The 128,777-nt window shown below is 50.9% G+C and overlaps 1 protein-coding gene across 1 annotated transcript; it reads left to right on the top strand.

Annotated features, from left to right (window-relative positions):
* The first annotated feature begins 43,191 nt into the window (after window positions 1–43,191).
* On the top strand, window positions 43,192–115,763 carry ADGRB2 (adhesion G protein-coupled receptor B2). Its single transcript, XM_020983541.2, is given in 32 exon segments — window positions 43,192–43,539; window positions 60,156–61,008; window positions 85,750–85,833; window positions 87,444–87,608; window positions 89,267–89,431; window positions 90,820–90,984; window positions 91,382–91,546; window positions 91,928–92,029; window positions 92,116–92,222; window positions 93,636–93,830; window positions 94,245–94,313; window positions 94,521–94,629; window positions 94,927–95,126; window positions 95,129–95,238; window positions 95,373–95,475; window positions 95,769–95,812; window positions 96,183–96,309; window positions 97,106–97,209; window positions 97,648–97,750; window positions 98,537–98,687; window positions 99,471–99,540; window positions 100,312–100,378; window positions 100,523–100,608; window positions 101,208–101,309; window positions 103,142–103,313; window positions 105,169–105,264; window positions 105,848–105,887; window positions 106,527–107,140; window positions 111,502–111,537; window positions 112,040–112,138; window positions 112,702–112,755; window positions 115,170–115,763. Coding segments are annotated over 31 exon segments (4,764 nt in total). The 5' UTR covers window positions 43,192–43,539; window positions 60,156–60,170; the 3' UTR covers window positions 115,392–115,763.
* The last annotated feature ends 13,014 nt before the right edge of the window (window positions 115,764–128,777 follow it).

Raw genomic sequence — 128,777 nt, 5'->3', positions numbered from 1 at the left:
GAGGATCTGGCTAATGAGGGCTAATTGACTGTCACAGCAGGGCTGGTCTGTGACAGGGTGGGTTGGGTAGGATGGGGTGGTGCTGCTGCTGGGGGCTAGGGAACCCGGGGCCTGTTGGCTAAAAGGGAGAGACCCAGGCTTTGCCAGCTCCTGCGTAGACCCTCCACTCCAGGACAGACAGTCCACCATCTCTTGGGGCCATCTCCCACTGAACCCTGATGCCTGGGCATCTCTTCCAAAAAGCCTGCTGCGAAGCTGGAAAGTCAGTCAGTCAGTCAATAAATACCTATTAAGCGCCTTCTGTGGGTCAGGCGGGCAGCTAAGTGGTGCGATGGATAGGGCATATGGCGTGGAGTCAGGAAGATTCATCTTCTCATAGTCTCTGACATTACTAGCTGTGTGACCCTGGGCAAGTCACTTAACCTTGGTTGCCTCAGTTTCCTCATCAGTCAAATGAGCTGGAGAAGGAAAGGGCGAACTGCTCTGGTATCTTTGCCAGGAAAACCCCAAATGGGGTCACAGAGAGTGAGATAGGACTGAACAACAACTTTAAGCCAGGCACTGTGCTAAGTAGAGGGGATACAAAAAGAGGCAGAAGACACAGTGAGCCGCCTTTTGGACAGGTGTGGAATTGGGTCATTGACTCTAATCCCTTTGTTTTACAAATAAAGAAACTGAAGTCCAAACGAAGTAACTTGCCTAGGATCACTCAGCTAGTAAGTGTCTGAGGCTGGGTTTGAACTCAACTCTTCCTGATTCTAAGCCTAGACCTTGGGCAGCCTTGTTGCTGGGCAGTGCCAGGAGGGATTGAGGATAATGAGCCAGGGTAGAGCAGAGTCTGAGTTGGAAAAGTTCATAGTTGGGAATCTATCTACTTTTCTCTGCTTTTCCCTCCTTGCCCTACTCTCCTAATAGAACAAGAGTTCTTGGGTTTTGTCATATTCTGCAGCCGTGTTCTGGTGATGCCTACAGATCCTTTTTTTTTTTTTTAGGCAATTGGGGTTAAGTGACTTGCCCAGGGTCACACAGCTAGTAAGTGTCAAGTGTTTGGTTTGAGGCTGGATTTGAACTCAGGTCCTCCTGACTTCAGGGCCAGTGCTCTATCCACTGTACCACCTAGCTGCCCCTCGGATCCTTTCTCAGAGGCACATTTTTAAATACATAAAATGAAATTCTTGGCATTTGAAAGGAAACCAACTATACTGAAATACAGACAGTTATGAAAACTAATATGAAAATCTAATAAACAAGCTCATAGACCCACGGGTTATGGACCCCTGTGTATAAACCAAAGTGTCCCAGGCTACAAGTCCTGAGTGCCGAGTTCTGATCCAGACTTTGCCTCTCCCAGGTCTCATGACCTTGGGCAAGTCTCTCTCTGGACCTCTCCTCCCTCATCTCTCCCATAAGGAGATTGAACTGCATCCACTCTGAGGCCTCTTCTCTCTTGGACAGCCTGTGATTTGTTCAGCTGTAGAAGTTGTGCTGATTTGCATGCTAATTTGCACATCATTAGCACTCTAGGACCTCCGCTGAAGTCCTCCTTCGATGCCTCATTGTGGCACAGAGGTGACCCTGGGCTCCCGGAGCATGTGCCAGCAGAGCTGAAGCCCTGGTAATGCCAGGCCGACTGGAAAGCCCTCAAGGGGGGCCCAGGTGATGGGCTGGAGCCGGCCTACCTACATCCACCGTTCAATAAAATGATTTAACAAGCATTTGCAAAGTGACTAGTGACTGAGCTAGGGGATACACAGGCCCAAAAAAGGAGAGGCATCTCTCCCCTCCAGAAGCCTCCATTCTACAAAGGACCATGAAAGCCTCCTACTGAATTACGGAATGATCATAGGATGGGGGATTGGAAGTCATTGAATCCAGTGCCCCCCACCCCTCATTTCACAGCCAAGGAAGCTGAGCTCCAGAGAGGGAAAACGAACTGCCCAAGAAGGACACAGACAGTATGTGTCAGAGCCTGGATTTGGGCTCAGGCCCTGACTCCAAGTCCAGAATTCATTCCAGGACACCACACGCCGTAATGATCTGTGGCAAGGCGTGCTCCCACCCAGGGAATTCCAGCTCTTTGCAGTATTGACATGAGCGTAGCAAGGGTCTGGCCAGAGCTGGAGGGCTGGCACTGGAGCCCCTGTGGACATGCCAGGGGCACCAGAGCTCCATTCTTAGTCTTTCTCTCCCACCTTCTGTCCCGGGTCACCGGGGACATTCCAGGCTCATGGCAGAGGAGCCTGGGAAGCTATTTCAAGGGGGGAAAGTATGAGCTTTGGGCTTAGATACTTGGGTCCTTCCATCCAATTCTGCCCCTGGTTCCTCTCTTCCCCAAGATGCTCCACCTCCTCCTCCTCATCTAGACCCCTCATCCTTAGATCTGGAAATGTCCTTAGGACACAAAACATAGGAGTAAGTCTGAAGTGGAAGGGAGCTTAGAGATAATCTAATTTAACCCCCTAGTTTTAGAGATAAGGAAACTGAGCCTCCCGGGGAGGGGAGAAGGTGACCTGTGCACACAGGTCACAGCTGATCAGTGATGGAGCCAGGATTGGAATCTGTTTGCTGCCTGCCAGCCTAGGGGCGCTTTCCAGTGCATTGTATACCACTCTTCAGGGATCAGGCCAGACATGAATCTTGTAGGAGAAAGTCAATCTGAGGACCCACCAGAAGAAGGTTCTTTTCTACTGGCCCAGAAGGGATGGGGGTTAGGCTCCTGCAGGGTCTTTTCCACATTGAATGGGGGCACATTTCTGACTCGGGGGCCCCTGAAGCCTGTCTCCCAGGCCCAGGGTTGTGTCTACCTTGGTTCAGGATAGCCCTGTGTATAATCTGGGCTCATCCAAGAAGATCTGCATGCTCCTGGGACTACTGGGAGTGGGAAGAAGCTGGGGAACTGACAGGGCTTCTGTCTCCATCACACTGATTACCAAGAGCTTATTCCTGGAGACATTTCATTATCTCTGCTGAGCTGGAGTTGTGGCCGGCAGTGGCTTTGGTGAAGGCAGACACCTGCTAGAGACCACAGACTGAGGCTCGGAAACTGGGACCTCAGATGGCGTTTAATTCTTCCCATCACTGAGCAGGAATCCCCCTTCCACAACTTTTGTGTCTGGCACATAGTAGGAACCTAATCAACATTTGTTGGCTGTAGACTGACTCCCACGTGAATGCTCTTCCTTTGCCCCATTCCACAGACAGCCCATGTGTGTGAAGCAACTGGCCAGACAGACTCAAGGCCATACCACTGCTGCTATTGCCCCCTGTTCTAGGCCTTGACTAGAGCCCTGTTCTACCTTGCCGGCAATTCAATATATTTTTTTTTAATTTTATTTTTCAGGCAATTGGGGTTAAGTGATTTGCCCAGGGTCACACAGCTAGTAAATGTCAAGTGTTTGGTCTGAGGCTGGATTTGAACTCAGGTCCTCCTGACTTCAGGGCAGGTGCTCTACTCACTGAACCACCTAGCTGCCCCAGCCCTTTGGATTCTTAAGGAGAGCTATAAGGGCAGCTAGATGGTACATTGGATAGAGTGCAAGGCCCTGGAGTCAGGAAGACTAGTTTTCTTGAGTTCAAATCCAGCCTCAAACACTTCCTAGCTGTGTGGCCCTGGGCAAGTCACTTCACCCAGTTTGCCTCAGTTTTCTCATCTGTAAAATGATCTGGAGAGGGAAATGGTAAACCACTTCCAGTATCTCTGCCAAGAAAAACTCAAATGGAGCCAATGAAGAGTTGGACAGAACTGAAAATGGCTAAGCAACAAAATTGTGTTCCCATTAAGTCTTTTCTCCAGGCCTAATTCCTCCAACTGACCTTTGTGTGACTTGATTTCCAATCTCCTACTCATTCCAGGTGCATACTCCAGCCTATTGACGACTTCTCTAAAACATAGTACCCAGATCTCTCTCCAAAGTCCAGATGTGGTCTGTTCAGGACACAGGATGGAGGGATGATGGGTCACCTCCTTATTCTGGAAACCCTGCCTTCTTAATGCAGCCTAAGAATCCATTAGCTTCTTTGGTGGCCAGACCATACCATGGACTCCTATGGAGCTTGTAGTCCACTAACCCCCCCAGATCTTTTTCATACAAACTCTTGTCTAGCTACACCTTTCCCAACTTTTGCTTGTGCAGTTGATTTTTTGAACCTGGGTAGAGGACTTTACATTAATCCCTATTAATTTTCATCTGTTTAGACTAGGCCCGTGGCTTCGGCCTTTTGAGAACTTTTCAGATCTTTATTTGCTCTGTCATCTAACATGTTATCTCTTTTTCTTAAGTGCAGAGAACTGGGTTGGCTCGGGGAAGATAGCAGATTGGAAAAACATTTATTAAGCCCTTATCAATTGTGCCAGGCACTGTACCTGGGGATACAATACAATGCAATGCAATACAATACAGTACAATACAATACAATACAGTTTCTGCCCTCAAATACAAAATATCTTACATTTTAATAGGGAAAGACAACTTGCACTGGGGAATGGTGGCCAAGGGGGAATGTTTTAGTCAGGAAAGTCAGAGAAAACTGAGACTGAAATAAAAGGGGACTAGACTGACAGGTCCTTACAGGGTAGAATTGAGTTGGTTACTGTCCTCCGAGACAGAGCTTGAAGGGGAGGGCCTGAGACCAGGCACAATAAGGGTAAATGCTCACCAGTTAGAGCCCAGGGGGGGACTTAGGCTAGGTGAGCAGCTCCAGGAAATGGGATTGTGGGTAGGGAGGGGTAACTTTGGAAAGCAGCTGGCAGGGTCCCCGGGCTGTTGGTGGGTAGCAGGGGGAATGGCCTGGGGGTCTGTAGAGGAAGGATGGAGGGAAGTGGGCTGGTTGTCCTTTCCATCACTTTTAGGAGATTGTAAACTCCTCAAGGGAGGGAAGCATTCCATTTTTTTTTTTGGTCACTGTATGTCCCTGCCTAGCACACTCCCTGGCACATAGTAGGTATTTCATTGAATTGACTTGCAGGGAGTTTGATGGAGGCTGGGAAGGCGTGGGCCAGCAAGGCCCCAGATGTCCCAGGAGGATGGCAGAGGGCAGGAGGCTCAAGGCAGTAATAACCACGAGGCTTAGCAACAACCCTTCATCAGCTTAGGAGATAACATTTCGGGATCCTTCTCAGCTCCCCAGCAATTTCAGTCTCAATAATACTTTTAGACTGAGGTGAGAAAGCAGATTCATCCAGAGGCTCAGAATCAACCAGCCTTTGCTATCTGATGGTCTGAGGGATGGACTCCAGAGGGCAGAGCTAGGGACAATCAACGGAGGTGGCCCTGGGAGAGGTGGGAGGAGTTCTAAGGGGGCCAAACTTGAGCTCAATATAAGGAAGAGCCCCCTAGGAGCCCAAGCTGTCCACAAATCGAGTTTCTTGGAAGCCTTCAAAGGTAATGAGTTTCCTGCCACTGAAAGTGGTTAAGCATACGCTTGATGCCCTCCCTGAGAAGAGAGGACTTGTGCCTAGCACATAGTAAGTGTTTCATCAAAATGTTTGCTGAATTGTGTATATGCAGAAAAGCATCGATGTGTGTTAGATAGCCGGCTGGACTTGGGAATCAGGTTCAAATGTCCTGTCTGGCTCTCCATCACTTAACCCCTTCCAAAGTAGACGTGAATACCTGCAGGGCCCTTCTTCAGCCTCCCAGGGATGTTGTTAGGCTCAAATGAGCTAATGTATGTAAAGTGCTTGGCAAACTTGAAGGGGCTGAGTAAATGTCAGTGATTATTAGAGAGGATTCCTGCATGGGGTAGAGAGCTGGCCTTGAGGTTCCTCCCAGCTCTGAGTTTCTAGGGTTCTAACCAGGTTGGTTCTCACCCAGCCCTTGGGAGCCATTACCTGCCCCATCCCCTACCCCAGGGGAAAAGACTTTACTCTCCTCCCTGCCTCTCCCCCATAAAGGAACAGGAGACTGGTCCTGAGCAGGAAGGATGAGGCTGGATTATGGAGCTACCAGATCCTATAGTTATCCCCATTGTCCAGTGGCTACAACAGGTCACCTGGCTCCCAGCCCCAAGGTCCTTCACCCTAGCCAGGCTAGAGTGAAAAGAGCAAAGGAAGCCATTGGCCTGGAAGTCAGGTGACACTGGGTTCAAATCCTGACTTGCCCTTATCACTAACTCACTGCCATAAGCCCCTTTCTCGTCTCCAGGCCTCAGTTTCCCCATCTGTAACATGAAGGGTTGTGTAGGAGGATCTGCCATTGTCCCTTTCAGCTGGAGATCCGATAATCCTCCAGCCCCTTGTGGCCCTCTCCCTTCCCTGGCCAACAATTACATCCCCCTCCCTAAACGCGCCTGATTAAAAGTTAATAAGGCAGCAAACACCTGCAGCTTCGGAGGGGCATTAAAAGCACCAGCCTCACAATCCACATGCAGATAAGTGAGCAATTAACAAGCGGGGAAAGACAAATAGCAGTAATTACGGCCCCTTGAGCTCCCTGTCCACTAAATATGGTGCTCTGGATGGATGAAGGGGTATATGGGCACCCCAGGATGGAGGCACCAGCCTGGGGGGAGCTCTGGCCTGTCGTGGGGGCTTCCCTGGCATGAGCAGATGTGCGCACAGTCACACGCACACAACCACGCACACAGACATGTGCACACTCACACAGACACACATGTGCAATCTGCCCAGTCATCCTCGGAGAAGCGGCTTGGTCTGGAGGAAGTTTCTCCTCCTGGAAGCCTGGAGACCCAGCTTCAGATCCCAGCTCTGGTGCTCACCGCCTTAGTGACTTGGAGCCAGTCCCTTCATCCCTCCCAGTCCCAGTTTTTCTCATCTGTCAAGTGAGGAGAATGGCACCTGGGATACCTGCTCGCTCTAGGGGGTTGTCTGAGGCTGGCAAAACTTAATGCCATTCCTTGCAAACCGGAGTGCTTTCTGGAAAGGCCAAACCTGATGGCTGCCCTGCCCTCCTGGGTTATTCCACCGCATTCTTTGGCCCTTGCTCTCAGCAGAGGAGAAGGAGCTTTCCTGCTTTCAGGAAGGTCCCAGCTGCTAGGGGAGGCCAGTCTCCTACCCACAGAATGACCAGCTCAGGACACCTCCAATGGTACAGATACGGAGGCCCATGGGCTCCCAGGTCAGGGTGAGCTCCCTGGGCACAAGAGCAGGCAGGGAGGGCTCCCTGGAGGAGGTAAGACCCTGAAGAATGGATGGGAGAGAACCAAAAGATCATAGGATTCTTTGGAGGATCTTCACTTGAGAACTGAAGAGAACCTCTGAAAACATCAAGTCCAGTCCCCTCAATTTACAGATGAGGACGCTGAGACCCCAGGCGAGAAAGTGATTTGTAAGGGCCAGAAAAGAGATTTCAGCCCAGGACCTCTGACGAGGGGGCAGCAAGGTGGCACCATAGTGCACGGAGCACCAGGCCCGTAGTCAGGAGGACCTGAATTCAAATCCAGCCTCAGACACTTACTAGCTGGGTGACCCTGGGCAAGTCACTTAACTTTATTTGCCTCAGTTTCCTCATCTGTATAGTGAGCTGAAGAAGGAAATGGCAAACTGCTCCAGTATCTTTGCCAAGAAAACCCCAAGTGGGGTCGTGGAGAGTCAAAACCTCTGATGTCAAGTGTCAACGTTCCTTATTTGGTATGGTGGTCATTGAGTCCAACCCCTTGGTTTTACAGTAGGGGACACTGAGGCCCAGTGAGAAGGGACTTGTCTAAGGTTACCAGTAAGTCACGCAGCCAGGGTCGCAGCCCAGATTTCCTGGCTCCAAACCCTGGCATTATAGAGAGGCTGGGGGTGGGGAAGTGAGGAATACTTTTTGTGGGAGATAGTGAGTAGTCCAGTGTGGCTCTAGTAGAAGGTATGGGCGTGGTGGGCAGTGGGGGGTAAGACTAGAGGCTATGAAGGGCCTTGAATGCCAGAATCGGGAGTTTGGGGTCTCTCTTCTAGACCTTGGGAAACTATGGAAAGTCCTGAGGTGTGTGTGCGGGGGAAGGACATGGCATGATACAGACTAGACTAGATAGGAAGGGAAATCGGGCAGCAGGAGCAGGGGGCTTGGGGTGCAGGCCAGCAGCAGTCAGCCCAAAAATAGAAGGGCTGTCATAGCTTGAATTTATACAACACTTAAAGGTTTGTGAACTGGTTTACTCATATTAGAGTCTCATAATAACACGAGGAGGTGGGTCCTATGATTATCCCCATGTTACAGATGAGGAATCTGAGGCTGAAAAAGGTTGAGGATTTTGCCCATGCCATGTCCTTCTCCAGCTCACTACACAGGTGAGGAAACTAGGCAAACAAGGTCAAGTGACTTGCCCAAGGTCTCCCAGCTCACAAGCAGCTGAGGCTGGATTCAAGCTCAGACCCCAGAGGACAGAACTCTAATTTCCACCAGCCTTCTTCTTGGGGTTCTTCCCCATTCCCCTACTCCATTTCCATGCCTGAGGACCATTTTCAGGGAGCCAGAGGACCCCCATCCCCTTGTCTGATCTTTTAGTGGTCCCTCTAACCAGTCCTGGAGAAGCAATAGACTGTTCTGCTTAACCCCAGAGGCCAGAACCAGGAGCAAGGCGGGGAAGCTACAGAGAGGTAGATTCTAGTTCAATGTAAGGAAAAAACTTCCCTAAGGTGAAATGGACTGCCTTAGGAGGTAGTGAGTTCCCCGTCCCTAGAAGTCTTCAAGTGAGTCTGGACAGCCATTTGTTAAGTAGGTTACAGACTCAGTGCGCTTTGAGGACTCTCCTGGGAAGACTTCGTGACTAGAGGACACTATCTCCCCTCACTCCCATCCCCCGTCTGCCCTCTTGGGGCAGGGCCCTGATGCGCACAGCAGACTCTCATGATCATCCCACAGGCCTGGTCTTTCTGGAGAGCCAAGCGCCTGCAGGGCCAGGGGCCTGGTGGGGCCTGCGCCGGAGCCTCAGGCCTGAGCCCAGCTCTGCGGAGGGCTGGCCCAGGGGTCCCCTGGCGCCTGCTTCATGCTTGGTATTCAGGCCACGCGTGGCTCAGCTTGTCTGTCCCCGCTTCTCCCCCGTCACAACCTGCCTCCTGTTCCACAGCCTCAGAGGAAGAGACTGGGAGAGCAAATAGAGGGCTGGGGAGGGGGTGCAAAGAGTCTTTTGGGCTCAGAATTAACTCCTTCATGGCCAGAGGAATCTGCCCTCTCTCCCATTTCCCTCCCACGCCACTGGATGTTGGACACCTGGGGGTCCTCAGAACCTGGCACTGGGGCTTTGGGGAGAGTACCCCCCCCAAGCAGGGATATGCTGGGTGTGTCCTCACCGTGCCATGGTGTAGCAACTCAGGCTCTCCCATCCATCCCCAGGGTTTGCAGTGGGAAGGAGGATCCACCTGGTACTTTTCCCTGGCTTCCCCCAGCGGGTTATGGCTGCACGTAGATAGGACCACCAGCCTGTCCTGGGTGGGTGTGGAGCTGTCCGGTGGGGTAGCAGCTCGACTGCCATCCATCATGGGTACTGAAGCAGGTATCGACAAGGCATCTGCATGCCCCTCCAGCTTGAGGATGTGTGGTGCAGTGGTTAGAGCACTGACCTTGGAGTCAGGAACTCTCAGGTTCGGACCCTGCCTAAGGCGCTTACTAGCTTCAGGACCCCTAGAAAATCACTTCATCTCTGCCGGCCTCAGTTCCCTTATCTGTAAAATGAAAGGGTTGGAAGAGATGGTTCTCTTGCTCTAAATTCTCTGCTCTAAATCTGTGTCTCTGGTTCCTCCTTGGCAGATAAAGCCACGTAGCAGGGGCAAGGCCCCTCTTCCTGCCCCTTCCTCCCTTCCAGCCTCCTTCCTGGGTCCCCACCCAGCTTTCTCCTGGTGCTCCCTTACTGTCCAGCAGTTCCTGTCATAACGCTGGGCAAACCTGAAGAGAGGCTCCCCTTCCCCCAAATTTGGCTCATAGAAAACCCAAGAGCCCCCGATGATGGGTATTATTTGTCCATGTGAACCAATAGATTACTGTTCTTCCCAAACAGACCTCATTTAGGCCGATGCAGTAACGGTGATAATCGTAGCGCCAGCCAGAGGCCCCATTTACAGAGCACTTCCATGTCTCCCAGAGGCTTTCTTCACCTCTACCCCGGTCTTTCTTTAGTTCTTCATCCATAGCTACATCTCCCAAGTCCGCTCGACTCCATGCACAGGCTATTCTCTTTCCAGGGAGAGAGAGAAATTAGACTTTTTGCAATGAGTGGCCACAGAAACATTTCTGTAGGAGGGCAGGTGGGAGCTGGAGGGGTGGGGATGTTGAGATACAGTAGGGCTCAGCTCCTGGATGCTCCCCCAGAGTCTAGGAAAAATCTGGTAACTTGTGCCTCCCTTAGGGCTGTGGCTGTGCCTGTGGCCTGTGGCAGCACACACACACACACACACACACACATACACACACGCCGTGTTTGTCTCTGCGTGGGTCTCTTTTTATCCGTGTCTGGCACACGTATGCCCACAGACATACAAACATGTTTTCTCTCAGCTGGAGGAAAGGGGGAGCCCCCATGCAGCTCATGCCCCTCCTCTCCCTCCATTCCCCCTCAGGCCAGATGGCAAGAGGGAGGGGGAGAGACTACTGTCCCTCTCTCTCTCCATCACTGGCTAATCCGAGGCTGACAGGCGGGCTCACTGGACCCTGGTGAAAGGGCGAGTGGGCAGACGGCTGTAAATAGGGAGGTAATGATGCTTGCTGCCCCCCTTCCCTATGGAGACTGGTTGGTAGGGGTAGGGGCCACTGCCTGGGGTGATCCTGAGAAATGTGGTTTTCACAGAGGCTCCTCCACGCCAAGTCACACGGGAGCGTCTGTCGGAGGGGGTGAGCAAATGACTCTGGGAGTCTCGTGTGTCAGTGAGTTTGCCTATGTGTGTGTTTGAGTGTGTCCCATCTGAGTCAGCCTGCGTGTACATGCCTTGCGTGAATGTATGGGGGGCTGGGCGAGGGAACCAGCAGAGTCAGTCTCAGTGTGAGTCTGTATTTATCTTGTGTGAATGATTTTCTGTGTGTGTGGGGAGGTGCAGTTTCTTGTATGAGTCTCTGTGTGTGTGTTTCTTGTGTGAGTCTGTGTGTGAGTGAATGCATTGATGTGTGTGTGTGTGTGTGTATGTGTGTGTTGTGTGTGTGTATCTTTTGTATGACTGAGCCTGTGTGGGTAAGGTTCTGTGGCTGCCTGGGAGATGGCTTTGTGTCTGAGAGGCTAAACTCCCACCACCCTCCCTGAAATCCAAGGCCTCTGCCGCGTTTCCCTGTCCCTGACTTCTCTGGGCCCTCCAGCCACAAAAGCAGCCAGACCTACACACCTACACACACACCTACACACACACATCCCCACCCTCTCCCTTTTCTCTCTTCTGATGGGGGCCCTGCCCTGTGGAATCTGTACAGGGAGGAGGGGACTTTCCTCTGTTGGGAGGAAACCCAACACACAGAAAGGTCCGGGGCACGGCCTGAATCTCTTCTTCCCACCTCTACCTAGCAGGTGTCCCAGGATGAGCGCAGTGACTCCTATCCCCAAGGGGACCCTGGAGTCACAAGATAGTCCCTTTGCTCTACTGAGATGCCTGTCACTATGAGCCTGGGTTCCCAACCAAGACACCCAGGGGTCTGAGCCCAATAAAAGACTCTCTCTATCACTGATGGGTATGTGACCTTGGACATGTCTCCTTTCCCTTTGGAGTCTCAGCTTTCTCCCCAACACAGTTTGAGGGACTCGATGATTTGTTTCCAAAGGCCATCTGCCATCCTGATGCTAGCTCGTTCATCTCTGGCCTCCCTAGGGTGCCGAGCACAGGGCCCTCCTGGGCTGGTGCCTGGCTGGCTGGGATCCCAACAGGGCAGGCAGGGCCCTGTGCACTTGAGTCTTTGGCTCCTGGGCCTTCCCTGGCTGGGTCTCAAGGGGGTCTGGACTATGGCCTGAGAGCACAAAGTTCTACTTGGAGTCTGACTGCTGTCCTTCCTGCTTCATTCCCAGAGGCCTGAAGCACAGAAAGGAATCTCCAGGCTCAGTTAATCATCTCCTCTGGCCCCTCCCCTCCCTGAGGCAAGACCTAGGCTCGCTTCCCCCACCCAAATGAAAACTGACAGAAGCAATTTTCTCTGTTGGGGAAACAGATTGAGACTCCCTGGTCCCTGGGCCTCAGAGGGATGGAATGCCTGCTTGCCATCTGTCTGTCTTTCTGTCTGTCTATCAGTCTGTTTATGCATCTGTCTGTCAGCCTGCCTGTCCATCTGTCTGCCTCTTTCTGGAGGAGGAGGGGGGGATGTAGGGGGCTGTTAGGGTCAGAGGGAGTCCAGCCTCACTTAGGAAGGAGAGACAATGGGTTTCCACTACAGGGATGGGGATGGGGACATGGGGCTGGTGTTTTGGAAGTGTGGACTGGGGAAGAAGGGGGCTCAAATTCCTTCCACTCCACAGAGATCTATGCAAGAATCATGGCTAGTCCAGCTGACCCATTTGCTGTACTAGGGGACTCCTGGAGGCAGGAGATCTGTGTTTTAGTCTTAGCCCTGACACTAACTTGCATGGTGACCTTGGGTGAATCATTTCCCTACTGTGGGACTCAGTTTGGGAAAATGAGGGGATTGGAATAGGTTTTCTTTAAAGTAGCCACCCACAAGCTTTTTAACATTATAACTTCTGTAACCCCTTAAGAAATAGGGAGGGAAGAGGAAGGAAAGAAGCATCTATATAGCTTTTGCTACGTGCCAGGCACTGGGCTAAGCGCTTTACAAAAATGATCTCATTTGATAATTTGAAATTGAGCTCCTTCCAGTATCCTCTCTAAAGTCTTGGGGGGATGAGGAGGAGGGGGATGTTTAGGAGGAAGGAAGGGGAGCCAGAAAAGGGGCTTGGGGGTCATGGCAATCGGCCCCTTGCCTACCACCTGCTCTGGGGACCGAGGTTCTGGGAGACCAGCTTTGCCTGAGGCTGCTCAGGCTCAGGGATTCCACTTGACAAGGTCTGCCAGTCCCTGGAATGCAAATATATGCAAATGAGATGTAAATTGGACAGTCCTAGATTAATGGAGAAATCCCCCAGTAGCCTCAGCCAGCTGCAGTGTCAGCGAGGGCTCCCCCATCCTCCCTCCGTCTCTGTCTGTCTCTCTCGCCATTTCTCTGACTCTGTCTCTGTTTCTCCCTCGTCTGCCTGTCTCTCCCCATCCTTCGGGCTGTTTCTTAGCCTCTCTTTGTCTCTGTGTCTGTCTCTGTCGGGCTGTCTCTTTCCCTCGTTTTCTCTGCCTCTTGACTCATGGTTTCTGACTCCTTCTGTCCCTCTCTTTTTTAGTGTCTGTCTGACTCCCTCTCTCCCCCGCTCCTCCTTGTGTCTGCTGGCTTGTGCGGGGGTGGAGGCTGGGTCCTTTCTGGGGAAATGGGGCACAGCTGGGGGTCTCCGATGGCCGCAGACTCTATACTCTAGCCTGAGTCTGAGCTGAGGGGAGGAATCTCAAAGTGAAGTTCCCCTGAGAGAGGAAGGTGTTGATGCCTTCCCCACCTCACCCCACCACCCCCACCAGACTTGCTTTGCCAAGGCACACTCCAAAGGAATAACTTGCTCCATCAGAATCACCTGCAAGGAGTCTCCCAATGCCAACTTCCCAGATTGGGGGAGGGGAGGGTGTGGCTAACCTGGGGGCTCAGGCCGCCTTTGAACGGAGATGTTTGGGGAGGCAAAGGGGAGAAGGGCTAGAAGAAGGGAAAGGTAATAGAACTGGGGACTGGGGAGTGTTCCAGGGTAGGAAGATGTATGGAAGAGAAAGAAAGGAGGAGGGATCTGGGCAATGGGGGAATAGGGGAAGGTAGGGGGTCTGGGGGAAGGGTTGGTGAAGGGAAGGAGAGAGGTGGTGTGGTGGGTAGTGGATCTGAGGCCTGGGGAGATTCTGGAATGGGAGAAGATGGGAGGAGGAAAGTATGGGGGCATGGGGGGGGAAGAGAAGAAGGAAGCATGTGTGTGAGGGGAAGGAGAGACAGTGGTGTTCTGGGCTGCAGCCTCAGACCTAGCACCTCTGCTTGGGGCCATTCTTATATCAAGCTTCATTATTAATGAGGCCACGGTGATGCTGGGAAGGGGGCAGTGCAAAGAACCTGTCAGTCTGAGGCAAAGACACCTGGGTTTGGGGGGCCAAGGTTAGGATGGGTTGATGCCCAGCCCCAACTTCTAAAAATAAGGGCTGGGGGGGGAGGGCTCCACTCATTGGCTCTGCAGGATGCCCGTTGCCTTGGCAACCCCTTCTCCAGGGTACCTGCCTCCCCCTCTGCTTGCAAAAGGGTTTGGCTGCCAGTCTGCCTGTCCCTCTGTCTGCCTGTCCCTGTGTTCCTCTGTCTACCTGCCTCTCAATCCATCTGTCCCCGTTGTCCCCCTACCCTCTGTCCCCCCCCACATACGTGTGTGTGTGTGGGGGGGGCATGGTATGTATGTGCTGAGAAAATGCTCCCCCTCCCCAGAGGGACCCAGATTGTTTTTGTGAGTGTGTATTTTCATGTGAGTACCTCCGAGTGTTGTTACTGTTTTCTCATTGTATGTGCATACATTATGTGTGCTTCAGTGACTCTGTGTGTATGTGGGGGGGGGTATGTGCATATGTACCTTCCTGAATGTGGGTTTATGAGGGTGTGTTTTTCTGAGTTTTCTTGTCCACATAATGACCCTGGCTGGCTTTGGCTCAGAGGTCCCTCTTCCTCTCCCTTTGTGGGGAGTACCCCGCACTGTGGAGCTCTCCTGGGGGCACTCCCCTCACTGTGTCACATCCCAGACAGCTCCCTGTCCATCCTGTCCCCCCTCTCACTCAATCACTTTGTCATTTTCAACCTCTAATGAGAAAAACCTGCTAATCCAACTGGCTTCATCCTGGCTATAGAGGCCTAAATACCCATACCACCCACCCAGGACCAAGAACTGTGTCTCTTTCTGGAGGAAGAGCTCCCTCTTCCCTTTACCCTGAGCTCTGAGGCAGAACTGGAGAATGGGGGGAGGGAAGAGGGATAAATACAGCAAGAGTCAGAAGACACCTGGGTGGGTAACCTTGGACAAGACATTGAGACTCTCTCTGAACCCGTTTCCTGGTCTATAAACTAAAAGAACAAGGAACATCACCTCTTTCTCACCAGGGCTGGAGAAAACTCCCTGTAAACCTTCAATAGCTGGAGAAGTGGGAGTGATTAGGAGTCCTTCCTGGTGTTTACCTTCCATCCCTCCTGCTGTGGCACAGGCGGGGAGGTGGTCAGGCTTCCGAGGTAAGTGGAGAGAAGCTGGGCAGAACCACAGCACTGAGGACCAAGGATGGGCCCGAGCCTTGTTTGGCCTTCAGAAGCAACTAAGTGGTTAGCCCTTTCTTCCACTTCAGGGAGTCTATGGGCACTGTCCCCTGTCTCCAGGGGTTTAGAGACAAAGGAGCGAAGATCTGTCAGGCATGGCTCTCCTAAGGGAAAGAGAGGCTCTCAGGACAACCTGCAGGAACAAGTGGGGGAGGTCAGACTCTGGATCCTAGATTCTCAGACCTGAGCTGGAATAAGTGAATGAATGAATGAACAAATAAGCATCTATTGAGCACTTACTGTTTGCTGCACACTAAGCACCAGAGATACTAGAAAAAAAGCAAGACAGTCCCTGCTTTCAAGGAACAAATTGGGGAGATAGTGCCAAAAAATTTGGCTACAAGGCAAATGGGAAGGCCTGGAAGTCTTCAGGGCTCAGTGGTGGGGCACAGGGCAAGGCCCAGAGGTCTTTAGGTTACGTAAGTAGTACTGGTACTGCCAGCTGTTGGTGGTGGTGGTCTTTTGTTGTCGAAAAGGACCAGTGATATCATGGGATGATGTCTTGACTTGCAGGTGAATTGGATTTAAGTGAGGCAGAGCTGCACAAAGTGGCCAGCCTCATTATCTCCTCCAGAACCATTGAAGTCCAGTGGCAGGACAAAAGTCAAGATGACTGATGATGCCCTGGGATGCAGGGGCTGTATGTAGGTTGTAGAGGAAGGGCAGATAATGTCTAGGGAAACTTCGAAAGCAGTGACAGGGATGATAGACAGTAAAGCCTGGTGGTCCTCAATCTCATTGAAAGATCCAAGCCCAGAGAGCAGTTCAGCTGCCTGGGCAGGGCAAGGGGAGTAGCTGTCCATGGTGGTGCTCAGTCTCATGATTCTCTCTCCCCCCCCTAAACTTTATGGATTCTGGGACCAGCCAGAGGAGGGGGCAATGGAGGAAGGAAAGAGGGTATGGTGCCTTTAGTTGTGGCCTATGAGAAGGAGCATGAGAAATTATCTAGTCTGATCTACTCATTTTATAAATGGGGAAACTAAGGCTCAGATAGGAAAAGGATCTGTTAAGTTCACGTAGCTAAGAGGCCAAGAGAGGACTGGAACCCAGGTACCCAGGACCGTGCTGGAGCTGGCTAAGAGCTGATTGTTAAATCTTCTCGGTGAGCATCCATACCTTGGCAATCAGTAAATGCTACAAATCAGGGCTTGATTTATTGATTTTTTTTTGATGTCTAGACTTAAGAAAGTGAAGAAGAAAATTCTGATAATGCAGATTAAAACAAAAGTGTGTCATGCATACATTTTTTCCCCAGAGAGATAGTTGTTAAACATTTACCAGCCTCCCCCTCCTCCCAGCCCAGAGATCCTTCCACCACACAACTCCCTAGGCCTGGGTAAGGAAGGCCAGGGTGAGTAAGGAGACTGGAGAGTAAGAAACCCCGATCTTCGAGGAGAAAAGGAATTAATTAATGAAGCTCTTTACTGAGCAGAAGAGAGACAGGAGGGAGAGTGGGACCCCGAGGGCCCAGATGTTAATAACTGGCATATTAATAGCTGACTGAGAAGGGGGCAAGGGGCCTTTGCATGTCCTCCCTCACCCTAGGAAAAAGCCTGACCTTGACTTTCTTCCAGCAGGCAGCAGATGGTCCCTATGTGGCTGCCAAGTCTGGCACCAAGATGTCCACCTTCCCTGCCCCACTGTGCAAGGTGGAGCCAAGTCTTCCGAAGGGATCCCAAGGGCCATATGCTGATGCTGATAGCAGTGCTCAGCTTGGGTGCCTTAGAAAGACTAGGATGAGGATAGGATCACAGGGCTGAGAGCTGGAAGAGGCCTTCCTGATTATCATCTAGCCCAGGGGTGGGGAACCTGTGGCCCGAGGCCACGTGTGGTTCTCTAGCTCCTTATGTGTGGCCCTTCACAACTATGAAGTTTGGATTCAGTCTAAGGGCCTCATTTGAGGACCTAGAGGGCCACACGTGGCCATGAGGCCGAAGGTTCCCCACCCCTGATCTAGTCCTACCTGAGTTCAAATCTGGCCTCAGATGCTTGCTAGCTGTGAGACCTCAGGCAAATCACTCAACCTCCACCTGACTCAGTTTCCTCAATGGTGAAATGGGGTTAATGATAACACCCACCTCATTATCAAATAAGAGAATATTTGTAAAATGTCTAGCATAGTGCCTGACACATAATAGGCTTAATAAATGCTTCTTCACTTCCCTTCTCTACCCATTTTACAGATGGAGAAACTGTGGCCCAGAGAACTTAATTGATTTGCCCATGGTCACATAGGTAGTAAAAAGCAGAATCAGGTCTTTCTGTGGCGTGAAGGGGGCCTTGTTCCAGAGTGAGAGAACTGGTGGCCCAGATAGACCCCACCTGGAGGACGGACTGAAGGAACCGGAGACGTTTAGGCATGACGTCTGGGACACAGTAGGTGTTTACTGAATTGAATTAAATGCCTCTCTTGTGCAAGGCAGAGGAAGATGGTGTAGTGGATAGAGCCTTGTAGAGTAGGAAAGTCCCCGAGTTCAAATCCTGTCTCTGACATTTCCAGCTGGCAAGGGTCGGGGTCACTGAGTGATTCTGAGCCTCTCAGCACAATGCAGGGTGCACAGAAATGCTCGCTGAGTGGACTTGAGAGGAGAAGAGGTGAGAGATATCTTCTAGGATGTGAAAGGCTAGTGATCTGCTTGGTCTCAGAGGGCAGAACTGGGGGCAGTGAGCACGAATGATCTGGGGGCAGATTTCTGCTAAGGAAAAGCTTGTTGTCATTGAGAGGCCTTATCTGGAGGACAGGGGGTTCTAGCCTCGTCTCTGACACTGACCTGAGCAGGATCTTTTATCTGTAAAATGAGAGAAGAGGCTTAGGTGGTCTCTAACTCCTCCCAGTCCAATGATGGTTCTCAGCTTGGACCCTGGTCCTTTGGCCCTGTGCCCACACACTTGGCATCATGGGCACATGCCCAGTCAGTGTGGGGTGCTGGGAGTGGGGGTGGTGCTCCTGCAGAGCTTCCCTCTCTCTTCTCCCAGGAGAAGAGGGATAGGTAGGTGGGGAGAGATTTTGACAGCTCCAGGCCTCCGTGAAGCTCATAAATCCAGATGTAAATTCAGCTGCCCAGGCCCGGACATCACAATTTATTTGTCTCCCCGCATCAATCAGTCAATTCTTTCTCGTTATGGTTATTGAGGGCACCCTACAGGGAAAGAGAGGCAGCCGAGCTATAGCTGAGCCAGAGATGAGGAGGTCCCAAGGTACAGGTGGGCATTGTCCTCCCAACACTGACTGGAAGGATATAGGGAAGGAAGGACATCAGGGAGGGGCATCTCCTCCGTTAGACTGGGAGTTTCCTGAGGACAGGACTGTTTTTCGCCTTTCTTTGTGTCCATAGCACTTAGCACAGTGCCTGGCACACAGTAAATGCCTGTTATTTTGTTGGCTTGTTCCATCCATTCCATAGCAGGGTAGGAGGACGCGGGCTGGAGCACTGAGGTCCCGGGAGAAGGGTCTTTCTACCAGTGCCCATGACAAAGCTGAGGCGGGTGGGAAAAAGGAAGGAGGAAGCAGAGAGAGCAATGGTTTGACCCCAGAAGGCAGGGTCCCCTTAGTTCCCCCTTACCCTCCCCCACTATAATGGGCTGCAACTTGGATGAAGGTAATTGGAGGAAGGTGTGAGTGACCCCCCCTGCTATCTGCAGGCAGAATCCTCGGATGGGAATCTTTGCTTGGGAAGCTCCAAAGGGCCGGGATGGGGGTCTCGTGATGGGGAGATAGTTGGGGGCCCAAGTCCTGATGGGACCTCCTCCTACCCCCAGCATCTTTTTCATTCTCTCCTGGGGCTCAGGACCCCAAACTGTCATCCATGAGAGAGGGAGTGAGATGGGAAGCAGGAAAAAGGAAGGAGGTCTGACTGAGCGTGGGTTGATCCACAGAGTGTTTGCCACTCGTGAAACAGAGAATCCCAGAGAATGTCAGGTTCCAGTATGGAGACCCATGTTCAATTCCTTCCTTCTTTCAATGCTTCAATCAATACACAAGCGTTAATTAATCGTCTCTCATGTGCTGAGCACTGTGGTAGGTGCAGAGGATTTGGTGTTTAGTCATTTTTCATTCATGTCTACCGTTCATGACCCCATTTAGGGTTTTCTTGGCAAAGATACTGGGGCAGTTTGCCATTTCCTTCTCCAGCTCATTTTACAGATGAGGAAACTGAGGAAAAAAGGGTGAAGTGACTTGTGCAGGGTCACACAGTTAATAAGTGTCTAAGGCCAGATTTGAACTCAGGTAGATGAGTCTTTCTGACTCCAGGCCCGGGGCTCTGCAGTAGGGGTACCACCTCACTGCCCTAAGTGCAGAAAATACAAAGATAAAAATAGAAATGGTCCCTGCCTTCAAAGAGCTTACATTCTAAAGGGAGATCTGCAAGTGCAGATAAATCCTCCCTGCAACCATTTTCCCTTCATCTGCTCTACCCATATCCCTACACCCTCTCCTCTGAGAGACTAGCATTGATACCCTTCTTATGCAATTAGCCTGTTCTAATTAGTACTGGGTCCTTGTCTTTTTCTCCCTCCCAGACTGTGAGCTTCCTGAGTTCCGAGTACAAACAGCAAAGGACTTGGGTGTTGGAGGACCAGAGCTGAGTCTCTGCTGTTACCTTTGTAACCTTCGTCTCTCCCAGCCTCAGTTTCTTCACCTGAAAAATGCAGATCATAATACCTGCCCTGCTCACCTGGAGGGTTGTTGTGACAGTCAAATGGGAGAATGTTCACAAATTATTTCGTACTACCCAAAGTACTGGAAAAATAGGAGTGCTTGCTCTGTCCTGGAAACTGTATGGCTGGGCTCATCATCGGTGCTGCTCCTGTTTGGGCCTGTTCCCATTCTTCTCCTCTGCTCCTCCCCCCTGGAACAGTCCTACCCCAAGTTCCTTCAGGGGTGGGGAACCTGCAGCCTTGAGGACCTAGAGGGCCCATGTGTGGCCTTGAGGCCGAAGGTTCCCTACCCCCTGCGTCTAGGCTCTGACCATACCGGTCGTGGCAGATTGAGCCTTGGGGAGATCCTAGGGAGACTCCAAAGTGAAATGAATGAGTTGCCCCAGGAGGTAGTGAGTTAGTGAGTTCTCCATTCCAGAGGGGGATTGGAGACTCTGGGAGCAAATACCATAAAACCTTGACTAGGGCAGAGCAAGGGATGTGAAATGTGTCTTCAGTCAGTTGAGAGGAGCGGAGACCATGCTGGCTTGAAGCCACGGCCAGGTAGACCACTGCAATGATAAAATAATCATTTATATAACCTTCAAGGTTTGCAAAGCCCTTTACAAATATTATCCTTACAATGACCCTGCTGTTATCATCCTCATTTTATAGATGAAGAAATTGAGTCACAGTGAAGTAAAGTGATTTGCCCAGGATCACAAAGCTAGTGTCTGAGGCCAGATCTGAACTCAGGTCTTATTGATTCCAAGTCAGGAACTCTCTATATGATTACAACACCTCCCTGCACTGGGTGAGGGCGAGGGAGTAGGAGCAGGGCAAGGATCAGCCTGGCCATCTGGTAGCTTCCTGTTTGAAGGAATTATTCTTACAAACTAGGCACTAAGTTAGGAGGCACGGAGGAGGCTGGATCGGGTCAGAGGACCTTGGGTCAACTCCCAGCGCTGGTTTGGAGTCCAGGTCTGTCACAAGCTTGGCAGATCATGTACTTACAAACCACTTACTAACCTCTCTGGGCCAGTTTCCCGTCTTGTAAAATGAGGGGATTGGACTTGATGACTTCTAATGTTCCTGGTCCTACCCCTAAATCTATGACGGGAAATGCTGTCAGCACCCTCCTATTTCAGTACCTTGGATCAAACTCCCAATTGCCCTGCCTTAGTTATAGGTCTGGTTTTCAGGCAGAGTCTGGGTAACCAATTGAGAGTCTTGTAGATAGGATTCTTGCTTGGAGAGGGGTTCAACCAGATGATCTTTGAGGCTTTTTCCAAGCTGACGTTTCTGGATTCTTTGATTTTATGAAGCAATTACTGCCCCAGGCTGGGGAAAGGCCAGAGGAGGAGGGACCTTGTGTTCTAAGTAAGGTCTCCTCTCCTCCGAACTCCACAGCCCCTCACAGGTGAACTGGAACTTGGCCTGGGTTAGGGAGACTGGAAAGGGGTTTAGGGATCATTATATCCAAGAATTGATCCTCCATTTGATAGTTGGGGAAACTGAGGCACAGAGAAGGGGTGTGACTTGTCCTAGATCATTCAGTGGTTGGTGTAGCGGCCAAGTAGGGGATCAGAAAAGGTAGTAATGGGGAGCCAAGCTCAGCACCAGAACCCAAGTGCCCGCCTCCCTGTAATGAGCCCTAGAGCTCAATCCTGAAGTGGCTATGGGGTTTCTATGGAAGGAAAGACTTTCACCCTCTCTCCCAAAGTTTGTTCCCTCTTTTTCTGGGCTCAGGACACGACCCAAGAGAGACATGCATCATTTCTCTGAATATCATCAGCCTGACAGGACAGTTGCTAGGAGTCTGGAAATGTTGAGAATTCCTTTTCTTTCCTATAATTAACATGCCAAATGCCGGAGATACAAAAAGAAGCAAAAGACTGTCCCTGCCCTCAAAGAGCTTACAGTCTAGCAGGAGAGACAACATGCAAAGAAATACATACCAAGCAAGCCATACAGAGATAAGTAAATGCAGAATATACTGCAGGGATCAGCACAGTGCCTGGCATGTAGTCAACATTTGATTATTTCATTGGTCTAGATAATAAACAAATACAAAATCATTGGGAAGGGGAGGATGAACAACTAGGGGAGTCAGGAAAGGCTTCCTGTAGGAAGCGGTACTTGAGCTGAGCCTTGAAGGGAGCCCAGGATTCTAAGAGGTGGAGTAGAGGAGTGAGAATATTTCAGGCATGAGGGACAGGCTAGGCAAAGGTGCATAGGCAGGAGATTGCATGTGGTATATAAGAGAACAACAAATAGGCCTATGGCTGTGTATGGAGTACATGAGGGGCAACTTGGAAAAATGGGCTGGAGCCATACTGGGCTTTTATAATAATAATAATAATAACAATAACAACAACAACAATAATAATAGCTAGCAATTACCATATACCAAGTGGGGCAGCTAGGTGGCACAGTAGATAGAGCGCCAAGCCTGGAATCAGGAAGACGTGAGTTCAAACTTGGCCTCAGACACTAACTAGCAGTGTGACCCTGGGCAAGTCACTTAACTTTGCCTCAGTTTCCTCATCTGTAAAGTGAGCTGGAGAGGGAAATGGCAAACTACTCTAGCATCTTTGCCAAGAAAACCCCCCCAGAACGGTTCTAAAGAATCAGACATGACTAAAATGACTGAACAACAAATATGCCTGGCACTGTGCCTTACAATTATTACCTCTTTGGATCCTCGTGACAGCCCTTCGAGGTAGGGGTTATTATTATCCCCATTTTATAGATGAGGAAACAGGCAAACAGAGGTTAAGTGACTTGCCCAGGGTGACACACCTAGTAAGCATCTGGGGTTAGATTTGAACTCAGGTCTTCCCGACTCCAGGCCCATCACTCTATCAAACATGGAAGCTTGGGTTTTATTCTAGAGATAATAGGGAGTCACTGAAGATTCTTGAGCCATGAAGCAGTTGGGCCTGCGTGTTAGCAGAATGACTTTGGCCACTGAGTGAAGGATGGATGGGGAAGGGAAACCGAATAGGAAGCTACTGCAACAGGGCAGAGGAGGGGTGGGGAGGGCCTGGGCCAGAGTGCTGTTGGTTTGAGAGGAGAGAAGATGGATGGCTGTGATGTTGAGGTCTAGACCAGGGGTGGGGAAACCTGTGGCTACACTGGAGGACCCAGAGGGCCACACGTGGCCTCGAGGCTGCAGATTCCCGCCCCTGGTTCTAGAAGAGCAGGAGGAGGCAGCTAATTAAGCAGGGAGGGAAGATGATTTCCAGGCAGGGCCCAGGGCGATTGGAAGGATGTGGGGTGCCTTTAACAAAAACAAAGCCATCCAGGAGTCTGGGGCTTAGGGCCCAGCCCAGGCCTTCCTGTCTCTGCCTCGGCCAGCATCACCCCCTTCAGGGACCTCCAGGGGGTCAGTAGCCGTTAACATCGCTGGAGGCTTTATGGTTTACAAAGCACTTTGTCACACCCGTTATTTCCTACAATCCTCCAAGGTGTCGTTATCCTTCTGTTACAGAAGAGGAAAATGACACCCAGGCAATTTGTACCAGCCCTGTCCTGTGCACTTTCCTTGGCTCAGAATTCTCTGCTCGGCTCAGGGGCTGCTGACTCCATGAAGCCTTCCCTGATGCCTCTGGCTGTCAGTCCTCTCCCTCTCCCTGTAAGTCATCTGTTATACCATCAGCCCAGTGAAGAGAGGGCTGGGCATGGAGTCAGGGAGACCCCAGTTCAAATCCAGCCTCAGACATTTACCAGCTGTGTGACCCTGGGCAAATCACATAACCTCTGTTTGCATCAATTTCCTCATCTGTAAAATGCATCTATATCCCAAAGTTGTTGTGAGGATCAAAGTCAAATGAAATACTAATTGTGCCTGGCACATGGTAAGCAGTATAGAAATGCAGGCGATTATTATTATTCACTATCTGTATACACAGGCTATGCACCTCTCAACAGAATGTTAAGCTCCTTGAGGGCAGACTGGTTTGCATTTTTATGTCTGCATTCTCAGCTCGTACCACACACTTAGTAGAGTCTAATGAGTGTTTGTTGAGCTGAAATGCAGATGACTTGTCCGAGGTAAGACAAAGAAAAGAAAGCTCTCTGGACTGCCTGCTGCCTCCAAGTCCAAGGCCACTTCTGTCTCAGGACCCTTCCCTCCAACCTTCCCTTCCCCATCTGCTCTGACCCTGCCCTACACGAAGCCACCTTCACTCCTTTCGGAGGGCCCCAGGACCCTGATCCTCTCCTCCTGGGGCTCATCGAAGCCTCACACCTCTTTGAGGAAGGTACTATATAAGGGACAGTATGGAACAGGGGAAAGAATGCTGACTCTGGAGGTTCAAAGCCTGCCTCTGGGGCTTACTCCCTGCATGACCTCAGAGGAGGGCCTCAGTTTCCTCATCTGTAAAATGAGCTAGAGAAGGAAAAGGCAAACCACTCCAGTACCTCTGCCAAGAAAACCACAAATGGGGTCATGGAGTTAGATGCAACTGAAAAAATGACTGAACAAGCTTGATACATGTCAATTATTGTTATCCTATAAAACAGTGGAATCTCAGGGCTGAAAGGGACATGAGAGGTCCTCTAGTTCCACTGATGCTGAAGTAGTCATCGCTCTACAGTATGCCCAGCAGGTAGTCACCCAGCCTCTACTTGAAGAGCTTCAGTGATGGGGAACTCACTACCTCTCAAGACCTCTCATTCATTCTATTTTTGGAATGGACTATCATGAATTACTGTATCATATTTTACATGTTTATAAAAATTAAATATCTTATACATATATGTGTATAATATATGCACAACACATACATAAATATGTATTATAAATATGTCATATATTATGCATACATAATATATGTACATATTATATAGTAGTTACTATATTATTATAATGTTAAATATAAATCAATATTAGGGTTTTCCTCTTCTATTGAAATAAAATCTGCCTCTCTGGATCTCTCCCCACTCCTTGTTCTGCCCTCTGAGGCTAAGCAGAATAAGCCTCATCCCCCCTTTCCCATGACAACCCTTCAAACACTTGAAGGCAATAATCATGGCCCCTCCTCCTTCTTGTCTTTTCCAGGTTAAACACCCTTAGTTCTTTAACCAATCTCTGCATGGCTTGTTCCCCCCCACACCCCCAATCATGGTCTTCTCCTCTCAAGCATCAATGGACTCATTCACATCCTTCCTAAAATATGGTACCCAGAACTCAATACGATACTCCAGGTGTGGTCTGAGCAGGGCAGAGGACCACGGGACCACAACGATAAGGCTGCCACGGAGGATTGGCCAACTGGTGATGTGTTTGGGGTGTCAGAAGAGCTGAGTAAAATATTAAGAAGGCATGGAGGGCCTGGGATCCGCCTCCGTGGAGGAAATAGCCCGTTTCAGTGAAATCCTATATGCTTGACGAATCAGTGCTGCTTACTCTTCTGGGCTAGCCTGTTGAACTCTTGCTGCCTCTAAGGTCCTGCCTCAGTTTAACCTTAAAATCAACATTTTGAGTAGAAGATGCAAGTTCGATTGGTGGCGTATCATCCAAAAACAGAAACAACCCCCAAACCAGTTTGATTTTAGACTGAAGTAAGACATAGAGAGTCCAGAACCTCAGAGGTGAGAGTCCCAGTGTACTTTGCTCTGGCCAGGTCCCATCTAGAGTGCTGCGTTCAGTTCTGAGGGCCAAATTTTAGGAAGGACATTGATAAGGGGGAGAATTTTCCATTTTTTCAAACTGACTGCTTCAAATCTTCCTTTTCCACACCGTTCTTTCCACAAGTGGTCCTCTGAACCCAGAACATACTAGGCAAGCAGTGTGGTACAATGGAAAGGGCTCCAGTTCCAGAGTCATGGGTTCGAATTCTGCCTCTGACACTACCTAGGTGACCTTAGGCAAGTCACAGCTTTCATGGGCCTCAGTTTCCTCATTGGTTAAACAAGGAGATTGGACTTAGATGGTCTCGCCTCCCTCCTCACCTCCTTATGCAGAATCCTTAGCTTCCTTCAAAGTCCAGCTAAGGTGCCACTTCCTACACAAAGCCTTTCTTGATTGGTTTCCCTTCCTTGATTCTTTTTGTCTCTGGCAGTCAATTGGCATTAATATGCTTCTTATTTACTTACCCAGGTTCATGTTGAACCCCCCACCCCCCACCCAGCGGAAGGCTGACTACTTAAGACAGAGGCTGCTTTTTGGGTTTTGTGTCCCCAAACCCCTAGCACTGGCCTGGCACACAGTAGGTCTCTTAATAATTGTTTGTTGAATTGGATTATGCAAGGGTGGCCAAGGTCTTGGTGACCACACCCTGTATAAAATGGGCCTGAAAGGACTAGCAGTGCTTAGCCAGGAGAATATAAACCTTGGTAGCTGACTTCCAGTCTTTGAAGGGCCATCCCATGGGACAGGCATTAGTCCGGTTCTGTTCGGCCCCATAGGAGAGAATTAGGAATAATGTGGGGCTAGCTGCAGAGAGGCAAAATTTAGGCTTAATATCAGGGGGAAAAAACCCCTTCCTAATGATGAAAGCCATTCCAAAGTGGAATGAGCTGCCTTGGGAGGTAGTGAGCTCATTGTCACTGGAGGTTTTCTCCAAGGCAGGAGCTTTATGGCTTAAGTGCAAGGCCAGAGAGGATTCTTGGTTTGAAGGGGGTCAGGTGAGAGGGCCTACTTTGACATTCTGTGCTGAGGTTTATCCCTTTTCCCGTGCCTTAGGCTGAAAGCCTGAGAAGGCGTAAGAGGCAGACGCTGCTTTTCCTTAGCCCTGGTCTTTGGTGTTATTATTACGTGTGTGAACTTGGGGAGGTCTCTCTGAACATAGAGGAAAGAGCAGAGGACCTGGGTTCAAATCTCAACTCTGCTACTTAATACCTCTGTGACCTTGGATAAGTCATTTCTCCTCTCGGAATCTCTGTAAAATAAGGGGGTCAGATTGGATGAGCTCTAATGTGCTTCCCACCTCTCAATGAACAATCAGCTTATGGTGAGAAAAGGGGCACGAGGCCTACAGAATGGCTTCCATTGGGGTGGGAGAGGGGAGTCTTAACTTTCTGAGCCTGGCATTCAGGGCCCTATCCCAACTAGCCCCAAATTCGCTGTCCTGATTTCCCACAGCTTCCCAACATAGGCCATTCATTTCAGTATATTCCCTGTCCTGCTTCCCCTTTTCCTTTCTGCATTCCAGCCTCACTTACTCCATTCTTCCCCCTTGGAATTCCCTTCCTCCTTCAAAGCCTACTTCCTCCTGTAGCATTTTCCCCCTCCAAAACAAAAGATGTTTAATCAACCATAGCAAATTAAATGACAAAAAAATGTACACTCACGCTCCTGGGTTACCATACCACCCGGTCAGTGGTGGTGGTGGTGGTGGTGGTGGGGGAGTAGAATATATTTCCAGAGAACATGTGTGAGCAGAGAACACATTCCCTTGAAGAGGCAGAAACACACACACACACACACACACACACACACACACACACACAGAGACACACACGCACACACAGAGACAGACACAGACAGACAGACAGACAGATATACACACAAACAGACAGACGGACACACACACACAGAACCTATATGCGGGCACATCTCTGTCTGACATAGGCCATGCCTCTGTCCTAGAGACCTTAACTGGCATCTTGTTCTGATGACTGCAGCAACCTTTCCTTCCCTGCTTTTCCTGTGGTCATAGTCTTTTTTTCAATTCCGTTTTTATTTTCAGTTCCAGATTCTCTCTCTCCCTATCCCACTGGCCTTCCAAGTCTGGACCACACCAGAGCCTGTTCTGCCCTGCCCCCCCAGCAGCAATTTTTGCTGGCGTCTTTCTCTCTGTCCTCTGCAACTCAGATCTGGACAAATGAGGAGGTCAGTAAAGACATACTCATGGGCTCCAGGCCACAGACATCCTGAAGGACTGTTCAGAACTTTGCTCCAAACTCCATTTTGAGAGTGGTGGGAATGGAGCTCTGTACCCAGGCCTCTCCTAGGGACCTGATGAGGGGGCCCCATGGTGGGCCTGGGCCAGTGGGTTGGGGGAATTGGGTCTCTGTGCCAACATAGATGTATTTATTGCTTCCAAATTAAGCACCAATTTACCCGTGTAATTGTCTGCTAATTGACACAAAATCCTAATGCAATTAGCAGGGACCCTTATCTCCCCCGGAGCTAGAAGAGGGGAAGAGCTATAGCAGAAGGGTACTCAGCTCCAGGAGGGGAGACAGAAGAAAGAGGAGACTGACTTCCTGCCCTCAGAGAGCCCCCGGTTTGAGGAAAGAAGCCCCCAGTTGTGGGGGGAGACAAAGCTCCTCTTTCAGGCTGAGGACTCTTCCAACTGGATGGAGTCCCTACCCATCTCTTGGTCTAGCTCCATTTGCCTTTCTTCTTTCCCTGAGGCCAGGGTCTCATTAGCCTCCTGCCAAGCCTTGCCTCCTCATCCCCTGCCCTGCTGAGGGGCCTGGAGCATATTCTGCTACAAACCTACCTGGTAGCACTTCAGTAAGAACTTCATGGTTGGGCACCTCATGGATTCATGCCCTATCACCTTGAATTTCAACTCACCAAGAAGGAAGACAGCTGGATTTGGAGGTAGGGAAACTAAGTTCAAAACCTGATGCATCCACTTACTAACCATGTGACCTTGGGCAATTCACCTATCTTCCCTGGCCTCAACTGCCTCTACTATAAATGAGGTTGTACTAGGCAGCCAAGTGCCTGGACTCAGGAAGACCTGAGTTCAAGTCAGGCCTCTGACACGTGCTAGCTGTGTGACCCTGGGCAAGTCACTTCACCCTGTTTGCCTCAGTTTCCTCATCTGTAAAATGAGCTGGAGAAGGAAAAGGCAAATCACTCCAGTACCTTTGCCAGGAAAACCCCAAATGGGGTCACAGAGAGTCGGACGCAACTGAAAGGAAAGAACACTACTAGTAGTGGTAGTAGTAGTAGTAGCACTAGTAGTAATAGTAGTAGTAGTAGTAGTAGTAGTAGTAGTAGTAGTAGTAGTAGTGGCAGTAGCAGCAGCAGCTAACATTATATAGCACTTACTAAGTGCCAGGCACTATGCTAAGTGCTTTACAATTATTATTTTATTTGATCTCACAACATCCCTGGCAGGTAGGTACTATTATGATCCCCATATTATAGAAAACTGAGGCAAACAGAAGGTAAGTGACTTGCCCAGGGTCATACAGCCAGTGTGTTGAGGCTACATTTGAATTCAGATTTTCCTCCCTCCAGGCCTGCTGTTCCATCCATCATACCATGTGGCTGCTCCATCTCTGAGGTCCCTTGCAGATCTAAACCTCTGATCTTTTCCCTCAAACCCATGGCTAGCTCCTGCCTCTGTCCCTCTGGCTCTTATCTCGGGATTTGGCTGACATCCCTCTTTCCCCATCTTCTTTCTCTTTCCTTTGGGGTCTCTGAGGAAGAGGGCTTCCCTAAGTCCTCTCTGCCTGTGCCTTTGATTCTCCTCCCTCCCCCTGCCTCCTTGCACAGCTCACCTCTCCTCTTCAATCTCTTCCTCCCCTCTCCTTCCTTGTTCCTTCAGCCCTCCCACCCCCGTAAGTTGTCCTTCCTTCTCTCTTCCTTTTTATAGCCAAACACCTAAAAACAGTTACCTCCACCCACTGCCTCCACTTCCTTATCACAGGCTCACTCTCCAACCCCCGCCACTCTACTGAAAATGCTCCTCCAAGGTCACCAATGATCTCTAATCCACAAATCCAATGGCTTCCTTTCTAGACTGTGATCATAGGAAAGTAAGTACAGAAATGGAAAGGACCCCTGGCTGGTCCAGTCCCCTCAGCTTATAATTCATCGGGATAGATTTGGAATTAGAAAGTGACCTCAGAGGCCACTAAGTCCAACCCCATTATTTCACGTATTTTCACAACTGAGGTTAACAGAGTTAAGTGACTTGCCCAGGGTCACACAGCTAATACGTATCAGAAGCCACATTTGAACTCAGGTCTTCTACTCTAGCCGATGCAACGTGACTGAATTGTGATTCATCACCTGCCCCTTTAAACTGGAGTTTCCTCCCAACTTTCTTAGTTCTGTTCATGGTCCCATCATCCTCCCACTTATCCTTCCAAACACCCCAGCTCAAAACCCTGGAGTCATCTCTGACTCCTCCTCCTTCTCTTCTCCCACTTCCAATGAGACGCTAAGTTCTACTGATTCTTCTTCTTCGAGGTCTCCAGCATCTGTCTCCTCCCACTCCCCTCCCACAGCCACGCCTCTGGTACGGGCCCTCCTTGCCACCCACCTGGACAATTAGGACAGCATCTTGGTTCTTCCCACCTCTGTTCTCTCTCTCTTCCAATCCAGCCTTCACAGGCTGCCAGAAGAAGCTTTCTTAAGTAGCAATGGTTGTGACACTCTGCTGCTCCCAAGTGCTCAGTGTTTCCCTGTGGAGCCCCAGAGCTAAGCTCCAACTCTGGATGGATGGCAGCATCGCCAGTCTGGTACCACCTACCTTTCCAGGTTCATCTCGTGTAATCTTCTGCCACGCACTTTTACTGTTGTTGTTATTCAGTCCTTTCAGTCCTGTCTAACTCTTCGTGACCTCACGTGGGGTTTTTTGGGCAGAGATACTGGAGTGGTTTGCTATTTCCTTCTCCAGCTCATTTTACAGACAAGGAAACTGAGGCAGGTAGGGTCACACAGCCAGTAAATGTCTGAGGCTGGATTTGAACTCAGGTAGATGGGTCTTCCTGACTCCAGGCCTGGCACTCTGTCCCCTGTGCTACCTAGCAGCCTACCATGTACTCTACACACCAACCAAATTGGATTATTCTTTCCTAGCACGTAGAAGCAGCTTGTTGACTGATTTCCCGCCTCTGTAGCTTTGTCCTTCCTCATACTTGGGATGCTATCTGCCCTCTACCTTGCTCCTTGAAATGGCCCTGTTATTTATGTGAGTGTGCCCAGCGTGTTCAGCAGATCCTGGGGCCCTCCTTCTGGAAATGATAGGATGCCCTACTAGCCTGGGACCTGTGTCCTAGTCCTAGCTTTCTTTCTTAAGGCCTCCTCTTTTCTTAGAGGTGAGAGTCAAGGAGGGGAGGCCCAGTGGCAAGTATTATCTGCTCAAAGCTCCCGTGTAATCTCAACTCTTCTGAAAACCACCTATCTCTGTCTCTGGCCACAGCCTCTGTGGCAGAAAGTAGATCTCTGCGGGGATAAACCTCTGTTTGGGATATCCTGCTTAAGCTCTAACCGGCCCTGGTCAGAAAGTGGCCTGAGAACAGCCTCACACCAAGAATCTGGAGACCTGCCTGGGTCCTATGGCCAGCTCTGCCACTTACCTCACTGTATGACCTTGGACTAGTCCCTTTCCCTGTCTGGGTCTCACTTTCCCCATCTCTACAATAAGGTAGTTAGGTGGTGGGGTACGTAGAATGTTAGGTCTGGAGTCAGGAAAACCAGAGATAAAATTTTGCCTCAGACTCTTACTATTTATTTACTTATTTTATGTTTTTGGCTAGGCAATGGGGTTAAGTGACTTGCCCAGGGTCACACAGCTCGTTAAGTGTTAGGTGTCTGAGATCACATTTGAACTCAGGTCCTCCTGACTCCAGGGCCAGTACTCTATCCACAGTGCCACCTAGCTGCCTCTCAGACTCTTACTAGCTATATGACTGGACAATTCGCTTAACTTTCCTTTGCCTCAGTTTCTTCAGCTATAAAAAGGAGGCAATATAATAGCACCTTCCCTCTCCCCCAGGATTGTTGGGAGAATCAAATGAGATTATATTTGTAAAGTGCTTAGCACAGTGCCCGACACATAGTAGGTGCTTAATAAGTGCTACCTGTTATCATTAGACTGGATGATTCCTTCCCATTCCAACATTCTAATTGTATGTTCTAACATTCCATGTCCTAAGATCCCTCCAGCTGATGGTCTATGTTCCAAGGCCCCTCCTCATGCAGATATCCAGTATTCTAAGGGCCTGCCAGCTCTGATGTCCCAGGTCCTAGGCCCCCCCACCCCACCCCATACATTCTGTTTCCTAAGGCTCCTCCCAGTTCTGACACCCTGTGTTCTAAGGCTCTCCCAGCTCCATCACTTCTGTGTTCTAAAGGCCCTCCAGCTCATCCTGTGTTCTAAGGCCCTCCCAGCTCTGATGTGCCATGTTGTAGGCCCCACCCCACCCCACCCCTGACATTGTTTCCTAAGTCTTCTTCCAGTTCTGACACCCTGTATTCTAAGGCCCTCCCAGCTCCATCACTCTGTGTTCTAAGGGCCCTCCCAGTTCTGACACTCTAAGTCTCTCCTGCTCTGACAGTCATAGGTTTAGAGCTGGAATGAAATGTAGAGGTCATTTGTCCAACTCTCTCATTTTACCGACGAGGTACCTAAGGTCCACAGAGGCTAAATGATGGGCCCAAGTGCACACAGATAGTAAGAGGCAGAGCTGGGTTTCGAACCTCCGTCCAAATCTAGCCCTTCCCATTGTACCACCCTGTGTCCTGCGTTCTGACTCTCACTGTTAAGAGCCCTTCAGTTCCCACACCTAGCTTGGCCGGACAGAATCACCAGAGGGAAGTCCTTCCTAGGCTCTAGCCTGTGTCCCCAGTGATAGCATCAAGTATGTGAGAGCCCCATTATCTAAGACAGATGACTCCCTGCCTCCTCCCCCTGGAGACCCTGGGGAGTGTGAAATGGGTTGTGCCCGATGGAGGGTGGCAGCTCCCCGCCTAACAGCCCATCCTCTCCGGCTGTTGGCTCCCGAGTGCCCATTCGGGAGGGCAGGGAGGGGAGTGTGTGCACCAGAGCGGGACCTGGCCCTCACTCCTCAGCTTCCATGCTGGGTTAGACCTAGACACCTAGGACCCTTTCCGACTTCAGTCTGCCCAAGATCTCCTGCCATAGAGCCTTAAAGGGGCAGGATGGTCCAGGGGTTAGTGCCAGGATGGGGTTGGGTCAGGACAGGGGACCATATAGGTTAAGTCTCTTGATTTCCATAAGGGCTTAGAGCTCTGGCCCTAACCCCACTGGCTCTGGGGGAGAGACACTCTCACCCTTGACTCCCCTTCCAACCCCCCAGGCCCCTACCCCAGAATGTGAGCCATTGCCCCTGATGCCTCATAGGGTGGGCAGGGTAGAGAGAATCCCCATGGGCTCAAGCTGCTAATAGATGGGGAGGTCTGGCCTTGGTGGGCTGCTGGGAGTGGGGGATGGGAAGACAGCGATGGTTCTTCCCCAAACACTCGCACACCACAGCTGCCTTTGAAATTCAAATTCTCCCTTTGCTCACTGGGTCCAGTCCACCAGCTTCAGATCCCCAGCTGCTCTAGCTGGAATCACCACGTTTCATCCTGTCTAATTACCGCAGGCTGCCCAGATCGGAAATTAAAATTCATTCCAGGGGCGACCTTTGGAAACCAGCTCCGGGAGGAGGGGGCCTTCCCTGGTGTGTTGGCTGCAGGACCAGCTCCTGGGGTCTGTGTCTCTGTGACCGCGCGTGTGCGTCTGTGTCCATGTGTCTATGACTGCGCTGCGTTCGCACACTTCTTGTGTCCCTATGTGAACACTTCTGTGTCAGGGTCTATGCATAAGCTCACATGGCTGGTGTCTGATGCTACAAGTCTGGAAGGGCCTGGAGGTGCAAGCCCCTGGCCCTCTCCTGCTGTGTGACCTTGGGTTCCTCTCTGAGCTCAGGGAGAGAGAGGGGTAGGTCCAGCTGGGGGAGAATAGGAGAGATGAGGTGGGTGGTGGGGTGGGGATGTGTATGGGGGAGGGAGGAGATTTAGGACTGAGTTTGGAAATAAAAGAGCAGAGACTCTGTTAAGGAGAGAACTCCTGGAGGTGAGGGAGAGGAGACACTGGGTGGTGAGAAAGAAGGAAGGGGTCCTAGGTGGGGAGGGGCCTAGGATTAGAACCCCACCCTCCCAGCTGCAGACACACGCAGACCCAGGCCACAAACGTTGGGCAGGACCATAGCATCAGACAGGCAGATCAACCTGCCACAAACACTGTGAGCACATACACACACACTCCACACACCCCCACACTGACGCACACACCCACACACTCTTGTCGGCGAGTTCAGCGTTCAGCGCTCACCGCCCCCACGACACAATTGGGGAGTATGCTCCAGGCACCCCAGACACGGGTAGCCTCGCTCACAACCCCTACATAGCCCCCTCTCATCACTGCAGGTTGGACCTCCAGATCCTAGAGAACCCTTCTCGCAGCCCTCCCTTTCATGGACCCTCCGGGAAGGTTTGTGGCTCTCCCCACCCTCACTCTTCTCTCCTCATCTTTTGCAGTCTGAGTTGGGGCATTCTATTCCAGGTGTCTAGGCTGCAGAGGTTTCTGGACAGGTCATTCCCACATCTAGTCTAAGCACAAAAGGGCAGGGCCAAAGCTCTAGGCAGAGACATAGAAATATTTTTTTTTTGGGGGGAGGGGAGTGGTTGATGAACTTTCCAGGCCAAGAGAAAAGCTTGCCACTCCTGGAACACTCATACACATCCATGGTTAAACCCCGACCCCCCTCACTCTCTACCCCCTATGGCCCTGGGTTGTGGTAGGGCTGGGCTGGTATTTCTCATTCCCTGGTTTGGAGAGGAAGAAGAAAGAAGTAGGGACCCTTACTGAGGTAGAGGGATAGGTCTAAGTAGGGTTCAGGAAATACTAGCTGGAAAGGTTCATTCTTTTCAGCTCTGCCTTTCAGGCTCTTACTTAATCCTTGTGGGGTTCAGTAGAGCCAGCCCTGTGGGACCTGCTCTGGATCTGAAACATTTCCATCCTGTTCCTCCAAGACATCTGTCCTCTCCCCCAAATACTCCTCATCCTGTCCCCTGAACATCCCCATCCTTCCCCCAAAATATCCTGACCCTCAAACCTCCTCTCCTGTCTCCCACCTTATCCCCTTATCAGCTCCATTCCCCTCTCCGGCCACCACTCTGCCCTAAAATCTCAGACAAATGCCAAGAGGGCCATTTTTAAAGGGATTAGGCCCCAGGGAAGAGTATGTGGGGGAGGGGGGCAAGAAGCAGGTGTCTAGGGGAAGATTATCAGTAATCAGGGAAATAAATCGTTTTCTGCCACTTCAGTGCAGACCCAGCCCCTGGGAGATAGAGGGTGGTGGAGGAAGAGGAGCCGCTAGGAGAGAGGATTGGGAAAGGCATGAAGTAAGGGAGAATCTAGGGATGTGACCAGAGGAGGAACTGGGGATGGGAAAAAGGGAGATTAGACACTGAGAAGAGGTCTCTTCAAAGAGATGAGGCCTGGGGACTAGGGTTCAGAGTGGGAGTTGGGGAATAGCTGGAGATTATCAGAAGACAGAGATGTCCTAAGATTTTTTGGAAAAAAAGGTAGGGGAATCCCAGAAACTGAAGGGAGTCCTGGAATATGAAACAGTGACCCCAAAAGTTGGGGAAACAAAGTGTTTAATTGACTACCAGGAGGAGTTCGGGGAGGTTAGTCCCTCCTCTCTGGGAGGAGCTAGGAAGGTCACCAGAGGCAGGGGATTGGCTGAGAAGACCTGCCTTGAATGGTGAAGGGAAGCAGGGTTTGGTTCTGATATTTTGGAGTCTTCCTGTGGTGGTGACCCAAGCAGCTGTGATGTGATGAAGTCAGCCTGGCTGGACCTATTCCTATACCCTCCCTCGCCCAACCCTGGATGTCTAACTTCGGCTTCCACAGAAAGAATCTCAGAACCTCAGATCTGGAAGGGACTTCAGAAACAGTCCCTTCCAACCAGTTCCTTAGCATGGATATCTTGTACAGTATCCCTCAGGAATGAATGAATGAAACACACAAAGAAAGAAAGAACAGTAAAGTTTTTACTATGAGCCAGATACTAAGCTAAGGTGCTGGAAACACAAAGATTAAAAAAAATGAGACAGTCCCTGCCCTCAAGGAGCTTACATTCTTTTTTTTAACTTCCAGCTATCTTATTTATTTATTTTTAGTTTTCAACATTCACTTTTATAAGATTTTGAATTCCAAATTTTCCCCCTCCCTCTCCTCCCCACCTCCTCAAGACAGCATGCAATCTGATATAGGCTATACACATACAATCATGTTGAACATGATTCCTCATTAGTCATGTTGTAAAAGAAGAATCAGAACAAAAGGAAAAAAAACACAAGAAAGAAAAAACAAAAAACAAAAAATAGAGAAAATTGTGTGCTTCCATCTGCATTCAAATTCCATAGCTCTTTCTCTGGATGTGGATAGCAATTTCCATCATGAGGCTTTTGGAATTGTCTTGGACCATTGCATTGCTAAGAGCTAAGTCTATCAATATCAGTCATCATACAATGTGGCTGTGACTGTGTACAATGTTCTCCTGGTTCTGCTCACTTCACTCAGCATCAGTTCATACAAGTCTTTCCAGGTTTTTCTGAAGTCAGCCTGTTCATCATTTCTTATAGCACAGTTAGTATTCCTTTACATTCATATACCACAACTTGTTCAGCCATTCCCCAATTGATGGGCTCCCCTCAATTTCCAAGTCTTGGCCACCACAAAAAGAGCTACTATAAGTATTTTTGTATATGTTTCCTGTTTTTATAATCTCTTTGGAATATAGCCCTAGAAGTGCCATTGCTGGGTCAAAGGGTATACACAATTTTATAGCTCTTTGGGCATAGTTCCAAATTGTGAGGAGCTTACATTCTAGTAAGGGCAGAAAACACATGTAAGAGAAAAGGGAACCAGAGGAGGGAGTTTGCCCTAGGGTTGGTTTTTGTCCTTTGTTCTTGTAGAGGACCAAAATGATGTCTCTATGCTAGAGTCAAGGAGCACTGTGGCTGACCAGACCGACTCGAGCTTGGAATGCTCTACCACAGAGAGATGAAGGAAGGAGGGGGCGTGGGGGTCACCGCCAGGGTGATAGGCAGATGGAGAGTTGGCTTGGGTGCCATGTGTGGATGGGGCATGCAGTTGAAGTATAGTATGGTGCCTAGGGTTGGGACCTAGGATGGCAGCTCCAAAATATGGGCTGGATTACTTCCACGGGGACTAGAACTTGGTTTCAGGAAGACTCGGTACTGAGGTCCAGGGGTTAGGTCCTGTGTGCAGTGAATTTTTGGAGAAGCTCACTACCTTCTAGAGACCATTCCACATCAGGCCAACCTTGGGTTGGCATTCACTATTGTACAGCAGAGTCACTTCCTCCGGTGGTCCTAGTCTGCCCTCTGAGGCCAAGCAGAGCACATCTAATCCCCTTTCCACCTGACAGTCTTTCAAATGCTTCAAGACAACTATCATTTCCTCCTTCCGTTTTCTTCTCTCCTGGATAAATATTGCTAGTTTCTTTTATTCTCATTCCCCTCCACCCCCTCCATACCTGTCTGTTGCCCCTCAACTCAACCTAGGGAATGAAGATCCCCCACTGCAGCTCCAGCCTAGCTGGCTAGATGCCTGCCTGGGGAGGGATCCAGGTGGCCAGGAGCCCAGGGGAGTCAGCCTCACCGTCCGCTAAGCCCCAGCTCCCCCGAGGGATTCCCCTTCAGCCCAGCGCTGGCTACTCAGCTGGAAGGTAGAACTCCTGGGTCCTGCTCTCCGCAGCTGCCTCCCTTTCCCCCTCCCCACTCCCACAAGGCAGAGGATGGAGAAAAGGAGAGATGAAAAGGTGTTCTGTCTGTGAGCCTGGATGTTATGTTCCCAAGTTTGTTTGTGGGTCTGTGTGTGGTGGTATATGTCAATGTCTCTGTGGGTACATGTGTGTGTTTCACACAAACAGTGAAAGAAGAGCAGCAGTACAGTGAGAGAGAGAGAGAGAGAGAGAGAGAGAGAGAGAGAGAGAGAGAGAGAGAGAGAGAGAGACAGAGAGAGACAGAGAGAGAGAGAGAAAGAAAGAGACAGAGACAGACAGAGACAGAGAGAGAGACAGAGAGAGAGAGAGAGAGAGAGAGAGAGAGAGAGAGAGAGAGAGAGAGAGAGAGAGAGAGGCAGGCAGCTGAAGATGAGCCAGAAACAGGGAAATGGATCCAAATTCAATTTCTCTGCATGGAGACACACAGACATACAAATGCAGACACAGGGACACACTATTACACACACACACACACACACAAATATAGAGATAGACACCTTCAGAGATTCATACACCTAGATCTTACATGTAAACCCAGGATCCTCCTAGGGTCATAATGGCCAGTCTCCTGCCTCTACTCAGCCCTGGCTAGGGTAGGGTTGGGGGTCTCAAGTTTTGGAGCCCAGAAATACTGCCCCAGATCCCAGTCCCCTCCAACCCCAAGACAGGTAGGTAGGGGAGACAGCATCTACCCTACCTTACCAGATCTTCTCTCTCTCTCCTCCAGTGACCCAGCATCTAATGCACTCTTCCTATTGGCCTTCACTCCCTCCCCTGCAATAGGAGGAGGCTAAACTAAACTAAGGGAAAGACTTTCCATCTGGGAAGATCTATTAGGCACCTTTTCCAGGATACTTCCAAGGGAAACCAGTGTCCAGGTAGGGGAGGAAGGTCCTATGTGGAGGCAGGGGTATGGATGAAATGACCTTGGGGATGTGAGGGATGGGGAGGTGGACTGCAGAGAACAGGAAACTAGACAAGGCAAGGTCAAGGAGCCTGGCTGAAGATATGCCTAGGGCTTTCACCCCTACCTGCCAACACAGGCCCCTGTGGAAGGAAACCTGCCTAGGCCCTAGGCCCAATAAATAATGGGAAAGAAAATGAGAGTACTTTCTAATCTATTTAAAGGGCAATGAAGCATGGTAGAGACCTCCTTCCATAGGGAAGGAGGCCCAGCCTATGCCAGGCCAGGGACCTCACAGAAGGGTCTAGAAAAGGAGGGTAAAGGGAAGGGAAGGGACAGGTCTAGAAAAGGAAGCTTCAGGTCCTTCAGCCCTTGGGGGCAAATTCACTCCTTTCTCCTCCTTGCCTTCTTCCTTCATTTATTAATTCATTCTCTTCTTTTTTCCTTTCCCCTCCCTTTTATTCCTTCCTCATCTGTCCACCCATTCCACACACATTTGTGGGCCTACTATGTGTCAGGTAGATGCCCTGGGGAACTACTGGTAAAGTCATTTGGAACCAAACACTGTCCCTTACCCCAGGTGGGTATGACTTACTCCCTCTACTTGGGCCTAGGTAGTTAGAAACTAGGGAAATTGTTCCTTGGGTGCTTGCTTTGGTGCCCTTTCACCTATGGGGTCCAGGGGGCCAGAGGGCATTGGCACAAAGGGCTAGCAGAACCCTCCTGCCTCCCATTCTGCTCCAGGCCCAGGGTGCCTGGTTCTGATTTGGATGTCCCTCCCTCAGCTCTAACTCTTGACTCCCCTTCTCTCTTCTTCTCTCCCCTCCTCTCTTTTTCCTCCCCCATGGGCCATTACAGAAGTCAATTCGGCCTCAATCAGCTCCATTTGAATATGGAAAGGATTTTTAATTACTCCAAGTCATCCTGGGTGGTTTTATCATCCGAATGGCTTTGAGGATTCCCTGGGGAGGGGACTTGAACAGAGGTGGTGGTGGTGCTTGGGGGAATTGCAGGAGAGTTTCCCTCCCAAGAAAGGCCCTCCTGAGATCTGATCAAAGCCCTTCACACTGTCTGCCTGGAGCCCCTGAGATCCTCCCCACCCCTTAGACCTCAAGCTAACTGCCTCTCTCCCCAAAAGAGAGCCTTGGGCTGTCCTGCTGCTAGATGCTCAGAGAAGGGCATGGGGGTCTCTATCTGATCCAGAGATAACATTTCCTGGGGGAGGGTCAGGGCTAAGGATTGGGAGAAGGATGGGTGGGGCAACAGGTGCAGAGGAAGGAAATGGAGAAGGGGCAGAACAGTGTTGATGAGCCAGCTCCCTCTACCTGGAGCAGATTTTTTTTTGGGGGGGGGCTGGGTCAGCAGCCAGCTGTGGCACATCTGTTATGGAACCTCTCTCTGTCCCAGTTTCTGGCTCTCATCAGTCATTCCCTCATTCATTTACTTATTTATTCAACCATTTATTCAGCATCATCAGGGTTCAAGGTCTTGAGTTCTGTCATTATGTAGAGGAAGATACCACAAGCCCTGCCCTCAAGGAGCTTACTTTGGTTGGTGAGGGAGGAAGGAGGAGAGAGAACCTCTCCCTATATTTCTCTGGTCTTTGAGACCTTCATTCGTTTATTTATTCCATTCATTCAACTACCATTTAATAAACACTGCCTGTGTGCTGAGTTCTTTGTTGAACCCGGAGGGAGATACCAAGCTGTATTAAGCACCACCACAGGCACTCACAGAGCTAGAAGTTTAGGGGAGATAGAGACTGCTCCTAGCCTCTGAGTATCTCCCAGTCTTTAGGTTTCTCCCAGTTTCTGAGTCTTTCCCTGTCTCAGGGTATCTCTCAGTCTCAGGGTCTCTCTTAGTCTCTGAGTCTCTCTCCCTATCTTTATGTTTATTAATCTCTATGAATATTTATGAAGAGTTGATGGCCTCCCTCCGGTAGCTACTGGCCCCATTTTTATTCTGTGTACAAAAATACACACACGCATATGGGGGTGGGGGGAGGAGTTATCAGTACCTGTGTAGGGGGAAGGGTAGATGGAGATACCACTTTCAGGCCCCTCCCTAGTGGAAATGCTGCATGGGAGAGATGTGTATGGGGAGCATGTTGGTTCCAGGTGTGTAAGGTGAACAAGAATTTGGCCTGCCCTCCTTCCTCAGCCTTCAAACAGGCAGTCAGGGCTTGCTTGAACACACTGTCCTGGGGACAGATCTTTGGCCAAGATTCCTAGTTCCCTCCATTCCTGGTTTCTATTTCCCCAAGGGGTCCTTAAGATGAGGAGGGGGAAGATAAGGTCAGCTCCTTGTCAGGGAGAGGGGTGGGAACAGGGGTAATCAGGGCTCAAGCCCCAGTGACAGATGAAGAGGGGGTAGTGATGCTGCCATTCCCTATCTACCGCGGACTGGGAAGATGCTCTTCTCTCTGACCCCCTTATTGGCTGGCTCACTGTCCCCACCCACTGGGACCAGGAAAAGAGGACCCTGAGGAACTTGCCCTTCTGGGATGCTAGAGAGGGAGAGGATGTCAGAGATAGAAGGATGCTCACACCTGGTCTCACCCCTTTATTTCAGACATGAGGAAACTGAGGTTCCAACCAGGGAAGGGACGACTACCCAGAGAGTATGTAGCAGAATAGGGATTCCACCCTAGGTCTTCTGACTCCCCGTCTAGAATGGAGCCAGGGGCTGTGGAGGTGGGGAGGGAAGTATAATCTGAGGATTGATTGGCTTGGGTTTACTTTTCCTCCATACAACCTTTTCTCTGTGGACCTCAGAGTGCCTCATTGGCCATTGCTGGGAGGAGGCCCTAGCCTGAAAAGCCAGAAGGGAGTGGAGTTCAGAGAGATTCCAGAAAACAGAATCCTAGATTTCCCACAATACCTTTCTGGCATAGGATGTGGCTGGAAAAGAATCTTGGGGTGCCTATTTCCCAGGGCCATAAAGCCCTGTTGGGCTCCAGCCTGGGCAAGGAGCTTGGGTCTCCCCTCCCTCTCCCCCCAGCTTCATAAATTTTTTACGATGATAGATAAGGGTCCTTTTCTATTAAGGTTGGTAATCTCTTCCCATCTCAGAACACATTTCACCCTCAAGGGGCAGTGCAAAGAGAGAGGAAGGGAGAGGGGCTCCTGGGAAGGTGGCTGGCTCTGTTGTCCTACACCAAGGCCAGGAAGCTCAGGTCTTCCTAGTGCCCAGGGCCTACTTGTAGGTAAATTGTAATTCCCTACCCTGGGAATGGAGGAACCTGGTAGATCACTGACTGTTGCTTCTCCCTCCTATTTCTTCTTTTCCCTGGATCCTGATTGAAGGGGTTGAGGGCGCCTCTCTCTGCTCTGTGGCTGATGTTCATAGGGGCCAGTTGCATCAAATGTGTGGGTGGGGTTGGGGAAGGAGGGCACCAGCCAAACAAGACCTAGCAGGAGAGGGCAGAGTTGGTTCTGGGAGATTTTTGCTCCCCCCTTCAAAGGCTTCCCAGTAACCTCTTCCTAGTCTAACCCCCATACATCCTGCTGCAGCCATGACTCTGGCTGGGACAGTGATGCCCAAAGCCTTCCCACTTCTCAGACCACAGCTTCCTCCTCTCATATCCATCTGATTAACCTACTTGTCTCTTGCCTCGCTGGTTGGCCTGGCCGCAGCGGTGAGTGCACCCCCCGCCCCAAGCCTGCCTCCCCTGGCCCACTGCCTGCTGCCCACACCACAAACCACCAGGAGGCAGCCACTGAGTGATGGTCCCCCTGGGGGTGGGGGATGGGCAGACAGCACTGAGGGAGCTGGGCTTTGAACAGCTAGCTCTCCCACGATATTCCTTTCCGGCTCGGGATGGGGCACCTTGGCATTGCCCCCTCCCCACAGAGGCACAATGCCTACGGTGTCTCCCGTTCTTTAGAGACTCCCAACTTCTTCCCGGAACGTGGCACACCCGTGCAACACGCCAACCTGAGGCACCCGCATGGAACATGCACACTCCAGGGGCACACAGTAGGGAAATCATTCTGTGGAATACGCTTCCATCCTTCGGACATATGAAACATGCCAGCACATGCTGGTACTTGGGGCAAGAAGGGCGTACCCCAGAGGCAATTGATCATACTCTTGTAGGAGGACCCCAGGGTCACCTTAAATCCTGCGGTGCAGGGGCGTGAAGTGGAGGGGAGGGGGGAGACAGAGAGCCTCCCCGGGCAGTGCGCCCGCGCCCCTAGTGGGGGGGGGGGCCTGCAGGCGGGTGCGCGCGCCCCGGAGGCCTGCTTCCCCCTTAAGAGGAGGCGGTGCGCGCCATCCCGGCCCCCTCCCCTCTTCCTCCCCAGCTGAGCCCAGCGCCCGGGAAGCCACGGGCCCCTTCCTTCCCGAGTGTCGCGCAGAGCTGTCACTCAGGCCGGGCGCGCACCGCCCCTACCCCTCTCCAAAGGGTCCCCCCTCCCCCCAGTTCCCAGCCCCTCCATCTTCTCTCCTCTCCTCCCCCGTCCCCGGGTCTCGCGCAGCCTCGTGGTCCCGCCCCGCGCTGTCACTCAGCCCCGGCGCGCGCTGCGGGCAGCGGAGCCCGGGTATAGGCAGCGGCGGCGGAGGCAGCAGCAGAAGCAGCAGCAGCAGCAGCAGCAGCGGCGGCGGCGGCGGCGGTGGCGGCGGCGGCCACCCCCGGCTCTCGGGCCCGGGCGCCAGGAGAAGGAGGAGGAGAAGGCGGCAGCAGCAGCGACAGCGGCGGCGGAGGATGAGGCAGAGGCTCCGTGAACCCCGCGCGGCCGCCAGCGGATGAGGCGCGGGGCCGGGGGCGCGGGCAGGGGGCCGAGTCATGCCAGCGCGCGGCGGGCGGGCGGGCTCCGAGCTCGGGGCTCCGGGCGGTGGCGGCGGCGGCGGCGGCGGCAGGAGGAGGGGGCAGGAGGTGGCGGCGGCGGTGCCCGCAGCCTGCCCGGCACTAGTTGCTCGCGCCCGCGGCAGCAGCGGCTTCTCCGGCTGCTCCCGGGCCCGTCTGCACCTTTCGAGCTTTTAAGCCCGGGGCGAGGTTACGCTTCTTTTTGCATTTGATGCGCTTTGCATTTTTTTTTTAATTTAAAAGAGAACATTTTACATTTGCTTTCGGCGTCACCTCCTGTTCCCGGAGCGGGCGCCCCGGCTGCCCCCGGGACGGGCCCCGCGCCCTACCCAGCCTCAGCCTCCCCGGCCTGATGGCAAAGTTGCGCCGTGGGGCCACCCCCGACTCCTACTGACGGCGACCAGGTGAGTGCGTGCCGGCCGGGCCTCGGCTGCCCTGCTCTTCAGCCGGAGTTATCCTCCTCCCCTCCCCTTCCCTGGGGTCTGGAGCTGCCCTTCCCCCAGTGACTCCCTTTCTCTCCTCCATCCAGGGCTGGAGGGATGGGAGATGGGGACCCTAGCACCCCTTCCCCCAACCTGCTGGCCTCTGCCCTGCAGGCAGCCCGCTTCCTCTCGCCTGGGGCCGCGGCCGGGGCCCAGGGAATTGGGGGTGGGTGGGATATGGCGGGGGATCAGGAGCCCGGGGTCCGGGGATGCCGGGAGCCGAGTGGTCCAGGGATGCTCAGCCAGCACCGGGGCGGGGGCGCTCTCCGCAGTTCTCCGCGCTGTGCGGGGTGGTGGTGGGGGGGAAGGTTGGTGGCGGCGGGGGACGCCTGTCAAAGCCTCCTTTGAGCGCGGCGCCCAGGCGGGGTGGGCCCGGAGTTCACGGACCGGGGTCTGGCCTGGCCTGGTCTGGCTCCCCGCGAGGGACCGGCTGGGAACTTTGGCTGGGGAGCCAGGAGAGAGAACAAGTGCTGAGAGCTGCCAAGGCCACCCCCGGTCTCCGCGGGGCTGCTCTCTGGCGTCTCCTGCCGGTGGCCCGAGCGGCGGTGGTCCTGGTCCTCTGCTCCGCCCGGGCCCCCTCCCTCCTCCGTTTCTTTTCGGGAGCCCATGGCTACTTCCTCGAACTCGACCCTGGCACAGGAGTGAGGATCATTTTTAGCACTGAGAATGTCCTCAGAGGCTCCTGGCCTTAAGGGATGCCGGGGGGCATCAGTGGGTGGAGGGGCCCACGTGGGCTGAGGACAGTAATCTTCCCTCTACCCCACCACCATACACTCCCACACTTGGGAAAGGACTTTTACGTGTGACAATGGGCGCAGGCTCCCGAGTGTCCAGGCCTAACTTGAACGGGCAGCAGGCAGGGGAAAGAAGGGCCCGGATGCTAAATGTCTGGGCAGGACCTTTGGTGAGAGGCTTTTAGGTTGGAAGAGACTCTGATGAGGACCTGGAATCACTTAGCCCCTCCCAGTCCTCCCCTGCCTAGACAGGGATGTAATCACCTGCAGTGTGGGTCTAATTGGCACGGTGCTTCCCATGCTCCCCCTAGGCACTTTTAGGCCAATGGGCAGAAATGCCCTCCAGAGAGTAGCTAGATCTGATGCCAACAAGGAGTGGGAAGAGTTCCTGAGGTAGTGGGAATGAACTTGGGGGTCTGGGACACATGCAGGTAGGTCCTAGGATACTGGGGAGAGTGGAGCCAGTGCACCCCAATGCCAGCCCCCTCCTCTCCAAGCCAGAGACAGAATGTTCCTGGCAGGAAGGGGGAGGGGGGGAGGGGTGGCCCTGGGGAGGGAGCCAGCATTGGCAGGGCCTTTTCCTCATTCATCATTGCCCAGCCCTGGAAGGGGGGAAGGGAAAGAGGCTCAGGGGAGAGGGCCAGGGACCCTTTGCTAGGTTTCTTGCCCTTCCTTCCCCCAGGTCTCTTAGGTGGGGAAGGGGTTGGAGACGAGGGGGGGGGGCAGTGTTGGTGCACTAGGTCCCAGCTGGTCATTCCCCCCAAAGAGGGCCTTGTTCGTTTGTCTGGTGTCTGGGATCTTGCCTGTCTAGTCTGGTTTACAGCAGAGACAAGCCCCCCCTCACTGCTTTTGAGAGCATCTTTGAACTCACTCTCATTCTCAGAGCATTTACCCTATCTTTCCCCATGGTCCTAAGTTGAGCCATGGGTGGGGCTGTTGGGGGGACAGTGGGGAGCTCCCTGGATGGCCAGCCCTTTATCCTCACTCAGGAAGATCTAAGAGCCTCGAGACCTTTTCTTGCCCAAGGTAGGAATGGCCCCCACAACCTTGAACTTGATCTCCTTGATGTCTATGCCTCTCTTTGTGTGTGTGTGTGTGTGTGTGTGTGTGTGTAATAGGGAGGAGTTTGGACTAAGTGCTTGGAGATCTTCAGATCAAAGTTGAGATAAGAGAACTCTTTCAAGGGGGCATTACTGTGTTTAACTATGTGGCTAGTCATTCCCAGAGTCCCAGGTGGTGGTGGTGAGGGGCATCTGAGTTTGTGAGTGAGTGATTGTTTGTGAGTGGCATTGGATTCACTGATCACTGTGCCTGGGAGAGGGGGGTGATACCACCAGAGGAAGCTGGTGTCCAGGAGGGACTTCTAAAGATCCTGGCAGTGGTGGAGAAAAGGCCTGCAGTTTTGGAATAATGATGACTGGTGGGAGCCATGAAGGAGGGGCTGTGAAAGGCCCGGGGAAGGGTGGGAGGAAATGCCCACATTGCTTCCTGGAGAGTGAGATTGGTTTGGTGGGGAAGAAGGGAGAAGAAGCTGAGAAGCCTTGAGTCTCAAGGAATTCATCAGGAGGGACAGGTGTTGTAACAACCCAGCTGGTGTCAGAACCTATAGTCTGACGGCCCAAGATTTGAACCCTTGCCAGCCCCCAAGAGGCCTCTGAGGGATGGCTGTCCTGCCAAGTCCAGGGCTAGAAGGGGGATTGTTGTGTCTTCCTGAACAGGCCCCAAGCAGTGACTTGTAGGCAGAGGTCTGGGTCAGGTGACCGAGGCCCAGCAGCCACAAGCCTGACAACAGTCCCTGCTAACTGCCAAGGGGATAGGCAGAGCCCTGGACTCAAGGACCCCCTCTCATCCTGGGGTGGGGCTGGGGGATGTGGGGAGGAATGCCAAGGAAGCCAATTTTCCAGCCCACCCCCACTCCCCAAGGCTAGAAGAACAAAAGGTTTCTTCTCATTTGTTCATGTAGCAATGACGGCTGTTGCAAAGTTCTGGGGAGATGGGGTGGGCTGAGTCACCGCCCCCCTTCCCCTGCCTCCTCCAGGCTGGCTCAGTACCCAGGCACCACCTGGTGCCCCTGATGATGCACTGGGCTCTTCCCTCTCTCGTACTATCTCATCCCTTTCTCCCTTTTCCTCCTTCTGTTCCCTGGGCTGTATGTATGTATGTGGGGAAGAAAAAAGCCAGATTCTTCTCCCTCTTCCTTTTTTCCCTCTGCCAGTCACCAGAGGGAGGAGGAAAGCGTGTGAGGCTCCCCTGTCCCCAAACACATACCCAGGAGCTGTTGGAAGAGGGAGGAGGAAGGCAGAAGGTTCTTGGCCAGGGCAGTGCCCACCTCAGGAGCCTTTCTTTGCCAAAATATCAGATTTGGTTACTCTTGGGCTGCTTTGTGGCACTGCCCAGGGGGCTGTGTAGGCATGTTCCTGCATGACACCTCAGAGATTGGGGAGGGGGGTCACAAAAGAGAGAGAGCAGAGAGCCAGGGGTGGGGGTGGTCAGGGAAGAATGCAGTTTTGATCGGGCCCTGTCCGGAAGAGGAGAGCTCCCGAAGCCGTCTGCCTCTGTCCGTTTCTACCTGGGAGCTACCACCTCTTCCCTCACTCCTGGACAGTTATGTAAGACTGGCTTTCTGAGATCATTTAACCTCCTCGTTTTATGCATGAGGAGCCCTAGGCCTAGAAAGGGCAAGGGACTTACTCAAGATCATACAGCATGTCAGTGGCAGAGGCCAGGAATGGGCCCAGGGTCTTTGTGATTCTGTGATATTTCTCCCAATACCACTCGGTGAACCTGTCCCTGAGAATGTATTAGGGTGGGGAGCTGCTAGCAGAGGAAAATAGGGGAGGATGCTTGGATCTTGGACCTCCAAAATGAACTGCTCTGGTCATTCAGAGCTGTTTGGGAGAAAGGGAGGGGATTGGTGTTCTTGGCTTCCTTCCAGGGTCCAAGCCCTCTGGACCACATGGCTCTAAGAATGTGTTGTGTCGTGGGGTGAGGCATGGGGCTGGTTCTAGGGCCTAGTGGGAGCTGTGGGCAGTAAAAGGCTGACAGCAGGGCATGCCTAGGTCCCACCCACACTGGGCATACCCAGGCCAAGCCAGGTGGGAAGCCCCTCCTCGTAATGGACTGTTTGGGAGGCCAGGCGTGAGTGACGGCTGGGCAAATTAGAACTGCCAGGTTGGTAAACGGTGTGGACGTTCTCCCCGCTGCGTCTCCCTTCATATCCTCCATCAGGCCCTGGCAGAGTCTTCCCAGCCCACCCGACACTGGTCTGCGTTCTGCAGACACTCCCCTTCTCTCCAGCCCAAGCGCTCAGCAATGGTTACCAACTTAGCAAACCTCCTGTGGGCTGCGTGGCGTGCTGTCTTCTCACCCAGCCCAAATGAACAGGAACCAGCCCTAGAGGAGCGCACCTTCTTCTGTTGCACACCTGTCCCTGGTTTCTATTTCCTTCAGAGATCTAGCATCAATCCCTCTCATTTCTACATTTGCTCCTGGGGCTTAAGAGGACGTGGCATGTAATGGGCAGATCTTTGCAGGACTGCAGGCTTCAGAGTTGCCTTGGAGTACCTGGCTGTGGGGGATAGGACAAAGCTGGTTGTTGTGGGGATAAGGAAGGGACTGGCCTGGGCCTGATGAATCATGGCTCCTGGCTCTCAGGGGCAGCCTGTGATATAGTATGTTAGAGCTCAGAGGGGCCTTAGAGAGCATGTTATCTGCTCCCCTCGTTGTACAGGACAGGCGCCGTCTACCTTTGCATCCCGTGTCCATTACAGTGCTCAATATAGAGAAGATGCTAAATCAATGCTTATTGATTGATACAGAGAAGCAAATTGAGGCTCAGGAGGATTAGAAATGACTTAGCCAAGGTCACACAGAGAGACTAGACATTCTTCACCTCCTCTTTTTACCCTAGGGGCTGAGGGAGCCTTGGGATCAGGCTCCAAAGTGGCCAGAGGGTGGGTAACGTGTCTCTGTGTGTGTGTGTGTGTGTGTGTGTGTGTGTGTGTGTGTGTGTGAGAGAGAGAGAGAGAGAGAGAGAGAGAGAGAGAGAGAGATAGTTTTTGGCTATAATCGTGTCTGACTGCCAGGTTTTGACTATCAGAATGGAGGCCCCCACTAGGAACCTGATGTGCTCCCTATTACCTTGGGCATAAAATACAACTTCGTCAGTTTGGCATTTTAAACCCTTTGCAATCAGATGGTAGTCTGTCTTTCCAGTCTTATTTGCGGCCACTCCCTTTCAGACTCTCTAAATTCCAGTTTCACGGGCCTGCCTCAGTCCCCAAACTCATCATTTTATTACACACTCCCCCCCTTTTGGTTTTTCACAGGTGTCTGCAGGGGACTTTTTCCATCCTCACCTTTACCTCCTAGGCTCCCTGGCTTCATTCAGTGCTTAATTCATGCTACCTTCCGCTATAGTAAACATTTCCCAATCTCACCCTCCTCACTTTATTTTATTTTATTTTTTGCTTTTAGGCAATTGGGGTTAAGTGACTTGCCCAGGGTCACACAGCTAGTAAGCTTCAAGTGTTTGGTCTGAGGCTGGATTTGAATTCAGGTCCTCCTGACTTCAGGGCCGGTGATCTATCCACTGCGCCACCTAGCTGCCCCCACCCTCCTCACTTTAAAAATAATTATGTTTAATATGAACGTATATGTAGAACCTGTATCAGATTGCATGCCATCTTGGAGAGGGAGGAGGAGAGGAAGGGGGAGAAAATTGAAAACTCAAAAGCTTATGAAAGTGAATGTTGAAAACTAAAAATAATAAATTAAAATTTTTTAAAAAAATGATGCAGATGAAACTCAAAAAAGTTTTTATATTGCTATCTAATGGTTTTTTTTTCTTTTTACATCACCATCATTTCCAAAAGTATCCTTCTCCCTTCCCCTCTCCAGGCAGCCATCCTTTGTGACAAAGAATAAGAAAGAGAGAAATTAGCCCAACAAAACTAATGTTCGTCTCAACCAAGTTGAGCCCGCACAATATTCCACAAAAGCCCCCTAGCTCTACAAAGAAGGGAGACCCTTTTGATTTGTAAATCTTCTCTTCCTGCCTAGTAGAATGTATTCTTCTTGAGGGCAGGAGGTGTTTTTTTCCTTTTGTCTTTGTCTCCCCTCCCCTTGGCGCAGTGCCTGATCAAAGCTCATTGGGTTGGCCTGGAACCTCCCACGAGGGGGATAGAATCTCGGGGGACTCATCCCCCACAAGCCAGACAGCATCACCTTGACCACCGTCATTGAGGCTCTGAAGTAGGGGACCAGCCCTGTGGTTTGAGCATGTGAGGTGGGCGACCTATGATTAGACCCAGCTGGAGAAGGATGGCCTCACTCTCCCCTCTTCTTAGACATTCCTCTCTGCTAAAGAGCTTGGATCGCTATCACTTTTCTCCTGGCTGTTCCATGAACAAGGCATGGCTCCCCCATCACTTGGCTCCGGTTCCGGGCATTCTCTCTGGCCGTCCCCCATGCCTGGAAAGCTTTATCTCTCATCTCTGTCTACTGACCTTCCTGACTTCCTTGAAGTACCAACTAAAATCCAGTCTTCTCCAGAAAACCTTCCCCAACACCTCTTAATTCTAGCACCTTCCTATTCTGTATGTAACCTGTCTATGCATTTATTTTGCTTGTTGTCTCCCCTGTTAGACTGTGTGCTCTTTGAGGTCAGGGACTGGCTTTTGCCTTGATTTTTACCCCCAGTGCCTGGCACATAGTAGGTGTTTAATAAATGCTTGTTGAGTGAACACCCCCCCATGCTGGGGCCATTCCACCCATCGTACCAAGCTTGTTGCCTCAGCAGAGATGTGCAGGGAAGAAGCTTGCTTGGCATTCTGTAAAAGCCTGCCCCTTCCAGGCCAGGACATTCCCTGTCTCATCAGAGTGGAAAGAATTCTGGGCTTGTCAAGAGACCTAGGGTTTCAGACCCAGGTCTGCCAGGAACCAGTTTATGTAAGCTTGGGAAATTCCATTTTCCTCTTTGGCCTCAGTTTCCCCATCTGTAGAATGAGAGAGTTAGGCAAGGTGATCTTCAAGGTCTTTCTCATACCTACAGTGCTCTAGGGTTTACAACTGTCCTCCCCCCACCTCACGACCCAGTAAATTTTGGTCATGCAATTAAATGTCCTCATTTTACAGAGGAGGAGATTGAGGATCAGAAGGGGGTAGGTGGATTCTTCTATTTCCCTTTGTAGTGTGAAGGGGGAAGCTGTACCTGGAGAGGCTTCAGGGAAGTTGTGACCTTGAGAGGGAGGGAGTCAGGAAGGCCAGAGTGGATTTAGAGAGTATATGGGGATTGGAACCAATAGCAGAGAAAAATGGGAAGGGGAGGAAAAGAGGGAGGTGGGGAGTTGAAGAGATGGGGTATTCAGAGGTGGGCCTTTGGTGGCCAGGAGAGCAGAGTTCCCTGGAGGGCCTGACCAGGGCAAGGTCTCCAGTGCTGGAACGCAGAGCCCTGCATTTTGATGGGAGGTTTTAAGGCAGGGTAGGGAACCTTTGGCCTCCGGGCCACGTGTGGCCTTCTAGGTCCTTGGGTGCGACCTTTCGACTGAGTCTAAGGTTTACAGACCGAATCCTTTTATTAAGGGGGTTTGTTCTGTGAAGTTTGGGTTCAGTGAGAGGGCTGCACTTGAGGACCTAGAGGGCCACATGAGGCTTCGAGGCCACAGGTTCCCCACACCTCTTATAGGGGTAGTTTCATCTTAGTTGTTCTAAGAATTGACAAGGCACTTAGAGACCTTGATGTTCCAACCCCTTTCATTCTACAGATGAAGAAACTGAGGTCCACACAGGCTCATCAAGGCCCCAGATAGCAAATGATGAAGCAGGGATTTGAAGCAGCTCCAGTCACCCCAATTCAGTGTTCTTCCCAACAGGTGAACCTGGCTTCTGCTAAGACCTGAGGGTGCACCTTAGGGTGCAGGGCACTGAAGGAGACAGATGGTGTGTTTGCCTGGCCTTCCTCATGCCTCCCTTCCAGGACAAGGGGAGGGGGGGAGTGTGGGAGCCGAGATCGATAGAGGGAACAGACATGACCTTTGATAGGGCTCGAGAGCTTCCTGATATCGGGGAATCTTGTCCTCAGTTGGTGGTTTGGCTTCCCAAAGGTGCAAGAACTCTGGCCGAGGCTGGCCCCCAGTCAGGCATACATACCTTGTTTTCGAGGCAGCATTTCAAAACAAGGGAACTGTGGGATTTTCACATCATGCCACACGCAGTTGGTGGAGGCTCTGGCCTGGGCTGCCTCTTCTCTCTCTGTGTATTTACTTGCTCCTGTCACCTCCCGTAGGTTGAACTGTCATTTCCACCAAGAGGCCTCCCCGATGGTTACATCCAGCCCTAGTTTCCCTCCTGAGCTCTAGCCCTGCATTCCCAAGTACCTCTTGGACATTTCTGAGTGGATGTCTCACGGACATCCCAAACTCAAGGTGCCCTGCCCAAGCTCAGCTTCCCCACCCTTTTTCCAAGCTTCCCTGCTTCCCAGAGCGCTGTCACCCTCCCTGTACCCTGGGTCCTCAGCCCCTTGTCATCCCTGGTGCCTCGCTTTTGCTCACCCTGAAAAGCCGGACAATCGCTAGATCTCGGCACATCCCTCCAAAGCGTCTTTCGCATCTTTCTCCGGTTGGGGTGCTCATCACCTGGACCAATCCCTGAGTAGCCTTCCTGTCTCAAGTCTCTCTACAATTCAACCCGTTTCCCAATCAGCCATCCCAGTGATTTTCCTAAAGTATAGGTCTGTCCATGTCACCTCACCCTTGTCCTCACTGCAGTAAACTCCAGTGGCTTCTTCTTATGTCTAGAATCACATTTAAATTGCTCTTTTAAGCATCTGAAGCCCTTTGGAATCTGATCCTTTCATAAACTAGGCAGCTAGGTGGTGCAGTAGATGGAGTGCTGAGCTTGCAGTCAAGAAAACCTGAATTCAAATCTTGCCTGATATGCTTACAAGCTATGTGACCCTGGGCGAGTCACTTAACCTTTGTTTGCCTCAGTTTCCTCAGTTATAAAATAGGGATATAAATGGCACCTACTTTTGGTTTGCCTCAGTTTCCTCAGTGGGGATAATAATAATAATAGCATTGTTATGAGGTAATATGTAAAATTCTCCACTCGGTGCTTGCCACATAGTAGATACCATATAAAGGCTTAATTTCTGCACTCTGTGGTCCAGCCATCTTGTCTTTGTCTTGTCCAGCCAATTGCATATACATATGCCATTCAGTTTCCCATCTGTGTGCCTTTGTAGTGGCTGCCTCCCATGCCTGGAATGTTTTCCTTCCTCATTGCTGGGCTTCCTTCAAGTCTCATTGCATGTACCACTGTTACAGAAGACCTTTCCCCTTCAAGTTACATTGTGTTTGTCTTCTATCTTATCTCTACATATCCATATGTATGAGTTGGCTCTCTCTTTAGAGTGTAAGCTACCTGAGGGCAGGGGCTATTTCTGCTTTTTCTTTGTATCCTCAGCCTTAGAGCAGTGTCCGGCAAACAGTGAGTGCTTAATAAATCCTTGTGGATTGATCGTACTGAGGGCCCTAGCCATCCTTTATCCCTAGCAAGGCATCAGTGATAGAAAATGGGCTTATGCTGTAGTGGGAGGGAGTGAGACTAGAGGCCAGGAAGAGCTTATGCAGGAGTATGGGGCCCTGGAACAGATTTGGGCTCACCTATTTGCCCAGAGCCGAATGATGGGTAGGATTAGACCTAGGCCTTATCTGCCCCAGGCTTTAAAGACCTGCAAGATACAGAAGCAGCACTTTGTTCTGGCAGTCTCCCATTTAAGGAGGGAGGAGGGGGAATGCAGACTTGGGGGGGCCAAGGGTGGGAATGGAGAAGCCTCTCCCTCTCCCCCCCAGAGTGGGTTGACTGGCTGGCTGTGGGGAGCTGCCTGATGAGTGGGGAACCCCCTGCGGCCCACAAGAAAAGGCATGGCTAATGAGAGCTTGCAGGGCTGATCAATTATCCATCATTGGCCCGTGCCCTCCCTAACTCTTCTCGGGCTGCCTGCCTGCCCCCCATAGGAACACATGGGAGGGAGGAATGAATCTTACTCAGAGCCCCAAACCTCCTCTGCCTGCTCAATTTCTTCTGCTTGGTATCCCCCAGAAACCCTGGAGTGAGCCTGTGTGTGGATAAGGATATATGTGTCTGTAGACACCCGTGTACACATGCATATACATGTGTGATTCGGGGAGGGAGACAGGAGGTGGGGTGGGGGGAGGTTCTCCTGCACCCTGTTCTCAGTAGGGGGAGGGGAGATCCTGTCATAATGCTGCCTCCCCCATTCTTCCCTCCCTCCCTTCCTCCCTCTGTCTCCCTCTCTTTCTCCTTTCCTTCTTCCCTCCCCTCTCTCCCCCCTTCTCTGTCTCTCTTTTCCTCTGCTGAGCCTGGAAGCTGCAGCCTGAATTTTGCAACCTGCTTAAAAATAATTGGGGGCAGTGGGGGGATTGGACGTCACTCATCAGCTATTTACCCAGTGCCTGACTGCAAGCCTGGCACCTTGTGAGGGCTGGGCTGGGGCTGAAGAAGCTCAGGGCCCTGTCCCTGGAGTTGGGAGGGGGCAAGGGGCAAGTCCAGGCCCCCCCGCTGGTGAGTGAGGCCAGCTCAGTCCCACCTCGATATGAAGTGCATTGTGTGAGGCAGCATGGATGTATGGGGGCCCCAACCCTCCTTTCTTCCCCTAAGAAGGTTGAATGTCACAGTCTGAATCCCCAGAAGTGAGGATGGAGGTTCACAGAGTCACCCACACCCTCTCATCCAGGTTTCTTTTTGACCAAGGGCACGCGTCGGTCAGGTGGCTGGCCTGGAAGGGTGTTGTGTGTCGCTGGGGCTCAGTGGGGTTTGAGTTTGCCTTTCCACAGGACTGGACATTGGATCTGGAGATCAGACTGGATCTGGGGTTTCAGGATGAGGTTAGGACTGGCTTTGGGTCCAGGGTGGGGTATATTCTCTGGATAAAATGGCAAGAATAGGAATTCTTGTAGGTGGAAAGGACCTCTGAGTCTGCCCCCATCTAATGTAATAAATGGTTTTGGGGCAATGATTTGTAGGACTTAGTATAACTTGGAAGCGGAGGTTCAGAGTGTGGGGGTTAGGGTATAGTTTGTGGGATTGGGAATATCTAGGGGTGTGGGATATTGTATTCTAAATGGGTTTGGGAGGATGTCTGAGGATTGAAATATAGCATGGGAGATTGGGGGCTTGGGTGCAGTATGGGAATAAGAGGATGGCAGCATAGGAGATGTATTTGGGGGTTTGGAGGTAAGGAGCCAGCCTGTGAGTTTAGGGAAGACCTGTGACTCGGGGACAAAAGACACTTCCCTTTGACCCCCATGCTGGCCTAGTGGCTTTAGCTCTCTGATCAGCCTGAGCCAAACATGGAAGAAGTGGGCATCTCTGGCAGAAACTCTGGGGAGAAAACAATTAGCTAGTACCTCAACCACCCTTCTGTTTACACTTCAATTTCCAAAGCTAATCGTCAGTTTGCTTAAGGTTGGTATCCTGCGGGGATCCAAGGTGTGAGCACATCTGCCCGCAATCTTTAGCCAGACTGCAAATGGGAGGCTTGAGAAATCCAGACCTATTGAGTAGCCAAACACAGATTCATTTATTAATGAGTGTGGCTTAGAGTTAAACCCCCTAGCCACAAGCTTGTGTGCGTGCTGTGGGCAGAGTTGGGGCTTGCAAATCCAAATCATTATAGACCTTTAAAGCGGGAAGAGACCTTAAAGGTCATCAAGTCCACCCCCCTTCATTTTACTAGGTCACGGGGAGGGGAAGTCACATAGCCAAGAAGCAGCAGGGCTGGTAAAAGCTAGGTCTTCTGGCCCCCCGAGTTTCATGCTCTCTCTTTGGACCAAACTATGACATTGCCTCTTATAATGATTCTCCTCACTTTAAGTGGTGCCTTACAGGTGCACCTGTAAGATCCCATTATGGGATGAAGGGGTGTGCTGAAACTGGGACTGGCGGTCCATAGAGCTCACCGTTAATTTTCAGGGCTCTAACAATCCCAGTAGCCCTGACCGGCAGGTAGAGAGCCACAGCTTTGGAATAGGTGGCCCTTGAGAAGTGGCGACTTCCCCCTATTTGGCAGTCTTCAGGCGAAGGCCAGATGACCACCAGTCCAGTATGTTAGGTGATTCTTTTCATGTAAGGATGGCTGCTGAGGTCTCTTCCAACTCAGAAATTCCTTGATTCTGTGGCCTGGGCTCAAGCCATGCCTCTGACCCTTGGCCTTGGACAAATGGCTTAATCTCCTAGCTCCTTATTTACCTCATCTGTAAACCCAAGAGGGTTTCTGAAGACCCTTCCAGCTTTGAATCTATAATCCAGAGAGCCTGTGATTAGCCTTGTTGCCCAGAGCCAGAACCTGAGGTCCAGATACAGGAAGGCACCTATCCTCAATCTCGGAGCCCAGATGTCAGTAGAAGGGTCACCTGGCCTTCCACTGAGTCCAGGTCTATTTCACAGCTATGGGCAGAGATAGGGGAGCCACCTTGGAAGCTTGTCATGGCCTTGGCACTGGCCTGTCCTGCATTGACCAGAGGTGAACCGAGTACCGTCTTTCCTCCTGGTTTCCTCTACCTTCTGAAACCACTGTCCACTCACACCCAGCTTCAGGTTTTGTTCTTTTGCCGTTTGGATGTGGGGTGTGGGTACCAGTGCCAGAGTGTCTGTCTTAGATCATTGGCTCCTGCCCTCCCAGTGAGGCACCCGCTGTAATCAATCGACTAACGGTGCTTGAGCACCTACTATGCAAGTAACTGGGTTCTCACTGCTTCAGGGCTACAGAGGCATAGGACACGGTCCCTGGTCTTACAATCTATTTGGGGAGAGGAGACTCACTCGCATAAAGCAATTATGGAGTAGTACAAGACAGTCTATAATTAAGTGGTAAATTGTGTGGTGCAGGCTACAAATGCTGTAGGAATCATTTGGGGGTGGGAGGGGCAACCGGTGAAGGTTGGCGATGTCAGGAACAGCTTCCTGGGAGAGGACGAACCTGTGTCAGGCCCGGAAGGATGGGGATTCTGGGATGGACAGAGGCTGCTTCTAAGCCAGGGGAGAATGGGGTCAGGGGAAATAGCCAGGCCTTGTGATTTTGTGGAAAAAATGCTGAATTTGGAGTGAGGAGAGATTTGGGTTTGAATCCTAATTTGTATGCCTCTTAGCAAATCAAAGCCTCCTTAGTTCCTTCATCTATAAAATGGGGACTCTACCCACCTTCCGATTTATTGTGAATCTCTAATAAGATAATGAACATAATAGAAATATAGTATCTAAAATTTATGTAAGGTTTGCAAAGTGCTTCATTTATATGGGTTATTTCATTGAGATAGGTGGCTTTTATTACCCCCCACTTTACAGATGAGGAAACTGAGGCAGACAGAGGTTGAGTGATTTGCCCCAGGGTTGCGTGGTGTGTAAGACTGGATTTGAATTCTCCTGCCTTCGGGCCCCCCAGTCTGCCTAGTGTACCTACTAGCCACCTGCAGCAAGTAACCATTAGGAGTTCAATAGCAGGGGAAGGATTCTATTCCACCACTATTTCACAAGTCACAGGGCCACGTACGGAGCGCTGTGCTCGCCTCGGGAGAGGTACAGGGTTAAAGAAGACATCATCCCCGCCTTCATGGTCAGCACGGTATAATAGTGAAAGGAGACCACAGCTGCGATGGCTAGAGAGTCCCCGATAAGAGGACCTGAAAGGTCCGAGCGGAGTGCCATGGGCGGGCCGGGGAATACAGATCAAAGGAAGGAGCTCCCCGGAGAACGTGTCAATGGAGTGACCTTTCTAGGGGTGGGGAGGGATTCTCTTGGCAGAGACATGAAGGCTGACATCAAAGAAATTTAGGAATGGAAAAAGAAATGGGTTGGTCGCGTGATGAGAGCGAGGGATGACTGGTGGGCAGACCGTGTGCCGCCCGGCGTGCTCTCCTCTTAATGTGAAGACAAGGCAAGGAACCCTCCGCGGCGACCTTCTGAGAGTCACAGGGGATGCGCAGCCTGTGTACATGTGATCAGCATGGCTAGAGGCCAGAGAGCATAGTCCATCCAAGCCTGGAGTCTGTTTCATTTACTTACCGGCTTATAGGTTGTTTTCTGCCCCTAATGATAATAATTCTAGCGCTGATATAGCACTTACCATGTGCCAGGCGCTGTGCAAAGTGTTTTACAAATTTCTCCTTTGGTCCTCACAACAATCCAATCCAGTAGACATTTATTAAGTGCCTATGCGAAGTGTTTTACAAATATCTTCCTTGGTCCTCACAACAATCCAATCCAGTAGACATTTATTAAATGCCTACTGCGTACTGGGCACTGTGCTAAGTGCTTTACAAGTATTGGTCCTCACAACAATCCAATCCAGTAGACATTTATTAAATGCCTACTGCTTACTGGGCACTGTGCTAAGTGTTTTTACAAGTTATCTTCCTTGGTCCTCACAACAATCCAATCCAGTAGACATTTATTAAATGCCTGCTGCGTACTGGGCACTGTGCTAAGTGTTCTACAAATATCTCCTTTGGTCCTCACAACAATCCAATCCAGTAGACATTTATTAAATGCCTACTGCGTACTGGGCACTGTGCTAAGTGTTTTACAAATATCTTCTTTGGTCCTCACAACAATCCAATCCAGTAGGCATTTATTAAGTGCCTACTGCGTACTGGGCACTGTGCAAAGTGCTTTACAAGTATCTTCTTTGGTCCTCACAACAATCCAATCCAGTAGACATTTATTAAATGCCTACTGCGTACTGGGCACTGTGCTAAGTGTTTTACAAATATCTTCTTTGGTCCTCACAACAATCCAATCCAGTAGACATTTATTAAGTGCCTACTGTGTACTGGGCACTGTGCGAAGTGTTTTACAAATATCTTCCTTGGTCCTCACAACAATCCAATCCAGTAGACATTTATTAAATGCCTATTATGTACTGGGCACTGTGCAAAGTGCTTTGCAAATATCTTCTTTGGTCTCCACAACAATCTAACCCAATAGACATTTATTAAGTGCCTGCTGTGTACTGAGCACTGTGCGAAGTGCTTTACAAATGTTTTCTTTGGTTCTCACAATAATCCAACCCAATAGACATTTATTAAGTGCCTACTGTGTACCGGGCACTGTGCTAAGCTCTTTACAATTATTATCTCACTGGATCCTCCCAACAACCCTGGGAGGTAGGTGCTATTATCCTCATTTTACAGATGAGGAAACCCAGACAGAGGTTAAATGACTTGGCTAGGATCACACAGCTAGTCAATATTTGAAGCGTATTTGAACTTGGGTCTTCCTGACTGCTGATCTGGCACTCAACCCACTGTGCCATCTGACCGTAAGCCCCTCGAGGACAAGAACCATTCTTGTAAACTTCATGTCTCCAGTTCCCAGAACTGTGGGGGGCACACGGTGGGCTGTAGGACCACAGGCGTGGCGCTGGAGAGAGCCTTAGAGGCCGTGGAGGCTGGCTGGGTGTCGGAGGCCGGGCGCCGTCTCCCCTCCGGGTCTCAGTGTCTGACTCCGTACGAGAGGGGTGAGCGCTGGCTCTCGGGAGCTTAGAAAGGAGGCTGGGAGGGATCTTTGAAGCCCTTCGGCGCGACCCTTTTCTTCTACAGATGAAGAAGCTGAGGACCGGGAAGGTCAGGCCGCTCTCCAATGCCCACGTCTCACAGACGAGGGAAACTTGGAGGCAGAGGCTGAGTGATCTGCCTTCACTGGGCCCAGGGAGCGAAGGGTCAGAGCTGGGGTTCCCACTCAGATCCTGGGGTTTCCCCCTTCGTGGTGGGTGCCATCTCTGCAGCTCTTCGGGTTGTTATTAAACTGCTTTCCTCCCAGCAAGTCTGCGAGGCAGGCAGCGTCTGTATTGACAGATACAGAAAGTGAGAAAGTGAGGTTTGAGAGGGCAAGTGATTGACCTACAGTCATTCAGTTCAGAAGTGCTAAAGCAAGGCGATTAATCAATGCTGTGGATGTAAATTGAAGGCCCCATATCCTGCAGGGAACCGCAGGGGCAAAGGCCAGCGAGGAATCTGGCTTGTCTAGGAGAGGGGTTGGGGAAGCTGCGGCCCTCTAGGTCCTCAAGTGCGGCCCTCGGACTGAATCCAAACTTCACAGAACACATCCTTTGCATTTGTTTGGATCCAATCCAAGGGCTGCGCCTGAGGACCTAGAGGGCCACAGGTGGCCACGAGGCCACAGGTTCCCCACCCCTGGAATGTATGGCACACGACAAAGAGTAGCACAACGAATATCAGAAGGAATATCGACTTTATACAGGAAGCGATAAGGAGCCACTGAGGATTTTTGAGCAGAAGAGTGTTGTGACCACTTCAGTGCTTGAGAAAGATTATTTTGGCAGCTAGACAGATAAAACCTTTATAGAGTGCTTCCTGTGTGCTCTGCACTGTGCTAAGGATGGGGATTCAAACAGCACACACAAGACGGTTCCTACCCTCAAGGGGCTTACATTCTAATGGGGGGTATACAGCGAATAAAGGGGAACTGGAATGGGGGAAGGTGGAGGAATCCACAGAGTGAACTGAGCTTGGAGTCAAGTGGGTGTGTCTGAGGCTTGGGCCAGGCTCCAGGGCAGAGGCGCGGCAAGGTGGGGAAGGCCGCTGTGGAGCAGGGTTCTGGGACGTTGGTGCTGACAAGGATGGCTGGCTGGAGGCAGAGGAGATAGAGGAGGGCTAGATGGGGTGGGGGTGGGGGTGCGAGGGCGTGTATGACGGGCTGGGAGTGGGACAGGAGAAGTCCAGTGTTGGGCATGACGCTGACCCGCTGACCTCCGGTCTCTTGCAGGGCAAGTGACATAGGATGACCCCGGCCTGTCCCCTCTTACTGTCTGCGATTCTGTCCCTGCGCCTCACTGCGGCTTTTGACCCTGCCCCCAGCGCCTGCTCGGCCTTGGCCTCGGGAGTCCTCTACGGGGCCTTCTCCCTTCAGGACCTCTTTCCCACCATCGCCTCGGGCTGCTCCTGGACCCTGGAGAACCCAGACCCCACCAAGTACTCTCTCTACTTGCGTTTCAACCGCCAGGACCAGGTGTGCGCCCACTTCTCGCCCAGGCTGCTGCCTCTGGATCACTACCTGGCCAACTTCACCTGCCTCCGCCAGGCGCCGGAGCCGGAGCCGGAGCAGGCGGCGGAGGAGCAGGAACCGGAGCAGGCGGCGGAGCAGGCGGCGGCGGCCCAGGCCGGACTGCGGCAGGAGGAAGAAGAGGTGGGGGGTGGCCTGGAGCTGTGCCAAGGCTCCAATCCCTATACCTTTCTTCATTTTGACAAGAATTTTGTGCAGCTCTGCCTGACGGCGGAGCCCTGGGAGGCGCCCCGCTTGCTGGCGCCCTCGGCCCTGGAGTTCCGCTTTGTGGAGGTGTTGCTCATCAATAACAACAATTCAAGCCAGTTCACCTGCGGGGTGCTGTGCCGCTGGGGCCAGGAGTGTGGGCGGGCCGCAGGCCGGGCCTGTGGCATTTCCCAGCCGGGCTGCAGCTGCCAGGGGGAGGAGGCTGTGCCCCCGGCCCCCCCAACCACTGCTCCCGCCCCTCCCCGCAGCCAGACCCTCTCTAATGCCCTGGTGCCAGGGAGCCCGCCAGGGGAGGCTGACCTACACGCGGGCAGCAGCAATGACCTCTTCCCACCTGAGATAAGATACGGTGAGTTTGCTTCCAACCCCTGGAGACGAGAGCTCCAGGGTCTGGCTGAGGGAGTGGGGCTGGTGTGTGTGCAAGCCTCGGGGCACATGGGCTCCTGGCTTCAGAAGGACCCTCCCCAGGGACTTTTTGGCCAGTGGCCCTACAGACTAGTTGGTAACCCTGTTAACTCCTGCCTTGGAAAGGATGGATCAAGAAAGATTGAGGCACAGAGAAGGGATTAGAGAGAAACTGAGTGAGACGGGTAGAGAGAAGTGTATGTGGTGGGGGGCTGGGGCACAGAGAGAGGAGTGGGGGGAGAGACTGAAGCTCAGGGAGAAGAGTCAGGGGAGACCAAGACAGGTACAATGGAGACTAGGGAACAGTCAGAGAAGAATGCGTAGACTAGGGCACAGAGGAAAGAGGACAGGGGCAGATCGAAGCAGAGAAAGAGGAGCAGGATTGGACATGAGGAAAAGGAGGGGGAGATGAGACTTGAGGGATCAGGAATAGATCTGGCCAGAGAAAAGGAAGACTAAGGCAGAGGGAGAGAAGGGATGGCCAATGGATGGAGCCATAGAAAGGAGAGAAAGTAGGGGAGCCTGAAGCCTGGTTAGTGAAAGGAGGAGGCTCCAGGACAGATGCAGAGGAGAGGGTGAGGCACAGAGATGGAAAAGGACTGAAGAGAAATGAAGGAAGTTAGGGAGGGAGGAGAGAGAGAGAGAGGGAGAGAGAGAAGAGAAGAGGAGAGGAGAGAAGAGGAGAGGAGAGGGGAGGGGAGAGGAGGGGAGGGGAGGGGAGGGAAAGAGAGAGGAAAGGAGAGGAGAAGGAAAGAGGGAGAGGAAAGGGGAGGGAAAGAGAGAAGAGGGAAAGAGAGAGGAGAGGAAAGGAGAAGGAAAGAGGGAGAGGAAAGGGGAGGGAAAGAGAGAGAAAGAGAGGGGAGAGGAGAGGGAAAGAGAGAGAGAGAGAGAGAGAGAGAGAGAGAGAGAGAGAGAGAGAGAGAGAGAGAGAGAGAGAGAGAGAGAGAGAGATCAGAGACAAGGGCAGCAGAGAGGGCCCCCCAGAGTTTGGAATGAGTCAGAATCCTGGGTCCTGGGTGGGCCCTCCTGGTGCCCTTTGGGGTGACTGAGTGGAGCTCTCCCTTTTCATTCCTGGTTCCTTTGAGACCCATGTCATCAGGACTGAAGTTCTGGGCAGGGCGGGGTCTGGGTCTGCTTTTTGCTGACTGGCCCCCAGAGCATCCTTACTCTGCGTCACCAGAGGTTGATGCTGACTCTCATTTATTCCAAGCTTTTCAAATTCCTCAGCTGGAACTGAGAACAGACCCCTTGGACGGTGAGGGTCCCAGGGCCTGGAGGAGTCAGTCATACTGTGTCACCCCAGCCTTGCCCTGCCCCATGCACCTGTCTCTGGGCTGACATCAGAGGCAATCTGACAGGAAAGAGGAGGGGGCCAGCTAAGCATACCCACATATACACGAGTCCCAAGGACTTTTGAGGGCCCATAGGAGCTGCCGAGGACCTCCCAAAGTCCAGAGCATCACCCTGTTCCCAAGCCCCGAGGAAAGCTCTGGGCCTACTGTACACCCCTCAGGCAGAAGCCCACATCGGAATGGGGACCCAGGCTTCCTGCTTCCCAGTGCACAGGGCTTGTAGCAGCAGCTCCCTCTGGGTTGCTGAGTCAGGGTTTTGCTGTGGGCACCCCATCTCCTCCCCTCCCTTCCCTTTCTTTCTCCAGACTTCTCTGCTCCTGTGAATTGTCCCCAGTTCCCGAGGCAGCCTTGACTAAGCCTTTTATGAGGGATCAGCAGGAAGTGAAGGGATGAGAGGTGCAGTGATTGGTGTGCAGGGCATGTTTCTGTCTGTGTCTCTGGCCAGCCCAATACCCTAGGTTTTCCCCCAAGCTTTTGTGTTCTGGCGCTCACCCCTCCTCCCCTTCCAGGATTCCCAGGTCCAGGTGGGCTGGATGCTGCCTTCTTTTATCTTCTCTGCCCCTTACCCTGATGGAGAGAACCTGAGAAGTGGGGGTCAGGAGACCTGGGTTCTAGCTCCCACTTCTGTTCATGTGACCTCCGGCAATTCCCATCCCTTCCTGGGCTTGTTCATTCCTCTGTAAAATAAAGAGGGGTTGTTCAAATGGCCTTTGTGATCCCTTCCAAAGCCTAGGACCTGTATGAGCCTCACTTTCCTCTTCTGTCTTTTGGGAGAAAATACCACCTCCAGTGCTTGAGATCATATGTATAAGAATTGTTTAAAAACATTATCTGGCATCTCAGGGGCAAAGAGATTGTTGTGATTTCCACCTCCTCTGACCTAGGAACTGGGAAGGGAGCTCCAGGGTCCAGAATAGAGGAAGTTTGGGGCCACCTTATTATTCTCAAGTTCTGTGCCACCCAGTCTCCCCACCTGCCAGGCCCATGGGGGCAGGGTCCCAGTGAAGCCTGGCCTTGGAGCTACTGATAAAGCCTTCCAGCCAAGTAATAGTCCCAAGTCCTTGAGGCCTGGGTTGTCGTGGCTGGGCCAGATCAGGGAGGCAGGGGCAGCACTGCACAGGTTTTAGATGCTTACTGTGAGCAGGAAACCCGGGGGGCTGGGACCTCAGATTTAGGGCTTTCAAGAGGAAATTGAATTTTGTTTCTTTGTTGAACATAACCAAGGAGAGTGGGGCCGTATATCCAGTGATTTTATTATTCTCTCTGCTCTCCTCCAGGGCATATGTGCTGAGACGCACATGGCTTTGGGGAAGGAAGCATAGAGCTGGGTGGGGAGGTGGATGGGGAGGAACCCCCCCCCTCAGTTTCCCTTCCATTTGACAGGGAAGATATTCCTGCCTGGCTTTCCCCTCGGTCTGCGGAGCGGTCAGAGAGGGAGGCTCTGCCCACACAGGCGGGCACCATCCAGGCATTGTGCCATCCAGGGCACTGTGCCAGGGGATGGCGGGTTGTTGTGAAGCCGGAAGCAGGATTTGGTCCATCGCCCTGGTGACTTTGGGAGCCAGGAAACATTGGGGGCTGGGATGGGGTGGTCTGTTGAGGGAATGGAACACCCTGGAAGGCCTGGCCCCCTCAGCTCCAGCAACAGAGAGCCAAAGATGATCGCAGCGGTGGCTTTGAGAGAGATACATGTGGAGGGTACAGCTTGAGGACTAGGACCCCAGGCCAGGGCAGGAGACCTGATGCTCACAGGGTCTTTTGCCTGCCAGTCATCTCTGACAGTTAAAATCATGAGGCTGTATCTTGTGGCACGGTGGGGATAACTCTCCCTGCCCTTGGCATCACCCTATCCCGTGTCTGCTACAAATCATTCATTATCCACATGGCATTTCTTAGAGGTTGTCGCCCATGAGGCGAACCTCCGGGGAGAAGTGCAGGTGGCTGTCATCACAAACGGGCGCTGGGAGGATCTGGCTTTGCTCTCTTGATGGGAGAGGGGCCTACAGGCAGCCTTGCACTCCAGGAGGGCATGCCAGTTGCTATGGTACATTGGGGCTTGTGGGTGCAGGGGGAGGTGGCCTTCCCTCCTGCTACCTCCTGCACTGCCTAGGACCATCATCGGACAGATTAGTGCCAATTAGCAGGGATAGCAGGCGCTCGGCATGACACGGTTTGTTCTCCATGGCAGGGAGTGTCTCTGGGGCCTGTGCCACTGCCAGGGTCTGGAGAGGACCGTGCCTACATGGCAGCGCCATTTGTGCCAAGCGTTTGGCCTCTCCCACACTGCTTCCCCCACCCCCTGTGTGCCAGGCCAGCTGGATGGCTGTATCGGCAGCAGGGAGACGGGCTGGCATTTTGCAGCGGACAGATTGCGATCAGGAATACGTGGGGATGGGAGAGAGAAGGCGGGTGGGTAGCAGAGAGCCAACTCCAATTTCCTATGCTTGGCCCAGGAGCCGGGAGGAAGCAGGAGGAGAGAGAGACCCTGACCCTTTCCTCTAACCTCTAGCCCTCTGGTGTTCACCCTTTGTCATCTGTGGCTGTAAAGCTCTGGAGCAAGGCTTAAAGTGCTACCTGCTGAGAGAGGTGGGAGGGAGGGAGGGAGGAAGGAAGGAAGGAAGGAAGGAAGGAAGGAAGGAAGGAAGGAAGGAAGGAAGGAAGGAAGGAAGGAAAGAAGGAAAGAAAAAGCAGGATTTTCTGGATCTCTAGAGATTAGTGGTGGTGGTGGGAGTCAGTGGTACATGGGAGACACTTTATTATGATAGCTCTGTGTGTGTGTGTGGTGTGTGTGTGTGTGTGTGTGTGCGCGCGCACGCTGGACTCGCTTGGTACCAACTCTGCCTTGGAGCCAGCTTCCTGGGAATGTCTCCATGTCCTGATGCTCTGGCCAGTAGATTCCAGGTAAGGGCAGCTGTGAGTTTGGTCATAAGGATTATAGGAATTGGAGCTGGAAGAGGGACCCTTAGGGATTAAATTCCTGCCGCCTACCATGACACACCTCCCTTTTACAGAGAAGGAAACTGAAGCACTGAGGGCAAAAGCGACTTCCCGACTCATCCAACTAGTAAGTCCCAGGACTAGCCTGCAAGCCGAGGTCTTGTGAATGTAGTGGTTTTGCACTGTAGCCCAGAGGCTGCCCCGTTAGCTAGGCACTGTTCATCCTGACTGTCCCTCCTGGCAGAGCTGTGGCACCTCCCAGCCTGGATGAGGGGGGACACGCCCGGTGTGTAGGCTGGGAGCCCTCTGGGTCCTCCTGGGCATTCTGCAGCCAAGCCCAGTGAGGAGTGAGGGCCCTCACCCACAGCTGCCCTGCCAAGCATCTGGAGGCTGCTGTTGAGCCAGTCTGGACCAGGGCAGGCGGGGACGTGGCCTTGAGCAGGAGAGGCAGGAGGGAGGAGCAGGGAAGCCAGAGCGAAGGGAGGGGAGGTCTGGCAGGGAGAAGAGAAATGGGATGGAAAGCAGCTGTAGCAGGATGGGGGGGGGGCGGAGAACCGGAGGAGGTTGGGGTAGAGTGGATAGGAAGCTGGTGGAGGAGAGGGGGGCAGGGGACAGAGCGGCATCGGCACCTGGGACCGCCTCAGTGCTGAGCCTGAGTTTGACAAGAGGGTTTGGGTGCCTGTTAATTTCACGCAAACTGCCTTTGATAGATCTCTTGTTATTTTTGGTGAGTTGAGCTATAAATTTGTACCATCTTGCTGCTGCAATCTGTTAAGTGGGGGGGGGATGTGGGGTGAGGAAGGAACAGGAAGGAGTAGGGGGTGGAGGCAGCATCCTCTGCGGGCTTGGATGCTATGGGTGGGGCAGTTGCTTGGGCCCTGGGACAGGCGGGTGGGCAGGGGGAGGTGGGTCCGGCGGACAGGGGTAAGGTGCCCTGGGAGTGGCAGCAGGAGGCTGGCAATCCCGGCTGGGGTACCCATTGCTTGGTAGGGGAGCAGATCCCCTAGTTCTTGCTTTCCGACCTTTAGTTACTGGGGAATCGGCGTCTGGTGCCAGCTGTGAGGAACACGAGAAGGTGGCACGCTGGTGCCTGGGGCAGGAGAATGCTGCCTCTACCTCCTCATTCATAATTTGTGTTTTCCCTCCTCCCTTCCTTTCCCATGTTCCTTACTGCTATTACCAACTGCCTCTGTGATTTTTTTTCCTGGAGGCAGGCAGTGGTGAGCTGCAGGACCCAGCCTGCCATGAAGGAGGGGAGATCCCCGTCAGGGCCACTTTCAGTCGAGAAGATAAGGGAGAGCTTTGTGGAGAAGGACGGAGAGGATTTGGACAGGCTGAAAGGAGAAGAGAGAGCATTCTAGGAACAGCGGAACAAAGGCATGGCGGTGGGGGAGCGTGGGCCATATTTGGGGAACTGTGAGTCATTTAGTTTGGCTAGAGCAGCAGGGTACAGGAAATAGAGAGTAACACCTTTCCTACACCCATCCTCTGAGATGGGTGGTGCAGATATTATTATTTCCATTTTATAAAGGAGAACAGCCGCTTAGGTTAAGTGACTTGCCTACCCTCCAACGTCGAGTAAATGTCAGAACTGGCATGCTAGGACGATGAGACTGTTCTCCCCTCTTCTCCCCTGGATATTAGACTTCTATCAATATAGCCTAAGATCAGCTCTCTCTCTCTCTTTTTTTAAGCAGCGGCATCACACTGTTGGTCTACATTGAGCTGATTGGTCAGCGGAGCCCTTTTTCATGTGTCCTTGGATCAAGCTATAGCTTCCCATTCTGTATTTGTGCAATTGATTTTTTGTACCTCAATGTAGCTACTTTACCTTTGCTTGTCGGCCCATCCCAGAATTTTCTGGGAGTTACTTCATTTGTCTTCTTGCCTGCTGGCGGAACAGGGCCTGAAGCTTCTCTTCATGGTTGTACCAGAGGACCCGTAAGTTTCCATGAGGTTCTCATGTGTCTCTGGTAAAGTCACTTAACCCCGGGAGCCTCCGAAAAACCAGACAAAACAAACAAACGAAAAGATTCTAAAAGAATTCCACAGAAGAAATTCCCTGTTCAGTGTCTCCTGTGTGTGGGGGAGGTGGGAAGGGAAACAAACATTTATTAAGCACCAACTGTGTGCCAGGGGCTGTACTAAATCTTTATAAATGTTATCTCATCGAACGATAGGTGTAATAACTCACATTTACATAGCGCTGACTGTGCTTTTCAAATATTACCTTGTTTGATCGTCACAATAACCCTGGGAGGAAAGTACTACTGTGATCCCCATTTTACAGTTGAGGAAATCTGAGGCAAACGGAGGTTAAGTGACTTGCCCCAGGTCACACAGCTAGTAAGTGTGTGAGGCTGGATTTGAACTCAGATCTTCCTGGCCAAGTGCTCTGCCTATGGAGCTTCCCAGTGGGGAACAGAACCTCATTCTCACTTTTTTAGGAACTCCCCTTCTGGAATATATGGATAGAGGTATAGACCGAAATTCACAGGAGTGCGAGCGGCAGCCTCTCTGACTGCAAAGTTAATGATAGCCAGAGCACTGTGGCCATGACCTCTGCCATCCAGGGATGTTGACTGACTACCTAGCAGTACTTCCTGACAATAACATCACAACATTTAGGTAATTAGCACTTTGAGATTCACAGTTAGCTTTCCTCACTGCGAGCCCGTGAGTTAAGTCATGCAGATACCATTTCCCCATGTTATAGATGAAAACCGTGGCTCTAAAAGGTTTTTGATGGAGGTCGCACAGCTAGTCAGTCAGTCTTTGTGCCGGGACTCAAACCCGTTTCTCCCGAGTTCCACTGCCGATGCTCTTTCCCCTGTAGCATCAGCCAGCAGATACTCTACCATGGGGCTCATAGTCCAGAAGCTGAAATTTTACCCATCTCTGCCACCAGCTCTTGGACCTTGGGCAGACACCTTCCCCTCTCTGAACGCCTCTGTAAAACGGGGATAATAATCCTGGTCTGACTTTCCCAACAGAGATGTAAGGCTATTGACATGGGAAAGGTTTTGGAAAAGCCAACACTTATGAGCTTGAGATCCTGGTATGGGTTTGAGGCTTTGCTTATCTGGGTTAGCTCCTCAGGGATTCCAGCTCTTCCCTGGGGTTGATCCAGAGACCTTTGTTTTTGACCTTTGGACTTTCACCTTTCCTTACTTTATTAAAATTTTCTTAAATGTTTTTTTCAATTATCAAACATTTATTTTTCCTTCTCATCTCCTTTCCCCCTTGAGCAAAAGAAACAAAACTATCATAATTATGCATAGTAAAGCAAAGTGGATTCTAATACTGACCATGTCCAAAAAAGTCCATGTCACTTTTGCCTTGATGACAGCAGGTAGGTGGCATGCCTTTACCTTGGTCTTCTGAAATTGTGATTTGTCATTGCATTGATTAGAGTTCTCTTGCCTTTTTATTTACAATGTTATTGTTATTGTACAAATTATTCTCTTGATTCTGCTCTGCATCAGTTCATACAGGTCTTCCTAGTTTTCTTGGAAACTCTCCATTTCATTATTTCTAATGGTGTACTCAGTAGCATTCCGTTATATCCACATACCATAATTTGTTTTGCTATTCTCCAATAGATGGGCTCCCTTGGTTTCCAGTTTTTTTTTTACTACTACCAAAAGAGCTGCTATAAACAATAGCATTATCCTTTTGTACATGTTTTTTTTTCTTTTTTAAAAAACAATCTCTTTGGGATATAGGCCAAGCAGTAAGTAATATCGCTAGGTCAAAGGGTATGTAGTTTAGTGCTTTTAGTTTAGTTTGGTGGGGGAGAATAGTTCCAAATTGAATAAAATGAAGTAAAATATTTATAAAGCACTTTACAAACCTTAAAGCGCTACACAAATACCATTATTGTCATTTTATTAGCTAATAAATGTATTAATCTTAATTAATAAATACATTAATTAATTAATTTCAGAATGCCTGGAAATTCAACAACAGCTCCACCAACAATGCATCAGTGTACCTGTTTTCCTACAGTTCCTGTACTAATTGTCATTTTTGTCATCTTTGTCAATCAGAGGTGAAAACTCAGAGTTGATTTCATTTACATTTCTTTAATTATTAGTGATTTGACCCTTCCCTACTTTCTAAGGTGGCTCAGATCTCCTCCTGACATTGCTTTCCCCTGAGACTTCTCAGGTCCTGAAGCTCAGAGACCTTCCTGGAGCCAGTCCCTGACTGCCCAAGCCTTCCTTCTGCCGCTGACGCCACCATAAGGGCATCCCAAAGACCTCTTCCATTAGATTATTCTTTCTGTTCTCCCTACTATCTCTGCGTGCTCCATACCAAAAGAGTGCATTTTCTATGGTCTATTTACAAGGAGAAAAAACCCATACATATTCAGAAAGAATGCATTTTAAAGGAACTAAATTCTATCAGTCTCAAACTATAGAATACACCCCTTGAAGGCAGGGAGTGTTTTCTATATCTCCAGTGCTTGGCTCGCAGTAGGCACTTGATGAGATGAATTTGCTCACATCACCAATTTAATAAAGAACATAAAAGTCAGAAATAAAAACAAAACAAAAACAAATCTGTGAAATGAGGGGGGAGGTCCAGATGTTCTCCCATCTCCTTTCCTGCTCTGATATTCTGTGATTCCCTGGGAAAGCCCTTTAAGGGGCTAGTGTTGCCCTGGCAGCCCTTCCCGCGGCACACTGCATCTGGGGTCCCCCGGTCTCTTGGCTCAAGCAACAAGAATAAAAACCCCTCGTCCCCCAAGGAAAGGCAGCAGAGTTAGTAAAAAAAAGATGGACTTTCTGGGATTTCAGAGCAAGATAAGGCACCAGCTTATGGCAGTCACGTTTGCAAATGTGAAGAGACATTCTGTCATTTACCCCTCTCTGATCCTGTCCCGTTGGGATTGGAGGAAGACAGGATTTCATTTCTCACTCAGGCCAGCAGAGCCACAGGGGATTTGGGGACCTCAGGAGCCTGGGCAGGGGTGGCAGAGAGCATAGACAGAAATGGGCCGTCAGCTTAGCACATCACCAAAGAGGAAAACCTTCCAGAAAGGATCTGAAGGATCTAGGGTAGGACGTTAAGCCTCATTAAACTGGGTCAACTTCCCCCTGTTTTAGCTCCTCCTTGGAGCTGATCCAAGAGACCTTTGGCTTCAGAGCATTCAATTCTCCTGACTTTCTGGGCATGCTGGGAGCCCCCTGAGCCCTCCTGGTCCCTGGGCTTGGAGCACTGCTGCCCCGATCCCTAATTAACTCCTCTCTTCTTTGGCCCCTGCCATCCTCACTGGATACCTGAGTCTGGTCTTTACCCTCGCCATCCCTTCTCTCCCCCATCTTTAGTCATGAACGTCGACTAGAGCCGATTTTCTAGAATTCGTCTTTGAGGGCAATAAAAATATACTAATTCTAAAGTAAAACACCAAGGTGAGATCATTAAAAGTATAAATAAAAGTCTCAGGCTGGGTGCCGCTTCATTTCTAGTCTAAGCCAGTCTATTGGCTGCAGAACTTTTTATGTGGCTTGATTCTGTAGGCTCAGTCCAGAAGGAAGGTAGGAAAGAAGGGAAGGAAGAAGAAAGGAAGGAAAGAAGGGAGGGAAGGGAGGGAGGAAAGAAAGAAGGAAAGGAGAAAGAAAAAAGGGAAGGAGGGAGGAAGAAACGAAGGAAAGAAGGGAGGGAAGAAGAAACAGAAAAGAAAAAAGGGAGGGAGGGAGGAAAAAGGGAAGGAAATAAAAGGGGAAGGGAAGAAGGAAGGAAAGAAGGAAGGAAAGAAAAGAGGAAGGAAGAAAGGTAAATAGCAAGGGAGCATTTATAAAGGCCCTACTGTGTGCCAAGGACTGTGCTAAGCCTTTTACAAATATTATCCCAGTTGATCCTCACAACGACCCAGGGAGGTGGGTGCTATTATGATCCCCATTTACAGAAAGGGAAACTAAGGCAGACAGAGGTTAAGTGACTTGCCCAGGGTCACACAGCTAGTGAGTGTCTGAAGCTAGATTTAAACTCGTGTCTTCCCAGCTCTACCTGGCGCTCCATTTACTGTGCCACCAGCTGCCTGACCCATTCTGATCCTGAAGGTCAAGTCAGAACTCTTTATGGACCTTGAATAAGAGTGATGCTTCCCTTCCTCAAGAGCACACTCAGGTTGGGTCTGGCTCACGTATCTTTGAAGTCATCCCAGGCTCCCATTCAGCCAGGTGAGGATGTCACTTGATTGGGGGAGCAGGAGTTGGCTTCTTTGTCCCCCCCTTAGTATAGCATCAGCTGTTTGTTATCTCATCCGGTACCTTGCTCACACAGCTCTCATGAGGTAGCAGAGTCTGGCCTTGGGACTTCTTGGCTCACTGAATTGGCAAGCTGGAAAGATCAATCAATCAACTATTTATCAAGCACCTACTAAGTATCAGATTCTGGTCTAGACACTGGGAATACAAAGACAGAAGTGAGATCGTCCTGGCCCTGGAGGAGCTTCCCTTCTCCTCCTCCTCCTCCTCTTCCTCCTCACAACAGTAATAGCTAGTATTATACAGTGTTATGTACTAGGCACTGTGCTAAGCACTTCTTACAAATATCTCATTTGATCCCCGCAGCAACTCTATGAGGTAGGTGCTATTATGATTCCTGTTTCACAGTTTAGGAAACTGAGGCAGACAATGATTAAGTGACTTGCCCAGGGTTAGACCCCAATAGCTAGTGAATGTCTGAGGTGGGATTCGAACCCATGTCTTCCTGACTCCAGGACCAAGGCTGTGTGCACTATGGTGCCACCTGATTTCCTCCATTCTATCACATACCTATATAGGTATGTACAAAAGAAAGACAAAAGATATAGCCTGAGCTGAATCTTCCATTCAGTTTTCCCAATCTAGCTCTAGGAGGCACCTTGGAGGCCCTGTGGTACCCCTTCCTCCATTTTACACACGAGGAAGAGGAGGCCAGAGAAGTGTCAGATAAGCATGTGAAAGTGGGTCCAGCGCTCTTCCCATTGGATCACACTGTCTCCCATTGTTCCAAGGGCTGCCCTCTGGGGCCAAGAGCAAGCACTGATTCCTCTTCCATGGACACTTGAAGACATCAATTATGGAAAGAATGATGGCTTTGGAGTCAGAGGACCCCCGATTAAAATTCTCTCTCTGCTAGTCACCTGTGTGACTGTAAAGAAGCTACTTTCTCCTTTCTGGGCCGTATTTACCTCATCTAGAAAACGAGAACGTTCAATAAGATGACTTCTTAGATCTTAATATCTCCACTGAGTCTTCTGTCCTCCACCCTAAACATGCCTGGGTCTTCCATTTGGTCTTCAAGCACCTTGAGGTCAGGGACCATGTTTTTGCTTTTCTTTGTATCCCTGGCATACGGTAGGGGCTTAATAAGTGCTTGTTGACTGACGGATCCATCCCGCTCACCTTCCTGTTCTCATGCTCCAGTTTGTCAATTTCCTTCCAAAAATGTGGTCCCCTGAACTGAACTCCAGATGTGTGGCCTGATGAGGCCAGAGGACAGTGGATTATTATGATAGGAATCATCTGATTGGTCTCCCTGTCTCAAGCTCTCCCCACTCCTACCCATCTCTACTCAGCTGTCAAAATGATCTTCCTAAAGTACAGGTCTGACCCCATCACTCTCCTATTCAATCAATCAGTAACCATATATTAATTATGGATTACTAATCATTTATTACTTGTTAGCTATCATTTATTATTATTATTCAATCAATTCCAGTGGCAAGCTTAAATATCAAATCCTCTGTTTGACTTTTAAAGCTCTTCATAATGATCTGCCCTTCTTCCTGCCTTTTCAGTCTTTTTCCACCTTACTCCCACTTTTGTATTCTGTGGTCCAGGGACACGGGTCTCCATCTCCCCACTCCAGGCATTGTCTCTGGCTCTCTCCTCCATGCCTGAAACTCTCTCCTACCTCATCTCTTGTCTCCTAGCTTCCTTGGCTTCCCCAAAGTTCCACCTCAAATCCCACCTTCTGTAAGAAGCCTTTCCCAGTCCTCCTTAATCTTATGGCCTTTATAATATCCTGCTTATATCATACTTGTATATAGCTGTCAGGCAGCTAGATGGTTCAGTGGATAGAGTACAGGACTTGCAGTCATGAAGACTCATATCTTTATGAGTTCAAATCCAGCCTCACACACTTACTAGCTTTGTGACCCTAGGCAAGTCACTTCACACTGTTTGCCTCAGTTTCCTCATCTATAAAATGAGCTGGAGAAGGAAATGGCAAACCGCTCCAGTGTCTTTGCCAAGAAGACCCCAGTGAGGTCACAAAGAGTTGAAAACGACTGAAAAACAACTGAACAACAACATAGTCATTTGGACGTTGTCTCCTTCATTATACCGAGTTCCTTGAAAGTGGCGACTGGGGCTTTTTGCCTTCCTTTGTATCTCTAGCACTTGGCACAGTGCCTAGCACATAGCAGGCATTAATAAAGGCTTGTTGACTCGACTTGACAGTGGGATCCTCGCCTTCCTTGATGTTGACGTTATGCCTGTGCGAACAGCCCAAGGTCACACTTACATCTCTGGCTGCTGCTTCATGCTGTTGACTCACACTAAGTTTTCCACGTGGCAGGACCTTGCAGGAGGGCCTGGGAAATGGGTATCTAGGCAGGTTTGGTAAGTGGGGGAGCTCTCCTGCTATTGCATTGGGCAGATTATTTCATCACACTCTGAGTAGGCTTGTCCCCTGTTATAGCTGTAAATTATAACTTTTTTCTTCCCTTGTAAATAAAGTCCTTCCTACGCAGGTACTCTGTTAGGTTGGGAAGAGGAAAAGAAGGAGCAGGAGGAGGAGGAAGAAGAAGAAAGGGGTCTGGAAAGGGAAGATGCAGCTTGGGGTTCAGGATTAGGGACAAGAGGGTGAGAGGTGTTTTGGTGGCATGTGGCTCAGAAAGTTTGGCCTGGGGCTAGGTTACAGATCTAGGAAATAGGCTGGTCCAGCTAGGTTCTGTAAGCCCAGGGAGACTGAGTCATCATAGTTCTGTACTCTGGCTTCATATACCCAAAGGACTGATAGGCTGAATGACCCAGGAGCCTCTGTGAAAACTAGTGTTCTAGGCAGGGGATGACTGTGAAGGGGGAGCCACTTGGGTGGCCCATTTCACCTGCTGAAGGAATAGAGGAGGTAGTGGTGAGCCTGGGGACAGACCAGAGACCCCTGTGCGGGGCAGCAATAGATTTCTGAGCTATGGAACTTCAGAATTCCCCAGCAGGTCTTCCCATGGCCATCCTCAGTGAGCCATATGGGCTCTGGGCCATCCTTAAGGGGTGTCAGGGCTAAAGCATTCCGCTGAAGGTTCAGGACATCAGAACCCATCCCTTAGAGATATCCCTGGCAGGGATAGGGGTGCTCCTGAAGGGAGAATGTAAAGCCCCTGGGATTTTCGAGGGATTGTCTGTAGGGGATGCAGGGCCCTGGGGCCATCCATAGGAGGTCTGAAGGGCCTAGAGCTGACACTAGACTGTTACAGGGGTGGAGGGTTCTCCCCAGGATGTACAGGGGGTTAAGCTGATTTAGAGGAGGAGAGGTTGTCAAATCAGACTGTGTCTTTCTCATCTCCTCCCAAATGTTTATCCTGTTGATTTCAGCCTTCAAAGGGAAAGGATACAGGATAGCCTGGCTGCCAACAGACAAGGGGCTTCTCTCCCTGTCCGTTGCTTGACTGGGCAGATAATGGCTGACAGCATGAACCTCGCCCAGCATTGTGACACCCACCAGCACACCCTCAGTGACCTCCCATTGCTACCCTTCTTGTATTATCACTTTCCTCACCCCCTACTCCCGTATATAGAACGGGTAGCTTTTGGACAGCTGTGTGTGCACCTCTGTTCAAATGCTCACTCCTCGAGGCCAGGAATGGTTTTTGCCTTTCTGTGTATCCTCAGCTCATAGAACAGTGCCTGGCCCACAGTAGGCATTTAATAAGTGGCTTGTTATTTATCAAGATACACAATAACTATCTATCCCCCCCTCTTTTTTTTTTGCTTTTTGGCTAGGCAATGGGGTTAAGTGACTTGCCCAGGGTCACACAGCTAGTAAGTGTCAAGTGCCTGAGGCCAGATTTGAACTCAGGTCCTTCTGACTCCAAGGCTAGAGCTCTATCCACTGCACCACCTAGCTGCCCCCATCCCTATGTCTTAACATGATGTCTTACACATAGTAGGAATTTACTGTATGTAAAAAGAATGCTTGAATGAGCTCAGCCTGAGATCCCTGGCCTTCTCCATCATATACAGGTCTCATTGAGAAGGCAACACAGGCCAGGGGAACAGCTTGGCCTACTGTTTTGGGGTGGGTAGAGTTGTTGTTCAGTCATGTCCAACTCATCATGACCCCATTTGGGGTTTTCTTGGCAGAGATACTTTGCCATTTCCTTCTCCAGCCCATTGTACAGATGAAGAAACTGAGGCAGACAGGGTTAAGTGACTCGCCCAGGGTCACACTGCTAATTAGTATCTGAGGCTGGATTTGAACTCAGGTCTTCCTGACTCCAGGCCCAGCACTCCTGTTGCTGTGGGTGGAGTAGCATGAGCCTGCTAAGGAGAGAAAGCAGAATGATTCTACTCACATTTTGTTTCTGTTTTCCCAACAAGGAGAACAGCTTTCAGATGGAAAAGGGGAGAACAAACATCATTCAGAGGGAATTGCAGCCTAAGATAGGTGACGAGATAGGAAGGGAACATTTAACTCTTCTAAATGAGTTCGCGCCTCCAGACCCAGACAAATTATGTCCCAGCATGCTGAAGGAATTCGCTGATGTGATCTCACACCCACTATCTGTAATCTCAGGGAAGCTGTGGTGAACAGCAAGGGTGGCAGAAGACTGGAGATGGTAAATGTCGTCCTCCTCCTCAAATAAGGGAGAAAAGGTGGCATTCCAGAAAACCGAGCCAACCAAACTTGATCTTTGGCAAAACTGTGAGATCCCACCCTCAGACGGGCCGCTATCGACATTGAGAAGAGAGCGTGGTGATCTTTACAAACTAATGTTTACTCACTAAGGACAAATCACCAGACACCCTGATTTATTTGGGGAGCTGGGGATGATAGGTTGGCCCTGAAGGGAAATGCGCAGTATATCTTGACTGCATTAGGAATTTGACAAAGTCTCCCATAATGTGGGTGATGATACTGTTAGGTAGATTGTCAGCTGGCTGCATAATCGTGCCGAAAGAGTAGGAGTCAGTAGCTTCAGAGAAGCAGTGTGATGTATTAGAATCTCGGTGTGAGATCCCTGGGCTCCGAAACTCCAGAAATCAAAAGAACTGGACCCCCTTTGTGGTTTTTTTTTTCATCTGTAAAATAGGTATAATAAGCCCTGCCCTGCCTCTCACAAAGTTGTTGTCAGTCAAGTAACAATTATTAAATGCTTCCTATGTGCCAGGCATTGTGCTAAGCAATGAGGATACAAAGAAAGAAAAATGATAGGCCCTGCCCTCAAGGAGCTTACAATCTAACGGGAGAGACAACATGCAAAGGAGTATGTACAAACTAGATATAGACAGGGTAAACTGGGAATAATCTCAGAGGGAAGGCATTAGAATTAAGGAGATTGGGGCAGACATCTTGTAGAAGATAGGACTTTAGCTGAGACTTGGAGGAAGCCTGCAAGCAGAGATGAGGAGGAATAGCCTTCCAGGCATGGGGGAGAACCCATGAAGATACTCAGAGTGGAGAGATGGGATATTGGGTGCAAGGAAAAGCAAGGAAGCCCCTGTCCCTGCCCCCCAGAGTGCACTGAGGGCAGTAAGGTGTAAGAGGAAAGTCAAACTGAGGATTTTCTGTTTGGCCTAGAGGTGAGAGGAAGCCACTAGAGTTTATCGACTGTGGGGATGATGGGCTCAGATCTGCTTTTTAAGATCAACTTGAAAGACGAATGGGGTTGGATTGCAGTGGGGAGAGACAGAGGCAGGCAGAGCCACCAGTAGGCTAGCGAGATAGTCCAGTTCTGAGGGGATGAGGGCCTGCCCTGGGGTGGTAGCAGTGTCAGAGGAGAGAAGGGGGTGTAGATGAGAGATGTTACCAAGGTAGAAATGACAGACCTTGACAATTGATTGGATATGGGGGAGGAGGCCTCAGTGGAGCCAGATGACTGGGAGTGTGGTGGTCCCTATACAGTAATGAGGAAGTTAGCAAGAGGGGAGGGCTTTGGGGGAAAGAGAATACCTTCATCTGTGGACATGTTGAGCTTATGATGCAGGTGTCCAAAAAGCAGCTGGAGATGTGAGACTGGAGGTCGGAAGAAAGGGTAGGGCTGGATCTGTAGGCTGAGAATCATCTATATAAAGATGATTGAACCCATGGGAACTGGTAAGATAACCAGGTGAAATCACAGAGATGGAGAAGAGAAGAGGGCCCAGGGCAGGGCCTGGAGGGACATCCACCGTTAGTAAGCATGGCCTGGAAGAATGCACAGCAAAGGAAATGGAGAAGGAGCAGTCAGACCGACAGGAGGAGCACCAGGAGGGGCAGCGTCCCAAAAACCTACAGAGAAGAAGGAGCCAAGGTGATGGACAGTGTCAGAGGCCAAGGAAGGGCGGTGGAGGAGGAGGATTGAGAAGAGGCCATCAGATCGGGCAATTAAGAGAGCGGCTTCAGTGGAATGACGAGCTTGGAAGCCAGACCACAAAGAGTTAAAAGCAAGGTACCTTCTGGAGGAGTTTCGCCTCAAAAGAACCACGGTAAAGATAGAATATAATTCAATAGCTGACCGGGATGGACAGAGCAAGTGAGGGATGGGAGAAATATTGGTGTGTTTCAGGCTGGCTGGAAGGAGCCAGGAAACATTGGTGAGAGAGCAGGGATGACAGAGGGGACAGTCATCTGGAGAAGAGAGGCAGGGATGGGATCACGCAGAGAGGAATTTGCTCTGGTAAGGAGAAGGGCCACCTCTTCATGTGAGGCAGGGATGAAGGAGGAAACGGTGGCAGGAAGCATCTGAGTGATATGAGAATGGCACGGGGGAGAAGAGAGAGCTGTCAGCAAATGGCCTCGATTTTTTTTTTTCTGTCAAATATGAGGCAAGGTTCTCAGCCGAGAGGGTGGGGGGGAGGAGGAGCCATGGGAGGTTTGGGGAGGGATGAAAAGGTTTGGAAGAGCCACTTCAGAGAGTGGGAGAGTGAGTTAATTAGGGAGGTGTAGAAGGATCGCCTGAGGGCCCAGTTGAGGTTATGTAACCAAATTCATAGTGGACCCAATCAGCTTGATTTCATGATTTTCCCCATCTTCATTCAGCAGCCTGTAAGCAGGAAGAAAGAGAGCGGATGGTGGGAGTGAGCCAAGGCTGAGGTTTGGAATGGTTAGAGAAACCAGGGACTCAGTAGGGTGGTGTAGATAGAGTTGAACTGGCTCAGCGAAGGTCAAGATGGCGAAAGGAGCAGAGTGCAGGAGTGGTGACCTGAGAGGCCATGAGGGTGTGGAAAGATGAGGGTGAGGGGCTGCTGGGCAGAGAGAGAGGTGGAAGGAAGACAGATTGTAATCAGACAGTGAAATGGCAGAGTTTATACTTCTGGGTGGCTGGAAGAACAAGGGAATGACCACCTCTACATGTAGCTGTGGTGGGGTACAGGAGGTGGCCATGGGGAATGAGTTAGCTGAGGAATTGATACGTTAGGACGTTGGAACTGTAGGTGGCCAGGGAGGGTGTCTCGAACGTCCGGAGCTTTGTGAGAATCAGATAAGATGGCTGGTGGTGATGGTGCCAGTCTGGAGGGGAGGTGTCCCTCATGAGGTGCCACAGGTCTCAGCCCTTGAGTTCAAAAGGCTGGAGAAAAGACAGCCTTTGGGGGGAAGGAGGAGGCAGGACAGCAAAGCCTTCAAGGGGCTGTCGTGTGAAAAACAGAGGTCTTATTTTCCCTGTTCTCCACCGAGAGGGCAGAGGGAAGGAGGTTCAGATTTCAGCTTAGCATAAGAAGAAACTTCACTATTGATGGAACTGGCCAAAAGTGGAATAGGCTGCTTCAGGGAGTGATGAGTTTCCCATTATTGGAGGTTGTCAAAGAAGAATAAGCAAGCATTTTCAGTCTTTTCTTTCTCTAATCCAGGTGCTCTTAACCTTTTTCATGTACTGGGCCCCTTTGGCAGTCTTGAAAAGTCTATGGATCTCTTCCCAGAATAATGTTTTTAAGTGCAAAAAAACCACAACACATAGGGACTACAAAGTAAACCAATTATATTGAAATAGTTAGCAGAATTTTGAACAAAAACAAATTACCGGACCCCAAGTTAAGGAACCGTATTCTAATCCATCCTTTGCACAGTTGCCAAACTGATATTCCTAAAGCACCAATCTGACCATATCACTCCCTATCTCAAGAAGCTTCAGTGGCTCCCAATTGCCTCTATGTTAAGGCCTCTCTTAAGTATTTAAGACCTTTATAATCTGGCTGTAGACTGTCTTTCTGGACTTATTCATATTACTCTCCCTCACTCATTCCATATTCAAGTGTAACTGACCTATTTGCTGTTCTCTTTATATAAGATTACACCTCCCACTTCCATGCCTTTTCAGGCTGTCCTCCTTGCCTGGAACACCAGCATCCTTCCAGTTACCCACATTCACAATCTTGGTGTCATCTTCAGATACTTACTCTCTCTATTTTTATTTTTAAGATAAAAATTATTTTTTATTAGCCTGTCCCTCCCAGTACCCCCCTCCATTGAACAAATCTTAAAAAACAATCCCTCAGGGCTTACCTACATATTGTGGCAAAACAAATCCACATTAGCTGTGTTTGAAAAAGTATGTCCCTTTCTGTATGTTAAGTTCATCAGGAGGTAAGTGGTATGTTTCTTATTTGTTCTGTTGGACTCCTTGTTTTATTATCGCAATTGATCAGAATTCTAATGTCTTTCAAAGTTGTTTTTCTTTACAATGCTGTTACCGTTGCGTGGAATGCTCTCCCGGTTCTGCTTACTTTACTCTGATTCTGTTCATTAAAGTCTTTCTAGTTTCTTCTGAAATTGACCATATCATTTCTCATGGCCCAGAGACACTCTGCCATGATCTGTTGTGTAAAAGGGTGTGCACCGAGAGTGCACAGAGATCGCAGCCGATCCATCCTTCACATGTCTCTTGTTACCTCTCCCATTCTCTCCATTCACACAACCATCGCCCTTGGCTCACGTCACCTCTTTCTCCCGGGCTTTGCAATTGTCTCCTATTAGTCCAATCCATCCTCCATGTAGCGGCCAAAATGATTTTCCTGTGCCACATGAAAGTAATCAAAGAAAGAGGAAAAGGATCTAAATATACACAAATATTTATAAAACTCTTTTGTGGTAGCCAAGAAAGGGAGGCTGAGAGGGTGTCCTATTGGGGAATACCTAAAACAAATTACGGTATATGAATGTGGCAGAATGTTTCCATGCCATAAGAAATGATAAAAATTCTGTCAGATACAGGTTATGTTGATAAATGTTTTACAACCAGTTCTTGGGAAGGGGGAAGGGAATGTATGCATGACACGCATAACATTTATTTTAAATTTTTTAGCTTTTATTTAGTATTTTGTTTTTCCCCAGTTACATGTAGTCTATTTTTAACATTTGTTTTAAAAACTTTGAGTTCCAAATTCTTCCCCCTCCTCCCTCCCCACCCCGCTGTTATTGAGAAGGCAAGCAATTCAATATAGGTTATACATGTGTAGCAGGACACACTTTTAAGTTTAGTCTGCATTAACCTTTTTCCCCATCGCTTTAAAAAAAATTTTTTTTCCCATCACTTTCTTAAGTCTAGACAACCAACAAAACGTTAACTCAAGCCCTGATTTGTAGAGGTTGCCAATTCCTGAGGTATAAATAAATACTTACTCTGACATTTTTGGGGGGTGAGTCAGGGTTAAATGACTTGCCCAAGGTCACACAGCTGGTAAGTGTCAAGTGTCTGAGGCCAGATTTGAACTCAGGTCCTCCTTACTCCAGGGCCAATGCTTCATCCACTGCACTGCCTTGCTGCCCTCTCACCTGAAATTTAATAATGGCTCTCCTCAGCAGGGCAGAGCTGGCTCCAGCACACCCCTACACAGGTCTCCTTACTCAATAAACCCACTGGCTTCCTGTTACCTCTAGGACCCGATGTAAACTCTCCTGGGGGATATTTAAAGCCTTTCACAACCTGGCTCCAGCCTAACTTGCCAGCCTTGGACTTCCACACAATCCAAACAAACTGGTCTTCCTGTTCCTCGTGTGGGACTTTCTTCCAAATTGCCTAATGGTTATTTGGTATCTACTTCATATCCGTTATGCTTTCTCCTTGATAAAATGTAAACTCCTTGGGCATAAAGATGGTTCCTTTTATTGTATTCATACCCTCAGTGCCTAGCACAGCGCCTGGCACGTAGTAGGTGCCCAATCATTGAATCAATCAGCATTTATTAAGCACCTGTAAAGAAACATTTGCTCATTGCTTGGTTGCTTGAAATGGCCTCTCTCTTCCCCTTTCCCTCCTAGAATCCTGAGACTCCTTCCAAGCTCCCTCAGGTGCCACCTTCTAGAAGAAGCCTTCCTGATCCCAGCCCCCTCCTCACTGCCTCAAATTATTTTTTGTTTAATTGGCATATGGTTTGTAGAGAAAGTGTGCATAAACAGAGAGGCAGAGTAGCACAAAGGATGATAGACCATCAGGCCTTAAAGTGAGGAGGGGAGATTCAAATCCAACCTTTTACGCATATTGGCTGTGTGACCCCAGGTAAATCAGTGAGTGCACTAGGAAACTTTCTAAGGTAGTATAGTCTGTGGACCCCTGGGAAATTCCCCAGATCCTTGAAAGGGGTCCGTGAAGTAAGAACGTATTATTCTATTATTTATTTATTATTATACACTATAATATTATTATAATACATTATATTATTATTTTCATAATGATATTAACATGTTGCTTGCCTAATAAAATACTCCTTCCCTCATTTCCAACTATTTATCTGTGTGAGAGTGGATTTTCTTCATATATTTCAAATCTAAAACAATGTACCTCAATAGACAGAATATGCAGAAGTGGATAAGAGAATACAGCTGTCTTCTCTTAAGCTAGACATTAAAGAGATTTGCAAAAATGTGTAAAACAACACCACTCTTCTCAATAATTTTGTTTTTTCATAAAATATGTTATTTTTTCATAAAAATGTTTTTCATAAAATATATTATATATGTTTGCATATGATAGGTTAATTATTATTATTATTACAAATACATAGTTTAAAATTTTACTGGTTCAAATTTCAAGTGCAGAAATTATTGACAGATATAACTCACAGAAACAAAAGCTCTCCAGGGTCCCATTTTTAAGAGTATAAAGGGGTCTTGAGACCAGAAAGTTTGAGAACCGCTGTTCTAAGACTATTAAAAGGCTGCAAAGAAAGTGTGGATGCCTGTATTAGTGAGGGTGTTTCCTTACCTGGGAGTTTCCTATGCCAGTTGAATCACAGATTCAGTCTTTTTTGTTTTGTATCTGTTCACCTGTGTTCATGTGGCTTCCCCCAACCCTGGGAGTCTGCAAGGTCCTTGAGGACAGGGACTGTTTTGGCTTTTGAAGAGCACAATGCCTCGTATATAGGAGTGTCTGACTCACTGTGACCCCATTTGGGGTTTTCTTGGCCAAGATATTGGAGTGGTTTGCTATTTCCTTCTCCAGCTCATTTTACATATAAGGAAACTGAGGCAAACAGAGTGAAGTGACTTGCCCAGGGTCACACAGCTACTAAGTGTCTGAGGCTGGATTTGAACTCATAAAGATGAGTCTTCCTTGACTCCAGGCCCGGCTTTCTATCCACTGTGCCACCCAGCTGCTCAGTTCACATATGAGTTGGACTTTATGTCCTTTGAGGACTCTTTCGGATCTGGGATTCCGAGATGCTGTGGTTCTGTCTCTGAGCAACTCTAGAGACTCAGAAAAAGTGGAGCGAGGAATGTGGGAGAAATCCAGGAAGGTGTCCTGTAGGAGGTAGCATTTTCTTAAAGAAAATAGAAAAGGGGCAGCTTGGTGGCTCAGAGGATAGAGTGCTGGGCCTGGAGTCAGCATAGGTTTGAGTTCAGTCCTACCTTAGACACTAGCTATGTGACCCTGGGCAAGTCATGTAACCCTTGATCGCCTCCAGGAAAAAAATAAAAAAGATATTTGCTAGGCACAAGGGGTGGTGCATGAACAAAGGTGAAGGCATCACTGTGTGTGTGTGTGTGTGTGTGTGTGTGTGTGTGTGTGTGTGTGTGTGTGTGTTAGAAACAGTGTTCTTATCCCTAGTGATGGTGGTATGCTGGTAGACATTTAACAACCTCCTCTCTGGCAGGGAAAAGTACACTTGACACACTTGTACGTTTAATATTGATTATTAATATTTTCTCTATCACTTTCTCAAGTCTAGACAATCTGTTTTCGAGGTGTAAATACTCACTCTGAAAATTTTAATATTGGCTGCTCTTGCCCTCGGATATGTCAAAGCCTGGATCTGCCCTGCCTGTTGGGGTCACAGATTTTGGGGTGGTTGTCTAGCCCAACCACTTCATTTTATAGGTTAGAGAAACTGAGGCTTAGAGAGATTGAGGGACTTGCCCAGGATCACTCAGAGAGTAAATGGGAGCGTCAAGATGTGAACTTCAGCCCTCTGATTCTAAATCCAGCCCTCTTAATGGCCACCATTTCCATAGAACTGTTTAGGTTTCTAAGCTGTTTCCTTCCACCAAACCTGTGAGGCTCAGAGAGGGCTGCACAGCCAGTGTGGGATGTGGGATCAGAGGGTCAGAGAGCTGGAAAAGCCACTGGTCAGTACCTAGACCAGATCACCCCATTTTTCAGATGAGGAAACTGGCTTGGGGAATTTTGTTACTTGCCCAAGGTAACACCACTCCCAGTGTTCTGCTTTTCAGCTATACCGCTTTGTGAGGCTGTGCGGTTGAGGGCTTCAGGAGACATGTTCAGGAGACATCCCCCCTCCCTAATGCATATACATGCAGGTCTTTACCACTCAGCAGCCCCCTAGACAGTTTCATGCCTCAGTTTCTCCTTTTGGGGAAAGCCTGTGGCTGCCCATCTCTCAGGCCAGGGAGGGAGGAGCCAGGATGAGGTCATACCGTGAGGTCCCCCAAATGCCTCTGCCTTTAATTCTAGCATGGGGACTGGTCTTATGAAATTATTCTGCCCTGGGAAAAGCATCACGTCCTGTAATGAGAGGGCAGGATATGTGCCTGCATTGTCTGCCACGTGAGGGGGAGGCAGTTTTACTTTGTCTGGGGCCTAGGATCTTTGGCCTCTTAGGGATTGAGAGTCGGAGCTCTCCTACCCTCTGGGGTGACCTTAGCAAACAGTGGCCACCTATCCACCTGGCCCACAGCCGAGGCACCACACATGGGCCTTCTCCACCATAGTAAGAGTGCCCAGAAAATGTGCTTTGTCTACCAACCCTGAAGTCTCCGCGGAAGGTGGAGGGGACTGGGCAGAGGGAACTGAGGGGTAGCTGAAGCCACTTTCAGGGAGCCAGGCTGGCCCACTGTGTGTGGAGGAGAGGGGCTGGGCTCATCGAGGCTCCTGCAGCTGAGCTAAGGGAGGGATCAATGAGTGACCAGTCGGCAGTGTAAGCTGTCCTAGGGGAGGGGGCCCTGCAATGGACAGCGCCTTGCAAGGAAAAGACTCCTAGACTAGGAGCCGGCCTTCTGGATTCAAGTTCCAGAGCTGCCTTTCATTGTCTTGTGGGAGCTTGGGCACTAGAAAGAACCTCCCTTTTCAGTTTCCTCATCTGCAAAAGCAAGGAAGTGAATTAGGTCATTTCTATGTTTCCTTTCATTTCTTTTGCTTTCTTTCTTTTTTTTTTAATTTTGGCTAGGCAATGGGGTTAAGTGGCTTGCCCAGGGTCACACAGCTAGTAAGTGTTATATGTCTCAGGTCCTCCTGAATCCAGGGCTGGTGCTCTATCCACTGTGCCACCTAGCTGCCCCTATTTCCTTTCATTTCTAACATTCTGCATTCTAACACCTCTCCCAGCTCTGATACCGTATGTTCTAAGGCCCTCCCAGCTCTGACATTCTGGGTCCTAAGGGCACTCCCAGCCCTGACATTCTATGTTCTAAGGGCCCTCCCAGCCCTGACATCTTGTGTTCTAAGGCCCCTGCCAGCCCTGACATTCTATGTTCTAAGGCCCCTGCCAGCCCTGACATCCTGTGTTCTAAGACCCTTCCCAGCTCTGACATTCTGTGTTCTAAGGTCCTCTATAACATTGTCATTCTTTGTCTTAGATCTCAGTCCCAGTCTTCCCTTCCCAGACTGTCTTACTTAGGAGTCGTGCATGGTCTCTGGAGACCCTTTGGACAGCCCCAGATGTGAGAGGCTGGGGGAGGGAGGAGAGGGGATTCTCTCTTCTCCTCTGGGCCCATCTCCTGCCCCAGCTGAGGGCATCTCCATGTTGCAGGTGAGGAGCCGGAAGAAGAGCCGAAGGTGAAAACCCAGTGGCCCAGGTCAGCAGACGAGCCCGGAGTGTACATGGCGCAGACAGGTAACGAGTCTGTCTGAGTCTGCGGGCCTGTGATGTGTCAGCCCGTGTGCTTAGTGCAACAGGGTGTGTGCTTAGCATGTTGGGGGGTTTGTGCCTGTTTCCATGTGTCTGCCGCCTGTGCTAGTGCCTTCCTTCTCCCCAGCCCTTTGGGGAGGACAGGGGGATTGGAGCAAGAGGAGTGTGGGGACATTCTGAGAATGGGGGCTTTCAGCATGGAGGGGTCCTTCCTCCGTGCTGAGTCTGCGGGTTTGGGCGGTAGGGATGGTAGCTGTGCAGCTGGTGAGGAGGGTCTGCCCACAGGAAGGGAGAGGGGAGCCTGAGGCCTGCCTGGAGCCATGCCATTGCCAGACATTGCAAATAGAGATCAGCTCAGGGTCTGTGACGCCAAGCCTAGATAATCCTGATTGGTGCTATCTGGTTTCAATGCAGAAGAGTCCTGGTGACCCTGTAATCATTGCCCAGAACAGCCTGGTGACCTGATAGTCACATTATAGAACAATCTGGTGACCCTAGAGTCTCTGCTCAGAACTGCCTGGCGACCCTAGAGTCTGCTCAGAACTGCCTGGTGACCCTAGACTCTCTGCTCAGTACTGCCTGGTGACCCTAGAGTCTCTGCTCAGTACTGCCTGGTGACCCTAGAGTCTCTGCTCAGAACTGCCTGGTGACCCTAGAGTCTGCTCAGAACTGCCTGGTGACCCTAGACTCTCTGCTCAGTACTGCCTGGTGACCCTAGAGTCTCTGCTCAGTACTGCCTGGTGACCCTAGAGTCTGTGCTCAGTACTGCCTGGTGACCCTAGAGTCTGTGCTCAGTACTGCCTGGTGACCCTAGACTCTCTGCTCAGAACTGCTTGGTGCCCCTAGAGTCTCTGCTCAGAACTGCCTGGTGACCCTAGAGTCTCTGCTCAGAACTGCCTGGTGACCCTAGAGTCTGCTCAGAACTGCCTGGTGACCCTAGAGTCTGTGCTCAGAACTGCCTGGTGACCCTAGAGTCTCTGCTCAGAACTGCCTGGTGACCCTAGACTCTCTGCTCAGTACTGACTGGTGACCCTAGAGTCTCTGCTCAGAACTGCCTGGTGACCCTAGAGTCTGTGCTCAGAACTGCCTGGTGACCCTAGAATCTGTGCTCAGAACTGCCTGGTGACCCTAGAGTCTCTGCTCAGAACTGCCTGGTGACCCTAGACTCTCTGCTCAGTACTGCCTGGTGACCCTAGAGTCTCTGCTCAGTACTGCCTGGTGACCCTAGACTCTCTGCTCAGAACTGCCTGGTGACCCTAGACTCTCTGCTCAGAACTGCCTGGTGACCCTAGACTCTCTGCTCAGAACTGCCTGGTGACCCTAGAGTCTGTGCTCAGAACTGCCTGGTGACCCTAGAGTCTGTGCTCAGAACTGCCTGGTGACCCTAGAGTCTGTGCTCAGAACTGCCTGGTGACCCTAGAGTCTCTGCCCAGAGCAGCCCAATGATCCTATAGTCACAGATTAGAACAGCCTGGTGACCCTACAGTCTCAGCACAGAGTAGCCCTGGTAACCTTGCAGAGCAGCCTTGCACCCCTGCCCTGGGTGGCATCTCTCGTCCCGCCGCTCCCCGACACTCCATGTCCCTTTCTCCTAGGAGACCCAGCAGCTGAGGAGTGGTCTCAGTGGAGCGTGTGCTCTCTGACGTGTGGGCAGGGCCTTCAGGTTCGGACTCGCTCCTGTGTCTCCTCCCCGTATGGGACGTTGTGCAGTGGGCCACTGCGGGAGACTCGGACCTGCAACAACACGGACACCTGTCCAGGTACGGCCCTTGGGGCCGCCCCTCTGCTAAATACACCGGAGCACTGGGTCACCGAGGGAGGAGCACTGCCCCCCCCAGCCGCCAGAGCCTGTCTAGTCCCCAGCGGACGTTCTCCAGGAAAGGGTCGGGGTCCCTAAGTGGAGACACGCTGACCCTTTGTGTGAGAGGGCGTCCTGGATAGGAAGGGGACAGGCGCTCCTCCTGTTCCCAGGCCCGAGGAAGCATGACAGCGTGGAAGGGAACTGGATTAGGAGTCGGGACCTAGGTTTGGATCCCACAGCCTGCTGCTTGTCTCTTCTGTGGCGTGGCAGTCTTGGGCAGGGCCTTCATTTCCTCTTCTGTAGAATGAAAGGGCTGTCTCCTCCAGCCCTGGATCCGATGATGGTCAGCGGAGGGCCCAGGGCAGCAGGGATGTCCCCGTAGCCCAGCTTTAGGGTGACTCTCCCCTCCCCTTCGGGAAAGATTACGATACACCGGCTCCTTCCCATCTTTACTTAGCAGGTGACTAGACACCTGGACGGTCACTTTCTGGCTCTCTGTGCTTGGAGATATTTGTTCTCTTGTCTTGAGGGTTTGAGGGGGAAAGAGAAAAGTCCCCTTCCGGCTGGTCACCTGTGGGCTGCCTAGGACTAGGCCCAGCTAGCAGTGTGCTAGGAGGGGGCACTGGGCCCCCAGAAAGGGCTGGGGACAGGGTGGTCCTGCTCGTGGCCTTGGGGCCTGTAGGCGCGCCCCTGTGTGTCTGCGTGTCCTCGTCCTCTTGTCTGTCTCTGGTGGGCTGGAGGCGCTGCCTGGCCCCCATCCTCCCCGTACTTCTGCCACCCCCCCACACATATAGCTCCTCTGCTAGCTCCCCAGCTCTGGATCCCCCAATCCACACAGGAACGATTGGTCCCATCTCTCCCTGATCCTGGTATCTCAGGTCCTCAGCAGCGGGTACCCGGGCACAGGGCGTGAAGACCATGAGGGAGGCAGGGCTTTCCCATTTGAACTAAATTCAAATCCCAGCTATATCACTTAATGTCCGTGTGACCTTGGGCAAGTAAGTTCCCCTCTCTGGGCCTCAGTTTCCTCATCTGTAAAATGAGCAGAGCTGTGTAGATGACCTCTAAGCTGTAAGTCGATGATCCTCAGGACCGCCCCTCTCTTCCTCTGTGTTGCATCCAGTCCACCTGCTTTCTCCTGTCTGATAGTGGAGGGGGCTATCTTGTAGATATCTGGGGAGGGGGAGATGATGCTCCTGTCAGCCCTGCCCAAGGGGCACTGGATGCTGCCGCTGATCTCCAGCCCTCCTCCAATGTCAGAATCTGGACAAGGACTTACAGCTTTTGTGGCGTAGTGGGAAGAGCCCTGGTTCTGGAGTTAGGAACCCATGGGCTCGAGTCTTGACTCTGCTCTTCATGTCTTGTGATTGTTAGCTGAGACCTTCTCCCCTCTCTGGATCTCCGTTCCTCCTGTATGAAAGGAGCGAGTTGGACCAGGTGCTTTTGTAAAGTGCTTTTCTCCTCTGTCATTGTAGGGGGGACTTTGGCTTGCTGAGAGGAGGTAGTCCTGGGATCCCGGCTGGGGTCAGGGGTCCTGGCCTTGCCTGGAGTGTATTAAGCCTGGAAGTGGTGGGGAAGGGTGGGGAGAGGTGACTTGGGTGGCGTGCTTCCTTACAGTTCCTGGCCTGTGGGAGGAGTGGGGGCCCTGGAGCCTGTGTTCCCGCACCTGCGGGCGGGGGTTCCGGAGCCGGACGCGGACCTGTGTGCCCCCCCAGCACGGTGGGAAGACCTGCGAAGGTCCCGAGCTGCAGACTAAACTCTGCAACCTGGCTGCCTGTCCGGGTCAGTAGCGCCCACCCCTCCCCTCCCCTCCTCTGCTCTCCTTTCCCTTTCCCCACCCTTACCCCACCTCACCCCCCCAATCCTGCTGACCCTTCACCTTCCTTTTGCCAGGGCGCTGGGGTTACTTACTGAGTTTCTTGGGTAGGAAGGAGCCCGAGATGTGGGCTGGGCTGGGCTGGGGTTGGGGTTTGCTGGGGCTGGGGAGGGCCATTGAAGTGGGAAGGAGCCAGATGGGGAGACCCGTCCTGGATTTTAAACTGTATCCTGGCTGCTGGGTTTGGAGGAGGAGTCCCTGAGGCTTGGGTAGGGGGTCTTTCCAGTGCCTGCTTTACCATGGGCCCCCAAGGGAACTGAAGGGAAAGACCGCCTAACTCCACACTCTGAGGGCCATTGGATTTATGGGGTTGGGTTGGTGATAGTCTCTGCATCCCTTACCTTCGGAGTCCCAAGTGCCCCAGAACCCTGGCCTTGGCCATGGGGAGGCCCAGCATTGGACAACAGCCTGGTAGCTTTGGGAAAGTGTGTAATCTGATGACTTGGCTTCCCTGGACTCAGGTTCTGTTCTGTAATACAGGGGAGTTGTATAAGAAGAGCCCCATAGTCCCTTCCACCTATAAGGCCTAATTACACATGTGTGAAGGTGGCAGGGAGGATTGATGGGGAGGGCCCTAGGGGGAGACTTGACCCTCTCGGATCTCTCACAAGGAGCCCCAAGTCCCCAGGGGGAGCAGCCCAGAGTGGGGGGCCCTGCTGCTAGCATGCTTTTTCCTCTTCCTGGTGCTCCCCCCAAAGTGAGTTTCTGAGGAGATGTACCTGTTGCAGAAGGGCTGAGGCCTGGAGGAGACTCAGTGCCTTGGCTTTGGGTCAGGGAGGTTGCTCTGTTAAAAGGCGTGGGGTCCTGAGGTAGGTTACGGAGACCTCTCTCCTCTGGAGCCTTCTCCCAGCCTCTCTGATGACTCCTGTTCTCGCCTGTAGAATCCTCACAGGCTTGTGCTGTTTTCCAGCTATGGCTTATGCCTAAACGCAAGGACAAGGCACTGCTCACTAGGCTTTCCCTCTCTTATTCGTGGCCAGCATTCCCCGGCTTGCTCCTGGGGGGTTGGAATGGGCACACTCTTATGGGGCCAGGATGCCATATTCAAGGAGAGCGGATGCTCCTATGCATGAACCCAGCCAGTGTGGTGTAAAGGAAATGCCCCAAATGTGTATTTGGAGGTAGAGGACATGGGTGGGAAATCTGCCACATAACCTCCTTTGAGTCCCACGATGAGCCTCGCTTTCCCTATCTGGCTAGTGAGGGAGGGGTCTAGCTGTGCCCTTTGCTGCTGCCCCCACCTCTCCTTAGCTCACCATTCGGCATCCTCTCTGTTTCTGTCTCCTTGGGGCAGTGGAAGGCCAGTGGCTGGAGTGGGGCCCCTGGAGCCGCTGCTCCGTGTCCTGTGCCAACGGGACCCAGCAGCGTAGCCGTCGATGTAGTGTGACAGCCCACGGCTGGGGCGAGTGCCGGGGTGCCCACGCCGATGCCCGAGAGTGCAGCAACCCAGAGTGCCCAGGTGAGGGCCGGCCGTGCCCAGGGGGAAAGCTGGGGCAGTGTTGTGCGTGGGGGGACGCTGTGATCCGTGCTCACTGTTACAGTGAAGGGCGATGGGATAGAAAGAGCCCTGGGTTGGGTGTCTGGGGATGAGTGACCTTGGGTGAGTCTGATCTCTCTAGGTTTACCCATAAAATAAGAGGGGTCGTTTCCAGTTCTAAATCCTTTCATCTTCAGGCAGGCTTCCCACCCCTTCCCCTGCCCCTACCTCGTCACTGTGGGCAGGGGGACCAAGAGCTCAAGGGCAGAAGAGGTCACTGGCACAGGGGGCAGTGGGCATGAATGGGAAGCCATAAATAAGCACACAGCTGGGCCTCCTCTCCCCCCCCCATGCCTCATGGGTACCATCCTTCAACCAGCTGATGGCAAGTGGGGCCCATGGAACCCCTGGAGCCTGTGCTCCAAGACGTGTGACACAGGCTGGCAGCGACGCTTCCGCATGTGCCAGGGCACGGGGGTCCAGGGATACCCCTGTGAGGGCAGCGGTGAGGAGGTGAAGACATGCAGCGAAAAGAAGTGTCCAGGTACCCTCTGGGGCTGGGATCCCGGCATGCTGTGCAGCAGGGGCTGGGTGCCAGGGCGAGTGAAGGAGAACGCTCAGGGTCATTCAGCTGGAGGAATGCCGTGGGCTAGGAAGGTGGCGTTAGGCTGGTGGCCCTGGACCGAGGAGCAAGATTGCAGCCAGATGGGAGGAAAAACCTGCCAGCTGTCAGCCGTCTGAAGGGAGGTTGGGCTGCCCTGGAAGGAGGGGGGCTTCCCATCACAGCCGCTTCCTGTTGGATGGGGACAAGATGCCTTCTGAGGTTCCTCCCACACTTAGGAAGGCTTCAGGATTTGGGGATCCTCTGGGGGACTGGGAGCAGGGTCAGTCAGGCATCGGGCTCAGGCTGAGCTGCTCCCCTTAGCCCTCCATGAGATGTGCAGGGATGAGTACGTCATGCTGATGACCTGGAAGAAGACAGCAGCGGGCGAAATCATCTACAATAAATGCCCACCCAATGCCACAGGTAGGAGGCTGCCATCACCTGGGCCCTTTTCCCACGGGGCAATGCTCCTCATCCTTCTCCATGCTGGGCGTTCTTCTCTTTTCCAGGGTCTGCCAGCCGCCGCTGTCTGCTCAGTGCCCAGGGGGTTGCCTACTGGGGCCTGCCCAGCTTTGCCCGGTGCATCTCACATGAATACCGATACCTGCACCTTTCGGTGGGTGCAACCCAGGACCCTCCCCTCTGCCACCTCCAGCTGTGATACCCAGGAGTGTGTGGGTGGGCGGGGCTTATTGGGACCTCCATCCCCTGGGGATCAAATCCCATCAGTATGTGTGCATATTTCCACCCCTGGGTCTATGTGTATATCCTTCTGTTCTTGTCTCCACCTGCCCCTGTCTGGGTATCTCTGTCTCTGCTGGTCTCCCAGGTGGCTCTGTCTCCCCCTGCCTCTCTCTCTATGTATATCCCTCCATTCTTTCAGTGTCTGTCTCTCTTCAAGTGTCCTCCTCTCCTTGTCTCTCTGTGCCTCCAGATTTCCTTGCTTATGCCTCTCTCTCCCTCTCTGTCCCTCTCTTTGTCTGTCTGTCTCTGTCCCTCTGTCTCTCCCTCTCTTTCTCTCTCTCTGTCTCTCTCTGTGTCCCTCTGTCTGTCTGTCTCTCTCCCTCTCTTTCTTTCTCTCTCTCTGTCCCTCCCTCTGTCTGTCTGTCTCTGTCCCTCTGTCTCTGTCCCTCTCTCTCTTTCTCTCTCTCTGTCTCTCTTTGTCCCTCCCTCTGTCTGTCTGTCTCTGTCCCTCTGTCGCTGTCCCTCTCTTTCTCTCTGTCTCTCTGTCTCTCTCTCTCTCTCCTCTCTGTCTCTCTCTCTCTCTCTCTCTGTCTCTCTCTCTCTGTCTCTCTCTCTCTCTCTGTCTCTCTCTCTCTCTGTCTCTCTCTGTCCCTCTCTCTGTCTCTGTCCTTCTGTCTCTTTCCCTCTCTCTGTCCCTCCCTCTGTCTGTCTGTCTCTGTCCCTCTGTCTCTCTCCCTCTCTCTCCATCTCTCTCTGTCCCTCTGTCTGTCTCTCTGTCCCTCTGTCTCTCTCCCTCTCTCTTTCTCCCTTTCTATCTCTCTTTGTCCCTCCCTCTGTCTGTCTGTCTCTGTCCCTCTGTTGCTGTCCCTCTCTCTCTCTCTCTCTCTCTCTCTCTCTCTCTCTCTCTCTCTCTCTCTCTCTCTCTGTCCTCTCTCTGTCTCTTTCCCTCTCTCTCTGTCCCTCCCTCTGTCTGTCTGTCTCTGTCTCTCTCTCTCTCTCTGGCCCTCTCTAATGCATTCCTTCTTTATATGTCTCTCTTTCTCCTTGTCTCTCTTTCTCCCTGTCTCTCTTTCTTTAGCTATCTCTCCCTCCAGGTGATTATTTCTGCATTTTCTCCTATCTCTGGTATCCCTCACCCTTCTCTCTCTTAATACATCTGCCTTTCTCTGGGTATTTCTGTTTCTCCCAACAGCATCTCTCTATGTGTCTTTGACTCTCTCTCCAGGCCCCTAAGTGGCAGACTTGGCACATTTAGGACTGTGGCTGAGTTGGGTGGGGTCTGAGTTGGCCCATGGTGAGAGGCTAGAGCTGACCCTGCCCCCCCCACATCCCTCTTGCCCCACAGCTGCGGGAACACCTGGCCAAGGGCCAGCGCATGCTGGCTGGCGAGGGCATGTCTCAGGTGGTCCGAAGTCTGCTGGAGCTTCTGGCCCGGCGCACCTACTACAGTGGGGACCTGCTGTTCTCTGTAGACATCCTGAGGAATGTCACTGACACCTTCAAGAGAGCCACCTACGTGCCCTCGGCGGATGACGTCCAGGTGGCCGGGCTGGGTGCTTAGCGCTGAGTCGGGAGGGGTCATCCAGCCTGACCCCCTCATTGTATAGATGGGGGAAGCTAGGCCTGGCGGAGGAGAGGGGATGAGCTAGTCACACAATGAGTACCCGGGGAAGGCAGGATTAGAATCCATCTCCAGAGTCCCTGTCTTTTCAGCTGTGCCCTGAGAGCTCCCTCATAGACAGCAGCTTGCCTCAGGGGACATGGCAGGTAGGGGAGGAAGCATGAAGGACCCTCACTATTCGGGAGCTCTCAATCTGGGGTTGGGGAGCAGGGGCAGTGCCAGGATGTAGTGAGAAGCCTGGCATCCTGTGGGCTGGCACTACACATACCTTAGTGCCAGCCTTGGCTCCAGGTGCCCTCAGCACCCCCTAAGATCCTCTCCCTTCCCCTACAGCGCTTCTTTCAGGTTGTCAGCTACATGGTGGATGCAGAGAACAAGGAGAAATGGGATGATGCCCAACAGGTAGGGGCCATTTGGAGGGGGGAGAGAGAGAGAGAGAGGGAGGGGGGATGCTGCCCCAGAGGAGGGGGGTGGGCCAGCCTGTGGCGCAGGGAGAGCTGATCCTGAGGCTGTGGGTGGTGGGACAGTGAAGGGCTCCGCAGCCACCATCAGGAGCCCCATCCTGGACCCTGGGCCGCCAGGCTCCTCATGCTCCCTGTGGCCTTCCAGGTGTCCCCGGGCTCTGTTCACCTGCTGCGGGTGGTGGAGGATTTCATCCACCTGGTGGGAGATGCGCTCAAGGCTTTTCAGAGTTCCCTCATTGTCACCGACAACCTGGGTATGGGACAGGCCGCGTTTACCTAGGAGCGGTGAGGTGGGGGGTGGGAGTGAAACAGACCTGGATGGTTAAATAGGGAGATGGGCCACTAATTCATTTCCCTCTTCATTCCCTCCTTCCCCTCTTCTGTCTTTCTGTGCCTCTCCCTGTGTGATGGTTTCTGTGTCCCTCCATCTCTGCATGCTTTCTCTTTCCTCGTCTGTGTCTCTGGTCTCTCTCTGCATTTCTTCATATCTCTTTGTCTCTGTATGCACGCCTCTCTCTGTGTCTGGGATTCCGTCCCCATCCCCACCCCAGTGATCAGCATTCAGAGGGAGCCAGTTTCTGCTGTCTCCAGTGACATCACCTTTCCCATGAGGGGCCGGCGGGGCATGAAGGACTGGGCCCGGCACTCTGAGGACCGGCTCTTCTTGCCCAAAGAGGTGCTGAGCCTCCCATCTTCTGGTAAGACCTGCCCTGCTCCCGGCCTCGTTTCCACGCATCTCCCTTCTACCCCCTGATCCACTCTACCCAGCGGCTCCCTCTCCCCACAGAAACAGACGAATCATCCTATTTTGTGATTGGGGCCGTGCTGTACCGGACTCTGGGCCTCATCTTGCCAGCACCCAGGTAAGAGCCGAGTCTGGGGGTCCCCCGGGTGTCCTCCAAATCAGATGGACCCCAGACTCCCGCAGCCCAGGGGGAGCCAAGGATGAGGGGTCCCTGCTTTGCCAAGCCCCCACACCCACTCCCTCTGTCTACAGGCCCCCGCTGGCGGTCACCTCCAGGGTCCTGACAGTCACGGTGCGGCCGCCCACCAAGCCAACAGAACCCCTCATTACTGTGGAGCTGTCCCATGTCATCAATGTGAGTGAGGCCCAGGGATCCCAGGATCCCAGGCCCTGGGGGGCTCATGTCCTCTCCTAGATGGCAGTGGGGAGGGTGGAGTCCCTTGTGTCTCAGTCTCCCTGGTTGCAGCCCCACCTCTGGAATCAGTCTCTTCTCAGTGGGCACCCCCTTTCTCTGCATCAGTATCCCACATCTTCCATCTTTCTGATCCTCTGGTCTCACACTTCTCCAGGGTTGGGCAGGGGGTGAGGGGATGGGCCTGGGGCCTAGGCCTGGCTCCTCATCACTCCATTGGACGTTCTACTCCACAGGGTACCTCAGATCCCCACTGTGCCACATGGGACTACTCTAGAGCGTGAGTACCCAGGAACCCAGAGGTGAGGCCTGCCTGGCCGTGGGAAGGCAGGGCCGTTGGGGGGCAATGGAGACTTAGCCTGGGCCGAGGGCCCGTGGCACCTTCATCTCTGAGAGCAGTGCCCAGCTAGGCCCACGTGAACATGATTCACCTTCACCGTTCTTCTCTTCCTGAGCACCCAGGGGATCTTGTGCTTCATGTACTGGTCATCTGGGGGGTCAGCCCATCTCCCTGCGCTCACCAAGACCCCCCCAGCTTTGAGGCATTCAGACCAGCCCTTATCTGCTTGGCATTGTTGGCCAGGGGCAGGAGGGACAGGGTCTCCTCTGGTCCCTCTCCCCCCGTGACAAGGTTACCTCCCCATCTGCAGGGATGCCAGCTCCGGGGAGTGGGACACGGAGAGCTGCCAGACCCTGGAGACCCAGCCTGCCCATACTCGTTGCCAATGCCAACAGCTGTCTACCTTCGCTGTCCTCGCGCAGCTGCCCAAGGACCTGGTGAGGGGGTGTGTGCACGTGTGTGAATGAGAAAGCTGTTCCAGTGTTCCACGTCCATGTGTGGATGTACGTGGACGTAGCCAGGAGGGGTCCATATGGACAAGCCTCCCTCTCTCCCGCCTCCCCGCCTCCGACCCTGGGCTGCCCCTCCCTAGAGCGCCCATGGAGGTGCCTCTGTGAATGACTGCAGGTGACCTGGGGCAAGTCCCTCCCCCATTTTGAGGCTCAGCTTCTCTGTCTGTAAAACGGGAGGGTCAGACTAGGTGATCTTTGAGACCCTTCTCCACTGACACACTGTATTCTAAGGCCATTTGTTTTTTATGTTCTATATTCTAGATTTCCTTACACCTCTAACATTCCATACTCTAATATTCTTCTTAGCTCTGACATTCTGTGTTCCAGGGGCCCTCCCAGCTCTAACATTCTGTGTCCTAAGGACCCTCCCTGTGTTCTGAGGCCCCTCTTGCCTCTGACATCCTATGTTCTAATGTCCCTCACACCTCCGACAGTCTATGTTCTATACTCCCTCTCACCTCTGACATCCTATGTTCTAAGGTCCCTCCTGGCTCTGACATCCTGTGTTCCAAGGCCCCTCTTGGCTGACATGCTGTGTATGATTCCTGTGACTCACAAAGAGAGTCACCAGCATGGACAGTCTCATCTGACCCTGTTCTCAATAGAGAATCCCCAGGGGGAGTGCGTGGATAGAGCTAGAGCCCAGAGGTGCCCTTTTTCTGAGGACTCCCCCGCCCCGGCCCCCTCTACTGCTCCCTGACACCCCCTCTCTCTGGCCTAGAGTCTGGAGCTCTCAGGTGCCCCCTCCGTGCCCCTCATGATCGGCTGCGCTGTCTCCTGCATGGCCCTGCTCACCCTTCTTGCCATCTATGCTGCCTTTTGGAGGTGGGTGCATGCACGTGAGGGCCAAGGCACAGTGGGCACATGGGTTCAGGGGAGATGGAGGGAGGTGCCTGGGGGCTGAGATAAAGGCCGTGTAGCCTTGCCCCTGTCAGGTGAAAGAACTCTGGAATTTAGAGTCTAGAACCCTGGGTTCTAGATCCTAGTTCTGGTACATAACAACGGTATGATCTTAGGCAAGTCCCTTCCCCTCTCAGGGCCTTGGCTTCCTCCTCTGTGAAATGGGCATAGTAATGCTGGGGCTGCCTACAGGGTTGCTGTAAAGCACTGTAGGCGTGTGAGTGCTGGTAGAGACCAGCAGGACCACCCCAGGTGCACTCTGGGGCCAGGTGGTGACTGTGTCTGTGCCCCACCCAAGTGGGCAGGGGGAGCCCCAGCCCCTCCGGAGTGGGCGCCTCTTCCCATGCCTCTTCTGTCCCCCAGATTCATCAAGTCTGAGCGCTCCATCATCCTTCTGAATTTCTGCGTCTCCATTCTGGCTTCCAACGTGCTCATCCTGGTGGGGCAGTCCCAGATTTTAAGCAAGGCAGGTGTCGGGGGGCCTCGGGAGCAGAATCCTCTTCTGCTGGTGTCTCTGCGCACATGTGGGGGGCTATGTCAGGATGCGTGCGTGAGTGTGCGTGCTTGTGTATGTGTTTACACACCGGTTAGTCCAGGCATGCTTGCCTACCCCTGTCACAGCGAGGCTTTGATTCTGTGTCTGTCCCTGGAACTGCGTCGGAGCGTGGGTGGCCTCCCCGCCTCTCCCGGCTGCCTGTGCGTGTCACCAGGCCTGCGTCGTGCTGTGTGTGGGCGCTGGAAGTTGGGGGCGCTCCTTGAGGCTCTGGCGCTGCTGGGAAGAGGGAGGGATGGGGCCCGGCACCTTCACGCTCTGCAGGAGCCTGAAGCAGCTGCCAGGTGGCCATGCCCACTCTGTTTGAGAACACAGCAGAGGCACACCTGAAGACAAGGACAGTCAGCACAGACCTGAAAGGGGCATTACATTTGGAGTCAAGGGGCCTGGGTTCAAATCCCAACTCTGCTCCTTACTAGCTGTAGCATCCTCCCTATAAGTGGTAAGGGTTCTGGAGGTGGAGTCAAGCGATCCCTTCCTCCAGCACTCACTGTCTTTGTGGCCACGGGTCAATTGTTTACCCTCTCGAGCCTCTGTTTCCCTGTGTGTTAAATGAAGGAGAACGGGCTCGCCGGTCCCCGTGATGGCGTGACCTTGCTGGCCGCCTGGCCTGGCATCCGTCACGCCAGCTGAGGCAGAGGCTCGCCTCTGCTGAGAGAGGGACCAGCTGGGGGAACAGGTGCCTCCCTCCTGTTCCAGGGTGTCTGCACTATGACAGCAGCATTCCTTCATTTCTTCTTCCTCTCCTCCTTCTGCTGGGTGCTTACCGAGGCCTGGCAGTCCTACCTGTCCGTCATCGGCCGCATCCGGACACGCCTCGTCCGCAAGCGCTTCCTGTGCCTGGGGTGGGGTGAGTGGGGGCCAGGGGGAGGCCAGCCGAGGGGAGGCCAGCCGAGGGGATTCCCCGCTAGGGCCCACCTTCACTTCACCCCTTACACCTGTGTGACCTTGGGCAGGCACTCCCCCTCTGGGCCTCGGCTCCTTGCCTGTGTTAGAAGGTTGGATTAGGTGACCTCCAAGGTCCCCTCTGGCCCCAGGTCTGATATCCTGGGATCCCCAAGAGAAATGGAGGCTGGGCGGGCAGGTGGGTGGGGGTGCTGAGCTGGGTGGGCCGTATGGTCAGAATAAGATTTGGGGAAGCCTGGGAAAGGTGCCTGGGCTGGGAGTCGGGAGACTTGAGTTCCAATCTCACCATCAGCTTGCTGTGACCTTGGGGGCCTCTCTCTGGGCCTCTGCCTCCCAGAGGACTGTAGTGAAGGAAGGAAAGGCCAGGAGCCATCATTGTCATCCCAGCCCCTGGCCCCGGCTTGCTCAGTTGCCCTTAGCTGCTGACTGGGTGTGCTGGGGCTTGAGCTTAGGACCAAGGAGAGCAGAGAGACCACAGGAGTCACCCCCACCAGGCTGAGAGTCAGGAGAGCCCAGTTCAAATCCTAGCTCTTCTACTAACTCATCATTATCACCTTTTGGGCCTCAGTTTCCCCATCTGTAAAATGAGGGGGTTGGATTGGATGGCCCTCTGATTGCTAACATTCTGTCTCTCTCTGCGCCTGGAGGCAGGGGGAAGCTCCCGGCCTCTCCCCGCTGTCCTCTCCCCCTCCCTCTCACCCATCTCCTGACCTCCCTCTTTCCCCAGGTTTGCCGGCCCTGGTGGTGGCTGTGTCTGTTGGCTTCACCCGGACGAAAGGCTATGGCACAGCCAGCTAGTACGTGAGACACTCAGAGAAGGGGGGTGGGTGGGTGCTTGAACCCAGGGTTGGGGAGGGGGGCAGGTCTGAAGAGGGGAGGGGAGGATCATTTATTGAACACTCACTGTGTGCTAGGCCCTGCACTAAGTGAAAGGGTCCCTGCCCTTACGGTGCTTATAATCTAGGCGAGGACACATGCACATATACAAGTATATACCCACGTGTGGACAAAATGAAGGCAGGACAGCTCGGGGAGAGGGTTAGAGCAGGAAAGCCTTCACGGGGGCGGGTCCTTGCCCCGAGGGTTAAAGGAAACCAGGGGTTCCAACAGTGGGAGGTGAGCCCTAGCCCCAGGAGTGGGCCAGACCTGGTTTCTGGTTACAAGTCTGCTTTGAGCTCACTGGGTGATGTAAGGCAAGCCCCTCCCCCTCCCCATGCCTCAGTTTACCCTGACGTACAATGAGGGAGGTAGACTTGATCTCTAGGATGCCCCTTGGCAGCAAAGTCCAATGACAGTGTCTCAGAGGTTTGAGATGTGTGAAATACCATACAGATGTGAAACTGGGGCTGCTAGTGAGTGATGGGACGCGGTGGAAGGGCTTGGTCCCCTGGGGTGGTTTGGCTGAGTGGGGACCAGAATGGGGTATGGGGAAGGGAGGGTGTGATGAGCTCCATCTCCCTAAGCCTGAGTTTACCTGTACGTGAACTGAGGAGGTTCGGTCCTTGTGAAGTGGCATCCTGGGTACTAGGGTCCCTTCTGCCTCTGACCGTCTGTGTTCTGTGTCACAGCTGCTGGCTGTCCCTGGAGGGGGGGCTCCTCTACGCCTTCGTGGGCCCCGCAGCGGTCATCGTCCTGGTAGGTGTTCCTTGCCTCGGTCTCTCCAGCGTCCTTGGGCGGGGCTCTGGGCATCGGGAGGGAGTGGATCTCTGCCCCGCCCCCCCGGCACGGAAGGCACCTTGCGATCCTCTCTGTCCTTCCTCCCTCCCCGCTGTTTCTCAGGTGAACATGCTCATTGGAATCATCGTTTTTAACAAGCTTATGACCCGGGATGGAATTTCAGACAAGTCTAAGAAGCAGCGCGCTGCGTAAGCCAGACCCTGGGGTCCTGGGCCCTGCCCTCTCCTGCCCACCGCTGTCCCCACCGAGCCCTGGTGACTGCTGGCTCCTATTCCTGGCATTACGGGGTATCGAGGGGTGTCCCCAGGGGACCTGAGCTGTGAAGAGCCTCCCCTACACCCATAGGCCTGTGGCCGTTAACGTGTGCACACACACGGAGTTCAAGAGGGAAGGAGGGCAGGAGTGAAGCAATCGTCCCGACAAGTGTGATGGAAAGAGCATAAGACCTGAGATCAGGAGACCTGGGTTCAAATCCTAGTTCCCAAAGCTTTGAGCTAGGAGACCTTCTTTTGGACTCAGTTTCCTCATCTGTAAAGTGGGGCTAATGGCACTCTGTACCGCCTACCTAGCCCTACCTTGGGCTTCTTCAAGGCAAGTGCTTTTGCACAGTCTAGGAACGTAGGCAGTTATGGTGACGACGAGGGCCGTGGCCTTGCCCACACTAACCGGGCTCTTTCTTTCTCTCGTCTGCCCTTCCCCTCCCCACCGCCCTGGGGGTGGCTCTGCCTCCATCTCTCCCTGGTTTTCCATCCGTTCCTCTCCTCCCCTGTGTCTGTGCCCCCCCAAGCCCGCAGCGGCTCCCCTGTGCCAGCCTCCTCCTCCTCCCCTGCTCGGCCTGTGGAATGGTCCCCAGCCCCCTGCTCAGCTCGGTCACAGCCAGGAACGCCATGTTAGTCCTGCCCCACGGGCGGGGGTGGGTGGGGAGAGGGGGGATTGGGCGGAGGGTGGGGAAGTGGGGGCTGGAGCTGGGGGCGCTCAGGGACCTCCAGGGCTCCCAGGTGCCCCTTCCTGGAGGAGGGGACCCAGAGAACAGGCACCTCCCCCTCCCTCCGGCCTGTCCTGTCTCCTTGGTCTAAAACTCTGGCGGCTGCCATTTGGAGTCCAAGGACCTGGGTTTGAATCCCGACTCTATCACTTCTGTGTGTCCTTAGACAATTCACTTCCCTTACCCCTGACCTCAGCTTTCTTCTTTAAAACAAAAGGGAGGTGGGTTGGCCTCATGGATTTCTAAAGCCCCTTCGTACCCTCAGTCCTTTGAAAACTATAGAAGGGGCCCTCAGAGGGTAACCTATACTTAAGCAGAAACCCCACTTGCATCACCTTTGGCAAGTAAGTGGTCAGTTCCATCTCTGCTTGAAGACCTCCAGTAACAGGGAGCTCACTACCTCCCAGAAGGTAGCCCATTCTGTTTTGAGATACAGAAGCAAAGTCCTGTCTGCACCTTCTACCCACGGCTTCTAGTGCCTTCTGGGGCTGAAGGGAGCAAGAGTCTGCCCTGTCTTCCTCAAGACAGCCTTTCACACACTTAAAGACTAGTGTAACCCCCCCTCCCACTGACCCCTACTTTTCTTATCTAGGTCAAACACCCCTAGTTCTTTCTATTTATCTTCCTGGGATGGGCTTTCCAGGCCCCTCAACATCTTCCAGCTCATCAGTGTCTCACTTATGATGCTGTGAGCCCAGGCAGACCTCTGGTCTGACCCTTGCCATCCTCATGGGCACCTGCCACAGGCAGTGACCACTAATGCCAGTGGGGGCGGAGTGGCCAGGTAGAAGTGGGGGTAAGAGTGGGGACCTCCCCACGCCCTGCCCTGGAATCTTGCCAGCCATTCTCCTTCTTCCCCTTGGGCGTGGGGGGCCCTCAGTGCTTCTGCTCCCCCCTCCTCTGACCCCCTCAATTGTGGGGCTGGGGCAGGGAGAGGGAAGGGGAATGAGTCAGGAAGTGGGGCAAGGGCATCTGATGAAGCAGGGCCTGGTGGAGTCCTTGGGCATCCTGGTGCTCAGTGGCCGGGGATGCACCCGCAGTCTGGGGAGGGAGTGGTGCATGTGTTTCAGATGGACTTGTCCCCTTTATTGCTCTCTTCATCTTGTCTGTGCCTTTCTTTCAGTCTCAGAGTTTCTTTCTGTCTCTCTGTCTCTCTGTCACACACACACACACACACACACACACACACACACACACACCCCTTCTGTATCTGTCCCGTTCACAATGGCTCCCCCTTCTTTGCACTCGTCCCTCCCCTGCGTCCCCCTCTGTGGGCACACGTCCACTCACTTCTCTTTTCTCTCCGGGGTCTCTCTCTGGGAGGCCACACAGCATGATGAGAAAGGGACGACTCCGAAGTCAAGACCTTTGTTCGAATCTTGTCTCTGATCTTGAGTGCCTGTGACTAGGGGCAGGGCGCTTAATTTCCTCGTGCCTTGGTTTCCCATTCTGTATGAGAGCGCTGAAACTCCCAGGGTCTCTTCCAGCTCCGTTGTCCTGTGGTCTCTCTGTTTGTCCCTGGATCTCTCTCAGTTTGGGGTCTTTCTGTCTCTGCTTTTCTCTTCTTTGTCTCTCTCTGACTCTGGGCCTGAATCTTCCCAGCTGCCTCCTTCATCCCCTGTGTCTTGGAGGGTCCCTGCGGCTTGAGCCCCGATCTCCCACCTTCTGGCCTAGGAGGAGTGTGGGTGTGTGGAGGGGCTGACGTGCCCATTTGTGCGTTCCTCTCCTCCCTGCAGGGCTTCGCTCTGGAGCTCCTGCGTGGTGCTGCCTCTGCTCGCCCTCACCTGGATGTCCGCCGTTCTGGCCATGACCGACCGACGCTCCATCCTCTTCCAGGTCCTCTTTGCCATCTTCAACTCTGTCCAAGGTTTCGTCATCATTGCCGTGCACTGCTTTCTTCGAAGAGAGGTGAGAACGCCGATCCTGTCGCCGGGGCCCAGGCTCCCAGGGGCCTCTGCCCCTTGCAGTCTTTGTCTCTGAATACCCGCCCCATTAGGCAGAGGGAGAGGGCGAGGACCTGAGAGGAGAGGGTCCTGACCCTGAGGTCACAGAGAGTATTGGAGATGGGTGCTGGACACAGGGCCCCCCACCTGCCGGGCTAGGCTAACCCCTCTGGGCAAAGCTCCATCCTTCCCATCTTCCCCTGTGTCCTTGGGACTCTGTGAGGCTCAGGCAGCAAATGGGGGAGGGCAGAGGAACATGGCTCCTCTCTGTAGGGTTGAGAGCTCTGTGTCTGCTCTTGTGGCAGATGAAGGGCAGCTAGGTGGCACAGCAGATAGAGCACTGGGCTGGGAATCCGGAAGACCTGAGTTCAAATCCAGCCTCAGACACTTACTGGCTGTGTGACCCTGGGCAAGTCATTTAACTCTGTGTGTCTCATGTGTAAAATGAGCCGGAGAAGGAAATGGCAAATCACACCAGTATCTTTGCCAAGAAAACCTGAAATGGAGTCATGAAGAGTCAGACATGACAGAAATGATTCAACAACAGAGAGTCAGAATCTGGGTCTCCTTGCTGGACACTTGTCCAGCTTTGTTCTGTGGGGCTCTCCAAGCCCCATATAGCCCAGTATCTCCCTGTCACCAACCCCAGTCTTTCTGTGCCTTTCCAGTGGCATTTCTCTTTCTCTCCCTCTTCTTCTTCATCTCTCTCTCTCTCTCTCTCTCTCTCTCTCTCTCTCTCTCTCTCTCTCTCTCTCTCTCTCTCTCTCTCTCCCTCCCTCTCCTCTCCATATCTTCCTCCACCTCTCTCTCTTTCCCTCTCCATATCTCCCTCCATCTCTTTCTCTCTCCCTCTTCCTGTCTCTCTCCCTCTCCCTCTCCATATCTTCCTCCATCTCTCTCTCTCTCTTTCCCTCTCCCTTTCCATATCTCCCACCCTCTCCATATCTCCCTCCATCTCTCTCTCCCTCTTCTTCCTTTCTCTCTCTCTCTCTCTCTCTCTCTCTCTCTCTCTCTCTCTCTCTCTCTCTCTCCCTCCCTCTCGCTCCCTCTCCATATCTTCCTCCACCTCTCTCTCTTTCCCTCTCCATATCTCCCTCCATCTCTTTCTCTCTCCCTCTTCCTGTCTCTCTCCCTCTCCCTCTCCATATCTTCCTCCATCTCTCTCTCTCTTTCCCTCTCCCTTTCCATATCTCCCACCCTCTCCATATCTCCCTCCATCTCTCTCTCCCTCCTCTTCCTTTCTCTCTCTCTCTCTCTCTCTCTCTCTCTCTCTCTCTCTCTCTCTCTCTCTCTCTCTCTCTCTCTCCCTCTCCCTCTCTCTCTCCCTCTCCCTCTCCCTCAGCTTCTCTTCATCTCACCTTTCCCATTCTTATTCAGCTTCTGGATATCTCCTGTCTATTCCTGGTGTCTCTCCCCCATTTAAGCCTCCCCTCATCTATCTCTGCTTTCTCCCTTGATCCACAAGTCTTTTATCTGTTCTTACCGGACCTTATCTCTGTCTCTTCCTGGTAGAACGGGAGGTTCTGTTTTACATGAGTGTGGGCAGGTCAGGCCTAAGGGAGTGTGAGGAGGGAGGGTCAGGCTGCAGGGCGGGAAGGATCTGGGATGGTGAGTAGCTGTCTCTGAGAGGAGAGAGGAACTGAGTTGAACCAGAGTGCCCGGGCAGCTCCCATCATTCAGGGGGAGGATCTCGGTAGTAGAGTGTGCCTAGAACCAGGACCCAGTGTCCAGTCATGGTCTAAGACCCATCAGGCTCCCTGTGGCTTTTCTGCTGGGTCCAGGAGGGCCCATGCCCAGTGAGTGCTTCTTGCCTGGCCTAGGTCCAAGATGTGGTGAAATGCCAAATTGGAGTTTGCAAGAGCCAGGAGAATGAGAACTCCCCCGGGTCCTGTAAGAATGGGCAGATCCAGGTCATGGTGAGTGATTTGGGCAGGGCAGGGCATGTGGGCACCCCTGGGAGGGTGGCTGGGGCACATCCCCACTGCTCGTGTCCCTCTCCAGCATCTCCACTTCTCACATCGTGTCACCTCAAGGGTTAACCTTGGGGAAGACTGAGAGCTATGTAGATGGGGCTAGCTCCTTGACTTCTGGGGCTGGGGGAAAGGATGGAAGAAAGGGGCTGGACCTGACTGAAACGTGAGAGTATTCTCATGGTGTGAGAGGCTGAGTAGGGAGAGCTGGGTTCTCCTCCCGCCCTTGCCACTGACTAATTCACTGGCAACTTTGGGCAAGGTGTGCCTCCTTTCAGGGCCTCAGTTTCCCTGTCTGTAAAAAGAAGGGGTTAAATTTGATCTCTGAGGTGCTTCCTGGCTCTGGTTTCCCTATTTTAGGGTTACCTTCCAGTGCTGACACTCTGTCCTATTTAGCTTCCTTCCACCAAGCTTTGGGGAATGGAAGAAGGGGAGGTCTAGGGACGGAGGAGGAGATCCTCTTCCTTCCACTGCCCCTTTTATCCTTTCCCCTCCCTCCTTTCCAACCCCCTCCCCTCTCTGCCTATAGACAGATTTTGAAAAGGATGTGGACTTGGCGTGTCAGACAGGTGAGAGTGGTGAGACCCCAGATGGGGAAGGGAGAAGGGGAGGGGAGCCTGGGTGGGGAAGGGGAGGCCTTTGCTAATGACCTGGATGTGGAGGGGTCCTCTTTCTGGGCCTCGAGGCTGCGAGGTCTCATGATAACTTGGCTATTCTGCCCAGAAAGAGGGGAGGGACCCACTTTGGGCAGGAAGGATACATATGTGATATATGGGGGAGGGAAGGGGAAGGAGGAGTGTGTATGTGTGTGAGGGAGTGAGGGGAGGGGGTTAGTGGGCATCTGGTAGCATTAGTGTGATCTTATTAGAAGGTGGCCTAATCTGGGATCAGGTCCTGGCTCTGCTGCTGAATTATTCTGTGACTCTTCCCTGGGCCTCAGAGTAGATGATCTGTAAGGCCCTTCCATCTATGACAGTCTATGACTCTGGGGTCCCTCCCTCTCTTCTGAGACCCTGGTACAGTACCTGGACCTAAGGTCAGTTAGGCAGGCAGGAGATGAGCTCGCTCTTCCACTGTGGCTGCCAGAGCCTCCTCCAGGTCTGTCCTGGAAATGGGCTTTGGGGGAGGGCTGGAGGTAGGCACTGATGCCCTTCAGCATACCTGAATCCATATCCTCTCCCCCGCCCCCAACGTTTGCCCCCCACCAGTTCTGTTCAAGGAAGTCAACACGTGCAACCCCTCCACCATCACAGCCACGCTGTCCCGCCTGTCGCTGGATGAGGATGAGGACTCCAAGCCTTGCCTCATGGGCACAGAGAGCGGGCTGAACTTCTCCCCACTGCCAGGCAACATCTTGGTGCCAATGCCAGTGCCCTCTCCCGGCGTAGGCGAGCCCCCCCACCCACATGACACCAACCCCGTGTACATGTGTGGGGAGAGCAGCCTCAGGCAGCTGGACTATACCTGGCTGCGGTCTGGGGACCCCGGGAGCGAGGGAGAGTACACGGTGCTGCCCCGGAGGACTCTGAGCCTCCAGCCTGGTGGCCGGGAGGAGGCCAAGCGGGCGAGGCCCGAGGGCACCCCCCGTCGTGGGGGGAAGGGGCTGTCTCAGACAGAGGCCTATCCCAGCTTCCTGTCCGTGGACCATCTGGGCCTGGGCCCAGCCTATGGAACTCTGCAGAACCCCTATGGGGTGCCTTTCCAGCCCCCGCCCCCGGCTCCATCTGGTGCTCGCCAGGGCCCCACCCCTGAGCCCGGCGAACGCAGCCGCACCATGCCCCGGACTGTGCCCGGCTCCACCTTGAAGCTGGGCTCTCTGGAGGTGAGGAGGCTGTTGGAGAGGGTGGGGCAGGCGCACCCCCAGTCCTGTGTGTCCAGCTGGGCCCTGCTGGCCCCTGTCATTGGGGAGAACTGCTAAGCTCAGGAACAGGCTTCCATTTGCCTTTCGGGCTAGGATCTTTCTTGTTTATCCCGAGTTTTCCAGCCTCCCTCAGATCCTTCAGTTTCAACTCAGTAACCCTCTCCCAGAACTGTGTTCTGGGCTGTGGGGAATACAAAGTTTAGGAGAGATCTAGGCCCTGCCCTCATGGAACTCAGCATCTAGTAATTCATGGTAATTCACACCCAGATAAAAGGGCAGGGGACAAACGAAGCAAAATCCATGGGGAGGAGGTTAGGGTTCAGTCACAGGAGAACCAGAAGGGTAAGGAAATCAGGGAAGGCTTCCTGGAGTAGGCAGCATTTAGATTGGGCCTTAAGAAGACAGGTAGGAATTCAAAAGGCAACAGGGGCGTAGACAAGGCATAGGAACACAGAGTCATGAGAACAGATGTTGAAGGGAAAGAAAAGAATTCAGTTTGTCAGGAACATAGAGTACATGGGAGAAGTATGAGATAAAGCTGGAGGGGCAGAGTGACGTTAACTCACTGAAGGCCTTGAATGCCAGGCAGAGGAGTCTGAACTTTGCTCTGTAGATGGTAGCGAATGTTGACGATTTCTGAGCAGAGAAGTGATGTAACCAGGAGAGTTATTCACAGAGATTATTCCGGCCAAGTGCAACAGATGGATTATGGGGGGAAGAGGATGGAGGTGGGAAGATGTGATGGGAGGCTGTCACAGTCATCCTAGAGCCTGGCAAATGAGGGCCTCTGTTATACTAGAGTAGGAGTAGAGATGAGGGGATGGGTTCTAGAGAGAATGTGAAGGTGGGAACCCCAGGACAGAAAACGAGGTGAGGGAGAGGAGAGAATCACAGATACCATTGGGGGTTGCTGGGTCAATGGTGACAGAGATTTGAGAGACAGAAAAACAAGTTTAAGGGAAAGCTCTCTGCCAGCCCTGACCTAGCACCCCACTTTAGATGATGGCCTCCCTGATTTTTGTGGGCTTGTCTTCTTATCACCCCTAAAGGGGAGGCTTTTCTGTCTGTAATCAAAGCTTGGTTTCTCCATTAAACTCAAGGGGACTGATGCTGAGAAGTGTCAACAGGGTCCCGGGGCATGAACTTACTAATTGTGCTTCTCTAGTTCGGACCATGTCCTGGATAATTGGGGGATGATTCTTTGGTCCTTCTTTCCTTTCCTATTTCCAGTCTTCTGAAGCAGTCCATAGAGGAGCTGAAGTCTGGGAGTGATGATGAAAGCTAGGTCTTAGAAAGGCTGAATTAGAGAGAGGGCCCAGGGAGACATTGAAAGAAGCTGTTTTGATGGTCTAGGCAAGAGGTGACGAAGGCCTAGATTTGGGTGGGGGGCTTTGGGAGCGGAGAGGAGTCAGACAGAGAAGAGTGACATTTTGAAGGGGAAAAAAAGATCATAGGGACCTGGTGGCTGGTAAAGCAGGAAGGAACGTTCAGAGGTGACGCTCAAATTTTTGGTGCCATGAACAGATATGGTTCTAGTCGGGAGGAGGAGCAGGTCCAAGAGCAGGTCCTGTCTTTTGGTCCAGATGTCACTGGGTTGGAATGTCCACTGGGAGTTTGGGAGTCACTTGCAAGGGTAACTGAAGCCATGGGAGTGGATGAAATTGCCCAGGGAGAGAGTGGAGAGAAAGAGAGAAGAAAAGGAAAATGAATTATTGAATAACGATAGAAGAAAGGTCAGCTATGACTTTTAAAAGCCAGCTATGAGGAAAGTGGTATCATGGAAGGCAAGGGAATAGTATCCAGAAGGAAGAGGTGGTCCGTATGGTCCGATGGTGGGGGCCGGGGGAGAGAAGATGAAGAATGAGTAAAGGCCACTAGATCTGCTACCTGGGAGGTCACCAATGACCTGGAAGTGTTTTCAGTCATGTGTGAGGCGGGTGGGACGTAGCCAGATCAGATAAGCAAGGAGGGAGATGGGAGGTAAGAGGTGAGACGTTGACCTGGGAGCCAGGAAGCCTGGACTCTTCCTGGAGGTCCACTGGCTGGGTCAAGTTTCGTCCTCTTTCCAGGCCTCAGCTTTCTCCCCTGTAAAAATGAGGGGCTGGGCTAGCTGAAGGTTCCTTCAAGTTCTGAGACTCAATGACTTTGGGAGCTGGATGCAGTGAGGATGAGTAGGGCAGACCTGGCCCGACCCAGCCCAGGAAGCTACTGGGAGGCTAAGGGAGAGAACAGACAGGCACACAGAGAGAGAGATAGAGAGACAGAGAGACAGTGACAGAGAGAAAGAGAGAAACAGAGAGAGAGAGAGAGAGAGAGAGAGAGAGAGAGAGAGAGAGAGAGACAGAGACAGAGAGACAGAGATAGACACAGAGAGAGAGAAAGACAGAGAGACAGAGAGAAAGAGAAACAGGGAAAGACAGAGAAAGAGAGATACAGAGAGAGAGAGACAGAGAGAGGAGACAGAGAGATACAGACAGACAAAGAGACAGAGACAGACACACAGAGAGAAAGAGAAAAACAGAGAGAGACAGAGACACAGAGAGAGACAGACAGACACACACACAGAGACAGAGAGAGAGAGAGAGAGCGAGCACAAGTGGACAAGCAAGCATGAGATCTCAAGGTAGGAGTTAGTTTTTCTAGGATTATAAGATTCAGAACTAGAAGTCTTCATTATTGTTCAATCATGTCTGACTCTTCATGACCCCATTTGGGGTTTTCTTGGCAGAGATACTGGAGTGGTTTGCCATTTCCTTCTCCAGCTCATTTTACAGTTGAGGAAACTGAGGCAAACTGGGTGAAGTGACTTGCCCAAGGTCACACAGCTAGGAAATATCTGAAGCCAGATTTGGACTCAGATATTCCTGACCCCAGGCCCGGCACTCTATCCGCCATGCCACCCAGCTTCCCTAGAAGAAAGCCTAGAGATGCTGTAATGCAACCCCTTGAGCTTGGCAGATCCTCATCTGGGCCAGGCCCAGGGAAGGGACTTGCCCAGGCTATCTTGGTAGGAAGGAACAGAGCCAACATTGATACCCAGGTCATCTGATTTCAGATCTTTTGTCCTTTTCGGTTACACCATCCAATCCAATCCAACAGTCAGTGAATCAGCAAGCATCTCTTAAGGGCTGACTGTTGACCGGGCTCCATTCTAAATTCTGGAGATACAAGGAGAAAGCAAAAATAGTCCTTGCCCTTCGGGAGCAGGCATGAAGATGGGGGTGGGGTGGGATGTCCCTAGCCCACAGAAGGAATCTCTGTGGCTCCTTACCTTTTGTCCTTTGGGTCCAATGACACATCTTCTCAGCAGACAACACACACACACACACACACACACACACCACACACCACACACACATACACACACACACACTAAATACAGAGTAGCTAGAAGGCAGCCTTGGTGGGGATGGCACCCACAGCAAGGGAGAACAGGGAAGACCTCCTAAAGGAGGTGACTCTTGAGTCTAAAAGGAATCCAGGACTTCTAGGAGGCATTTATTAAGCACCTCCTGTATGCTTGACATCAGGGAAACAGTAATGAGTCTTTGTCTACAAGGATCTTACATCAACCATTTGTCTCTGAGAGAAGGGTGGTGTGTGCCCAAGTATGTTTTTGGACAAAGGAGAGGAAGAGATGGAAGATGTAGGAGAGAGAAATGTGGGTTGTGGGGAATGCTCATTGGGTCTGGCTTTGGCCAAGAGTGGGGACAGCTCTTCCTTGGAGGCTTGAAGAGGAGGAAGAAAGAGGGGATGTAGGAACAGAGAAAGCTAGCATGAGGGGGAGCTGAGGGTGGGAGGAGCCCCTGCTGGCTGGCCTCTGTGGGAACCGTGTGCTTCTTGCCGCCTCTCCATCTACGTGTGTATACCTGTGTCTCTCGATGTGTCCTTTTGTGTGTACATGTATGTCCTGTGTGCAGTGAGCTGGAGGGGATCGGTTGGCCTGTAGGCCTTGTGGGGAGGTGGGTCTGAACCATGCATGTGAGTGATGCCCTTGTAGTCACTGCCCCTGTCACCCATTTGACTCCATTACTCTGCTGGAGTGTTCCACAAGTTTGGAGCAGTCAGCTCTCTGTGCTCCCCCATCCCCACCTCAGGGGATGCCCAGGGCCAGCTGTGTGCTCTTCCTGCCAGAGGCTTCCCCCTGGCCCTAAGGATCCTGTCCCCATAGCTCTGGGCAGCCAGGTGGACATAAGGTACCCTTGGCTCCCTGACACCAGATCTCACCAAGGGAAGTCCTTGTCTTCACTCCCAATCATGTACTAAAACAGTTTTTTCTCCATCCCCTCCTCCCAATTCCCCTTCCCTCCTAACAACCCCAGCGGAAAAAGTTACGCTATTCAGACCTGGATTTTGAGGTAAGAGCTGTGGGGATAGGGGGCTGTGCTTAATGGGGTGCTTGCGGGGAACCTCCCTTATGCTCCATAGCTTGGCCCCCTAGGACACCCCCTGCTGCAGCCCTGGGGAGAAAGGAATTAGAATATGATTTAGAACCTGGGCTCCAGGTACCAAAGGGCACCATTTCGGTAGGACCCATCAGAAATCACCAAGACCTTTCTTTGGTGAGAGGGGAATAGGGGGCTCTTCCAGGAAATGGTGGAAAGGGGGATGACCCACTCTCTCAGACTGGATCCCTAGCCCCTAGTCATATAAGCCACTGCTGGAGGGGCTGGCTTCAGGGCCGTATCTGGACCTATTTCCCACTAGCTGTGTAGCTGAGAGGTTTCAGAGCAAGGCATGCAAGGGGATGGGGAAGACGGGTAGCTTTGGGGGTGGTGCGTACAGGGCGGAGGCAGCAGTTAAGGGGCAAGGGGAGGGGGAGCAGCATCCTCCCCCCTGAGTCTCCCCCTCCCCCCCCAGAAGGTGATGCACACACGGAAGCGACATTCAGAGCTCTACCATGAGCTGAATCAGAAGTTCCACACCTTTGATCGCTACCGGGGCCCGACCACAGGCAAGGTGAGAGGAAGCCAGATAGATCTTTTTGTGTTTTCCGAACTTCGATAGCATTTTATGTTTTTCCAATTACATGCAAAGAAAGTTTTTAACATTCATTTTTATAAGATTTTGAGTTCCAAACTTTTTTCTCCCTCCCTCCCTCCCCCCTCCCCAAGACAGCAATCAATCTGATACAGGTTATACATGTGCAAAAGCCAGATATATCTTTTTTTTTCCTTTTTGATGAGGTAATCAGGATTAAGTGACTTGCCCAGGGTCACACAGCCAGTAAGTGTGGAGTGAGGCCAGATTTGAACTCAGGTCCTCCTGACTCCAAGGCTGGAGCTCTATCCACTGTGCCACCTAGCTGCCCCAAGATATATCTTAAAGCACTCGATCTATCACCTGGAGTCAGAGGATCTGGGTTCAAATTCAGCTCAGGACAAATCTCTTTGGCCTCAGTTTCTCCTGATCTTCCTGTATCTAAGCATTAGGATACTTTGGCTTGCCCTGGGCACCCCTATGATGTGACAGTGGGTGGGTGGGCGGAGGCCCTGACTTGACTCCCGCCCTCCCCTCTGCAGAGAGAAAAGCGATGGAGTGTGTCATCGGGCGGGGCTGAACGCAGCGTTTCCACCGTAAGTGATGGTTCTGGGGCCAGGCTGGGGGGTTCTGGTCTGGGAAGGATTAATGTTGATGCTGGTACCTAGCCTGGGGTCCAGGGCTCCCCTTCCCCAGTCAGATGCTACAGCGCCACCTTCTGGGGCACCCAGAATGATCCAGGACCCGCTGCCCTTGGCTCTCGGGGTTCTTAGACCAAATGGGGACGAAGTCTTGGGGGTAGAGTGATGGGTTGCGTTTGTGGGGGGAGGACACTTCACTTGCTCATTCTTTTCCCTCCTTAAAATCCATGCGAATCCATTTCCTAGGCAAGGAGCCATGGGGGATGCTTAGTGTGATGTGGGTTGGAGGAAGGGAAGGGAAGCTGGTTCTGTTGCTTGAGTCCCCGCCTTGTACCAGCTGTTCAAGCTAGGTGCTATGTGAAAGAGAGAGAAGGCTTCATCTGTCCTTATCCCAAGGTGCTCCCCATCCAGATTGGGAGATAAGTTGTCAACATCTGGAACAATTCTGACAGTAGCGGCAGTGTGGGAAAAGAGCCCAGGCCTGGGACGGAAGAACCCTGGCTGCTCTTGACTGCCTGTGGAGTGTTTAAAGGAGGAGGGGGTGGTGTGATAGCGTCCAGTTTCCCGTCCTGATGTGCCTTGGAGGTATACAGCCAGGTCCCAGTTAGTGCAATCAAGAAATCCTGTGAGGTGATCATGTGCACTTGGATTTGCACTCTTCAGGATTATCACTGGGGAAAATGTGGTCATTGGTCTAGTCCAGTGGAAAGATGCAGCACAAATCTGAAGAATGTGACCCCTTCACGGGATTCATTATTCTCACTAATCAGGACCTGGATATATGTGATTGAACTTCCTCATATGGGCAGAGTTCTGAATCTGGAGCCACTTACTCTCTGCATGGCCTTGGATGGGTCATTTAATCTCTCTGTGCCTCAGTTTTCTCCTCTGTAAAATGAGGGGGGAGGGGGTCTGACTTGGTGACCTATAAGGTCCTTTCTGGCTCAGGTTCGTTTTGTAGAACTGACAGATTGGGACCTGCCTTGTTCTAAGGCCCCGTTCTAGGCCTGACATTCCATGTTCTAAGGTCTCATTCCAGCTCTGATGCTCCAGGTTCTAAGATCCCCTTACAGCTCTGTCACTATATATTCTAAGGTGTCTTTTGCTTAGACATTCTGGGTTATAAGGCCTCATTCCAGCTCTGATATCCTGTGTTTTAAGGCCCCTCCTAGCTGTGTCACAATATATTCTAAGGTCTCTTATGCTTTGGCATTCTGTGTGCTGAGGCTTTATGCCAGCACTGACATGTCATGTTCTAAGGCCCTGTTCTAGGCTTGGCATTCCATGTTCTAAGGCCCCTCCTAGCTCTGATATTTCATGTTCTAAGGCCTCATTCCAGCTCTGACAGTCCATGTTCTAAGGCCTCTCTTAGCTCTGACACTCTAGGTTCTAAGGTTCCTCCCAGCTTTGATGGTCTATGTTCTTAAGTTCTTCCCAACTCAAATGTTCTGTATTCTAAATCCTAGACTAGAGATCTAAGAACTGTAATTAATCACTGAAAGGAAAGAGAGAGAGAGAGAGAGAGAGAGAGAGAGAGAGAGAGAGAGAGAGAGAGAGAGAGAGAGAGAGAGAGAGAGAGAGAGGGAGAGAGAGAGAGGAGAGAGAGAGAGAGAGAAGAGAGAGAGAGAGAGAGAGAGAGAGAAGGAGAGAGACAGAGACAGAGAAAAGTGAGAGAGAGAAGGAGAGAGACAGAGACAGAGAAAAGAGAGAGAGAGGAGAGAGAGAGAGAGAGAGAGAGAGAGAGAGAGAGAGAGAGAGAGAGAGAGAGAGAGAGAGAGAGAGACAAGGAGAGAGAGAGGAGAGAGACAAGGAGAGAGACAAGGAGAGAGGAGAGAGACAGAGTGAGAGAGAGAGAGAGAGACAGACAGACAGAGACAGAGACAGAGACAGAGAAAAGTGAGAGAGAGAGAGAGAGAGAGAGAGGAGGAGGAGGAGACAAAAGGAGAGAGAGAGCACGCTCATGACTTGGAATAGGCAGGGGTGAAAGCTGTTTGCTTAACCTCACAGAGTTTTCAGAGGAAGATGGGGAAGAATATTCCATGAAGGAGTGAGGGGAGAGAAACGAAGAGTGCAGCTTGCGCAGTTCTTCTGGTCTCCCTGCGTCTTCATCTACACCTCCACCAGCAGCAAGGTGGTGCAGTGGATAGAGCACTGGTTCTGTAATCAGGAAGACCTGAGTTCAAATGTAGCCTCACATATTTAGTAGCTATGTGACCCTGGGCAAGCCACTTAACTACTATCTGCCTCAGTTTCCTCAGCTGTGAAATGGCAATAATAATAGCACCTACCTCCCAGAGTGAGGATTAAATGAGATGATAGTGGGTGCTTAATAAATGCTTGTTTCCTGCCTTTCTATTCTTCCTGTCTAGGAGAAGATAAGCCCAGGGGAGAGGCCACCCTCTCAGCAGCAGCAGCAGCAGCAGCAGCAGCAGCAGCAACGACACCAGAGCTGGAGCACCTTCAAGGCGATGACGCTGGGCTCGCTGCCCCCCAAACCCCGTGAGCGGATGGGCCTGCACAGGACACCTCGCTGGGAGTCGGCAGGTCTGGGCCTGGATGCATCTGATGGTGACTTCCAGACGGAGGTGTGAGCCCTGGCCAGCTGCCTGGGCATCTATAAATATATATATATATCTCTATTTTCACACTCCAATTTGGAAAAAAAACAAGGAGCCAGGGACCCCCCTTTTCTCTTCTCGTGTGCGGTCTTGGCCCTTGGAGGGAGACACAGCCGGATTCTGGCTCCAGACAAGGTGGGGACCCTGGAGATGAGAGGGGTGGGCTGGACTCCAGAGACCTGCTTCTGGCCCAGGGAGGGGGCAGAATAAGGGGCCCCCTCCTCATTTTTCAGAGCCTATAGCCCCAGGCCACCGTGTCTCTTGCCCCCAAGCCTGTCCATGAGTCTGTCTGTTCCACCCAGGGCTGGGGGGGATCTTTGTTGGGAATAAAGTTCGCTCTGTGGATTTGCCTGCCAAGTGACCTTCCAGGCTGGGGTGGGGGTGGGGGTGAGAGGATGGACTGTTGGGTTTGCGTCTCAAGGCCTAGCTAACTCCTTCTCCATTTCTTGCCCCCTGCCCCTCAGCCCAACCAGACTTCTTGTAAAGAAGGTTTGGCCCCAGAGCATGCCGGGACCCTAAGGGACTCAAAGGTCTGTTCCAGGCTCGGGACTTCTGTGCTAGGGAAAGCAGACAGATCCTGACCATACAGGAAGCTTTCTAGATTTCAGGTTAAGCCACGTTTATACAGGGTCCCAAGACTTCCGCCCTGCTTGCTAGGACTCCCAGACCCCACACGTCACCCCGTGTCCAGGTTCTTCTCGTCTCTTTCCACCAACCGTCAGAAATGTACCAAGGATCACACAGCAATCTGGGCTACACCTGTCCCCTTGTTACTTTGGGATTTGGATGGGGGTGGCCGGATTCCTGTTCTTGTCCTACCCACCTCAGGAGAATCTTATTTCCAGTAGAAATATTCTATCTCAGGTCTTTGAGGACCCTCATCAGTTATGACTATGAAATGGGCCAGCTGGACTTCGGGGTGAAGAGGCAGGAGTAACTGAAGTCAGACCTTGGGCTTCCTGGGTGCCCAGTTTTACACATTCTCCACCCTCCAGGGCCTCCTTGAGCTTCCTATTCTATCTCCAAACCAATATGTTCATTTGCAGGGTATTTAACAGCACACACACACACCACACACACACACACACACACACACACACACACACACACACACACACCACACACACACACCAACACACACACTTCTGTCCGATCTAAGAGGGAGAAAATGGCAGCCTCCAGAGACCAGAGATGGGGACCCAAGGTCAATGAGTGAGAATTAGAGGTGAAGGGCCTGAGATCAGAACCTTAATTAAGATCAAATAAATCTGAAGATTCCACTCCAGGGCTTAGTCAAGTGGGTCCCTCTCCAGCCATCATCTCAATGTTCTATCGTCCTTCCTTTTCCCTGGGTGCAAGGAGGTCATAGTCATAACCATACACTTAGAGCTGGAAGGGACCTCAGAGCCCTTCAGTTCCAATCCCCCTCATTTTACAGATGAGAAAACAGGCCTAGGAGGTTAAGGGACATGACTGGAGTCACACCACTAGGAAGTGTCTGAGGCAGGATTTGAACCTATGCCTCTCTGCCCACCCCAGCTGGGTTTATGGAGGATGATGTGAATCCATGGGTCCCCTCCTCACACTGGTGTCTGGTCTGTCTTGCCTACAGTATTCTCAGAGCAGCGTGCCTTCCTCTGTTCTCTGCTGAGGAGTATTGATCTGTAGATCGCCAGTGGATGGATAGCTTCCTCTTGTTTGGCAGGGATGGGGTCCTGCAGGAAGCTTTCTAACCCCCTTAGTCTAAGCTGATCCTACGCCTTACCTGCTCCCTGGCTTCTCTTGGCTCAGATAATAAAGACATTCTTCTTTTCCTGCCCTGAGACTTGATTGGGGCAAAGCAAAACATCACCATGGGGGAGAAAGTCATTTCAAGAGAAGGAGGTGGAGCAATTCTTTAACCCTCTCTGACCCTGTCTGGTTCTTATGGTGTAGATGATTCAGAGGTAGAAGGGACCTTGGAGGTCATTCTGTCCAGTCCCCTCATTTTATAGGCGAAGAAACAGAGACCTCAAAGGAAGGAAGTGGTTTGCTGACAGTTACCCAAGTAGCAATAGCCAAGAAGAGGGTTGAACTCGAGAAATGCTTTTTACCACACTGGCCATCTCTGACGCAATCTAATTGTGTCTGACCACCTCTGACCCTATTTTAGTCTGTCTGTCTCTCACACACACATACAAATCCACTGTCCAAACACCCACACATATACATGCATACACACATGCACACGCACATCCATTGTCCACATACATATACATACACATGCACACATACACCCACTGTCCAACTGTTGAGGTTTAGGGGTGCTGAGACCCCAAAATAGCAAAACACAGGTCCTGCCCCAATGAATTCAACCCAAGCCTTCTTTCAGCCAAAGACAAGGTTTGTATTGGAATATCTGTGACATTCATATTGACAAGCGAGCTAGATTGAATCTGAGCCATTGGCAAGATTTTAAAAATCTAAGCACCTTAATGAAGACAAGATGGATATTATATATGGAAAGATTGTGGGAGGGATCTAGGAATGGCCAAGTAGTCTGGGGTGACTGGAGCAAGGAGTCTGGAAAAGATCTTGATGGGAGTGACTGGGAGGTAGAATGGGGTCTGGATAGGATCCAGGGTGGGAAGTAGCCTAGGACCATCCCAAGATAACTGACAGTGGAGGATTGGGCTAGGTTAAGGGTAATGGAGAATTGGGAGATTGGGCATAGGATAATGAAAGGCCGGTTTAGTGGATTATAGCCTCAGGCAAATGCCAGAGATTTCCTTGATCAAATAGGGAACATTCAAGGAGTTACAAGTAGGGGTTTCCAGAGCCTGTACTCTGTCATTCCACCTTCAAATGGGACCCAAATTCTTTTGGGGTAACAGACAAAGGTCTTGGCTTGGGCCTGTACTCCCTCACAATCCTCTGACTGATGTCTCCCACTGACCTTTGACACAGTCCTGTCTTTGTCTTATCCTACCTGACCTCAGACAAGCTCTCATTTGCTTGTCTGACCCAAATTCCACCTGTTCACCCACAAACTGGCCCAGACTCGTGCATAACACAAGCAAATTAAAATAAATGAGGATGAAAATAATACCCTCACTCCCGCCCCCCCACCCTGCTCCCCAGGAGATGCCTTGGCCTCTGGCCAGATTCCCTGTGACTTGCCTGGGGCAGGCAGGCAAGAAGCCCTGAGGTAGACAATAGGCCTCAGTTTAGTGGGAACTGCCGACACGCGTCCCTTACCTCCACTCACCTCTCTGGATCTGAGCTCCAGCAGATGAACCCAGATGAACCCAGAGCTCCACATGAGGTCAGTGGCAGGACGATGGAGAAGTGGGTTCCTCTCCAGGCCTGTGACCACAGCTGCCAGCTACAGCCTAGGAAAGGCTTTGGGAGACAAGAGTCCTGGGTGCTGGAGGGGCCCCATGGAGACTGATAGAAGCTCTTGGCTCACTGTCAGTGTGGGGTAGCCCTCGATTGGACCTTGCCCATGGTGGGAGTACTGAAGGGGCCTGGTTCTCCCCCACCTCCCTTTGGGCGGAAAGGACCTAGAATCACAAACTGAAGTGTCCATACATACACATACACACCTTTCCCTAGGGGCATGATGGCAGCTCCCAAAGGCCTCCAGATGGAATAGTCAAGTTGCACGACTTTGGTGGCAGGGATCACAAAGAGGTGCCTTGTGAATCCGGGCATCCCCCAGTATGGGGAAGAGCCGGATCTGGGGGCTCTTCCCTCCACTGCTCTGGCTTCATTAGCCTGTCTTTGGGGACTTGCCTGTGCCCTTGATACTCCCTTCCCACATTATATCTCTCTCCCCAAACAGCTCTTGTAAAGAAAATGAAGAACCCAGCTTTGCCCCCGTGATTCTCTACCCACGCTCTTCTTCTCCCTCGCTGACAAACAGCCACCACAGCTGCCAGCAGAGGCCCCTGGGGACGCTGGGAACACGAAGCCACTTTCCCAGGGGAAGGACAAGTGTGTCCTTGGGGAGCATTTCCTACCGAAAAGTTTAAAGGAAGATTGCACACAGTAGCAATGGTTTCTGGGACTCCAGAGAAGAGTTCATAATAATAACAATAGATAGCATTTTTTTGAGTGTTTTAAAGTTGGCAAAACACTTTATAAGTATTAGCTCATTTTATCCTCATGACAATCCAGGGTGGGGAGAGGGGTTAGGTGCTATTTCTTATCTCCATTTTTCTACAGATGAGGAGACTGAGGCAGACAAACGTTAAGTCGCTTGCCCAGGGTCATGGGGCTAGTGTCTAAGGCTGACTTTGAACTCAGGATTTCTCATCTCTAGGGCCAGCACTCTCTCCACTGCATCGCCAATGTCCAGCTGCCTCCTTTCCTGGCTCAGCCTCCACCATGCCTCTCAGGTCCGTTGCACTGACTTTGGCTGGCAGTGAGCTGGGGTCATCACCTAAGCGCAGCTGAGCCCAGGAGTGGGGGGATTGAGGCTGCAGAAGCTGCCTAATCCTTCTCTAGCGACCAGGGTTTAAACCCCTAACTGGAAACTTGACATTAGTCCATTTAAATCCCACCCTTCAATGACTGTTCTGTAATTCTGCCTCCTCCTGTATTGTCCTATGATGATGTAGGAAGGAAAGGCTTTTTAACCATCTTGTGCCACCTTTGGCAGTCTGATGAGACCACTATACCCTTCTCAGAATAATGTCTTTAAGTATGTAGAATAAATAGAATGGGAAAGAAAACCAAAGCTAGTGAAATGCCGTTATTAAACTATTTTTTAAATCAAGTTCATGGGACCCCAAGTGAAGGACTTTAAATTGTATGGGGAAAATAAAAATGAAGGGGCTTGGTAAACTTGGGATGACTCGTGTGATTTTAGAGTTGATATTCCTATCAACCTCTCCCTTCCTGGTATCATAGGATCCTAGGGATTGGAAAGAACCTTAGAGATCATAGGATCTCTAGGACTTATAGCTGGAAGGGAACTTGGAGACCATCTAGCCTAATCCCTTATTTTCCAGATGAAGAAACTGAGGCCCATAGAAGTTAATCCAGTCTAGGAGCACACAGCTAGTAATAGTGTAACAATTTGAACCCAGGTCTTTCTGCCTTGAAGTTTTACACTCCATCCACTATACCAGAGTGCTTGGCCCACACTCCACTTTTTCCTCTTCATCAGGAACAGTTTGCTGTGTACTATGAGGTTTAAAACAAGGCTTCCTGGATAGCTAAGAGCGAGCCTGGGATTGTGGAATGAGCTAATGAATTGGGTCATGTTCAGTGGACAAATTCCAAATCATGGTCCTCTGGGGCAGAGGATATCATTCTCGAGGGGGCGTCTAAGGAGCCAAATGTCACGTCATAGGATTTCCCACGTGAGAAGGGATGCTGGGCCCAGCTGGGCCCAAGGAACTTGGGTTGGCTAGAATGTCTTAGAAAGACTATCTATATAAGGCTTTATACCACCCAGTTTTGGATGGAGTGGTTTTCTTTTATGTGTACTTCTAACAACCTTTCCTCTATTCATAGACTTGCCTTCCTCTTTTCTTTTGAAAATAAACCCTAGAAAAGAGCTCTTTTAGTCTGGAACATGTGGGGATAGGGAGGAAAAGGGGGAGAAGGGGCAAATACCAGACTGAGCGCCATAGGGGATCCCTAGAGTTGAGAGGGGTCCTGGAGTTCATCCAATCCAATCCTCTCATTTGACAAGTGAAAAAACTGAGGACTAGAGAAGAGAGAGGCCCAAGATCACAGAGGTAAGTGGGAGAGCAAGGCTTTGACTTCAAATCCAGAGCTAATAAACTGCAGTGGTGGCCATGGCAGGAAGGTTGTGATTAGGAACAGGAGATGGGAGGTACCTCCACCCTGGAAACCAAGGAGGCTCAGGGGCAAGGGAGGTCAGGCAACTTAGTGCCTCGAATTAGGTCCAGTGATAAAAAGACTCCCATTTTGGCAGTGATTTAAGGCTTGCAAAGTTCTTTCCTTGCTGCAGCCTTAGGGAGTGGGCAGTGTAAGTATTTTCTCCATTTGACATATGAGGAAAGGTTAAGTGAAAGGTTAAGTTACCCAAGATCACACCAGTAATAAACATCAGAGCCAGGATTTGAATTGAGGTCGTCTGACTTCAAGTCCTATGTTCTTCCTACTAGAGGAAAGCTTTAGAAAGTAGTGGAAAGGTTATAAAGGGCTAAAGGCAAAGGTCTATTCTAATTCAGTCTAGGAGCACACAGCTAGTAATAGTGTAACAATTTGAACCCAGGTCTTTCTACCTTGAAGTTTTACACTCCATCCACTATACCAGAGTGCTTGGCCCACACTCCGTTTAATTCCCCCCCCCCCTTCATCAGGAACAGTTTGCTATATACTATGAGGTAGTACTATAAGGAGAAAACCTTAAAACGAGGCTTCCCGGATAGCAAAGAATGAGCCTGGGATTGTGGAATGAGCTAATGAATTGGGTCATGTTCAGTGGACAAATTTGAAATCATGGTCCTCTAGGGCAGAGGACATCATTCTCGAGGGGGCTGTGGTAAGTGAGTCCTAAGGTACTACCAGAGCCAGATCTTTCACACGAGGCTTTAGGTGAATGAGAAAGGTATGATCAACTTTGGCATGGTCTCTAATTAAGTCCTTGCTAGTGGACCCTGAGGCTTTGGTTCTTTTCAAGGACAAGATTGATCATGGGTAATCTTTTGCTTTTTGTATATGGCACATCTCATAAAGGTAGAAAGATACCTGGAGGTCGTCTACTTAGACCAGGCCCCATCCTTCAGGGAGAAAGGAAGACATGTATATATGTATGTGTGTATATTATATGTATATGTGCACATATATACATGTGTATGTGTATATGCATATATATGTGTGTATATGTGTACATCTGTATATATAATATTATATACACACACACAGCTGGAATGACTGATGAATCCATAAGTGCAGCCTCAAGAAATAACCCAAACCTCTGAGTTTATTCTCATCTGAACCATTCACATCTGGTGTGTGCAAAGGGTCTGCTTACCTTGAATCAGTATATTTGAAGGATCCAACTTCCTTTGAATCCCACACAGCTCATAACAGTCTCAGGGCTCACTGAACTAGGATATAACCTGCGCAGAGCAGTTACGGATGTGACTTTATTTCCCAGAACCTAGGGTTGGCCGTGAGGAGGAAACACACGTCTCCTTGTGTCATCATTGTGTTCCACTTGTAGTTTGTATGTTATTAATAAGCCCTGGGGTTTACAGGTTGCAGGTTACAGGTGGGTGTGGCTGTTTCTGTTCACTGAGGTCCAGAATTAGACCAACAGCCCTTCCCTTAGTCCCATCTCCTCCTCATTGTGCCCCTACCGTGCCCTTCATAGAGCTGGCAAAGGATGATTTAAAAGGGGAATTGAAGGTGGGCTGTTGTTCTAGATTGTAGATTTAGAGGGGGATGGAGAAAGAGATGGATTACAAAGCTGTGAATTCAAATGATGGATCTAGCATCAAGGAGAAGTGAGCAGAATCAGGGCACACAACAGGTGCAGGAGAATCCTTTGCCTTTACAAGCTCTGCCTGAGAGGTTCCTTTCCAGTAAGAAATCTTTTCAGAGCTTTCCCTTCACTAGTCTTGTCATCATTAGAAGGCCACAAGTGGGGGCTGATAGATCTCTCTGTCTTCTGCCTCCCACTACCAAATACACTGGTGTCCACACACTGACACTGGGGCCAAAGCCAGGGCTCAGAGCACTCTTTCCAGGCTTCTAGCTTTTCCATCCGGGAAATGAGGAATGAGGGTGATACTTGTATTTATTTTATTGCCATCTTTTGTTCTTACGTCACCTTTATGTCTGAATATATCCATTCTCCTCCCCCTTACCAACTGAGCCATCCCTTGTACAAAGAGCAAGAGTGAAAGCCAGAATGAGTGTGTGTGTGGGGGGGGGAGGAAGGGAGGGAGGAAGGGAGGGAGGAAGGTGGGAAGGGGAGGGAGAGGAAAGGAGAGGAGAGCAGAGACAGAGAGAGAGAGAGAGAGAGAGAGAGAGAGAGAGAGAGAGAGAGAGAGAGAGAGAGAACAGTGCAGCAAAACCAATGGACACGTCAATCCAGTCTGAGAGCATATGCAATATTCAGTACCCATAACCCCTCCTCAATGAAGAAGGGAAGGATGTATGTTTTCTCAGCTTTTCTCCAGGCCAAGCTTCTTGGTCATAATTATGCTGTGTTCAATTTCATTTCTTTGTTCTTTCCATTTACATTGTTGCAGTCATTTTGTATGCTGTTTTCTTGGTTCTGTTCACTTGACTCTGCATCAGTTTGTAGAAATTCTCCCATGCTTCTCTGAATTCTTCATATTAATTTCTTATGCCACATTGATATTCCATGGCATCCCTGTACCCCAACTTGATCAACCATGCCTCAGTTGATGGACATCTCCTTTGTTTTGATTTCTTTGCAACTACCAAAAGTACTGCTATGGATATTGTGTTTTATATAGAACCATCGTCTTTGTTTTTAATCTCCTTGGAAGCCCATGTCTTGTAACAGGGTCTCTGGGTCAAAGGGAGGATAATAATCATAGCACTATCTATCTCACATGTTTGCAGTGAGGAAATCACTTTGTAAATTGTAAAATGTAAATTGTAAAATAAACACATGAAAATGTGTTATTACCATTATTTCTACATCTGTAAAATTAAGGGGCACCTAAATGATGGAAGGAGGAACTTCCTAACAATTAGAGTTGCCCAAAGTGGAATGGGCTGCCTTGGGAGGTAGTGAGTATGACCTGAGAGATCAACAGTGCAGGTCACAACCCATTCACACCTTCTCATCCTCTATGACTCTCATCCATGTCCTCCTTGAAGTCCTCCAACGGGGAGTTCAGTCAACATTCTCAGGGCCTTCTACTTTTCTCGACCTTCTCAAGAAACCTTTGAAGTACATGGCTTGTCCATCAGTCATTCTGTGTTCTCACATGACCAGCCCACACTCTTTAGGTTGTACATCCCTCTCATGGCATCCTTCATGCTGCTTCTGCTGTGTAATTCTTCATGAATTATGTCATAGCTTATTCAAACTCACCTTTACCCATTGGATGACCTAAAACTTTATTTTTTCCCAGAAATTATAGTATTCCATGACTTCTATCCAGACAGTATCCCTGGAAGAATATTGTTCTTTGCTTCATGGAAAAGCTATCACTCCTTGATAGCACCACACTACTTCCTAAAGGTTATATTTCTCAGCCTATTTTCTTTCTACATAACTCTGAGCCCAGCTGAGTGTCTAAGCATAGTGTCTGCCCAACATATGTGCACTGATGGAAGAGCTCTATGGGTCATCCACGCAATCACCCATTCAAATCTAAACAACAGGCATTCTTCATCCACTTGGTTTGTCTTGTGTGAATAATTAAACTGAACTTTTTAAAAAATTAAGCAACAAATAGATTTGATTACATGTGAGTCACTGACATTGTGGAGGAGATTAAGAAGAAAAAAACATGATCTTCTTCCTCAAGATGTTTACAGTCTAGGTGGTGTGAAAAGACAAACACATTAGACGTGGGACAAAACATGAATGATGGAACAGGGTAAGACTGTAACGTAAAGAGCTAAGGTTGTATGTGATAGGTCTGAAGCAATGATAAAGTTGGTAAGTGCCATAGTAAGCTGTCCTCTCATTTGGGAGGCTCTCCAACAATCCAAGGCTTGAAGTAATCATTCCAATGTCACCCGCCCACGGCTAGGAGCACCTGCCTGGAGGATCTAGGCATCCACATTGAATCCTTCTTCAATTGGGAGCTGCCATGAGAGTGACAGACACAATTTTGAGGGAATCAATTCTCAAGGAAACTCAAAGAGAGGAAGGCATCAAAGGCTTAGAAAAAAAATTTCAGACCTTATTTTTACCTCCCCAAAGACAACTAAGAATATATCAATAATTACTGACCTGTATGCTCATTTTCCCACATCTACAAAATTTTTATGAGAATAATCTGCACACACATCAAAGGTATCCTTAGGTAAAGATATGGGGAAAGGATAGAGAGACTTCTGCAAATGATATTCAAAAGCAGAGTACATTTTTAGTCACACAATTGGCTAAAAGGAAGTATAGAGTACAAGGTTAAACTCTATTTATTGGAAGCTGACAATTTTTTTAAAAAGCATTTTAAAAAGCAAAATTTTGCCTTAAAGGTTCTCCTCCAACAAGGTAACTCCCAGGTGTGTATGAAAATCGTGAAATATTGCTTAAAAAGTATAACCACAGAGATGACTTTGTTTGATGACTCTGAGATCACAGATCCAGAATTGGAATGCATCTCAAAGGTCATCTAGTCCAGCCTCCCTCATTTTAGAGCTAAGGAAACTGAGGTCCAGGGAAGTCAAGGACTTGCCCAAGGTCACACAGGTACTAAATGTCACAGGTAAAAATCTGAACTCAAGGCCTCTTGACTCCAGAGCCAGGGCACTTTCCACTAAACCATGCTCCCTTTGAGTGCTTAATATCAAATGAGGTGTGAATCAGGAGATCTGTGCTCCCCACCAAACACCAAAGATATTTGCCACCATCTTAATCACTGGATGACTTCAAATGGAGGCTGCATGACTCTTATCCAAGATGCTATGGAAGGATTACTTCACAGGAAGGAGTTTGCCTTCTGGGATCCCTTTCAATTCTTTTTTTAAAAATATCATTTATTTATTTTTAACATTCTTAAAAAAAATCTTTGGGTCCCGAACTCTCTCCCTCCCACCCTCCTTGCATCAACTGAGAAGGCAAGCAATATGATATTAATTACACATGTGAAATCATGCAAAACATATTTCCATATTAATCATATCACAAAAAAGCAAGAAAAATAAAGTGAGAGTATTATACTTCAATTTGTACCCAGAGTTCATAATTTCTCTGTAGGTGGATAGCATTTGTTCATCATTAATCCTTTGGAATTGTCTTGGATCATTGCAATGATCAGAGTTGATCATTATACAATATTGCCGTCACTGTGCACAATGATTTCTTGGCTCTGCTCACTTCACTTTGCATCAGTTCATATAGTTCTTGCCACGTTTTTCTGAAACCACCCCTCCCCATCATTAGTTACAGCACAATAGTACTCCATCTTAATCATATGCTACAACATGTTCACCCATTCTCTAATTGATGAGCCCTCCTCAATTTCCCATTCTTTGCCACCACAAAAAGAGCTGGCGTACAGTTTTCCCTTTCTCATTGCATCTTTCTCCATCATGGTTTCAATATATTGTGGGTTGGCATAAGAAATTAAATGGGAATTTTCTGGGGAGTTTTGCAGAAGCCACAGATGACATGCAAAGGCCAGTAGACAACACAGAAAAAGTTTAGAAACTCAGAAATGCATAAAATATGTGTATAGTATTATATAATATCAACTCAAATGTTACAATAAGGTACTGTAAATACCTCTCAAAAAGAAAAAAATTCAGATTTCTTCTCTAGTATGAAGGGAGGGCCAAAAAATTTTACACAGATTTTCTGGATTATATGGAAGGAATAACTGTACCTATACTTGCATATATAGATCTTTTTGCATTTTCTTTGACTTCTTTGAGTTGCTGAGTTAAAGGTATACATAGTTTTATAACCTTTTGGGCATCATTCCAAATTCTTCTTCTTAATGGTTGGACCAATTCACAACTCCACCAACAATGCATTAATGTCCCAATTTTTCCACATCTCCTCCAACATTTCTCATTTTCCTTTTCTGTCTTGTTAGCCAACCTAATAGGTGGTATCTCAGAGTTGTTTTAATTTGAATTTCTCTAATCAATAGTGATTTAGAGCATTTTTTTCATATGGCAATAAGTAGCTTTGATTTCTTCTTCCAAAAACTGAAAAAAATATCCTTTGACCATTTATCACTTGGGGAATGCTTTTATATTTGTAAATTTGACTCAGTTTCCTATACTTGAGATGAGATCTTTGTCAGAGAAACTGGCTAAAAATTTTTTTTGATATTATTTCATCATCTATGGTACCTTGTAACAAAATATGGTTTCCCTGATTTTCTTTTCAACTTGGTCTATTTTTGCTTTTGCTTTGTTTGAAATTGTGATTGCTGCCCCTGCCTTTTTTACTTTAGCTAAAGCAAAATAGATTTTGTTCCAACTCCTTGTTTTAATTTTGTTATGTGTCTTTCAGTTTCAAGTATGTCTCTTGTAAAAAACATATTATTAGATTCTGTTTTCTAATCCATTCTGCTATCTGCTTCCATTTTATGGATGAGCTCATCCCATTCACATCCACAGTTATGCTTACCAATTGTGTATGTCCCTCCATCCCATTTTCTTCTGTTTATTTTTCTCTCTCTTTACCCTGTCCCTCCTTAAAAGTCTGTTTTGCTACTGACCATTGCTTCCCTTAATCTGCCGTCCCTCTTATCACCTCCTCACACTTTCTCTTATCCTCTTTCCCTCATATTTCTCTATTGGGTAAGACAGATTTTTCTACTCAACCGAGTGAGTATATATATTCTTCCTTCTTTGAAATAATGCCAATGAGAATGAGATTCAAACATTGTGCACCCCCTCCCCCATTTCCCCTTCTACTGTAAAAGTTCTTTAGGAGCCTCTTTTATGTGAGAAAATTTCCCCATTCTATCTCGCCCTTCTCCCTTTTCCCAGTGCGTTCGTCTCTCTCGCCCCTTCAATTTTTTTTGAGATTATCCCAACATAATCAACTTACATTCATGCCTAGGTATAGTCTTTCTAACTGTGCTAATAATGATAAAGTTCTTAGGAGTTACATATATCATCTTCCCATGTAGGCATGTAAACAGTTTAACTTTATTGAGTCCCTTATGATTTCTCTTTCTTGTTTACCTTTTTTATGCATCTCTTGAATCTTGCATTTGAATGCCAAATTTTCTATTCAGTTTTGGTCTTTTCATCAGGAATGCTTGAAAATCCTCTATTTCATTAAACGTGTATTCCTCCCCCCGCCCCCCAAAGAATTATACTCAGTTTCGCTGGGTAGGTTACTCTTGATTGTAACCCTAGTTTCTTTGCCTTCTGGAATATCGTATTCCAAGCCCTGTATTCTTTAACATGAAAAATGCAAAATCTTGTGTAATCTTGACTGTGGCTCCATGATATTTGAATTGTTTCTTTCTGACTGCTTGCAATATTTTCTCTTTGAACTGGAAGCTCTGAAATTTGGCTATACTATTCCTAGGAGATTTCATTTTGGAATTTCTTTCAGGCAGTGATCAGTGGACTCTTTCAATGTCTATTTTACCCTCTGGATCTAAGATATCAGGGCAGTTTCCCTTATAATTTCTTGATTTATGATGTCTAGGCTGTTTTTTAATCATGGCTTTCAGTAGTCCAATAATTCTTAAATTATCTCTCCTTGATCTA

This window comes from Phascolarctos cinereus, unplaced genomic scaffold (genome assembly GCF_003287225.1).
Source record: "Phascolarctos cinereus isolate Bilbo 61053 unplaced genomic scaffold, phaCin_HiC Scaffold_726;HRSCAF=1367, whole genome shotgun sequence".
Lineage (NCBI taxonomy): Eukaryota > Metazoa > Chordata > Mammalia > Diprotodontia > Phascolarctidae > Phascolarctos > Phascolarctos cinereus.
Note: the sequence above shows the minus strand (reverse complement) of the source record. Positions and strands in the feature narration are given on the sequence as shown.